Here is a 136,538-nt window from a genome sequence, read left to right as displayed (position 1 = left end):
TAATAGAACTTCGGACGTCAGCGCTAGAGGGGCTTCGCAGCGGTGAGGTATTGCTTTTAAATTTTAATTAAGAAGAAAAGAAAACCTTTTTAAATTAAGTCTTAAAAAGAGGTGTAAAGATATTGACAATAAGCTACGCAAACCCACCAAGACATGCAATCGTTTAAATCAAGGCGCAAGTCGATAAACACCATCCCATAATATTAGTTAACGATTAACACATTTCTATATGTATTGTAAGCATACAATACAACTGATAATATGTTGCGCTTATTTATCTGGTGTACTGACATTTTTGCGCGTTTAACGGCTGAAATCTAACGTGGTTTGTGCCCTTCAGAATGAAAAGAGTTTGCATTTACCTTTTTAATAAAAGGCGAGCTTTCAAGCATGAGAAATCACCCCGTAAATGCACACGTTTAATTGCACATGTGTTAATATGTATGCTTACACAGTATTAAAAGACACTCAACAAGTACACAGTATTAAAAGACAGTCAACAATTAACGTCATTTACCTTCGTTCCCGCGTTTGGCTTGTGCTGTAAATCTCTTCCTCGTTTTCAGTTCACGTGATTACGTAGGAGGCGTAATACGTGATAACGCGATACGTGACTCCGCCTCCTCCATTAGAGTATATGGACAAAAAACAGGTTCCAGTTATGACCATTACACGTAAAATTTCGAAATGAAACCTGCCTAACTTTTGTAAGTAAGCTGTAAGGAATGAGCCTGCCAAATTTCAGACTTCTACCTACACGGGAAGTTGGAGAATTAGTGATGAGTGAGTCAGTCAGTCAGTCAGTCAGTGAGTCAGTGAGGGCTTTGCCTTTTATTAGTATAGATTAAGGCTGTTAGATTAAATGTCACTATTAAAAAAATAATTCAATAGCATTTGAATAAAATCTTAAGTCAAAAACTGACAGTCTTTAATTCAATTTTACCTTAAAATATCGGCATCATGTTACTCCAGAAAACTCCAGATATTTAGCACATCAGTTTTAAGATCGGCCTTTTCATAATTTTGTCTGGTTATCTTTAATTGGTTATCCAACACAGTTTGGGAATGATTTTTCTGTACCACTGCTCTCCTTTTTAATAAAAAGGTGAACTAAAAACATATTTTAGATACGTCTACAGTACTCTTAAAGTATCATTAAGCTCCTGATTCTGTTACAATTCACTCTTTAACCTGACCATCTTTGACTTATTGTTACTATATGCTAAAACTGTTAAGCATCCAACTTAAAAAACAAAAGCTGATTTCCTTTTTCATTAATAGCAATGGAAAATACCTATCACATTTATGATTCTACTTTCAATAAAGTCAACACTATAAAGAGTATTTTCAGTATCACTAACAGACATTTAGCTATCTCACCCAATACATTGTCACGCACAGTTGTCATCAGATGGCAGCTGACTTGACAGACAACGGTTTAATCAATGAGCATTGTTCCTGATAAATACTCTTTTATGTAGAATATTTTAACTTGCTGTGAATAAACATGTCTGTTAAATAATTTAATTATAATAAGCAGTAAATATTTCAAGAACATTAAAATGCAACATTTAGCACTTTCAGATGCATAATTTGTGAAAAATGTATAGACTCTCACTGCTTCAGTATGTAAAAAGATGGGTAGTAACTTTACATATTCTGGCTTCAAGGAGCAAAAAGTCACATAGCTGGCGGACAAAGTGATGACTGGATTTAAGGTGTTTACACAATCATGAAGAATGTTTCTCGGGTTTCATATGCACTTTAAAAGCATTGTGAAGTGTGTCACATCTAATTTCTCTTTAATCTTGTCACTTTTTATGTGCAGAGAATCATGTTTTTCTGAAGGGCTGTGATTTAAAGTGTTATTTTGATTTGAAGGTAACAGTTCACTTGTGCAACTTTTAAGTCAACTGTGCCCAAGTTATAAGCACTTCATGCTTTACAGGGGTACAGACAACAAAAATATAAAATTAATATTATTAGTAAAATATAAAAAAAACAAGTTTAATATAAATGTACATGTTACTCAGACTTTTAACCCATGTTCCAATTTACTTTTTTTGAGTTTGAATAATTGAACCTTAGTTTTTGGCTAATTTGTCAGCCCTAATAGTTACAGGATATATAAAGAATAAATAAATAGTGCCATTTTTGGCATTCAAATTTGTGGCCATTCCAGAATTTTAATTTATGTTTGCAGACTTCTCTAAAATTAACTTTAACTTAGCTAAGTATTGATATTTGTCCCTCTTTTTTATTAATGACCAGAAGGGCATGCAAGTTAATGCACCATTTATATCAGAAAAAAACAGGTCAAACACTGGAATGCTGTTGCCTGGTCTGGCTCAATTGGCATCAGAATGTGACGCAGTCGGGTGTTGTCATCATCTGATCAAATACAGCTTTAAAGATTTAAAGATCTTTCTGTTGCCAGGAAATTGTCCATGAACTGCCTGAACTGAAACAGAAACACCTGCAGTTTATAATGAAGACACTTTGAGATGAAAAAAGACAAGTCACAATAACACCGAAAAAGCATGCAGACTACACACACCACATTACCTAAAGAAAAGACTCTGGGACTGTTTGGTAGTAGTGCTAACTATCATGTGTCCAGGTGTCTTCCAGAACTTTTTGCACTTTTTTGCTGATTTGCACTGAATAGCCTAGACTGGGAACAGCTCAAACCAGAAAAGCAAATGTGTGATTACATCATTTTAATTGAAAGACTAAACAGCTCTAGTCATTAAGCCTCACTGCTTAACTGGAAAGTTCAGGGTTGCAGATGCACGCACACACACATGTGCACACACACATACTGTACACCTAGAGCACTGCAGGTCCAATAGAGCTAGCCCCTTCAGCTAGAAGCAAACTTAAAACAGCAAGAATAAAGACAATTTCAAATACGTTAAAAATCACATTTTTTCTAGATATTAAAAATTGTATTAAGCATATGGTGGAAGTTGTAAAGAACTTCTTAAGAAGACAAAATTGAGGGTTATGATGAACATTTCAACACTAAGGTAAATTACTGAAAGATGCCTTTTTCTTAATTTGCACATCTTGTGTAGTCGTGTCCCACTGGCCCTTAATGAAGTAAACAAGTATGTATGGGCCAGAAGCTGAGTTCTGACATCTCATTTAGACAGGGAATGATATTTGTAGTTCCATGTAACACCACTGACTCTTGCATTAGACAGGAATGACATCAGCTCTGAGTCAAGAGCAGTTTGAGCTGGTGTTGCATATTCAAATGGGCAGTTTCAGTGATATGTGCAGGGGAGACTCTAAAAAGGGTGAGCATGCCACAGTTGTGCAGTCTCTATTTAATTATGGCTAAGCTACCTCTGCAACTCCACACAAGGAGCCAACATACAGTATAATGGACAGATCACTGTCCAGATGTGCAGTATTAAATAAGCCTACTGAGCCACCTCATAACACAACACTTAACCTCCTTGAAGCACTACCTAACAGCACAGCACTCAAGATTTCTATTCCCGTGGTATCATTACTGGCTGAACAACCTTCGAAGGAGTAAGATCACCTTGCTCTTTCAAAGAGTTTTTGTGCTGTTGTTGCAAAGAGTCAGAAGTGGTTGCTGAGACAGCTGATCTCTTCAAGGTAAGGCTATATAATGGCACTGACAAGTTGCATCAGCCTAGGGATGACATTAGCACTACAACCAGCAAGGGAGCCTACCACAGTCACAGGATAACTACTGTAGCATGGCATAAGTGAGCCGTCATTCAAAAGACAACAAGCCAACAAAAGAAGGAATAAAAAGAGCAAATATTCATTCATTGGACAAACACAAAAAACATATTGGAAATTAAAACATAACAAAGCACAACTCAATCTAACATGTGTAAATAAGATATGCCTGAAAAACAAATACCAAAGAAATCAGTAATCAACCACCAAATAAAATGTATAATCTTTAAATCTTTTGCTGGAGCATACATAGTATATCACACACAAAGAAATACTGTATATATGTACATATATTGATTTTATTCATTTATTTGTTAAATACTACATGTTATTATATTTTGTTAAATACTACAGTATTTAAACAGTGGTGCTGCAATGTTAATATTTACATAAGTTTACTCGTGCCATTCAAAAAATGTATTGCTTTATTTCACAATATTTACTGTGTTACTTCACTAAAGTATTGCATTTTCTTCACAAAGATATTGCCTGCTACTGCCAGTAACATCATGCACACCCAGTCTAGTGATAGCTATTGAGTGAGAAAATTACGCACGCATGTCGCAAGCAATCAAATGGCAAGAACTGAGAAAATGTTATAGTTTTAATCATGTAAACATTTAGTAAATTTACTACAAATGTTTAACATAGGCAGCATTATAGCACAGAGCTAGTATTACTGCCTCACAGTTCCACGGTCTGTATGGGGTTTGCACATTCTTCCAGTGTATTACTGAACTGACTGGTATCAGTGAGTGTGCTTAACTACGAATTATAACCTATTTTAACACTATATACTGGAAATGTATCTGTAATATTACTCAATTTCCCCAAAACATTTAGTTCTTCATGCGCTGTGAAGAAAACACAACATCCATACCCTTTTTCATGCACAATCTGAGTCCCTGGAAATTCAATGTACAAACACTAGTCGCAGCACCACCAGATTATAGTGTCACTTGCATGCTATGCACTTACTTTACCTCTCCCTTAATAGCAGTCCCTAGACAACCAGAGCATGTGCATGACGAGACTGACTGCAGCAGGAGTATCTCTGTGAAAAATAGCAATACTTTTGTAAAACTGTGCAATGCTATTTTGTAGAATAACACAATACTTTTGCAAAATTCTGCAATTGTTTTGCAAAATAATTGAATTATTTTGAGAAATAGTGCAATAATCATTGAGAAATAATGCCATAATATTTTTTGAGTAGCGGGAACAAGCTATATTGTAATGACCCAACAATAAAAAGTTTTACAGGGCTAATGTAGCCAGTTGGATTACAATTCTAAAACATTGGAAGAACAGTGTGCCAGCTACATTGGAGCACTAATAAATATGCCAGAGGAGACAGACAAGCTGCAAGTGAAAATGCACCGACTAAGCAGGTTTATTATGCAAAAGTGCTGCTAGAAGTCACAGGGGGCAGGACATTTCAGAAAATGGTATAAAAGGAGATGCTACTAGACCAGCAGTCAAGGTTGCCCAGTCAGGGGGAATCACCCCATTTTTAGGGGTAAATCAAGGCCATGGGGAAAAATAGGGGTAAAAGTTTTATGGAGAAAACTAAAATTATCCAAATCTTATTATGTGATATCATCTACTGTTAAATTCTGCTCCGTACTTCTAAAAAAATTTTATTTTTATTGAGGATTTGTTCTGTTCTGTGTATTGTATTGTACTGACCCCCTTCTTTTGACACCCACTGCACGCCCAACCTACCTGGAAAGGGGTCTCTCTTTGAACTGCCTTTCCTAAGGTTTCTTCCATTTTTCCCTACTAGGTTTTTTTGGGAGTTTTTCCTTGTCTTCTTAGAGAGTCAAGGCTGGGGGGCTGTCAAGAGGCAGGGCCTGTTAAAGCCCATTGCGGCACTTCCTGTATGATTTTGGGCTATACAAAAATAAACTGTATTGTATTGTAAAACATGGAGGGACAAAAGTATAACATTGGGGGATTTCTTAAAAATACTGGTGATTTTTTTTTTAATTTAAATGACATTTCTATGGAAAAGCATGTAAATTACTAAACAATAGTTAGTTTTTTGTAACAGAATGGGAGACCATTCTTAAAATGGAGGGAAACTGGATTTTTGATGGAGGGATTTTGACAGTAGATATTAATGTGAAACTCAAAACAGTGATTCGAAATTTCATTATGGAACCACCTATTTCAAAACATCGCATGACTACTTCTGTCAGCAGTCTAGATAGCATTCTTTCTGCTGGTAATTACATTTACCATTGAAGTGAAATGGGTTTTAAGATAATGAGTAGCTATCATTATTACAGGTTTAGTAGACAATTTTATTTGTGTGACCTTGCTTGTGCCATCTTTTAGGTTCATTAATAATGTCTCTGTAGCCAGTTGGACAGGCAGGGATGTAAAAAGGGACACAATGTCAAAACAAACCATGATCTCATCTCTGATGGACCCTTTGTGTAAACATTTTAATGCCATACCAGAATAGTGTATGTAGTACTCTGATTTATTTGTTAGCTGTTTTAGTGCCTGGAATAAAACTTTACATAGCTTGCATGTAGGACCCTGCAGTGGGCTGGTGCCCTGCCCGGGTTTTGTTCCTGCCTTGCACCCTGTGTTGGCTGGGATTGGCTCCAGGAGATGGAGAATGACTGACTGCATGTAGGACCACCTCAAAGACTGATAATTGGTCAGTCAGAAATACACAGGAAAAATGTCTAAGAAAATTGTTACACTTTTCCATGATTATCAAAATGCCTTGAAGAAAAATAATCTAAATTCAATAGTGCTCAGCCTCACTGACTCATCTGGACAAAATTTTAATTGGAACGTCGCCAGAGTTATGGCAAAAGGAAACTCAAAAAGTGCAGGACAGTTTGGCAAGGCATCATTCAAGGTTAAGAACCCAATTAACACATGAAGTGCAGTGAATTCTGCTTATGCCCTGGTCAGCGCAAAAGCCACTAAACCATAAATAACTCACACCTCTTCCACATGAAACACCATTCTGCCCATTGTCTAATGATTTTTCACCTGATAAAGATACCTGACGAGTGTCAAAAGCTAAGGAATAGATGTAGATATATGCAAACTGAAATAGGTGTAGACAAATACTGGTATACAGACTTCATTGTACACCATTCCACAACAGATCAAGAGAATGTGTTGCCTTCGAAACAATGTTAATTTGAAACATAACTTTCTGCCACTAGATGTCACTGTGATGTGAGTTTCTAATGTCAAGGAACACCAAATCTTTTTGTTTGCAGACTTCATCTCTTGAAGATTTAATTTCTGCTGTTTCTAACTGTATGACCTGGAAACCTTTTGAGCACTGTAGAATACAAGTGCTTGGTAAGCTGAGGAACACTTTCGCTATACTTTCTGAAACAGAAGACATGGAAAGCTGTCTAGATGGCATGTTCTAGGGCCGTAACATGGAACAACAAATAAGATGTCTCCTTAACATTCCCAGAAATAGAGGGGTGTGTAGCTAGTTTATTTTTAAATTGGTTCTGTTCCTCTTTTATGTTAATAAAAATTATTTATGTGTGCTTTGAAATCACTTCAGTGTTTTGTTTTGGTCCAGCACCTCCTGACTCGCCTGTATGAGAAAACACAAGTTATGAAGATATTATCAATGTTCCTTCCAAACTAGCACAGGTGCAGATCCGTGACAATCACAACCTCCTTTGCCTGAGCCAAATCAGAAGGGACACTGAACTCCAAAGGGCACAGACATCTTCATAATACTTTCACATATGGTATACCACTCCACTCATCTTGATGTACAGTTATGCAAGATGTTGACCTTTGATGAGTTTCCCCCTTTGCGTCAATAGACCTGAAAAATCTGCATCTGTAGGCAATTTTTTGATCATATTTTGTGCAGGAAATTAAACCCTTATAATAAAGAATAAACCTTTCATGACCAGATGGACTTGAAGATGTGCATACCATATCAACCAACATCAGAGGTTTAACCCTTAATGGGATATGAGGGGTCACATTTACTCCCTTTCACAAAGAGAGAGAGGTTAGGAGCATGCACTGATATATTGTGTTGCTGCACCCACCACATAACAAACCACTTCAAGATCCCAGATTAGGACCCGAGTGCAGCCATGTGACACCTCAGCACCACACTAGTTCAGATGGAATGGAACAGTGTGAGGTTTTTTTATGGTTTCTGGAGTGCCAATTCTGCCACCAATCCCCAGGTTTTTCCCTGCAGGTTGGAGGGCCTACATGCAGGGCTGGATGCAGATTGACGTCTTACTCAGGATGGAGCAATTGCAGTTAAGGGCCTTGCTCAAGGACCCAACGGAGTAGAGTCACTTCTAGTGTTTATGGGATTTAAACCAGCAACCTTTCAATTGCTAGTGCAGATTCCTAGCATCAGAGCCATCACTCCTCCCAAAACTTTCATAAAACTTTGAAAAAATGGGTATCAGTAATATAGGCATGTGGAGTGTCTGCATTTTTAATTTATGATTTTTTACTAGGGATCTAGCAATCTATGCACCTCTATCAGAGGGTAATAAATGACAAATTTCTATTACAATCAAGAATGTTCAGACTTTAAATATTTTAACTGAAGCAAACATTTTTAACATTTCAAATATCTGACACGACTATTTTTGTTTATTATATACTTCTTCCTCATGAGGTAAATCATTACATTTCTTACGAGCACCTCGAATTAGGGCGATGCTGTTCCTATCTTCTTCTTCTTTCGGCTGCTCCCTTTAGAGGTTGCCACAGCGGATCATCTTCTTCCATATCTTTCTGTCCTCTGCATCTTGCTCTGTTACACCCATCACCTGCATGTCCTCTCTCACCACATCCATAAACCTTTGCTTAGGCCTTCCTCTTTTCCTCTTCCCTGGCAGCTCTATCCTTAGCATCCTTCTCCCAATATACCCAGCATCTCTCCTCTGCACATGTCCAAACCAATGCAATCTCGCCTCTCTGACTTTGTCTCCCAACCGTCCAACCTGAGCTGACCCTCTAATGCACTCATTTCTAATCCCGTATATTCCAATGAAAAAATTCATTTTGTGCTCGTTGTTTTCTCATCATTGTCATGGTACTAGTTCCTTCCTTCGTAAAGCATAAAGTGGGTCACTACAATATGTACAGTATGTGTAAGTTGATGACAGGATGTGTTAAAGTCAAAGTGGCCTTTACATCTGAATTTTGCAACACTACATTTTAAATTCATTCTTCCTGCACCTTACGTACCGTATATACCTGTGTTCCAACAGATAGCCGTCTATGGCCACCAGGTGTTAAAGCGCACCATAAAACAGACTTTCTCAAAGAGGTCTGGCCACAGATAACCACGTTTAGCTTACGGTACAATCTTTATATATAATACGCTACTGTGACTGTCCATTTGTCTGTCCAGGATTTTAAAGCACCTGTAGCTCGCAAACCGTTTGAACTATTGACCTGAAATTTGGTACACATGTACTACATGATGTCTACTATCCGGTTTCAGGGTGATGATTGACCTCCAATGTTATTCCTCTTTTTATTTTAATTTTATTTTATTGTAGAATTAACTCTCTGCAGCGGCCAGAAGGGCGGCTGTGCGGCGCATACGTATTGGCGCCGTTCTCATTCCTTACCACCTTTGCCATCACTTCCCCTACCTCTTCATACCTTAAATCATTCTTGAGGCTGATTGAAGACTTAAGTGCCAGCTTAAGTGAAAAATTAAAGAAAACGTACTAAGTAATTGAAACACAAACATTGACTTAATCAGTTTTAAAGCAAAAAGATGCTGACAAAAGAAGAGAAGAAGCAGGCTGCTAGGGTGGAGAAAAGAGCTGCTCAGGAAGCAGCAAGCGCATCAAGTGCAAGCGAATGCTAAATGTACAGAGAAAGAGGATGAAAACTAGGAATGCTCAAGTCAAGTGTATTCACTGCACACGCCGTTACTGGTTTTATAATAGCAGAAAATTGTTTAACCATAAATTATGCATTCTGTGGCGTAGCAATGGATTGTCCAGATTGTGCAAAGCACAAGGGCCTATGAGCTTAGGGGGCCCACTTGGGGCCGTATAGATTTTAAAATTATTGAATAACTTAAATCACTTGCACAGCTCCTTGTGTTAATAATTCACTGTTTCAGTGACATGTTTGCACCATCACCAGGAAAGTCTAATCCAATCCATGATGATATTACGTATTCGGAAGGCCTACCGTTTACACGAATTTAGACTTCAGGAGTTCGGAGGCACAACACGTCCTAGTCCGCCTTACAAAGAAGTGCACATTCCCAAATTTGACGACCTTTGGCGTGCCATAGCGGACATGAACAGAAGAAGTTTTGAAAGATGTCACATGAATAATGTAAAAATACATTATCGTAAATAATTGTTACTTTTGTACTTTGATTTGATGTCAATAGTTTTTGAAATACAAACTCGTAAATGGTAAATCATAGCAATTCTGTTGTTAAATTATGACCCCTCTTAGTCGGCAAACACTGAATATTAGAACAATTTGACGCTTTTTATACCCTTGCCAAACGACACCATGTCGGACAGTAGCAGAAGATCCGGCAAACATTATAAGAGTGGTGTTGCTAAATGTAAAGCACGCCTGCAACAGCGATCGAAAAATGCTAAGCTTACCAAGATTTCTACCCTTCTCAAAACTTAGCAAGGGCCAGTGATGGTAACAGAGAATGCTGATGCTGCTGAATCATCGTAACGGTCGCAAGCAGGTTATTCAGACAGTGCAGTGAATGAAATAGTTGCAACTACCGAGTCTGGAAGTAGTGATACAAGGGCTTCAGATCAGGTGCTATCTGCTAAAACCATTAAAAATGGTGAAACTACTAAAGACAAACAAGCAATATACAGTATATGACCAAGCAACAGAGCCGAGCCTAGATGTATTTTTACCTGAAGCAGGATGAAAAATTTGCACCACTATGTATATAGTTTTTATTACTAATAAGTCAGTCAGTCAGTTATCGTCCAACCCACTATATCCTAACTCAGTGTCACGGGGGTCTGCTGGACCCAATCCCAGCCAGCACAGGGCGCAAGGCAGGAACAAACCCTGGGCGGCAGCCCACCACAGGGCACACACACACCAAGCACACACTAGGGACAATTTAGGATCGCCAATGCACCTAACCTGCATGTCTTTGGACTGTGGGAGGAAACTGGAGCACCTGGAGGAAACCCACGCAGACACGGGGAGAACATGCAACCCAGGTCTCCTTACTGCGAGCGCTACCACTGCGCCACCATGCCGCCCTTAACTAATAAGTATTAACAATAAATAAATGATTTTGAGAACAAAATAAATCTGTTAATTATTAAATAAAAAATCACAGAACGCAGTAATAGTACAATAGTAATAGGAACATAAAATTGCACATATTAAAAATAAAATCACACCAACCTTAACAAAAGAAAAACAAAATAAGCATTACACATGAGAATATTACAAATTTTTCAGTAATTTAATTTAATAATAGAGACAAAATAATATCAATAATGTCTTAGACAAAACAAAATTTAATATAATTATAATGAATAAATAATTCAATAAATGCCCAAATGCTTTTAGTGAAGCAAATTCATCAAAATTAATTTGTTTTGTCAATTCCTGTTCGATTGCTAAAATTGCAATATTTGACAATTTTTCCTGAGCAAGTGACGATCTTAAATATGTTTTGATGATTTTTAGTTTACTAAAGCTTCTTTCACCAGAAGCTACAGTAGCAGGTAGTGTTAGGAATATTCTCATTGCAACTTCTAAATTTGGATAGGACTGAACTAAACTATATTCATAAATTGTTTTTAAAAAGATCTAAACTTGTAGCTGCTTTAGTCTGGAATTAACGTCATTGTCTGATTTTTGAAACTGATTATTTCTGATAAGAATTCTACAGGATTTATATTGTTTGGATATTTAAGGGATAAATCACAAGCTGCTTTTAAAAAAACAAATTCTGTATCCATCGACTTTAATAGAGAACTTACCTTAAGTTTAACGTATTTAAAATAATACCTTCTGCTCGCAGTCATACTAGAACACTGCACAAATAATGCACATTAATGTACAATGAACATGCCCTTATGATGTTCGTACTATACTGCTTACTAGGGCGATATCATACGAGGAAACGAGTGTATCGAGTGAGAGCATCCAATGCAAATCGTCAGTTTGCTTAAGGTATTTGACAAACATCGCAACATACATTTGGCTTTTTTCTTTTATTCTGCAATTTATTCATTTTCATTTTTCATCAATTTGCCGCCCTTTCCCATTGTTCACCTGAGGCAAGTGCCTCGTTTGCCTCACCCTTGTCCCAGCCCCACCAAGCAATTTCCTGCCGACAAAGCAAATTTCTTGGAACAATTGACACCTCACTTTATGATGTCCATTTTCTCAGAACTTGTGTAAAACAGGTTGATTGTGTACTAGTATCCTGTCAGCCGGTGGTGTTGTCGTTTTCATTTGTTACAAATTGAAATGGCTTCATTTTATAGCACAGAACAGTTTCCACTTTCTAGCTTATGTTACAATTTAATCATCTTCCTTCACAAAGTTGTTTTGGAAAAGCAAGCAGGTCCACATCTTGCATATATTTATACAATACAATACAATTTATTTTTGTATAGCCCAAAATCACACAAGAAGTGCCACAATGGGCTTTAACATTGCCCCCCAGTCTTAACTCTCTAAGAAGACAAGGAAAAACTCCCCAAAAAAAACCCTTGTAAGGAAAAAATGGAAGAAACCTTGGGAAAGGCAGTTCAAAGACAGACCCCTTTCCAGGAAGGTTGGGCGTGCAATGAGTGTCAAAAAGACGGGGGTCAATAAAATACAATACACAAAACAGAACAAATCCTCAATACAGTATAAAAATGTATAAGTATGGAGCAGAATTTAACAGTAGATGATATCCCATAATATGATTTGGATTTGTTTAGAGTCCTGTAGCCCTCAGCCATCAAGCTCCCTCCCCCTATTGGCCATTCCACAGCTGAGTCAGTGCTGGGCCAGCCAATCCGATGAAAGGACCCATCTACCCGACAATTCCTCCGATCCTCCATCAGGGATGACTTTACCTTAGGTGGGCAAAACAACTTGGCAGGTGGGCCGTGGCACCATGTGCCACATTCGAGTACTGAGATTTATGTACTACTACTGTTACCCTCACCTCCCACATTCCATTCCAACAATTTATTTTTGCTAATTTACAGCTGCCCTAATAATGCGATTTAAAAAGTTATTACAAATTCTATTTAGAGAGCCCGTTTGTCTGTCACCAGCGGTCGCGGACACCACTGCCCAGCCGGCCCCTCGGATCTAGTTGCGAATAAATTTCTAACAGTTCTGCTAGACAGGAGGGACCCACCTCAGGGTGCCACACAGAGGCCTTTAGCAAGCTAGCTACACCACTGTATGCATTAAAGGAGTTTTAGAAATATAGAGCCTTTACCCTCACTTGCTTGAGCTCGACGTCCCAGCCCAGTACTATCTCTGCCTGTGTTCACGGAGCTTGCGAAACGGTGAGCTGCACCTCGCGAGGCCACCGACTCGTTTTTTTATTTTTTTTTGGCGCGCTTCGCTAATACAAACAACCAGCATCGAGAGAAGCCGGCGCCGGCTCCCAGGCAGAGATCTTCAAATCCTCTGGTAAAAGCTCGGATTGATTTTTACCACGTCTAAATCTGAACATCCTTGCTTACTGTGGTTATCTCATACTTAATTCTCAGTTCATAGAGGCGCTGTAGGAGTATTTAACCCACACTTTGAGATATTGGCAGTAAGCGCGTTGCGAAATGGTTTCTCGGCTCTCTAGTCAGCCCTCGGGGTCAAGCAGCAATTGAATAAATATGAGAGCCGTTTCAGGCTAACAGCGGGGTCAGGCGCCTTCTGTTTATACTGGATCACGCATCTTGTCAGTTTCTCGCTACTGAGGAGCCCTTTCACCCCTAACACAAAGTGAGACTTTTTTATTTTGCTCTTAATTATATGTGTATGTATGTGTAGCTTTTTAAATAAACTTTTTGCACTGTTCCTTTTTCCTCTTGTTTGTCAGGTTGTAGAATATATGAGGCCATCAGCAAGATCAGAAGCCGGCAGACTCTGGATAAAAAAGCACGGGGACTGTGGTAATGGTCTTTAAAAAAAAAAAAAAGAAACTGCACATCAGTCCATGAATAAAAATACACCCCCACGTCCCTCCCCCAATTTGGGATGAGAGGTTGCACAGATTAGGTATGCTCAGCAATGCTCCGTTTCTTCACAATCCATTGGCCAGCTCAGTACGATAAGTGATTGTAATTCAGATGCATTTAACCGTGAACTGAGATCGTCCGCATTACATTCATTTTGAATTTACAAGGACTTATGGGTTATTTTCACATGAAGTCACTAACGGGCACAGAGGGGACTTTAATGTGGACAGCTTGTACACCAGGGTGGCCGCAGAGTTAGAAGATTCATGCGGTAAAGAATAATCTAATGGCTCTCTGGGCATCCCTTTATCCAGAACACAGCCTGCCTTAATCCATCCCTCTGTTAATTATCAAACCTGCTTAGTCCAGTTGTTTTTTAATGTTTGTGTGCTACTCTGACTTAATTAATGTTTAACTTAGAAATCTTTATATGTGTATTTTTTATATTTAGAAATATGTTGCAGGTAGATATGGAACTACTGTAAATGTTATTTCTAGATAGCTGTGGATTGGCGATTCTAAATTGGCCCTAGTGTGTGCTTGGTGTTTGTGTGTGTCCTGCGGTGGGCTAGCACCCTGCCCGGGATTGGTTCCTGCCTTGTGCCCTGTGTTGGCTGGGATTGGCTCCGGCAGACCCCCGTGACTCTGTGTTCGGATTCAGCGGGTTGGAAAATGGATGGATGGACGGAATGCAGCAACAGGGTGGATTCTACAAACATCCTCTCACGTTCATTAACTATTCTAAAATGACTGGAGGTGATTATATCAACTGTATTTGGCCTGGATTGTGGACTATTCTGTGTTTGTAACTACTAAGGAAGCATCCAGCTCCCTGTAACACAGAACATACAGAGAATTCTGTAAGAAAATGGGTAGATGAATGGTTTATTAAATAAGGCCCAACACCAAACTCAGGTACACCTTCCCCACATGCCTTATTGTCGCATGTAAAAGCAATTAGTCTGCACATAACATTTTTTTCCACTACCAGATTCATAAAGCCACACACTCTTCTCTGTACCCCCTATGGTCCTAACCAAAGACAGGTAGTTGGCATACAATAAATATATTTTTCCCACCATCCGCTTTATTTAAAAATGATCAGTTGTCATCTTTCCATTTTTCTGCTTTGCTTATCTGATGCCCTGGTATGCTGTGCTCTCTTGAATACAATGGACTTTGGAAGTGTCGGTCAGTTGCAAGGACCCCAGCATCAGTTATCACCCCCTATTTACCACTCATTCACATTTTTCCAAATCTGGGACTGATAGAGACCTGCTGAGGTAAGAATCTTTCTTCTCTTAATATTTACGTATTTTCAAACAATCTAATTTGATGTCTTCTGAATTGTGTGGGTGCAAAATATAAATACATTAAAGACACAATCATTTGAAAGAGACTTGGAATTTATATGTCTGAATTTCACTTTGTCATATAAAGGTTGTTTTGAGGTTAGTGATTTAACTTAAAAGTATTTAAGTGTCATTATTAGCTAGTAGTAAGAGCTGACTTGCTTCTTCAACTTCTTGTGCATGTGCATGTTTCCTTTAAGGCTATGGAGATAAAGCGCCCCTAGACTTGTGTTGTGAGTTCTATGGTAAGTATTTCTAGGAAATCAGAAACTGAATTCCAATATTTTATGGATAACTGCCCCCCACCACAGGTGTCTATGCATATACATGACTATTAAAAAAAGCCAGTAGCCATCTGGAGAGCCAACTGGGAGACCTATATGTCTCCTTGAAAAACTTGGTCCAGATTGCCAACATGCTGGATTAGTCAAGATTGCTGGTCAGCTTCTATGCCAGTGAGGCCGAATAACAGCTCAGACCCGCATCTTTCCTGGAACTGGACAGAAGAGACATGGAAGATGTACATGGGGTCGAAATGCAAATAGTAAATCACATTGGGGCCTTCACTCTTAATGAAATATAAGGCAACAAAGTTGAAACAATTGAGCCAGGGTTTAGTAGGGAATATTAATAATAATAAAAAGCAAACTATAAATGAAAGAAAAATTTGCTTATATACAGCAGCCCTATTAATTACACAAAGTGGCAGCCAACTTGAAGGTCATCTTTAGTTCGTCATGACCTTCTAGTTAATCCTTTATGGCACTAAAGTACTGTATTAAATGAAGCTCTCTATATATCCTCGGCGCCTTTCATTCTTTTCCCCCACACATTAATTGCTCATGAGTTGATTTGATCTCCCCATTTTGTGAGTTGTAAATTGGCCTCTTATTTCACCATTTTCTTCCCGGCTACTTAATTAGGCTTATAAAAAAAAAAAAAAAAAAAACCCTCCCCAGCCAGAGACAGGTCGCAGGCCACATCCCGGGAATAAATTTTGATCTCTGTCTGATAAGGAGCCAAGTGCATCCAGAGATTGAACAATGTCATTTCCCTCTGCTATTCTCCAGACATAAAAAGGCTATCCGTCTCTTCTAATGTTAATGTGAAAAAATTATTCATATTGTAAGAAAGCGTTATGGTATTAGGAATTCCGGATCGCAAGACGAGATTGCGGGTTAAGAGTCACTTTTTAAATATTAAATACATAAAGTTTGGAGGCTCCAATGGCTGTCAGCATATTTTAATGATGAAAAGGCAGTTGGCTTGGGTATCTGTCACTATCATTTTTCTCTGTCTCATGTTTTAATCTACCCTTTTCATAAAGCCCAACTCTACTTCGTTTCCTTCTCTTTGACAAAGCCTGGGTAGAATGTCCTGTTGCTTTCTCTTGAAAGTGGTGTGCCAGTCAAAACTTTGCAAAACAGAGGAGTTTTGTCATGCAGGTTCTATGTGCCCATTCTTTAATTTTCCGTCAAGTGCAATAACGTTTTACTTAAAGTATAGAAAGACTAGTTAAAGTATTTTGGGTCCCATTTTGATAAAATGAAGTAGACGCAAGATCTTATATTAAATCATGTATATAGAATCCTATTGCTTTCACCCATGTGTACTGTAACGGTAAAATACTGTAAATCGGTAAAAAGTCAAAGACGTGTTAATAATAGTGTTATTAACATACTGTCCGTTGTACTCAATAACCACACCTATATTTTCTGATTTGTCCTGGAGTAAGTTTTTAGCATCTTTTACATACAGCCACATTTCCCCCATACCTTCTCCACTGTGCTGACTGTAGATCATGGCTTTACACATTCTGCTTATGTCCAGCATGTGTCATATACTATCATGTTCAAAAAGTGCACATCACTGGCATCAACAAGGACTAGCTGAATTGAATAATTTATTGCATGGACTATTCTCGAGTGGATGGAACCTTAACAAATCAGTCAGCAGGAGGTTCCCTACAGTTCAGAACTTTTTTCCTCTTTCAGTAGTGTTTCCTACCTAGATATAAAGCCATAACCACAGATTTGCCTCATGATTTAATGAGTATTGTTAGGCCTTCTGTGTTTTCAGATTTACAAAGGATTAAATGTTGGATCAATGCTTATAATAACTCTAGTGTACTAATGGTACAATGATACCACTTCCGTAATTTGCAAACATTTTTTATCTCTGAGATGATGAGCTATTTTTGCATCAGCATATGGGTATGCAGGAAACACTGAGCAAAGATGAACAGCCCCCATATCGCCATATAGATTCACTGTAAAACTACTTGCTTTTTTTGGGTCAGGTGTGGTGTGCAGGATCAAACTAAAGAAAATTAAAATAGATAAGCAAACATAACAATATTATTTAGCCAACTCATTCCATTTCAGGGTCACAAGGAACTAGCAACTATTGTGGCACCATTGGGCTCAAGGCGACAAACAACCCTGAATACGGTGTTAATCCTGCTCCATTTTATTTTGCAGTTGTAGTACTTTTCTGGATTTGGATTCTAATTGAACCTCTTAATAAACACTTGGCTCAAGTTTCACATCAGCAGACTGAACTGGAAACTTACCCTTTTAAGGATTGCTCTGAAGAATACGTCAATCTTCATCATGTCAAACTTAGAATTGCCTGTCAAGAATGGATACCCAGTTGTTGTTGTTGTTGTGGTCTATTTGCACGGCTGTCCAAATAACTATACTGGATATTTTTCTTTTCTCAAGGGGTTCCTGAATATCTTGGCATTCTCCTTCCATCTAGAAGTCACTTGCAGTATTTGCACAGGCCTTGAGAGTAACAAAAGCCATGGGATGTGTTAGCCGCTGGCAAATGCTGGCATTTCATTTATTACATCCTCTAAAAGGATATGGCTTTTCCAACATTATTTGTGTAATACTTAATCTCGTAGAATTTCAGAGTTGCAGAGGGATCTGTGCCTCTGTGAATGATATCAAAGTGTTAAGAATTAAACAACATAGGATGGAGTCACTTTTGCTGTCTAGGAATCACAACTGTTGGAGAGATGTGCAAAAAGGTACTGGTTTGATTTTCTCTTGAGAGTATTTCATGTAATGAATTTACTTTGCAGTTTATAGAAAAGCGATATATACAGTAGTATATTCGACTTGGGTCAGCTGATTAAAATGAACAAATAGTTTGCCATTTCTCAGGCTTCATACTTAGGGTGAGTTCCAAAGCTGGCCAGGCTTTTGTGCAGATTTTTAATTGATTAAAATGACCATAGCTTGAATACTTATGTCATTCTTTGCAGATGCTGGTTGCTGATGTGAAAGCTTCCATGATTGAAGGAACTTATTACAAAACCTACCAGAGATCAGTGCCAAGCAACCACAGTTGCTCAGAAGCTGTAGTTGAAGGCAACTCCATTGTGGAATAGGTCACTTGGTTAAACCATGCAAATGATATGTGGGATAAGGTCATTTAAATGAAAGTTCTAGGAGCAAAGATAAAAAAAAAAGAAAACCTTGATTAAAAAATGACACGGCCACAAAGTCTGTTTTAGTAACAGTCTTTACTAAAAATGTTTATACCACTTCCAACTATAATGGCAGTAGAATTTCCAAAGCCCCAGATGTCAAGGACATTACTAGCTGCAAAAAGAATTTGCACAGTTATATGAGCCCAATTATTTAATGTATTACATTAAGCTTTGGTTTTAATGAAAAAATTTTTTTTGGATTTGTCGACTAGCATCTTCTGAATTGGAGGGATGACTCTGATACATGTGTTAAAAGGAATTTCAAGGTATATAGTCACAGCTACACTGAAGAAGAGAGGAAGACAGACCCTCGATGTGCTGCAGGTCCAGGGGGATTTATTAGATAGAGAGCCATTAGCATGATAAAGAACAATTGCAGAATAACACTCTCGAGATGCTGAATTCTAGTTACTGGAAAGACTGAGTCAGAATAATTGGATTGAAATGATTTAAGGCTAATCAGTCTTTTTTATTTCTCTCATACAACGCATACATTTATTCAAACCTGCTCGCTCAACGAATAATGACGTGCTAAAATCAATATAGGAACTATTAACCTTACTGCTTAAAATGGGTCACCACAGCAAAAATAAATATATAAATAAAATAAAATGTTGTGGCACTGCAGAAGCCACAATGTACGGCTCTGCAGCTGCATCTCTGAGTCCGCCTGTCAGTTGGTGGAGCATCACAGTTTACACGAATGACCTATCGCTTGTTGATGGGAGTACAAGAACTGGTACCCGTTACACTGACTGAACAGTTTTTATGCCACTTCCATGCCAAAAGTGGCAGCATTGAAGTGGGAGTATTACCCAGATACAATCCACTGTATGTATGTAATATATATAAAACCAACCCTTTTCTTCAAAATGGCATACTGTGCTGCGTACTGATGTTTCCATGTTTATGTAATATGTGCATAGATAGGGTCATGTGACAAGTAAGGAGATGAACCTGACTCAGAAACCTTATAGTGTAAAGTAGTCCAAAATTTTAGACCCTGTTACCCCATCATGATGCTAACCAGTGCACTTTATTGGCGAACAGATACATGTGAGGTGTCAGCCTTAGAATGAATCATGTTACTGTATCTTCATAAGCAGCCATTTAATTAATAAATAGCATAAAGGCAGCACAGATTAACATAACATGGAAGATTTATAATGGGAAAGAATGTTGACTTGAAGAGAGAACTGAAGACAAAGAAAAATACAGTTTTAATGTGCTTTTAAATAATACAGTGCTGATAAAAATATCAGAACTGGAGAACCAAGGTGGGCAAATTAACTTCTTACCTAATGAGCAATATGATATAATGATGAAAATGTTGGCCTTTTTCTATTTTAGGTTACGCGCTTTTTCACTAGCCGAAAACCTAAGAACATGTAATGGATGCTAAACAACACTCAGACTTTGAAGTAAGTCCATCAGATTGCTGAAGTGGCAGTGAGTAGGACTGAATTAGGGTGCCAGAAAACATTCACAATGTGATTGTGGGCTTGCGAGTTTAAGTAGAGTTTATGTAATTTGAGGGTTGTCCTTCCTTTTAAACTCCCCCAAGATTTAAGATGACTTTGATGTTTTGAGGCTTACATTTTTTCCTGTTGAAGCAAAATGCACATTTCTTGTGCTTCTGAATCTAAGACTCAAGAATGCTTTCTCTGGCCTAAAATCTTGTCAGGATAGTATTTTAATTAGATATTTGATGGCAGTACTAATGTCCATATATCGTCCTTGTAAATAGGTTTTTAGTTGAAAGTATGACACTGTTTTGCTGCTGCATTACAAAGCAAGGTTCCTGGAATGGTAGGACCTGGGAGACTCTTCAGCTATCCATCAGACTTTAATGTATACAGACAACTTTTTTTTTTCACAACACTGAAGCTACCATATTCCAACTAGGACTATTTGAACAAATTTGGGTAAGTTACCATAAGTGAAAACACAAACATGCATACTTTGCTTGTCTTGCCCCCTTTAACACCACTATTGATGCTAGCAAAACTTTTCTATGTGGTATTCTGGTGCTTAGTTTTCACAAACATCTTCATTATAGACTCTGTATGGATGTGTAGATCATTATTTACAGTTCACACAAGCCTTTCTGGAGCAAGATGTTAACTGTCACAGAATCTTGCGTGGTCACAACCGCTTGCTTCAATCGAAACCTAATCTACTTTATCAGATTAATTAAATTGGTTCAATTTCCATCATGTCTACCTTCATGCTGTGGCCTCAAATGGCTTAGACATAGTTATCCACTTAAGTAAGTTGTTTAGTTGGATTTCACTATTTATTAACAGCAAGGCAATTAGCCTATTTTAAACACCTTATTATCAGGCAGCTGAGTTGTCCTAATAAAACAGTATTTAAAAATAGGTTAATTGCAATATAGTCCTATTTATACATTTGTTATTAAAATAAATTAACCGCACGGCTTACTGAGAATGTGGCAAATGTAGGGTTTTGATTGTTTTATTTCTGTCAGGTGAATACGAATGATGGCACTTTGGAGCCCCCTAGTGGACATACTGCACACTTACTACTGATCTGCAGTTTTGTGGGATAGACTCCAGCTTCCTTGTGACTCCGCTCAGGATAAGGGGGTTTGAGAAATGGTTGGATGGATGGATGGTCGGTTGATTGGTGCAATTTGACCCAGTTGGGCTAGCCTTTTATGACTTTAAACTGTAACAATATATGATACAACAATTTGTATGCATTTACTGCATACTGTGTTGTAATAAGCTCAAATAATGAGATTCATTCCCACTTTTTAGATGAAGCGCATAGTGCTGTGAGGACAATTCTATATGAACTTCTTATTTAAGTCCTGAAGCAAGTTTAGTCTGTCTGAGGTTGAACCACAGCGGGGAGCAGCAAACTTAAAAAAAAAAAAAAAGTGCGGGATTGGAAACCCGAATTGTGTGTACATTTTAAGCGACATTATATTCAAGTGTTTCTTCAATTACAATCTATCTTTAATATGCTTTTTGATGAAGGAACAATAAGATGAAAGCTAAGATTATTTTTATTCTTTTTTGTTACATTGCGATTGTTAACCGTTATTTAAAAAAATCTATACCTTTAATTTGTCTTTTGATGGAGGGACATTAACTGTGTGTTTAGTGGAGTTTCTGGGACTCAGGTGCGGCTGCTCACTGCTTGCGCATACGGTATCAATATATCTGCATGGATTTTCTTCCTGTTCAGACCATTAGACCACTTAAATTACCGTGACATGATGGAGAGCTGGCGAGTCAGTAACTGTGTTCTGTAAGTCACAAGTGCCTTATCCACAGTTGTCTCCTATCTTTTACCTGATGCTGTCAAAATGATTTCTGCTTATTTGTGAGTTTGTAAAGTTTAGAAAGTACAGTAAATGGATGGTTGTGATCTTTCTAATAAATCAATAGTTACTTAAAAGCTAAAAAAAAAAAAAAAACCTGTTGTTAGTTGACTGAATTGTATTCTTGCTTACTTTGGTGTTCTCTGTGAAAAGTGGCGTATCAAATTTCTAATATCTGATATCACAATAGTTGGACATGAATGATGATGCCTTTGGTCTCTGCACTGACTAAGTGACCCATATCCTAACAAAGCACATTTCAGGACTCTGCTGTTATACATTTTAACCTGAAACTTTCTGCCGCTTCACCAATACAATCATTATCAGCGTAAATATGTGATAATGTTGATTGTTCAGATTTCACTTTAACTCAGTCAAAATATGACAGGGTTTGTGAAAGGATTATGGGATGCCAGCAAACTTTCTTTGCCTTCCTGTTTTCATGTTTAAGTGAAAAGCAACATGAATATCACACCCAGTTTTAAATCACACATTTGGAAATCCACTCATCATAAAAATGCTATAAAAAATGTGTCAAAGTTGGATGGGTTTACACCATAATATCTTGGAAAGAAGGCTTATATGTAATATCCATCCATCCACAGGCAAAGCCAGGAATAAAATAAGATACAGAGCAAAACCCAAATGGAAATACTGTAACATAGAATAAAATAGAATGTGATATTCCTGAAACAAACATTGAAAAAGCACTAGTGATCGATGTAATACTGTGACCATTGAGCTTGATTTTGTAAAAGTATACTTACACTGACCAGCCACAACATTAAGACCACTGGCAGGTAAAGTGAATAATAGTGTAAGAATCCGAGTGCCTCTGAGGTGCCAAATTGTGATGGCTAGATAACTGGGTCAGAGCATCTCCAAAACTGCAGTCCTCCTGGGGTGTTCCTGGAATGCAGTGGTTAGTACCTTTACCAAAAATGGTCGAAGGAAAGACAACCAGCGACAAGGGCATGGGTTCCCAAGGCTCATGGGGAGCAAAGGCTAGGCCATCTGGTCCGATCCCCCAGACGAGCTAGTGTAACACAAACTGCTGAAAATGTAATGGTTGCCATGGAAGAAAGGTGTCAAACCACACATTGAATTGCAGCTTGCTGCATAGTCGCAGACCAGTCAGAGTGCCCATACTGACCCCTATTCACCTCTGAAAGCGCCTACAATGGGCATGTGAGTGTCAGAACTGAACCATGGAGCAATGGAAGAAGATGGCCTGGTCTGGTGAATCGCATTTTCTTTTAGATCATGTGGACAGCTGAGGGCCTGTGTGTTGTTTACCTGGGAAACAGTTGGCAGCAGAATGCACTATGGAAAAAAGGCAAGCTGGCAGAGGGACTGTTTTGGGCAGTTTTCTGCTGGGAAACCTTGGATCCTGGCTTTCATGTGGATGTTACTTTGACACGTACCACCTACCTAAAAACCACTGCGCACCACGTACACCCCTTAATGGCAATGGTTTTCCCTGATGGCAGTAGTCTCTTTTCAGCAGGATAAGGTGTCTGCCGCAATGTGAAAATTGTTCAGGAATGGTTTAAGGAACATGACAAAGAGTTCAAGGTGTTGACTTGGCCTCCATATTTACTAGATCTCAGTCCTATCGAGTATCTGTGGGATGTGCTAGAAAAACAAGTGCTAGATACTACAGGACAGCTATAGAGTTCTTGTGGATCCCATGCCTTGATGGGTTGGAACTGTTTTGGTAGAACAAGGGGGACCTACACAGTATTAGGCATGTTAATGTTAGGCATTTAACTTGTGGCTGATCCGTGTATGTATAGCATCCATATATACATTTCTGCAGCATACTGTATTTCAGTGAATAAATAAGACTTGCTAAATGTTGAAGACTTTTTGCCTGGCAGCTGTTACAATGTGAGGACTGTAAAAAGGAGCCTTAAAGAATTTATTGATCGGGGTAGGCGCACTAATCTATTTTGATAGAAGACAGTTGTAATAATGTTGTGGCAGATAATCAAAGAATCTGCTATATTGGTGGACAGAACCTAATCTATCTATAGCATTGGCCAGAGTAACAGGCAAATAGCTCAATGAATCTGCTAAACTGGTAGAACCACCTAATCCACATATAGTGTTGGTCAGTAGGAAGTGTTTATACAGTAGCTGATTTTAGAATGAGTGTATAAAACCTGTCACAGCCTCATTGAGCCAGCAGCCTGCTGAAATGGACACCCGGAACGCAATGCATCAAGTCTATGCCAAAGAGAATTGCCTTAAACACCACCAAAGGAGGATACACAATTGTCAAAAACCACTATCGAAGAACTGTAAGACAACTGACTTGTTTAATGGCCTTATATCATCTATACATGAATATAAAGGAGTGATAACTTTTTAAACCAAAGTTATTATGGCCTTTCTTTGGAAGCATATTTCTCTTGTTTTAATATCTCCCCAGTCTAATATGTATTGGTGTCATTCCTCTTTTCAGATCAGTATATTGGCACTGAACACTGCAGCAGCATGTGTTAATTTCTGATCCTTCATGCTTTCCTTCAAAGTACCCTGTGGGTCAGCACCTCCACATAAAGAGACACTTGTGAGATTCTATGCTCCTTCTCATCCACTCAGGTCTGCTAATGAATGGTGTCTGCTGAGACCAGCTCTGTGTGGTATCAAATTTCAGCCTAGACTCTATTCATGTATAGCTCCTAGCTTGTGCAAGCTGCCCACCTCCATTCCAAATCCTGACTCCTTCAATGTGTTTAAGAAGTGCTTGAAGTCTCTCTTGTTTGTTGAATTTCTGTCTAAATGATAATGGTATCTAGCTTGCATTTTGTTCACTTGTGATGATCACTTTTGTAACCTTGTCCTGTAACACGTTCGCCAATGGCCCCTCAGGCTCACATTAACTCAATTATGTTGACTACTTTTGTAAGTCACTTTGGATAAAAGAGTTTGCTAAGCAAATACATGTAAATATAGTTTCAAGTATGAGCTGCAATTCTAAAGCTGCACCTTTCTGCATGTACCTCTATTGAATACAATTCCCAACCCCACTTAATTTAGGTTACTGCTAGGTTAGGGTGGCAAGTCAGGAACCAGCATTATACAATGTACCAGTCCATTACAAGACCCACTCGGACATAAATTCACACTCATACTCACTTAAAACCAAACACTAACCCACACAGATTTAGAAAAATGATAAAAGGAGTCAACAAAACTCTCCCTATTCCTTGTGAAAGATGCCTGAATCCTTCAGTTGTATTTTCCTCTTCTCTGAATGATATACACCTTGTGATTGCTATTAAAAAGTGGCCAAACTCACTGGCATTTGATAAGAAGAATGTACAACAGGAAAACTAAAACTTTCGTGCTAATAATTTACCATGCTGATAGAACTTTTAGGTAAGAAGTAGGATAGATATAGCACTATGGACTGTTTATTACATCACAGAGATCTTTGGCTTGGAACAGATAAGTGTGTATGTGTGTGTGAGTTGTTAAACAAACAACTGATAAGAGAATATGAGGGTATTAAGATTGTTCATACTGAGTTCTGCTGTGGCTTATTTGGGCATCCAGCATGCTGGGTTAAAGAAGACTGAAAGACGTGAAAGTGAACAGTACCATGAAATACCACAGACTACTGTATACAAAATAGAGAAGATTAAAAATTTCACAGGACTGCTAGTCATTAATATATTAATGCACATTATCAAATCACATTAAAAAAAATCAAGCATATCCTAAATAAAGTCTACATATCTGCAAACTATGGACAGCTGTGCGCAACTCTTTTTGAGCTTTGTTCAAGTGAAGTGCCCATTACCAACATAATCCACTAAAGTTATTATCCCTGGCAGGGATCATCAACAAACATAAAACATTCACTTGGAGAAAGACTGGCATCTAGTGGTAAGCATAAAAAACATTCCTGTGATGAAAGACAAAACACTGAAGCATGTAATACAAGGTTGGGAATATTTGGGAGATTCCTTGTGCTTGTAGTATTAGTAATGCCCACAGTGGTTCTCTCACTGGAAAATTCAAATGGCATTCACATCTTCATGAATCATTTAAATAAATGATTTCAAAAACTACAATTTGCATTCATTTACAAAAAAAAAAAAAAAAAGTAAAAATGAGGTTTTGGTGACCAAAGCAGTGTCTTTTACTAAGCTGTCAATGAAAAACTATGGCCTGTTCAAAAAATCTGTAGCAAACAAGCCTATTCTGGTCAATGCGTAACTTTTGTTTCTTTTCTTTAAATAACCCAATAGCAGTATTCACATTTGCATTTTTCATTTAGGAAAAAAAAAAATAACAACAATAACAGAGAATTCCAGTGCTTGCAAAATACAGAAATATTATATCCATAATAATCTTAATTTTTTAAACCTATGGTCTTTGACACCATTTCATCACTTCCTCTTTTTTTTTTGTTTGCTTTACGACTGTTGCCCTGTGCAGGCCCTCACTGTTAAAAGCACTCTTTTAGTAATTTGTGTGGTTTTCTCTCAGGCCTGTGTAAATCCATTGTTAATTCAAAACAGAGATTTTATATTATTCAGATTGTTCACTGCATGTGTTTGTGTGTATGTCTGTACGTGTGTACACATTGACAAGCACATGCACACAAACATATATACAGAGTCATGTTTTTTTATAAGTTTAACACATTGCCCGCAGAGGATGCCATGCTGCTCCGTTTTGATCCCCAGGTACCATATCCTTGTCCTGCCTGGGCTCCTTCATATGCTCATCAGCGAGTGTTGATTTAAATTCTGCAGGAGGTCTTTTATGAATGTCTAGCCCTGCCCATCACAGCCCTCACCTTGATAATAACCTGATAAAACATTCCACAGATCGCTTTTTGTGGTCCAAATGGTGCCATGCAAACAGGGGGGTGGTATATATATGTGGTTGATATGTTATCTTTCAAGAATATCACAGGATATCAGAATCTTCCATGCTGAAGCTGCTTCTTCGACTGCTATCCACTGAGGCCTCAGGGGACATGGCAGAAAGTAGAGGGTCCACACCAAGAGGGGACAAAGAATCCTCCAAAAGCATAAAGTCAATATTCCTCTTTTCGGAAGATGCAAATGACAGGTCAGTAAGGTGCGGCAGGGCTTCCTGGTAGCTGGTAGGGTGTTCACCCAGCCCTAGTGATGGATTGAAGTCAAAAGTCTGAGCCCCACTTGGGTAGGAAGGCTGTTCAATGACAGGTTGCTGCTGTGGTACCATGGCATGTGCCTGCTGCTGGAGTGAACTAACCATTGGCTTCTCTTCGGGTGCTAGCTCCTGGTTGACAAAAGGATTCAACATCCCTGCTTCACTGCCTGCCAGTGGGGAGCTGGAGGGAAGGCCATGAACTCGGGCTTGCATCTCCAACTCCTGAACAAGTTGAAAGAAAGTACAGTTAGTCAAAGTCCAAAGATTGTTTTTGTCTGTGTGAAGTGTGCTTAACTTACTTTGTCTTCACACAATGATGGGTTACCTTTACTACAAATTTTCGCCTTATCCTATGGAGCAATATGGTTACTTACCTGAACTCTTAGCCAGAGTTGTTTGTTAGTCATTTCCAGTTTCCTGAAATTGTTCTCCACCTCCCGGGATCGATGCATGTCTTTCTGCATTTTTTTTATGTAGTCCACTGATGCCTTAAGAATGGTGCCTTTGTTCCAGCGTACATCCCTATAAAAAGATGGAGCCACTATTATGTCATTTGAATGTGAAATGAAAGCTACTACACTTGATCAAGTTATGTTACACATTCTATGAAGCATTTTTACTAATTCTTATTCTCAGAAACACACACACACACACACGAACACTGTATTATTATAAGCAAAGTGCAAAAGAGATGAAAATGAAATCAAAAGACGAGGTCAGTATTGGCAGCAAGGGTTCAAAACCACAAAGACAATCAGAAATGAATGACCAATGCCAAGAAACAAAATGAAAGTAAAGGTCTAAATTAGAAACAAGTCATAACCAAAATATCCATCCAATTACTAGGGCCTACTTGAATAACAAACTAGTTACCACTAAGGGTTGAAGAAAAGTAGTATCCACCGGAGAATAAAGAGATACGTATTTGCTAGAAATTCATAACGTCACATCCAGTGATGTCAAAAGCATACAAACATGATCACATGACCATGCTCAAGATGGTTTTATGTGTATAAAATCCAACAGTAATAAAAATCTACTTTTAATTATCAAACCATTTGTGGAACTGATTTTAAAAATGAAAAGTGCATGTATACAGACCCCAAAACAAGCAAAAGCAATATGTGTAACAAATAAGTATGACATTATGGTGTTACCTTAAAAGCTTTTCAGAACAAAGAACACTATTCATCTACTTGATATTAGCCACTGGCTTTAAAACTGATTTGCATTATTTATTATTTTCCCTTGTAATAGGGATAAATTACTGATAAATCATCAACAACTGTCTTATACATACATCCATCCATCCATTTTCCAACCCAACCCGCTGATTCCGAACACAGGGTCACGGGGGGTCTGCAGGAGCCAATCTCAGCCAACACAGGGTACAAGGCAGGCCAACCCACCGCAGGACACACACAAACACACCTACACACCAAGCACACATTAGGGCCAATTTAGAATCTCCAATCCACCTAACCTGCATGTCTTTGGACTTATACATTACATTTTAAATTTAGTACTATTTTATTAAGCACCAGAAATAGTCCTATGAAGGGACCGGTCTGTGTGCTTGATGCCTGCCAAACTCTGTTCACCTGCAAAATGTTTTAAAGATACTCCTCACCAAAACTGATCAATCTGATCAAAGGACAGAAAAAATGTGATAATAGTGTATGTATATGCTGTCACACCTCTTTTTACTGAAAAATGTTGACATGAAATACCTCACCTTCCTAAATCAGCTCTACCTGCATTTTGCAAGAAAAGATTTGATCAGCTTTGACTTCATGTCCCAGGGATGATGAAAACACCTAACATTTCATTTTTTGATTTGGTGTTTGAGGACAGTAGTCAGCTAAGCAATTTCTACAAACTGCTTCTGAACTCATTCCTACTCTAGAAATCTCTTTTGAACAAAAGTGTGAATGGATGAAGACTAAAGCTAAATGATATAATCCACTTCCAAATGTTCTAACATCAATAGAAGAAAGTAAAAAGCTCTGCCTGAATTAAGCCCCATTTCCTTAGCCACGTTCTTTTCTACCACTAGTGGTTTGGGAGGATATTGAGAAAGCTATGCCTTTCCTACATTTTTAATAGGTATATGATTTTCTTTGTTATATATTTACTGACAAAAGTGCATTGCTTTAATAATCCAACAGTTTATGCTGCTGAAGTCTTCTGTGGTTTCTCTGCTGACAAGGGGCTCACACATTAAACTATTATAATAATCTGATTTACAGTTTTTGTTTTTCAAACACATTTTCTAATTAAAACCGCTGGAAATGTGTGAAAAGAATGGAAACAAAACTAAACTGTGTCCTTTCAGCCTTTTATGTCTACATTTCAATTCAGAAACAAGAACTTGAATGAATTTAGCCAGCTACATTGGATGGAAGTTTTTTATACGGGAATGAGGTGCTACATCTATCTAATTAAAAAGCTTAGTGGCGAAACCTCAGAACTCTAATGAAATACATTTGGAGAACATAAATTTTTCTACCACGACCCTTGCCAGGAAAAGCGCATGGGAAGATGAGATGAGATGATAAATTGCTCTTATTAATTATATGCAAAATTCCTAATCTGAAATGTAAGAAAGAATATTGTACACACTAAAGACACATTCCTAGCTGATACTATAGTTTTGTCATAACATAAAATTGAATGCATTTTTGCAATGTGCTTCCACAGGTTTCAAAATTTGCTTCTCTTAGATGAGATAAATAAGAGCCAGAAACAAACTGACATTAAGTGAAAAGCAGAAATATTGAATGCTGTAATGATGGTGAGCAAACAGTTATAGGCATACAAGTACATAATACAAAATGTAAAATGTTCAAACATTCTGAAAGTGCATCAGGGTAACAAGGAAAAAAATTAATTCTTTAGTCATGAACTAAATGAAACAAGAACTTACATGTCATTAGTCTTTGGGATCATGGTTCCAAGTTCCTTTATGCGATCATTGATATTAAACCTCCTCCTTCTTTCAACTGTATAAAGGAAAAGGTGATTATGTCAATGATATGAAACAGTGGTATAAGTCTCAGTACCAGAAAATGTCACAGGGGTGAAGAAATCACTTAGCCAGAAACCAATAAAGGCGACCAAAGACAAGGACAATCTAGTGACTTTCAAACGATTTTCACTGGAATGGACAGTAAGGACTACTCAGCTCACTGCACAACCATTTGGCTTTCAATATTACTGACAATGAAGATGATTTTTTTAAAATCTTTTATACTTTGGAATAAAAGTGCACCAAGAATCCTATAGTAAGTAAAAAAATTACTTTCACTTAAGTATAAAGATGTAAAATATTGTGGAATTAATTTTGTGTGGTATTCATGTTTTTTTGCTTTATCACAGCAGCATATATTTTAAATGAATTACATATACAGAGTTTTTCAAATTTATTTTACTTCTTCTCTTGTTCTGCTTGAATTTTGTTAGGTTATAATAGCCACAAGAATATTTTGCTTCTTGGAGTTTGAGGAAGCTCTTTTAGGTCTCAGGGCTACCACCAAGACCACCAGCACTGACAGGACAGGTTTCTGTGTTAGCTTTCCAACTCACTTGTCTCAAATATGACCACTCGGGTCTGAAAAGTTGGTCCTGGAGGGCCATAGTGGCTGCAGGTTTTTTTTTTTCCAGCCCAGTTGCTTAATTAGAACTCAATCCTTGCCAGTAACTGATGTTATTTATTTTTATGGCTTCTTTTTATTCTGCTATCTCAGCACATTCTTAATATCGTAGATTTTTCCTTTTCAGAACTATCATCTAAAAGATTTGCAGCCTGAATTGAGTGAGCAATTTTCAGGTCTTCACTTTTTTCTCTTCAGTTTCTTTCCATACAGTATATATTATTAAATGAATACACAGAGCTGGTAAATGAACAACTGCATTCTATTGTTAATAATGAGCAATTAAAACAGTGAATGCAGCTGTTGGAGACTACACTAAGGAATTCAAAGTAGAGAATCTTAACATGAAAGACAACTAAAATGAATCATAAAAATATTTCATAAGGAAATGAGGTGGAACAAAAACCTGCAGTCACTATGGCCCTCCAGGACCGACTTTGCAGACCCCTGATTTAGGATTGTTAAGCATGACCCAGGTGCCATCTTTTGTTTTCATAAAATATATGCCTGCCACAAAATGCATTAGTGTAATGCTATTTTTCAGAGCTAGTTATGTGGGCAGTAGTTGTTTATTTGCTTGTTAAGACAGTACATAACATATAACATCTAAAAATATTTTTCTTGTGTAGCCTGATTTTTCTGCAGTGCTATAAATATAATTAATTATGATATTTAAAAGATGTTATATTACGGTTGCTTATATAAACAGATATATCATGTTATATCTGTACAATTTTATATAACATAACACTCTCAAGCCCACATTCAGAGTTGCAGATGAAGGTAAATGAGTGTTGTGCTCAGACTGTTAAAAACAGTGGCAGAGTTTTATATTTCTGCATGCCTTGCATTTTTCCAGGTAATATTACATAATTTCACCATTTTAAAACATAATTACATGGATATCACAGTTGCTGATAACATCTTCCTGTCAAACTATATGAGAATTGGGTTAGCTAGTTATACAATGCCATATACTAAATAAGGTTCAAGTTGTTTTCCATTGTTACAAATGAATTCTTATTTGCAGCAGTTGCAAAACCAGACGGGTTAACGATATACCAGATTATTGTATATTTTCGGTTAAACATTTAAAAAAAAAGGTTTGAATGACTTTGTTATCCTCCTCTTATTACTGCACTTTAAACCTCTTCCAACCAATAAAAAAAACACTTACTAAGGTTATGATTGTCTTTCTTCTGTCTCTCCTTGGCCAGCGCTCGCGCCTCTGCATCTTAAACAAACAGACAACTATCAGCAAAGTTATTATATAAGTATCTATCATTTTTTTTGTCTTTGTTTCAGTATATCAATAGGAAAACTATGCTTCTCACAGCATGTCAGATTCTAAATGATATTTGTTTCTAAGTACATAAAGGAGCCTAAAAAGGAGCAGCAAACAGTACCTGGCTGGGAAGGTGGGGCAGGCAGTGACAGAACTGTCCTGGAGAAATGGCTTTCCTTGGAAAACTAAAAGCATGAGGTGCAAGGACACCAGGGATTGTTATAAGGGAGCTCTAGCTTTATGTTTATATTACTAAAAGAACATTCACCCTGACTCCTGGATAAAACTGAAACCTTGAGCTCAGAAGCTGAAGGGGCATCTACATATGGTATATAAACTATTTATTTTGTAATTTATTCATAATTCATATTCAGTGAAATTAAGCTGGGATGGGTGGATAACTGTGTACAATTACATTTAATTTCACTTTTATTACTGATAAACAATAACATTTTATTTCATTTATTGATACTTAAATACTTCCATACAGCCATTATTGTAAGTTGACATCGATAAAGCTTCCGTTTTGATTGATGCTCACCTGAAATCTCTCTTTTGATGGCAATATTTGCAGGGCATGAATTGCTGGTCATACCAATGGTGGGGCCTGTCAAACTCTGCCTGTTATAAACATCTAAATGGCTACTGGACAGAGGTAGCTGAGAAAAAAGGAAAGAAAGAAACAGCAAAGAATGTTAAAATAATTAAACATATAAGGATGAGGCAATTAACACCCACAGCAGTGTCGTATAGTGGTGGGTTATGGTTAATAGACTTACCTAAATTATGGTAGGATATGTTATGTTTACGTCTAAAGAACCATAATAATCAGAATTAGAAGCAAGAGCTTCAATGTGTTTAAATAAATACAGCAATGCACATCATGCACAGCAGAACTGACACACAACAGATCACACAAATGAACATTTAAAATAAAGGCAGCTATGGTAAATTTAAAAAAAATTAGCATTTTAATGAACAGTGCCTCACATGTAATATATATACCCCAGTTAAAATGAAGTAAGAGACACACGAATGTAAACCGGCCAGTCTTTACATTTTACCCTTCTTCTGAAAATACAGTATAGGAACAAAATGGTCCCATAAAATGATATATAGTGGCTGTGTTGCTGTCAGAGAGTAAACACACAACTAGCTGCTAAAGTAAGGACTATAAACAAAATACTTTTTGAGTTCATCGGGTGATTTGCTGTATCAATACATACAGTTCCATGTTACTTATCTTACTTTTATCTCACCTTCTGATAAGATATACTGATATGAGAATAAATGTCAATCCCAAATACTACTGATAGCATTTCCTGCAATAGAGTTCTAGTAGGCCGCAAACATCTTCACCATTCTGCCACAATTTATTTAAGCTGTTGGTGTACTTTATTCTGCTTTGTGATGTGAAGAAAAAGTGAAGTTTTACATCTGTAAAAATATGACCTATACTTAAGGAATGCCTGACAGTAGCAGTTTTATTTGTCTGTTGAGAGTTGGCACATTCACCCTGGAACAGATTATGCTTTTCCATTAAAATCTTCATTGATTTAAAGAAAAAGCAAAAGAACATTATTCTTCATGTGAAACATCTTCATTAACTACTGTTACATTGCATCTTTTGTTAGGTGATGGTGTCATTATTACCCACAGATAATATATTAATCTATCTTGTGAATTGGCTTTTTCCACCATTAGCTCATGGCGTCCCAGAACTTATCCTAGGAACTCTGGGCATAACACAAAACCAAACCTGACATGGAGTACCAGTGTATAGCAGGATATGCTAATGCACACTCTGCACTGGGGCAGTTTTGAATTACCAATTAAGTAAACATTTTGGAGAGATGAGTGTGGATTCTGAAGTACCCAGAGAAAACTCAAGGTGATGAAAGGAGAAAAGATTTAAGAATTCAAATCCACATCTTTGCAGCTGTGAGCCTGCATACATGGAAAAAGTATCTTACGTTACAGGAGATATTACAGAAGACTGTTCATACAGACATATCATTTCAAATATGTTCAATTGAATTCAGCATCACAGGCTGCTGAGGATTACTCTGGCAGCACTGACCAGAATGTGTAAATATATGCAGGGCACCAAACCATCATGGGCTTCACTTGCAGCCACATACACCGAGCCAAAAGTTAACCTAATCTACACATCTTTGAGCATGTAGGAGAAACCCCACATAGGCATGGGAAGAATGTACAAATTCCACAAAGACCACAATTGGACTGTTGGTTCTGAACCTAGACTACTGGATCCATTACTATATCAAATGCTGTTCATCCTTCTTGAAAGTCTCCCTCTCAGGATTTTCTTTTTGGGAAGTGCACACTATGTGTTATATTGTATAAATGAGTTTGTCTTAAACATATGCTAATAGGTAATAAAATGGTTATTTACAGTCATATATTAAGTGTGCTGCTTACCACGAACTCCATCATCCAGGCTCACACACACTATAAGCTATTAGGTAATGATAATCACCTCTTATAATGTTTTTTCTAAGCTATTTAGTGATGTGGCCACTGTCTGGTAATGTATGATTTATAACAGTATTCTCAGACCTGCGTAATCTAGTTCGGGGGTTGCAGAGGATGTCCAATTTATGTCATTCTTTAAGGATACGGCTTATTTTATAGTACACCTGCCTGGCGATGATTTCATCTTGGTAAACATTAAACTATTTAACAGTAATTAGCCATATTCTGACAACTCCATTGCCATTCTGGGTTAATGATAGTTTTTACATTTTCAGTGACTCCCTTACCTCATGCCTTTCTAGTTTTTATGGGTAAATAAGAGATATAGTACATTATTTACAACCTGCCTAGGGAGTTACTGGTAACTGAGAAAGGTGACACATTTCTGACATGCAAATTGACCACTGCCCTCATTCACCTGTCTTTCTAAATGGTCAGAGCATTAAACTGATCTCCTTTCCTTTCTCCCATTTCTGAATCTTAATGTTAGTCCCAGGGGCTCCTGATCTGCAGAATATAAACTTAAAACATGGCACTACAACACAAATATGCAGAAACACTCTTACAATACTGGTTCTTTAATGGTATTGTATGGTTCCTCTTCTTGGGTTGTGTGGTTCTTCATAGAACTATTGCTTGACAAAGCACCATTTCACTTAGGGAAGGGTTCTTTGCATATGAAGTTGGTTTTTCCTGCTTTGAAAAACTTTCTAATATATTGGGAAAAAAGTGAAATCTTTAATGCTTGGTAGGCTATACCTAGCACACTACTACCAGCTTAAGAAAACATTGAACTTAGCCTGTGTTATTGTATTCAGCAAGAGTCCTTTTAAAATCAGGAGCCCATTCACATTTCACAAATCTGTTACCATCTATTCATGGTTATTGGCTGTATGGAGCCTGTTACAGATTTAAAGAAATAAAAGCTCTTAGAACATTAAAACAATATAGACGAGAACAGGCCATTCAGCCTAATGAAGCTTGCCAGTCCTATAAATTTAATTCTTCTCAAAAAAAAAAAAAAAAACACCAAGTCTAGTTCTTTTCTGGAACTTTCATGTGGATGGGTCTTTTGGGACCCAAAAACAGATCCCCTATGGCATTGTTCTGAAAGACCACTGTGGTATTTTTATTTTTAATCAATCAATCAATCAAAATCTTTATTGCCATTGTAGCAATGAGACATTGTACAACGAAATTTATTTGCAATTTTCCAATGCAAAAATAAAATAAAAACAAAACACAATTACTCACGTTAAAACTAAAATTATCCATTCATACATACGTCATATTGCACTTGTCCCATAGCCAATGTTGAATGTTGTTTAAGAGTGTAGGGAGATTTAATAATGTAACATTTGTTAAAATAGCTAGAAATACTGAGTGAAAACAAAGCAAGAATCACAATTACATAAACAAGTCTTATATATTGTAAGTCAAAACACCATTTATATTACAAAAATACTGCCTTCAAAAGAACTTTAGTATTATTTCAAAAGTGACACTTTAGGATGTTTCTGTTACAGTATCTGATTTTAAAGTGTGAAACTGTTATAACATGTAAGACTATACAGTAATTATATTCTTAATTTAATATGGCATTTTCCAAATGAAACACCACATCACTGTGCTCTTAACATGCCATACTATTGTTTTATACATTGCCGCAAAATTTCTCTTAAGCTCACACAGCAAATATGGAGTGAGCCTGCCATCTTGTGCTTCACACTCTTCAGTGCATTAACCATTACAGCACAGTAAATGCCAAAGAGAAATAATAAATAAATTGCACATATGAAGTATGTTAGTAATTTACCCACAATAGCCCTTAATTGAAATATAGCAGTGTTTAAGTGTCAGTAAATGCAGAGGACTTCTGACATTTTGTATAAAAAAGGATGATGGGTAAAACAGGCACAGTTAATTTCAAGCTGCTGGTGATGACAACATAACCTGTATCATTCTAATCAGGGGGCTTTCGATGAGGCAAGACTTTAATCTATACAAGGATTCTAAGAGAATTTTAATTTTTATTAATCAGAATTTAAAACAAAGATTTCTGCCTGCCAATGCTCAGATATTATACTTATCACCAATCTCATTTATATTGGTCTGAGTAACGAATCAAGTAATTAAGTCTTCTGTCTTTTATTGAAAATTTCATTCCTTTGTCTTGTCAAGCCACCATAAGCATATTTCTGGTGTTTTCATTGTATGAATATCAGATTGTAGATTACAATCTTTTGTGGCTGGAGAAGAAGCACGATACATAATAGTGTCTCCTGTACAGAAATGATACTTAAGGACTTTATTTTATCATTAATTTATATAGAGTACAGTGTAATAAAAACAATGGACAGCTAGGAATTAAAACGTACACAATCAATTCAGCAAGGTCTGCTCTTTAGTCTGTGTCTTTTCTAGTCTATGATTACTTCTTTATTTAGTCACAGGAGTTAACATCTATTTTGAATAATTGTTAAGTAGCAAATGTTAAACGATACAAATTTTACCTTCAATCAATCTCATATATGGCTTATATTATATTTTTCAAAAATGAAATTAGACTATATACAGTTTAGAGCCCATGATTTTTTTTTATTAGATTTAAATTAAAAAAATACCACTGGATTACAGAAATGAACCCTTTACATTTACACAGTATTCAGAAATGATATAATTGGGATGTATTTCCAAAGCATCAAAATAAAGTACTGCTGCTATAATTAGACTTTTGATGATTTCTTTTAAATGCCTTCATACTTTGTGAGCTGGACTGTTGAAGTGAAAAGACTCTTCCCATACTGTTGGCCTCCTGCCACTGTCTGAGACTGGCATCCTCCTTTACATTTTCTTCTGAAACATTTGCACTAGTAGTTGCATTAAGGACTATTTAGAAGACAGCTTCCTGTTGTAATGAAATAAACTCATTTTGATTGTCATACCAAACTGAGGCATATTAACAGTGAAACCTAATGAGAGAAAACTTATTATAATGATTTTAATTATTTATCTACCAGAAAGCTGATGCATTTACAGAGCCTGAATTTCACAAGTCTATTTTTAAGAGGCTCTGAAACAATGTGATATAAAAGGTGCAAGGATTATCAGATTCCATGTGCAGATGTCATTTACTTTCTTATTGGTTGTAAGAACTGCAGGACTGATACATTTTTGGTTCAGTATTTTGGCATTTATCATCATACTTCATACTCTAAAATCTATTTTACTTTTATGTGGAAATATTTTGATATTTGCCCAGGCTACACCTCATTCTTTATTTTCTGTGTACTCCCGTCCTTATCCTTTTTGGAGTATACGATAAACACAAGGTCATACAGCCCCCTGGCAGTGCCTTTCTTTCTGCACTAGCACAGGGAAACAAGTTTTTCCTTCCATTGTATGTTTTCCTTCCTGCCCTGTGCCAACCTTTCCTGCTTGCCATTCCTATCAGCCATACCAACCATTACAATATACCAATTCACAATTTATAAAGGTGAATGAATTATGTTTGCAATTTATTTATTATTTAAAAAAAGAACATAAGAACATTTTTTTTTTCACAAGAAAGGTAAATGTTCCATTGCATTCGACGTAATTCACCTAAAACACCATACAAAGCCAAAGCACCTGTCAGTCTTCTCAAACTTCTTTATTTCTTGTAGCATGTTTTCACAGCAAATGCAGCTTTACAGAAAACACTCAACATTACTAAAGATTGACATACAGTATATCAATGAATATTCACTTTTCATCTTTTTTAAGCACTTGAGAAAGTATATTATAGAAAACACACGCAGGCCTCACTGGACAAATGTTTCTGCACCCCTCATCACAAGCATTGTGCTTACCAGCTGAATTTTCTGCCCATCAATGATCTCCACAATAGCATATGTATTGCCTTTTTCTTTCATGTTTGCTTTGCCTTGCCAGTGTGATCTCCTGCAATAGTAACCCGCAAGAAGCAAAGCCAGACTAGCTCATAGTGCAGTTGTTTTTACGCACAAAAAGTATGAACTTTTCCCTCTCTGGACTTTCAGCTCATGTTCCGCGGTTTAGGTCAATTGTCCTTTAAAATGCACCTCGTAAACAAGTTTAACGCTAATCTACAGCGGTTTAATTGTTAATTTAAAATGGTTAAATTTAAGCTCCACTGTCAAAAGAGCAAAGTACCAAGACTGCAGTCTGTGCACACGGAAAGCTGTCCACTAAAAGGTTAAGTATTTTACAGGTTTACATGTTTTTTTTTGTAAAAAGTCAGCCGTAAAGTCACAAATCGTCTAGTGAGAAGTCTCTATGCCAACTTATTTACTGGAATTAAATTGGTATTGTTAATTTCATTAGACTGGTATCTGCAAAAACGGTTTAAAATGCTCTAGGAGGAAGGGGATATTTACACAATCATCAATTTAGCACTCCCTTTCTATTTCTATAAAGATTTCTATGATCAGATCTGCCATAAAAAAGCCCTGCTAAGCAAACACTGCAGTACAAAAGGAAACACAGTGCGTAGTTCACATTTCACTGAGATTAAAATAAAGGCACATAGTGATGTGTATAAATACCAACACGCTGTACAAAGACGATGACTTACACGCATTAGACCATTCCTGCTGCAAGAATAGGAAGGCTTTTACAAAGTAGGCAATGCCTCTCTTTTAGTCCCTCAAAAGTCCTTTTATTTAGCGTAAAACAGTACAAATTCAAATGCAACAAGAGCTAATACATGAAATGCTTATGTCTCAATGTGCTGAATAAGAAAGCACTCCCTTAAGATTTTATAATTTAATAATTTTGATATATTTTCCCTTAGTTATAGCAGAACTTTTAAGGACAATTAAAATCAAGTGCATCACAAGATATTTAGGTTCTGTTCTTTTGTTGTCTATTCTGGCAACACTGGGTGCAAGGAGAATCACCAGACAACTTGCTAGGCTCAATCACTCACACACACACACACATACACACACACACACCAATAAACAAAACACATTTCTTATAGACTGTTTGGGGGGGTTGAACTGAGTACTTAAGAGAAAAACCCATGCAGAGTAGGGGATATGGGACAACATGTCAGCTCCACAGAGACAGCAACTGGAATCCAAACCCATGGCACTGTAACAATGAGGACGTGGAATTAATCATTATAAAGAATAAAGAAATCCACTCATTAAAAAAAAAAAACTTTTAACAGTAATACCAAAGTATGCTGGGGTGAGCAGCATCCCACCTAATCTCATTGCCTGTACATACACTGTGCTCACAGAATTCTTAAGGAGGCCAAGGGATCTACAAGCCATTTTGCTATTATGTGTCTTATATACTGTATAACTTTCTGTGGTGCTGTATTTGTTATTGGTGTGTAACATTCACTTATAACATTTTGCACGGAATTGTGCTTTGTAAAAATAATCAGTTTAATTGAATTCAAAGCAAGTTATGCAATTGAACAATGATCTAAAACACACTAGCAATAATCCTATTAAATGCCTGAAACTGACCATCTCAAAGTCTACTAAGAATCTGAACTTTCAAAGAGCACACAACAATTTATTTGGATGTCACAGAGCTGAAACCTTGGAATGTAATTTCACCGAGGTCCTATGAGAGTGTGGTCCTCTCTTTTAGTAAACATTTACTTCAAGTTATTGCTGTTAAACAAGGCATCCAGTTGCTAAACCAGGGTGTGAATATATATTTTTCAATAAAGATTGAGTGTAGCCTATTTAAAATTAGACAGGCTATTTTTCCTAACTAAAATGTAACATTTCCAAATAATATTGGTTAAATGAAATTACTCTGCGGTGGGCTGGCGCCCTGCCCGTGTTTTGTTTCCTGCCTTGTGCCCAGTGTTGGTTGGGATTGGCTCCAGCAGACCTCCATGACCCTGTAGTTAGGATATAGCAGGTTGGACAATGGATGGATGGATGGATGGATGAAATTACTTTCATTTCTCATAGGAATGAAAAATCAAAAAAAAAAAAAAAGATCTCCGTAATATGTTTAGATTTCTCTAGACAACACTGAGATCAGAAATAAATAAAAACAATATATTTTCTTTTGCCTCCTGCTTCACAGATTTTTCTCCTAAGGAAAAAATCCCCAGCAGTTCACTTGAATTTCAGCAGAGATGTAAGCAAAGTCATAGAATGGGCTCAGATATTTCAAGCGATATGAAAGTATTTGCATTGTGTGCTCAGTAATATGTGGTGATTGTGGTAATGAAACACTTTATTGTTGAAATAAAACTGTAGTCCTTGATTCTGAATTATACTACTAGTTGCTCTAGTTTATATTACTGTGCTCCAAGTAGATCATAGTAAGACTAACAGTGAAGTGTGGCATAGTGGTTAAGACTTCTGACTTTAAACTCTTAGGCTGTGGGTTCAAATCCCACTAATGTCACCACTGAGTGACCATGAGCAAGTCACTTTATCTGTCTGTGTTCCAATTTGTAAAACAAAGGAAATGTAACTAATCGTATCTCAAATATTGTACATCACCTTAAATAAAGGCCTAAGTAAAAAATACAAAGTCTTGACAGACATTAAAAAAAGACTACAAAGAGATCTCACAAAATATGCAATGATTTTCAACCCAAATTCTCAATTTTCACTTCTTTTACATCAGTTGTACATCATGTCTCCTTTTTGTCTAAAGCTATGTCTCCAAAGGAATTTTAGGAAACACCCGTGACAAAGCTGATCCTTAAATGAAACATAAATTCTAATCTCTCTAAGTATCATGAGCCATCAAAGATCAACCTCTGACCAGTAACATTTTCCTGAGGTTTGCTTATAGGATTTGCTACTTAAACATATGAAAATAAAAAATAAACATTCATCCCTCCATTTTCTGAACTTGCATTTTTGATTACAAGACCACAACCTATTTCTGCATAAAAAGAAGTGAGGCAGGAGCCATCACTGAGAAGGAATCCATTCCATCTCACAGATTCACAACTAAATATGTAAAACTATAAAACTGTGGTATCACTTTAGATTAGGTGTCCCTAATTATGCTGTACTTGCCATGCAATTACCTGTATAATTACAGAGTAACTATGTGTTATTACCTTGTACTTACTGTGTAATACGGTGTTATGGTATAATTAAGTACTCAATTGTAATTGTTATTCCACAATTTTTATAAATACATATGTATAAATTGTGAAATAACAATTACAATTGAGCACTTAATCACAGCATTACACTGTATTACACAGTAAGTATAAGGTAATAACACATACCTGTAATTATACAGGTAATTACTTGGTAAGTACAGCGTATTTGGGACACCTAATCTAATGTGATACTGAAACTATAAAGTGATGCATTCTTGGTACAGTCCATACTTATTTGTGTGCATTTTACAGTGGCCACTACCTCAATGAATGTGCTTTACACATTTTAATATTGAAACTGATATGTTACATAGGAGAGGCATTGTGTCACAGTGATTACAGATTCAGCCCCATTGCCTCAGGAGACATGGCTTTGATTTCATGCCCAATTACTGCCTGGGTCTGAAATGCCCACCTTATCCAATTTGCAGTGTAGGTTTTGTTCATGTACTTTAAATTACTTACACAATGAAAAGACATGCAAGTTAATGTAAATAGTGATTTTAAAATGGCCTGAGTGAGTTCCTGTCTAATACTACCAGGGGTAGAATTCACATACCAGCAACTACTTGAGAAAGCTATTTCAGAAAAGTAAGTGTTGGCACAGTAGTAGTAGTAGTAATAGTAGTGGTGGTAATACTGTCACATGTACAGAGAACACTGCTGACACTCAGCTTAAAAATTCAATGTTTGAATACTGGCTAAGCCTGTGAGGAGTCCATATGAACATATTTCTGTCTTGATTCTCAAGTCTTCCACCTATATGATAATGGTGTATATGTTAGGTTAACTGTTGGCTCTAAATTCACTCTGTATTTAATGAGTTTGGTTTTGTGTTTGAGTGAAATCTGCAATGGGCTTGGGTTCTACCCAGGATTAATTCCCACCTTACACATCAGTCTGCATATTCTGTGGCTCACCCAGACACTGAAATTATTAAGCAAGAAAGAAAACTGATTTATAGTTTCAGAAAAAGATGAAAGAATGAAATGATACACAGAAGAGAAAAGCTGAGAGGCATTCAAATAACAAATTAAGATTGTAGTAGGGTGGTATGGTGAACTATCACCGCAACCTTACAGCACAAAAGACCCAAGTTCAGTTCAAAGTGTGGGCACCATCTGAGTAGAGGTTGCACATTCTGTGTATGTATGTGTATTTTTTTCTACAGGTCCACCAGTTTCCTCAAAGAACTGCATGTTAAGTTAGCTTTTCAGTTTAAACTGTCCTGGTCTGAGTGAGTGCTCCTGGGGTGGCGTTGGTTCCCTTTGACACTGCATTATATTAAGCAAGTTCAGAAAATGAGTGGTTAAATGGGAAACACATTTTAGCTTTACTGCCTAGAGCTCACGCTCCAAATTAATAGTTCAGTACCAAATGTTTTAATTATGCTACTCAATATGCCATTAAAAATTAAATTACATCATATCTGAATATAAACAAGCTGTCCTAAATGAAGACTGTTTGTTTTAGTGCTTCTCTAATAAAATGGAGGAAATGTGATACATTTATAGAAATAAAGTGATTACTTTAAAGGGAAATAAAGGAAAAAGCCACAGTTATCAATAAGTCCAAAAGGCCATTTTTGCAGATGTTTTGAAATTCTCAAGATCTGAAATAAAGAAAGGAAGGCATACTGGGGCATGCGTTGTTTCTTACATATGCACTTACTGTGTTTGGCATCTGCACAACAGGTTCAAAGTACGGAGGGATGTCATCATTATAGCTGGACTCCAAGCTAATGATATCATCAATTACTTCTTCTATCTGCATCAAGAAAGAAAACATGTTTGTGCTAGACTGAAAAGATCTATTAGCAATTTGTGATACCAAGTACCACAGTGTAGCATCCCAGCCTTCTGAGAAATGCGATGGTATATTTGGGATTCTCTTATTTAGATTTGCTGATACTAGCTGTTAGGTTTTTAAAACCGAGGGATTGTAACTAGCATGCATTTTGTTCTGAGCTCTTCACTTGTGGTGAACAGCTTTATTACTTTATTCTGTAACTGTTAGTTCTAAGTAGTCCCCCGGATTGATGTTTTCTTGATTATGTTGACCACTTTTGGATGAAACCATCTGCTAAGCTAATAAATGTAAATTTAAATGTAATGAACCTGCTTATTTTAATGTATGGTTGAGTGAGACCAGTGTCCTTCCTGGTAGCACTGGGCCTGAGGTAGGAACTGAATGGCAGTACACTGCAGCACATACTCATGCACGGCCAGTTCAGAATTTCCAGTCAACCCAATGTGCAAGTTTGTGGCAAAGTAGGAAACCCAGCGTGAGTAGCAGATATTAAGCCAACTCCACACAGTGGATGGGTTAAGACTTGAACCCAACAAAGAGATGTAACTGGTGTAAATTAGTCATTCTTAGTCATTCTCAAATTAAACTGTTCTAATTAAAGGTAAACAGTGTACTGTAATATTTGTCTTCACTTCTCGATATAGCTTCCCGAGTTCAAATCCCATGCCCTCATGGAGTTTGCTTGTTTCACTCCCACATCACATCCCAAATTGGCCCTGTGTGTGCGCATGACCGAGCCCAGCAATGGTGGTCCAGCGCTGCTCCCTGTCTTGCACTCAAAACTGTCATATAGGTTCCAGCCTCCTGCAGTCCTTAATTGCATTACGATGGTTTGAAAATGGCAAGGTATGGTACTTTCTCCATGATAAATCCAGCCTACTTTTTTAAAAATACATCTTTTGATATTCTATGGCACTCTTCCCTGTGGAGAGAGTTATGAATGGAATGTGCAGCCTAAGAGAGAACAAGAAAAAAATAAATGACAGAAAAAAATAAAATAAGTATATCCAATTGTAGGTGGACAGCATGGTGGTGAACTGATTGGTTCTGTATTCTCACAGCTCCAGAAAACTAGGTTTGAAACTTTGTGTAGATTTTAGTTTCTGTGTGTGTAGGGGGGGGGGGGGGGGGTTCTTTGAGGTGCAGATTAAGTTAACTGGTGACTCTAAAATGACCCTCTTATGGTTTAAGTGTTGGGTTTTTTACTCCCTAGAATGAACTGACACCTATTCTCCTTTGCACATAATGCTGAGAGGATATACTTCACCATTCAGCAATCGTAAAATTGGAAAAGAGGAGTGGAGAAGTAGACAGACTGAAGGAAAAACAGAAAATTAAGAAGAGCTGTTGAAAAAGTCTAGGTTTAAGGACATGACACCTACCTCTCTTTCAGGATGGGAGTTAATGTTCAGCATGGCCATAGGGCTGTTGGGGGCACTGAAGTGTTCTGACCGCATGTGTGTTGCAGGCCCAGCTGGTGGGGGAGAGGGCTGAACCCCAGTGATTGCCTGTACAGTTTGCTTTGTGGCAAAGGTGGTAGAAAGATACTGCTTCACCTGCTGCCTCTGGGACTGCTGAATGTGGTATTTAGTTGGGTTCTCCAGATGAGTTTGCACCTAGAAAAGATAAGATCATATTAGCATACAGTCCAGGCCTCAAACATGCCAGTTTTTCATGTCAGTTATCTGAAGAGCCTGTATCTTAGCAGCATCATAAACTTGATTTTTGTTGCTTAGGCGAAAGACATTGGAAGCATTAGAGAGTTGATGTGGCTCTCAGATGATGCATAAAGTGTTGTGTTGCTTAAAGATTCTAGCCTGGTATTCCTGAGATGTGACAAAAGGTGACACTTTCTTATACTGAACTTCCTTTAACTTTGTGCTTGTTCTGGAGTTGATGCAAGCATTATACAGACACAAATTTTTTATTGGTATCCAATTTAGACCAAACGCTTAATCCTAACTTCCACTACATATCTTGCCCCATTTGCATCCTTACCAATCTTCTATGCTGATGCATTTTCCGAAGTGTATAATGCAACAGCTACCCTCAGGCAAATAAGCTATGATACCCACATTAAAAGTGACAGCATGATCCTATCTATTCCATACTGGAGCCCTTTGTTAGCCTTGTGTAAGTCCGATAATACCTATTTATCTCACTGACTCCCTCTGTCTATCATTTACTGTTGCTCTCATAAAAAATTACTTTCAGAGCACCTACAATAATTATACACTCTTCTGTCTCCTGGTAGCTGCTGTTTGCCCACTGTGATATACAGAATCCTCTCTATTATAGTCTTGGCAGACTCTCCTCAAAACTGGTTCCATTTATGGTTTCCTCCATTTGATTATCTACAGTATTCTAATAATTAATGAATGTACATTATCTTCAGAAAGTATTAAGACCCCTTTACTTGTTGTACATTTTGTTACACTGCAGCCTAAAATATTTAAAATTAGTTTTTTTCCCTTGCACTACACAAGCCCCGGAATGAAAACAGGACTTTAGGAATTTTTGCAAATTTAACAATAAAAAATTGAAATATCACATTGATCAAGTTTTCAGACCCTTTATCATGAAACTTGAAATAAGGCACAGGTTCATCCCATTCTATTGCTCATCACCGAGATGTTTCTACACTTTGTTTGAAGTCCACCTGTGGTCAATTCGATATCTGACATGTTTAGGAAAGACATACACCTGTCTTTAGAAGGTCCCACAGCTAAGAATTTGTGACAGAGCAAAAATCAAGCCAAGAGATTGAATGAATTGCCTGCAGGACATAAATACAGTATTATTTTGAGGAACAGACCTGAAGCACTATAAAAAATGTCTCCAGCATTGAAGATTCCCAAGAGCAGAGTGGCCTCCATAATTATTAACAGGAAGATGTTTGGAACAATCATTACTCTTCCTAGAGCTGGCGGCCTGGCTAAACTGAGCAGTCAGGGACAAGGGTCTTGGTAAGAGGGGTAACTGTGGACCTGATGGTTACTCTGGCTTAGCTCCAGAGAGCCTGTGTGGTGATGGGAGAAATTTCCAGAAGCACAACCACAACACTGCACCGATCTGTGCTTTATTATAGAGTGGTTAGACAATACATGAAAGCCACTTGGAGTCTGCAAACTCGCACGTCAGATTGTGAGAAACAAGATTATCTGGTCTAATGAAACCAAGAATGAACTATTTGGCCTCTCTGAAAACCAGGTACCACTCATCAACTGTGCAATACCATTGGTGGTGGCAGTGTCATACTGTGGGGTTGAGGGAAAACTGAACAAAGCAAAGTACAGAGATATCCTTAATGTAACCTGCTCCAGAGTGCTCTGGACCTCCAACTAGGCTGACGGTTCACCTACAAACAGGATATTGACCCTAAGCACAAGACAGTAGTGGCTAAGGGACAACTTTGTGAATGTTCTTGAGTGGCCCAGCCAGAGCCCAGACTTGGACCCAATTGAACATCTCTGGACAGATCTAAAAAATAAGAACCTGACAGAACATGTGAGGATCTGCAAAGACGAAAGGCTGAAAATTCCCAAATCCAAGTGTATGAAGCTTATCGCATCATATCCAAGGAGAATTCAGGCAGTAATTATTGTCAAATTGGTTTCAACAAAGTATAAAAGGCCTGAATACTTATATTACCGTGATATTTGTTTTTTTATTTTTAATAAACTTCCTAAAATTTCTAAAATACTTTTGGTTTGTCGTTCTGCAGTAATGAGTGTTGCTGGAATAGAGCAAAAAAAAAATGTAAATGATTTTAGTATAAGGCTCCACTGAATCTTGAAGTTTCTGAGTCAACTTTTTAGATAGCCCTCTATATAATATTTCTCAAATATTGCACATTATTTAAAGGTCTCTCTATTAATCATTTCTGTAAGATATTAGGCAAAGGGCAAAAGATTTTTTGCAGCAATGCACTAGTGAATTAATTCATAGATTTATTAGTTTATTAAGAGCTACACTGCACGTAAGAGTAGAAAGATAAAATGGAATTCTTAGGTATTCCTCTTTGTTCCTCTTTACTGAGGGCTCCTTTGCACATAGGGCTGTTTTTCTTTCCCATATAGCCAAATGTTTTAAGTGAAACCATAAATACATATGCTTGGTATTAAATTATGGCTTACCAAGATGTGTTCTTATGAAACATCTTGCTTGGTTCTCATTCAAAGCTGTTTGAGAATCACTGAGGACTGAGACAGATTGAAGTCAGCATAAATGATACTGTATGTTTCATTTAACGTCTGTATTGTTTTGTCAAAAATTTCATTTACAGATGATTTAATGTGCTGGAGGAAAGAAAATGTCTAGCAGTGTAATACATGTTTATCTTATTGGAGTCTAATTGTTAGGCCATTCAGCTTTATCAATTCACAGGTTCAAATCCTACCTCTTTAATGGGATAGTGTCTACTGAAAACTTAATATGTTTACAAAATTCATATATTTACATGTTGTTTATATGTTGTTCAGTTCATACGTTAATAGGCTGTTGCATCACTAGGGGAATGCACAAGTGATGGGATTGGGGTCACATACCTGTGGAATACCATTTGTGCCAAAATTGTGCAAAAGTACAGCAATATACAGTATATAAATGATACATTGTGAAAAAAAATGCAGAATTAAATAAAAGTCATCTAATTATTATGAAAAATCATATAATTATTATGAAATGCAATGTCATCATTTAATTAATACTACAGGTTTTATTTTAGAACTGACTTATTTTTAAAGACTGTTTTTATTTCACAAAGCAGCTTTTCCAAAGGGTGGCTTTTTAAATGCCTGAGCTATTTATTTCAAAATACGTCTTTTGATGATGGATTTGTCACTTGTTAATCAAGACTAATGAGATGAACCCTTTTGTTTATTACGTTGCTGTTGATTACTTTTGCCTGATTGTAAGTGGTAGGCTACCACTACTTTTGTTCACATTCAAACTTGCTAAACATCAAGGCAATAAGATTTCCAATGGGGTGGAATTGATGAGGTGAGGTTCGGAGGGTGTTGGTCATAAAGTCTTATTTATTATGTGCATGTTCCTTTTTTCAAGCCTACAGATGCTGGGCTCAAGTCCAAATGTCTGTTAATGGAATTTTCATTGGATAGGCATTATCAGCCAGTTCTCTGGTACTTTTTTAATCTGTACTTTTGCATGTGATTATTTATTCATTCATTTTTCACCACTTATCCGGGACAATGTTGCAGCGACAAACAGTCTTAGCAGTTAGGCCCATACATCATTTTCTCCAACCACACTTGCCAACTCATGCTATGAGATTTTAAGGCATTCCCAGGCCATTTGCAAGATATAATCCTCCCAGAAAGCCTGGAGTTTCCTCCCAACTGGCTATGCCCAAAAACACATCCACAGGGAGGCTTCAGGGACACATCTGTATCATATGTCCAAACCACCTCAAATGGCACCTCTCAATTTGGAAGGTCAGCGACTCTACTGCTAGCATCTCCTGGATGTCTACGCTTTTCACCCTATCTCTAAGGGAGCCACCCTGCAGAGAAAGCTCATTTTGGCTGCTTATACCCACAATCCCGTCCTTTTGGTCGTTATCCAAAGCTCATGACCATAGGTGAGGGCAGGAACACAGATTGACTGACAAATTGTTTTTCTATGGTCTCTCTGAACTACTCCTACACCAGGGTTTTTTCTTCCATGGCCCCCAAGACCACAATCCTCTTGGCCTGTCAATATGCCTTTGCTGCTTCGGCGGTCTCTGTGTTAACTATACACAGAAGGCCTCCTTCTATAGCTTGATGCCATCCCTCACCTCTAGTGTCTACTATTTGGTCCTTAAGTTGCCACCTCGAGAGGCACCTATGACTCTTACAAGCTGCTTCCATAATGGAGGCTTTGAAAAAGGTTCATTCGAACTCTATGTCCCCAACCTCCCTGAGATTCGGGAAATGCTCTTTTGGAGGTGGAAGTTGAAAGTCTTCTAGACGGGGGCCTCCCCCAGATGTCTCCAGTCCAACATCACTACTATCTTAGGCTTTCCAGGTCTGTCCAGATGGTGATCAGTTGACTGCTCTGCCCATTCTTCACCTGAATGGCCAGAACAAACAATGATGATATGATGGTAAAAACGATGATAGATCTTTGGCCTAAGGTTCTCGGGTACTAAGCACACTTATGAGAGACAAACTTGATGTTTGTTATGGACAAACCATGCCTAGCACAGAAGTCCAACAACAAAACCCAACTGGAGTTTAGATTAAGATGGAGATTCCTCCCAATCACGCCTCTCTCTATCATTACCCATTACCCAGAGAAGGGCAGTGCCTCACTGCAAGATGCACTCGTGCGTGCATGCCACACTTCCCAGGCATGGATACAGGCAGAGGCCTCAGTAAACCCATACCGGGTAGGGTGGTCTTTTTATATTTGTGACTCTGCATAATTAGGGGCTGTGAGCCAATTTTTGTCTGACTCCTCACCTGGGACCAGTTTGCCATGGGAAGCCCTACCAGGAGCTTCTCTTCTGGACAACATAACTTCCAGGGTCATTAGGGCTTAGAAACCTCTCCACCACAATAAGGTGGTGATTCCTGAAATGGTGCATGTGATTATTTATTTCATAATTGTCATCTTATTTATTTCATTTTGGCACAAATGGCATTCCACACATGTCACCCATTATATGTTGTGTTAAATGCAGCAAGCTTTTGTTTTAAGCTGTCTGTTGAGTAACCGGCATGTATCTGGCCTGCTGCCAGCTTCTTCTATGCTGTTGCTTCCTCGATAACCATCTTGCACCTACTCTTATCAACGCTAGCAATCACCATTCTACTGAATGAACTATGACGTCATTCCCAGGTATTCCCAGAATTTCAACAGATTTTGATGTTAATCAATATTTTAACTCTTCACATACAACATCTCTAAAGATATACACATATTAACTCTATATTAGCCTGCTATGAGTGATAGTGACCTGCAATGGACTGGTGCCCTGTGCAAGGTTGGTTTCCGGGGAATAGAACTGGATACGTTGGTTGTAAAATGGTAAAATGGATGGAAGAATGAGTATTTTACACTTTTGAGTATACTTACATAAATACATAAATTATTCCTTCAATGCACAATGAAATGTAGGATATTAGAAACATATTTAATTGCTATATCTGTGTTACCCATATTCCTTATTCAAATGGAAGGTGTTACTGAATGGCGAAAAAGAAAGAATTTTCATGAAGGTTGTAAGAGGAAAGCTTCAGAGATGTATTACTAACATCAAAGGAATACCTTAGGGTTAGAGTCAATCAAAAGGAGTACAGATGAAAGTTCTAGCCCATCATTTTATAAGTGTAAAGCTCAAAATATGACAGTAACGTCCTAGCTATGACAAAGCAATGAAACAGTAGAAGCAGCATCTTTTTCAAAAAGCTCAAAGAAGAAGAACAATTTCATCACATCGTACAACTCAAACACCCCGAAATGGTGCTGCAGTACAGGCACAGCTAGCTGCTCAGCACATGTATCTTTTGAAAAGGCAGAAACAATGCAACTGTCACAAAAGTTGTTCAAATTAAATTTACCTTTTATTGTATTTTGTTTTAGTCTGTCATTTTTGACAGCTATTTTATTAGTTCAGCAGTAATGAGCTTAGGTCAAACAAAAACTAGACTGCCTATTCTACCACAAATTATATGTGGTAAATGTAGTAAGAAAATGTTTTGGTAACATTAATTCATTAATGATATCTCACTAAAAATACTGTGTCAAATACATTTTACTGTAAAGGTAGCTTAAGCATCTGTAAACTGCTCTTTTTCTTGCAGTCTTTCACCAGCAAGATTTGAAGCTGCAGCCTTACTAGTTTAGACGTGTGTGACGAGGTGGCGCAGTGGTAGTGCTGCTGCTTTGCAGTAAGGAGACTATGGAAGATTGTGGGTTCGCTTCCTGGTTCCTCCCTGTGTGGATAGCGCTTTGAGTACTGAGAAAAGCGCTATATAAATGTAATGAATTATTATTTTATTATTAGTATCATAAATTGAGGAATTAAATGTGAGAATTTCACTGGACTCTGTACATATGACAGTAATGACCCTATGAAACATATAAATCTAGCAGTTAGCATCCTAAAACAGTAAAAGAGGAAAAGTTGCTTAACATAGAAGTTAAAAGGTGTGGTTCATACTTATGTGAAACAGTGTGTGTGAGGGTGAGTGGGCCCTATAACGGAATGGTTTCCCATTTACAGCTAGTTCCTCCTTGTGACCAGTGCTGCTGGAATAGGCCTCAGGTTATCATGGCACTAAACTGGATAATCAGTTGAAAGAATTAATGAACAGGTGGACTGATATTATAAATACAAAAGTGATCATTTTAATAAGGTCTATCATGTTTTGTATCCCTCCTTCAATTATATGAAGTAATGGAAGTCAAAATGATGGGTGTGACAATTTATCAATATTTTCTTGCAGCACCTTTAATGATAAGCATTTCACCAATGCTAAACAGATCAGTTAAGAAAACTGTTGAGAGTCACAGAGGTGGGCTTCAGACCCATGAATTTGCATTTTTGCATGTAAAATATTAATCACTACACCATTCTACTGGATGACACGCTTCCAAGATGCATGGACAGGTTCCCTTCTATAATCTGCATCTAGCGGACAGAATACAAAGTAATTGTCTTGGCCAGCATCGTCTGCACAATATATTTTTGACTACAGTCTTTCATAACCATCTTTCTTTGCCTCTCCCATCAACTTATAAGGCAGGGGAAATCTTTCAGAGATACTTCATACCTTTAATACCTCCACAGGCACTTGCATTGGAGGCTGAAAGTGTAAAGGAGTGTTGATTGCGGGGGTCTGTGGAATGGGCATTCGTTGCTGCATGTAGTGCATGGCTGCTTGCTGCTGCTGTTCCCTCTCACGTTGCTCCTCCTGCTGCAGCTGGTCACGCATGAGTTGCAGACGTAGGCCGATGCGAGACGCCATGCTTGGAGTGATGACTTCTTGTCCTTATGGCACAAAATCTCTGTTAAGAGTGGAAGAGAAAAGCGTTACATGAGACATTAAACATAGCCATGCTGGAAAACAGAAAGTGATCGAGTGGCTCAGGCATAAAGCATATACTTTTAAGCATCTCCAAACTGAAACCTCATCAACAGCCATAACCTCCATTTGTTGTTCTAATCTGACAGAAAAGCTACACTGTAGAATGGAGCTCACTGTGCTGCACACATGACCAATGCCTCTTAGGAACTTTAGAAAAGACAGATTCACATTACTGATTGGCTGCACAGATGCATAATTTGCAAAAAAAAAACAAAACTATACATATATTTATACACACACAAAGGTCCACTCTTATTGTACAGAAAGCTAGTATCCTCCTTTGTGTACTAAAATAAAAAAGCACCATTTTAAATGGTGTTAGTCTAACCATATTACATCACTAGAAGTGCTTTGTATGGTGGTGCAAGACGAGCATTGACCTTAACATTTTATTTACATATATATGTGTATACATATCTTCCCATCCTCGTATGTTATATATTGCCTTGGGTTCCTGTTAGTCTAATCATTTTCCTCTGATGAGGATTCCTGGTAGGAATCGAAAGCTTAGGAATATAAAACTATTTTAAGATGTGTGATTCATTTACTTCCTTTTTTGGATTTCCAGTTACAAATATGCAATCTATATCACAGAATTTCGCCTCCATATAAATATACTCATATATATATACACAGTATAAACACACAAACCCACATACACCCACACATTCATAGACAGATGGATGACACAAATTAACACAGCTCGCCATTGTCAGCTTAAATACTGCTCTCCCTATCACACCCAAGTACTGAGATGGCAGCATCCCACATTGATGCCCATAAAGAGAGACTTAGAAAGAGACCAGATGTGAGCCTGCAAGATAATAGGCGCTTTAGAGTCTATTACTGGACATTACCAGCACATTCTGACCGCAGGGGTACTCTGTATTGTGAAGCTCCTCCAGATACAAATTTGAATAAAAGAAAGGCTGCTTAGTGGTTGCGAACACACATAACTGAGAGAGACTTGATATTTCCCTCACCCTACCATCCTTATTGTGAGTTATGTTTCCACAGGTGCCAAAATCTGTTTTTCTGCAGAATTTACAGCTCCAGAGTCCTGGCTTTGTGCAGAATTTTCACATTTTGTCTGTGTGTGCACTACCAATCTCGCACTGATTCCCATCTTGCGCCCAGTGCTGCCTGCACAGGCTCCGGCTTCATTCAATTCTGAATTGATTAGGCATGTCTTCAGGGAATCCTGATTTGGTTAGATGGATTAGGAAGTGAATGGAGTATGTGTAATTGCTGAGTGCAAAGTGTCATGTTATGTGACATCAAGTATAAAGTGATGACACATAATGAGCCAGATAATTACAAGTCTAGAGAAATGCAGAAACTGGCACAGTAAATTCACATTGTGAAATTTAAATCAATTTGTTAACTCTAGGTTAGCCCTTGTATTCTGCTGCAAAACATAAAATGCACTGATATGGAACCTACATTAGATGCCAAGTCAAGTTACGTACTTACAAAAGTTGGTACATATAATATTAGTCTGTCTATTGTGCAGGGGAAGGCAATAATGGGGATAGACTGGTGTTTTGTCCTTAATTTTGAAAGGATAAGAAAAGTCTAGTGTGATTTGGACAGGATCATTTCTGCTTTATCATTGTACTAGTGATCTTGCCTATGTTTACTTCATGTATTATAGCTATTATGGCCTAGCAGCTGTAGTGTTAAGCTCCATTCATACTGGCATACAACTGAAATTGTAATCCTGCACAGCATGAAGGTCAATACTCAGGTTGGAAGAGGAAAAACCTGACCCTGCAGTTATCCTAATTTGTTATGTGGATTGACCTGATAAAGTGAAGCTATGTGCAAATTATTAAAGTTTTACACGTTTTATGTTTCCAATAGATTTGAGTTATATTCTTTAAGAATATTCATTGTGACTCAGCAGTTGACACATAGACTACACTAATCCAAATTTCCATATAACATAGGAGAGTAACTTCTTCTTTTTGATTTAAAGTGTCACAGTGATGCTGTGGTCATTTCAGAATCCTAGGTTTGATCCTGGCCCAAATACAGAATTGTGTGGAGATTATATGTTCTTATTATGTAGCGTGGACACTCAGTTATTCCTCCCAATTCCAAAAGACATGTGTGTTAAATTGACTGTGCATGACTCTATGCCCCTCCAAAGTTATTTCATGCCTTTGTCTGTTCCAGTGATTAGCATCCATTAACAGAATGATCAATAAAATATGTAGAGATTATGACTATAGCATCAAAAATAGAATACCATAAATTAATCAAAACCAAAAAAATTATTTCTAAACTATAAAAACAGAAAACTGTGCATATTCTATTTTTAACAAATTTTCCTGAGATAAAAATAACTATTTGCTAAAACTCTATTGAGTTTCATAAGGTTTTGGGTTTGAATCCCAACCCAAATACTGTGCACTTCTTCCCTTCTGAGATGTTTACTGATTACTCCCATTTTCTTCTCAGATCTCAAAAGACATGAACTTTCAGTTGACTGGCCTACATTGGCCTGAGGTGAGTGTATCCATTGGTTCCAAGTACAGGTCTGGCTCCTACATTGAAAGTGATGTTTCCTGTTCATGTAGAACTTGTACATTTGAGTTTACATTCTCCAGAAAAGGTGTTTTTATTAAATAGAGACTAGTCACCTTTTTTTTTTTTAATTGCAATAATTTCCTCACAACATGCTGGCAAGGAATGAAGTCTGTTAACTCTGAATGGTCAGAGCTCTATTGAATTGGCCAACTGTGGTAGTCAAATTCATTAGTTTAATAACTCAGTTCTGGCAAGCAAAGGGAAATGAGGGTGTTCTCAACAATACATCAAAATGAATGTGAATTTCCCATTGGGATTAATAAAGTATCTATCTATCTATCTATCTATCTATCTATCTATCTATCTATCTATCTATCTATCTATCTATCTATCTATCTATCTATCTATCTATCTATCTATCTAAAATGGAGAAGGACTATGCTTTAAAAATGAATAAGGCTAGAGAATTAGCTCTTAGAAAATTAGACATGACAGCTATATATATAGCCTGAACACAGCAGCCACATTAGTTGCAGGCTAACAGATATTAAACAAATGAAAAAATAAGGACCTAGAAGGACGAAATGTCTCTTTTAAAGCAGTAATATGGTATATAGTGCAGAATCTAGGCAAGTTTTACTTTAAAATAATGTCATAATCACTAAGAAAAGTTTAACTAAATAGCATTAACTCATGCATATACAGTAAATACCACCTTGCATGCATGCAGTGGCCCCAACTACCTTTTTAAATTACACAAACAATAAAGGAGCATATACTTTTACACACATGTCTTGTGCATGTTGGCTTACGTTTTTATGTAGGATCTATTTTGTGCTGTCTGACATTAAAGATTTTATTTTATTTTAGAACTTGGTGAAGGCAAGAGGATTGTTTTTTACATCCTGGTATGTATAATTACAGATTCCAAACAGAGAGACTTTCATATGAATATACTGTATATACAGGTGTTTTGATACCACCTAATGCCCAAACATCACTCCACCATTTAAAGGTTATGTATGAAAATAAACTAGAGTATTGCTGTTCATGGACTATTCAAAATAAATGTGAGCATAAATGTATCAAAAATGACCTTGGAATCATCAGGATTTATCAAACAAGATTTTATCATTTCATTCAGGATATTCTACATTCCTGCAGTCTCGCATCATTGTGCCCAGGATGTGTCATGGTTTTAAGTTAAGCCGTGACCTGCCTCTTTCGACATTTCCAGTGAGTTAAATGTTACGCTGATCATTCATATGCATTTATTAATTTTTTTCTTAAAGCTACAGCATACTGTGCCAGGAATGGCAGAAAAACAGGAACTAACAACAAATGGTTTGTCATATTGCTCCCCACAGTCATTGGCAAACCGATAATGGGCCACCTTAGAGTCACCTATCAACTTAACCTTCATGAACACCCACACAGAGAGGTCCACCGCAAAAATAGGGAGAACATGCAGACTCCGCACACAGATTGTATGGGCTGAGATGTGCATGTAGGACAGCAACCACTGTACCCTTGAGTATGTAACCAAAAAAGGGTCTCCACTGAGCATATTTCAGCTCAATTTAATGAAGGAAATTTTTAGCAGAAAATGATATAATCGTTTGAGGGTCTGTTTAGATATCTAATATCATTTTTCTTCATTAAAGTCCTATTTATAACATCCTAAATGAACTTGCTTTTCATCAGTATGCTTAATGCATACTGTCAATGTCTATGCAAAAATATTTATTTCTGTATAAAGTAAGGAGCTTTTGACAACTATTCACATGTTTGGCTGGTATTAATAGTAAGTGAAACCTTTTAAGCTGCACTTACAGTTGAAAAATATGAATACTTATTAACACCCACCCAACTATCCATTTCACTAAAATACTACTTCTCAGGTCCACACCACAAAAAGCTGTGGTTGAGAGGCTTGAGGATTTAGGGATATCTTGACAGCCTTGGAACATGGATTTGACAGCTGACATTTGTCTAAATTTACACCAAACTAGGATTTTTCAAATTGATTTTAATTCACCATATTATGAAAGAGGGAGTGGCCAAATAAATCACTTTTTTATCAAATAGGTCTCTGGACCAATTTTTATTAGACCTCAACTGGACAACTATAACCATCACATTATGTGGCTAAATAGCAAACATGTTGCCATTTGGTTTGTGTTTGCATCCAGGACAAACCAGACCTTCTGGGACCACTTCGTTAGTTAGTTATATTTTCAATATCATAACTTTAAAAGGTTCAAAAGCCTTAGCATTTATGTGTAACTTTATTTACTTTGTATGAACAAATATACATTTGATTGTACAACAAATATCTGAAAATAATCTTAAGGTAACTGGCTCACATGAATTGACAATTTCAAATCAAAATCAATATGTCACATACTTTCAACAAATAAATATATATGCATGTGTATACGTATTAGGTTTCCCAGACCCATTTACATTAATTGATTTTATTTGTTTTATCCATCCATCCATTATCCAACCCACTATATCCTAACACAGGGTTACGGGGGTCTGCTGGAGCCAATCCCAGCCAACACAGGGTGCAAGGCAGGAAACAAACCCCGGGCAGGGCACCAGCCCACCACAGGGCACACACACACACACTAGGGAAAATTTAGGATCGCCAATGCACCTAACCTGCATGTCTTTGGACTGTGGGAGGAAACCAGAGCACCCGGAGGAAACCCACACAGACACAATGAGAACATGCAAACTCCATGTAGGGAAGACCCGGGAAGCGAACCCCAGGTCTCCTTACTGTGAGGCAGCAGTGCTACCACTGCGCCTTATTTTACTCTTTTATTATTACTTTTATTTCATGACCATATACAGAAAGCCTTCAGACTTCTCAAAATCACTGATTTACATCTCTTGAGAAATTCTAGGTTACTCATCAGTGTTCATGAAGTATATCTAGTCAGGTGGCAAACATGTGGCAAAACCCACCTCATTACTACTAAACTGCACTCAAGATTACTATCTGACTTCCAGCTTTACCCTCCTGAGACTGGCTTCAATAAAAATGTGTGTGTTTAATGCAAAGTAATTACAAGAAATCAGTCCATCAGGCGTAAACGTGAATTTCCCATTGGGATTAATAAAGTATCTATCTATCTATCTATTTATCTATCTATCTATCTAAACGTTGACAAAAACAAGATTGAGATATACAGTATAGTATTTATGTTTATATAAACAGCAGGAGACAGAGATACAGAGTTTGATTGACATCCACTTAGTGTAAAGCATGTGAGCCAAACAAAATAAGGCCAACTGAGTGGACACTACTTAAGGCAATCAGCCAGCTACATGGTACACATCATACCACACATATTCAGCTGATCAACAGCTCTTTGGTCATGTCAAGGATGTGTAGTCACAGATCTTGCTGACATATACCATTCAAATTTCAACAATGTAGAAATCTAAGGGGACTTAACAACAATGTTTGCACTACGCATACTGATCAGCAGAAGGGAAAAAATCTCATTTAACATTTTCAAAGGTCATTGGAACAGTGAGCTAGGGCCCATTTAGCATTTAGTGGAAGTTAGAAACCAGCCCTAAAATGTGCACCAGTCATACACATATCTGTATAAGAACAATCTAGAAGTGACAATTGACAACACACTACATGGCTATAAGTTTATGGACACCTGACCATCACACCTATATCAACTTGTTCGACATCCTATTCCAAAACCATGTGCATTAATATGGAGTTGTACCTTCCCATTACCCCACCACATTTCTTCCGGCTATATTGGCCACCATTCTTGGGAAGGCTTTCCATAAGATTTTGGATTGTGTATAGGAATTTGTACCCATTTAACCAAAAGAGCACTTACAAGATCAGGTACTGCTGTTGGATGAGAAGATCTGGTTCACAGTCAGTGTTCCAATTCATCCCAAAGACATTTCGTCCATGTCTTTATGGACCTGGCTTTGTGTACGGGGGCACAGTCATGCTTGAAAAAAAAATGCCCTTCCTCAAGCTGTTCCCACATAGGTGAAAGTGTGCAATTGTTTAAAATATCTTTGTATGCTGTGGCATTAACAGCAACCTTCATTGGAACCAGTGGGCCAAGCCCAAACCCTGGAAAACACCATTAGACCATTATCCCTCCTCCACCAAACGGTACAGTAGGCCCTATAGTCCAGAAGGAAGCATTCTCTTGACATCTGCCAAACTCAGATTAGCCCAGCAGACTGCCAGATAGTGAAGCGTGATTCTAATGTTTCTACAGCTCCAGAGTCCAATGGCAGTGTGTTTTACATCACTCCTTTACACCACTGATTACTGGCATTGCACATATGATGTAAGGTTGCATGGTCATGGAAACCCATTTCATGAAGTTTCTGATGCACAGTTCTTGTGCCGATGTTGCCTCCATAGGTAGTATAGAACTTAGTCATGAGTGATGCGACAGAGAATAGGAACATTTTATACGCTATATGTTCAGAAATCGACAGTCCTGCCCTGTGAGTTTGTCTGGTCTAGCACTTTGTGCCTGGGCTGTTTTTACTCCTAGATGCTACTACTTTACAAAACTAAGACTTAACAGTTAACCGGGACAGATCTAGCAGAGCAGAAATTTAATGTACTGACTTGTGGCAAAGGTGGCATCCTGTGATGGTGACATGTTTAAAGTCACTGAGCTCTTCAGTGTGGTCCATTCTACTGCCAGTGTTTGTCAAAGGGGATTACATTGTTATGTGCTTGATTCTACACACCTGCTAACAATTGATGCAGCTAAAACACCTGAACTCATTAACTTGAAGGGGTGTCCACACTTTTGGCCACACAGCATACTATACAAGTCTCCGAGATGTGGAACAAAAACTGGAGCATCTGTAGAAGGCAGAATAAGTAAAAATTGCACAAAAAAGGAAATGGGCAACTATTTTGAACCCATGGAATCAGATTTCTGTAGCAAAAACACTAACCACTGTGTCACCAAACTACCCAGAAAGCAAACGCTGAAATTAAAAATTAGGCTATAAGGATAAGAAATCATATTTATTTTCCTGATGGATATGATAGTGGTAAGAGTTTGCTACCGTATAAAAATTAAAATAAGAAAAAAATGCATTTTTCTAATTGAATCTGTTAATTTGTCATTTTCCTGGCCCTAATATTACAGCAGTATCAATATGTGAAGCAGAAGAAAAAGTAGTGTGAAGAAAATTCCAGTACTAAGTCTGAAATTAACATTTGTTAAAGTTAAGATCCACAAATTGTCTTTTGTCATTCCCCGGTATGTAATACATTCCAGTAACGGTGAAACGAGCACCTTTTTATGTTTGCCCAGATTCAATAAGTATAAGGGCGTTGCTATATAAGTGTAGTCTGAATGGTTAATTATTTGATTCAGAACAATTTCAGTCTTGTGTGAAATTGCTGTCCTTAAAAGTTTTTTAATACCACAAAGCAGGAGATATAGTGGTTTATCATTTGTTGACCACAGAGCTACATTTACAATTTTCTGGGTGCCATCTTCTAAGGTTGCTGGTTCACTGGTGTAAAACCAAAGTTGTTGTTTACAAAGTTTAAAAGAAAAAAAAAAAAACACTTTCCTTGCTGTTACATGGAATGCAGCATGCAAAAACACTGGCCTGCCATAGCAGTCATTCCAAGTACTGGCACTGGGCCGCGGATTTCTAGAAATAACTGAGGTCTGTAACGTAATAAGTTATTTTGAGCTTGTAACAAATATTCCAGGCAGACCCTCTGGTGACAGGCTTAGCCAATAAATGCATTGCTGCCCCTGATCCTGTGCAGGCTATGTGTGCCAAGGCATTACTGTTCCTAGTAGAGAAGGTTCTCTGCTATAGTATAACTAAAAGGGCAGAGGTAAATCATCCTGTAGGGATGGCCCACTATTGTACTGCTACTTCAGCTCTGCTCCATAGACTAGCTGTATGTCCCTGAGCAAGCAACTTAACCTGCCAGTATGCCAACATATACTTATAAATCACTCTGAATAAAATACCTACAAAATACAGCAAAAGTAATGTTAATAGAAAGAGAAATTGTTATGCGATGAGGGTTTTAGTCTTCATGACAAACATACACCTCTAAAGAACTTCAGTTGAACAATTAGTGATATTTATGGATCAGCCGTTATTTTACTGAGTGCTTTGTAAGTGCTTTAATTGTATGACATAGTTTATACTGATAAAACATTATTTAAAGACTGTAAGCACAGACAGGGTAAGAGACCTATTCAGAGTCATATATGAAGGTAGCAGTGGTTTTCAATCTTTTGTCTTGTAATTGCAATTTTAGAAAGTGGGTAAGGAGTTGTAAAAAAGAAATTGATTCATGAAAGCAAAAGAATACTGGAAGTAACATGACAAGGACCGTTCCAACTTCCAGTGAAGCATTACACGTTTTGGCCCTGATGAAACACTCAAGAGTTCTGAGCATATCTTCTGTTCTAGTTTATCCAAAAGCTAAAGAGACTGCTTTAGTGTTTCAGCACACTTTTGAATCGCCATTGGCTCACAATTTTATCATATTGGCCATTTTTATATGAAGGAAATCAACTGTTAAAATGGATTAGCATTTCTTCTCATGCAATGCTATCTGTTAAAATTATTAAAGTTTATTTTTTCTAACACTTTCATTTATATGTTATGAGAAGATCCAACAGGAGCTCAATAAATATTCCTCTGCACAACTATTTTATAACAGGTGTATAACACTCTTGCAGCAGGTTGGTGTTCTGTTGGATTCAAATCCATGACACTGCACTGACCATCCTATCTAAGAAAAAAATCACTTCTTCTTCTTTCGGCTGCAGCCGTTCGGGGTTGCCACAGTGGATCATCCGAAATTGTTGTCCGCATATTGATTTGGCAAAATTTTACACCGGATGCCCTTCCTGACGTAACCCTCCCCATTTATCCGGCATGAAGAAACACACTGGTTTGTGCATCCCCTGTGGCTGTGTTCTAAGAAAAAAATCATTAAAGTCACTAAAGTTTGATAATCTAAAGAAATGTCCCTGTAATCCAGAAATAGAGTCACACTACTCAGTATGACCCGTGATACTCCATAACCATGTTATGCTATTGTTTTTGTTAAGAGTCTTGTTTCCCACAATTCATATTAAGTACAGTGGACAATATTTAAAAATACAATATATATTTTATTAATATACAATATATATTTTATTAGAGAGAGAGGATGTTAGAAATAAGACATAAATTTAATCCAATGGTCACCAGTTCACTGTTCTTCCCCAAGTCTCTCTCTTCCATTTCTATCATCATTTATATATCCCATTTAACAATTCCTTTAACTGAACTGTCAGGCCCTTATACCGCATGATGAGATGTCTTTAGAACCTTTGAGGCTAAATGGCTACATTAGAAAACTCCAAAAATACCTGTTGAGGGCACAACTTCAAAATAAATAACACCCTGCAATGATGGTAATCTCCTGCAGCATAAGGAGTATAATTAGGATGTGCACTATGGTTCTCACCTCTAAGAATAACAAAGGGTATAACTTCCTTGGTGTGACTTGAATAATGAATGAATCATTCCATTATGTAATCAATGTAATTAGCATGTACATCGTTGGACAATCAAGGTAAATTAGTGTGGATGTGAGTATTTAGAATGCCAACAAATCTATTTTGTAGACTTCCTCTTAGCTCACCCTTCAAAATAAGACTCTAAGAATTAAAGTTCTGATGCAAAGAGGTTACTATACCACTCTTGTCCTTTCCTATTCACCTAGCCAGCCATTATTTCTATACAAGGCCATGGAGCCTATGGTTTTTGATTTCTCCAATGCCTTCCAGTATTATCCAGCTATTCCTTTTAATGGGTAAGCTCTAGGATATATAGGTGCCTATGGTGTCACAGATAATAGGCTACCTTTTGGGCAGACAACAGTTTGTAAGGCTCAAAGACTGTGTTTCTAATATGGATGTGAGCAACACTGGAACACCACAAGAACAGTCTGGTCTTTTTTTTTTCTTCAGTCTGAACACCTCAGACTATAAATATAATAACACCACATCATGTCACTTGCAGAAGTTCTCTGATGATTCTGCACTAATGGGGTGTATTGATAAGTGGGATGAGACAGAGTATAGTAGTCAGGTGGAGAAATAATCGTCTTCAACTAAACATCAGCAAAACCAAGGAACTGGTTATTGACTTTCACCCCACCAAACAGCCTTTATATCCAGTTAGTATTCAGGGAGTGGATGAACAGAGGATCCGCTACTACAAGTACTTGAGGGTCAAAATCAAAAAGGGCAGAGCAGGCTGTTTTTTCTTAGGAAACTATAATCCTTTAATGTGGGTAGTGACATCCTTCACATCTTCTATTACTGTGATGGCCAGTGTGATTTTCTGCATCACTTCAAGAGAGGCCCAATGCAACAGGCTGACTAAAAAGGAAGACTTAGTTATGGGAGACACTCTGGACCCCCTGGATTTAGTAGCAAAGGTGAGAAATAAAACCAAAGTGAGTGCCACTATGAACACTGCTACATATCCCCCTCTGACACACTAACACTGAGGACTTTCAGCCAATGGATCATTCAGTAGAAGTGTGTCAAGAAACACAATGGGACTCCTTTATACCAACAGATTTACACCTGCCAAGTCAGAAGTTTTCTTTCTTTTTAAATATAATATTTTTAATCATTCTGGTGTGTGTTCAGACAGTAAGTTGTAAGCATATATATTTTTTTCCATCGATTTATATTTTTATTTATGTAAAGAACTTTTGTAAAAACCCATTTTTCCCCTGGGGACAAATATCTATCTATCTATCTATCTATCTATCTATCTATCTATCTATCTATCTATCTATCTATCTATCTATCTATCTATCTATCTATCTATCTATCTATCTATCTATCTATCTATCTATCTATCTATCTATCTATCTATTCAAAAACTGTAAAATAACACTAAGCAAAATTCTGAAAGCCAACCCACTACTATATTCAACTACACTAGTAGGTACCGTGTTTTATAATATGTGAAACAATATGTTTAAATATTTCAGCCCTAGATAATGGATGGGTAACATCCTTCTGGGCCCTGTGTTCTTGTGAAAGGTTTTAAAATAAGAGTCATTATCTACTTTACTTAGTCTTTTCATAAATTTAAACACTTTCATGACTTCTGTTAATCTCAGTCATCTTAAATATGCTTCCTCATAGCTCATACCCTGTAGTCCTTCTTGTAATATGAAAACAAAAACTACACAAAGTACTCCAGGTGTGTCCTGAAAAGTGTACCAGACGACTTACCATTGTCTTTCATAAATTGTACTCCATACAGTACTTTGTATTTCAGCATCCTATTAGCGTTAATGGGCACCGCACAGTGGCTGTATGGGACAGCAATAAATTTACTAGGCCTTCCAAATCTTTCTCACAAGGTATACCTTCCAACTCTACAGCCTTCATTTAATGTGGCAGTTTATGTAATATTTTATTACCCCAGCTAAAAATGTATATTTATTTAGACTAAACATACCTGTATAGGCTCAAATCAGAATTCTGTCCAAATTCAAATGTAGAAAAAATTGCTGACTCCAGATACCCACTAACCTACGACCTAACTTAGTATTATCTGAAAACTGAACTAAACTGGTTGTGTTTTGTCAGTGTTTAAGATACAAAATGGTGCAGAGCAACTACGAACTTACATATCAACTAGTTTAAAAAAACGGCCTCATACCATGACCTAGTGCTTTTTGCATTTAACACAGTTCTGCAAGCATCCACACAGCATGTTCTGAATTTCTGCCACATGTGCTTCACACAATCAAAGCTCTTCTTTAAAAAATAATTATATTGTCAGGAGATGATCTAAGGGGAGAAACAAAACCTACAAGTCCTCAAACACATTGCAGAAATTCAGTTGTGGAATCTCTGACTGCTAAACCTATCTTGTTTCCTGTTGTATTATATAGCATCACTCACACTGAGCACCATCCTAATGTGTTTTATGATTAGCAGTATGGTACCTGTTTCAGAGTTACATTGTTTTGCATTGCCCTTGTGCTGCCTTACAGAATCTCACATTATTATCTTTACTGCTGCTTTGGGGAATCAAAAAATAATGTTCCTAAATCTGTTTAATCTAATTCAGGGTCCAGGGGGCCAAAACTGTCAGTCTAGGGGCACAGTTCTGCCAGCAATCCCACTAACCCACAGTCACATGGGCTTCCAAACTAGCATGCATATCTCTGTGATGTGGGAAGTACTTGGAGGAAAACCCACACAGACATCCGAAGAGCTGTGCAAACTACACCCAGACAGTAACTGGGCTTGGGATTTGAAACCAGGGTGCTGTAGGCAGTCACTGTACCACCATGACCACCTCTTAGGAGAATCAAGTAATCAACATTTCACTTTAAATGTCACTCCAAAGCATTGCACCAATAGTAATCTGTTACTCTTATCTGAGATGAGCATACCTAAGTAGTTCAGCTTTTGTGCTGCTTTACAAAATCAGGTAGTATTTGCATGACTTGTGTTTTCCTCTGTTTCATACAATAAATAAACAGCATCACACTTAACATGAGCTTAAAGGAAGCTCCTTTACAATCAGCACTGTGTTAGTCGTTGCAGAGTTGTATGGTGTTGCACAATGTATCTTTATTGTTGTGTTAGGGAAACAATCAATTAATATATTATATACCACGTTTCACAGCCTCTATGTAGTCATTTTTTATTCAGCATTCTGCATCCATCAGATAAATCTACTTTCGTTATATTAGTGATGTTTAAGTCTATAAATATTTTATTTATGTTTTCACATTGAACAGAGTTTCAAAGCATTACACATTTAGCACTTTGCCACCCATTGTGGACATTTATATTCTTGCATGTAGATCTTCAGTGTTTCTTATGGGGTAAATCAATATTTTATCTAATGCCTCTTATACTGAATGCAATTCTAAACTATTTTTTGATTAACACTATACTAACTTCCTAATTGTATACAGACTATCTGTTTTTGGAAATAAAGCCTTTCACAATGTACACCAGTCCAAAGTATTTGATATTTACCATTATGCTACCAGCTGCAGAGAGAACAGTACATGTTTGAGTGACGTAACCTTAGTGCTGTTTTAAGGAATTAATTTATCAATCAATTATTACAAAGTACTATTCACATTACACACAACCACAAAGTATTGTACAATTAACAATGTGACAAACTCTAATCAGCAGAACATGAGCAAATTTGGAGATACCAGTTAGGTGATGATTGAATCGACAGTTTTCTCTAGTGTTTTAATTTATAGCTGCACTACTTTCTTATCAATGTATGTTACACATAAATCATAAAATCACTTACCAGATCAGAAATCCCCTGCAGGCAAAACAGCTCTGAAATATAAAGGTAACAAATGTATCTGCACCATAAGAAATCATAGGATACACCAAGCTGAACATACTGAAATGTAACATTCTGCAATAGAAGTTGAGATCAAGATAAGCTCCTCACATCTGATGACTACTGCAGATGATCATCCACTTTACTTATTCAGTGAAAGGAAAACACTTGGCATCCATCCTCCCAGATGGTACACACTACTGCTATGCAAATGACCAGAGCACAGTAAAGCAGCAGCCTTGCATTGTTACAAACTGTGCAGTCCATGCTTCAAGGGTGCACATCGTCATCCTCCCTCTTCTCTGACTCAGCCTGTCATTCCCAAACGTTCCCACACAATCTATTTCGAGTTTACCGTTTCTCTATAACTTTTGACAAAGGATTTATCTGTTTAAAATGGACGATGGCAAAACTGTTTAAGTCATATCCGCTACGAAAGAAAACTGTAATGACGTGGACTGCCTAAAAAACATGAAGGCTGCAGTTAACAATGCTGCTCTGTGACAACTTGTTTTGAACACTAGGGCGGTAAGAAGTAAATTGTGGCTTGCAGGACAAGCTCGCCCTTAGTTGAAGATTGATGTAGGATTAGCTGAATCACTCCACATTGCACTGCAGTTTCAAGAGAAGAAAAAATAATTATGAGGCTAACTTCAGAGAATTGGAAATAGACAGTGCCTTTGTGCAGGCCACTTGCCCAGTTGCTGTCTTTGCCTTATTCACCATATAAGGAGAAACGAAACATCAAATCAGAGTAGCACGAACATAAAGCGAACAATTACCCCATCTACGCTCTAACCTTCAATCGTCTATAATTATATCTGAATGATACTGATGCTCTGAGATGCCAGGGCCTGTCCTGGAAGCAATGGTCATACCCAAATGAAGTACTACAGATGACCCTTCAACCATCCACATGCCCCCAGAAATAGGCCAGTCTCTAATTAAGAGTATATGTGGCCCCTCAATTTCTGTGTGTTTCCTGACAAGAACATGATTCATTAGCTCTGCTAACATGTTTTCTATGCCTTTACCACACTGTATTATGGAAAAGGTGCTAGTGGCTAAATTTTCTTCCCTATGATTATGGTGGAGTGTCTACTGGTTCCTTATACCCTTCCTGAACAAAAGGTGTTCTAGTGAGAAATCTGATACATGATGGCCCCATAACACAGAATTAGGCTATTTTACAAAAGTAGCTCATATGGTTCATGTTCTACTCCATTCAAACATATGTACAGTATGTTAGCCTTTCTTGGGCAGACGTTTCCTATTGTCTACAAGAGGAGCTCAGACAGGCCACTTTATAAATTCCCAAGTAACAAATTCACTAAGGTGGGTCACTTTCACATCTACTAGTCAACAATATAAGTATGTAACAGAAAGTATGTACTGTATGAATTCTCTTGTTTAGTAATAGAATGAGCTCTGGTGAGTCATTTTTTGGCACTTACGAATTTACTGCATAGAAACAAGGCTGGTAGTCCATGTCCTGGTCTCTCATAACTCTCTAGTACAAAAGGCAGTGTGGTCTATCAGTTTTTTCCCGCCAACCTTGTCACATACAGAAAACACTCTTCTGTAGGATTTCCTGATCTTGTACCTACCATCCGTAACAGAATGTGCTCTAGTGAGTCACTTTAGGATCACTGCTGAGTTTTTGCACAAAAGTAGCTTGGGTGGATCACTTTCTTTGTACTCTGGAACATTCTTGTATGGAAAGGGCTTGTATAGATGATCAGCGCTAAGCACAGAAATTAATCTGGTGGGGCATTTTTTATTCCTCACTACCACCCAATACTTAACAGAGTGGGCCACTTTTTATCCTCCCAAACTTCAAGTCAAGGAGGTCTACTTTCTGATTACTCATGCATAGACACTTTCAGGTTCCTCCAATTTTTCTTTAGAAGAAAAAACAAAGAACAGGTTATAATTTTTCAGTCTAATTTGGAAGACGCACCAGTTGATTATTTTCTGGTCATTAAAGTCATCAAAACAAACCATAGGGGCATCATGTTTTGATCTCTCTTGACTTTCTCACATGGAAGCCCGCTTTTTGCTGCAACACATTTTACACATAGAGAAGGTAACATTTGCCTCCATCCTTTACTGTCATGCACAGCAAATAGGGCATGAGTGGTCCACTGTTTAAACCTCACACACTTTCAGAATAGAAACAATTAAGTTGGCCCACTTTTTCCATCAGCTATACCCTGGTTAACTGATAAAAGACAACTTCATGATGCCACACCCATTTCCTGTACCATGAGCATGTAATGTAAACTGATGATGCATGTTCTGAACCCTTGTGGGTTCCCAATCTCAATATGTTTGTCTTCATGGTTTATTGTAAATATAAATAAAAACTATAATAACTGTGTGTTAATTATATAAAGGAAAACTCCAATTTAAAGATGCACTTTAAGTTGCCATGTTTATTAATTATTTACCCATTAAAGGGTCTCCATTGTAAATCTGGTGTCCTGTTTTGTGATCTGCTATGTCCTGCCTTAACATACTCTGCAGCCCATTTGCAAATCCCTCACATTTTTCGAAAACATCCCACAAACAGGCAGTGTGGTGTAGGGATAAGATGTTGGATTTTTTATCCCAGTGCTGCAGGTTTAATTCTGACTCCTAGTTCACTATATGACCCTTAGCAATTCACTTAATCTGTAACTGTAAAGCAAGATTGTTGGTTTATACTTTCATACCCATACCAAGTAAAGGGCAATGACTGACTGATTAACTTTTCATATGTTAGTATTCCATTTCTCAAGACAAAATCTTAGCATTATCGTTTTTTTTATATATATTATACAGTATATTATATTTCCACTAATTTTCATTTTTAGATTCTTTTTCTGCCACTTGGAGACTTGTGAACAGTAAGAGGCAATTGGCTTAGGAGTCTCCCCCGCATACATGTCAGCAGCCATTGAACGCAGACACTTGCCCACTCTGCAAATTAACATATAGTAGCACATTGTGAAGGTTGACTATGATGCGAGAACAAGTCAAAAGAAAGAACGAAAGCCAAAGCAGGTCATTTGTGCAGCCAAGGGGCGTCAGAGGGAGGCAGGGCTTTGCATTCACTGAGACAATAGCGCTTTAACAAGCAGCACAACGCTGCATTATTTTAGCCACCACTTTGTTTTCATTTTCTCCAATTGTCCCTTCTCAGCATCATCTGAGGAACTTGCGACTGTAACCCCTTCCCAGCCTTCCATCACTGAAACCTGTCTAAATCTCAGGTTTGCATGAAGATGGACAGTAGTAATAGAAGCTATTAGGTTTTTACACAAGGAATCACAGATAAACCTCAAGAAAAAGCATTAAATCAGCAGATGCTCAATGAAGCAGCTCCACTTTACACACATTATTCAAATTGACCAGCAAACATGCCGACATGGGCTTTTAGTAACTGCAGCCTCAGCACTGAACACCAATATTGCATCCTCTTTTCACCTCTAGCAATACATGAAGGTTCCTAATAAGGGACACTGGACTAATTTACTGGGAATCCAAGCCACCAGTGGTGCCATCAGTGTCAGTCTCAATGAAAATATAATTATCATTAGTAGTGTACTAATTACAGAGGTCATTTTCTATTCTTTATTTAATATGGAGACAGTCAGACCAAAGTATAACTAACCTGAATGCATAGCTAAAACAGAGTTATGGAACTTCCATGTATATAATGAACTGTCAAACAGCCCACATAAGACGTAGGAAGAAGAGCCCATCACTGTTTATTTAGTTCCAGGATTTATGTCATTCCCAAGTTTTTGTTTTCCATTTTCTTTTAGCCAGAATATCTGGACCCCTCATTTTCAAATGTTCTGGCTTTTTATCTACGAATCATATAATAGTGTAAAATGCTAAACCTCACTTAATCCAAATCAAGATATCTGGAGTCTATCCCAGAGGTATAAGGCTCAAGGTGGGATCCAAGAGGATTGTAATTCACAGGGCACTCTCAGCTGGGTCAAATTGTCAATTACATACATAAGAACATCTCTGGGACGTGAGTGGAAAATTGGAGTATCCAGAGTAAAAATCGACACAAGTACTGGGAAAACATGCCATCACCAAACAGACAGTTACATGGTGCTAGCTTTAAACCAAAGATGCTGAATGTGTGCGGCAGCGGTGCTAACCATTGTGCCACCATGCTGCCCTTTAATAAAGTCAGATGCAAACGTTAAAAATAAAAACTGCTTTTTTAATTGCTCCTATCATTTTTAACCCAGTTCATTTGCCAAAAAATAACCTTTAACTTTTAACCTTTTAACCATCTATTTCATTTTGACACCCACTCAAGCATAAGAAGAATACAAAAAGAACTCATATGGTATTGTTATGCTGGCTCAGCTTTAGCAAACACCCAGTTGCATTATAATGGCATACAATATGTCTAACTGCTGTTTTCCTCTGCATTTGCTGTGCTTTCAACCTTATGTCACAGTCCTGAGTGCGCACTGTGAACAATCACACGTTTTGCATGTGGGTGTCAATAACATTGACTGATAAAAGGCCCAGGCACATATGCAAGATCTGTTACTACCTTAGATAAGTTCCTATCACAGAAGAATTGCTTCCTTTTAACCAGAGTGGGTCAGACAGGCTGTCTCATATGGCAAAGCCATTTCCAAAGGGCTTTAAAAATGCAGCACAGGATAATCTTTCCACAGACACTTGCACAGAGAGCCAAGGCAAGAAAGAGTTTAGGGAGTCACTGAACACTGATTACATAGAGCTACATAGTTAGGAAGGGATATTCTTTTCCATCTGTATACTTATTATCTAGTTTTTGGTTCCTTTGCTGTGGCTGGAGGGGTACCTAATGATCAAGAGGGACAGAGTCAAAGGTGGGATCTCTGAAAGAGTTCTCACTATGTTTAATAAAGTCTTTTATTTACAGAGCTTCTAACAGAATGAAATTAACTCACATATTTTATAGGGTCTTATACTCATTTAAAGCTATTATGAATACTAGCACTGCATCTTCTCTATTTTGTTCTGGTGTGCAGTGGCAAATACTTATTATTATTATTATTATTATTATTATAACAATAGGAGGTTCTGCTTAAGCTTTATAATGCACTGGTGAGGCCTCATCTTGTGTGCAGTTTTGGTCTCCAGGTTACAAAAAGAACATAGCAGTGCTAGAGAAGAGCGACTAGGCTGATTCCAGGGCTACAGGGGATGAATTATGAAGAAATATTAAAAAAGCTGAGCCTTTTCAGTTTACGATAAAGAAGATTAAGAGAAGACATGATGCAAGTCTTTAAAATTATGAAGGGAATTAGTACAGTGAATCGAGACTGTTATTTTAAAATGAGTTCAACAAGAACACAGGGACACAGTTGAAAACTTGTTAAGGGCACATTTTGCAAAAACACTAGGAAGTTTATCTTCACACAGTGAACCAAAGACACTTGGAATAAGCTACTAAGTGGTGTGGTAGACAGCAGGATGCTAGGGAGTTTCAAAACTAGACCTGATGTTATTTTAGAAGAATTAAATGGATAGGAATGGCAAGCTTTGTTGAGCTGAATGGCCTGTTCTCGTCTACATTGTTCTAATGTTCTTCTAATGTTCTAACAATAATAATAATAAAATAATAATAATAATGATAATCAACTACACTTACATAGCACTGTTCTAACTTACATGAAAGCCTTCTACATTGACATTGGGGAACCAATTCCACCACCACCATTATGTAACATCCACCTGGATGATGTTGTGGCAGCCATTTATGCACCAGTATGCTCATCACACATTAGCTATTCGGTGGTGAAGGGATGAGACAAATAGTAGGCAATGATTAGGGGGCTAGAATGACCAGGCCCTGATTGGGACATTGGGAAACACCCTACTGTTTTAAAAATTTGCCCAGGGTTCTTTTATAACCATAAAGAGTCACCCAAAGGATGGATATATTTATAGACTATAACACAGCAAAAAAAACCTCATAAAAATCTTCACTGGGAAACCACCGCCATTTACTCTTCACTCACACCCATACAGTATCTACATATGAAACATTCTATTTGGTAAAGTATACTATAATCTGCTTTTATTACCTTGAAAATGTGTAAAATGCAACAGTACTAATATCATAACTCTTCTAACCCAAAAATCTCACAGGGAAGCACCTTTACACTTGGCATCACACCAATTGCTGAAAGTGGAAATACTGCTACTTTCTGCTCTATAGTTCTTCAAAAATTAAACTGCATTTATGTTCATATTTCTATAGTTAGGATAGTGCTGTGGCAATCTGAGTGGCTTGCTTAGAGTCACTCAAAATCAGTCTTAACCTTAAATCTTAAAAACTACTTTAGTTTTCACATCATATGTGAAGTGTTAAATACAGTCTATTCAAGTCTGTTTATTGAACAATATCTGAGTACACTTACAAAGGTAACATATTGGGCCAAAAGTGGGACTTCGCCCTGGGGACAAATAAAGTTTTATCTACTGCCAGGTGGACTGATAATACAAAAGAAACTAAAATGCAATCTTCATTTTAAATTGTGTCTTTTTATAGCTAACAACATCACAAAGTATACAAGTTAAGTAGTCAAAGTTATATTACCACATAAAATCACAAAACCCTATTAAAAACATACAATCTCAAACAGGGAAGATCACAACCATAAATACACTGACATGGCAACACTCCAGGATGCCTCAGCTTAAAGATGGGTCAGTCTAAACAGATGTGAAGATCTGATATTTTTACTAGCGGATGAGTTAAGAGGAAGACAAAGATAAGGTAAAAGATACCAGTGACACTTATTAAATAAGAATATTTGATTTTGAATTGAACACAAAAATGAATCTTAGCTTTGAATTTAAAGTTGAGACAGAAAGACCCTCATGATATCAGCAAGCTCTATAAAGCTAAATAGATTGTGACTGAGAGGACTGTATTATAGTGAGGCTTTCTGCGAGGAGACTAGTTTCTAAGGATCATAAGTATTTCACATGGTAATCAGCACAGATATGTCATCCTGGAGAACTGGTTTAAGGATTTTCTGAGAGTGTCTGACAATGTATTTTGAGAAGCAGACAAAACACTGAATCTCTAACCTTCTTTTAATTTTTCCATAGGAATATCCTTTACTTTTTTCCTTTTACAGGCATTTTACTGAAGCAGCCTCTTATAAACTCCAAAATGATTGATTCTCACTTCTGGTTAACAAGTGTTTATAGTAAAGTAGAGAGGTGTGATTTTAATTAGTACTAATCATCTGGTTGACAGCTGAACCCTGAAATAAGCCCAGCCTTCCCACCCCATAATACCCAGTTCACATTTCTAAGTAGCTCTTTCATTTTCAGTTCTCCTTTTTGATTAATGCTTGCTGATACTATAAATAGATAACTGGAGTTTTTTTTTTCTTCTTTGGTTCACCATATTTTATATATATATATATATATATATATATATATATATATATATATATATATATATATATATATATATATATATATATATATATATATATATATATATTATATAGATAGATAGATAGATAGATAGATAGATAGATAGATAGATAGATAGATAGATAGATAGATAGATAGATAGATAGATATTATCTGAACAATGCACAAAGATTCCCAAACACAGATTCAATGCACATAAAATAAATGTTTGACCAACAAGCAAAAACATCACTGTTTCCAGACAGCAATACCACTAATCATTTCCTGGATGTGAGGACCATCCATTTGCTCATATAAATTCCTTGGCAATGTAATTTTTACGAAAAACTAGTTACTGCAACTATTGTAAATTGTAAAATTGTAAAAAACAAAAAAGAGACAACACAACACAAAAAATAAGGAAAAAAGAGAAGTGAAAGGAAATAGCACTTTCCTTAGCTGCTCTCACCCCAATACTAACTATACAGCAATTAAAAAACAAACAAGTGCTTTTCAGACAACTTTCTAACTACCTGTCAAAAAATGAAAACTATCCACTAATTCTGATCTGATATGAACTCAAAGTGTAATTTAATACTAGATTGATCCACATTCTGAAAAACATAGAAATAAGGTACAAAGAAAATAACTGTAAAGACCCAAGTGCAAAAAATACCCTGAAATCACATGTGCTTATGAATCATATTTATTTTGACAATGTAGGAATTTACACTTCTTTTCAACAGTACACTAAGACACTCACACACACACAGACATATACTGTATATTGTGGAGATTGGCTTGGACACAGGCAGGCAGACACGTTTATTTACAATACTATTTACAAAGTCTTGTGCCACACACCCCAATCTTCCCCAAAGTCCAGGTCAACCATTCTGCCACTTCGGACCGCCTCCTTCTCTCTTTTTTGCACCTTGTCCTGCTTCCACCCGACTCCAGCCTTGAATGAAGGGAGGCAGCCCCTTTTATCCATACCCGGATGTGCTCCAGATGTGCGCCGGCAATCCCGCGGACACGCCCTAGTGTGGCGGAAATGCTGGCTGTCCTCCCGGAAGCACTCCGGGCGTTCCCTCTCTTCTTCCCCCCAACACATCCTGGTGTGGCGGAAGCACTGGGGTCCAGGGTCCTTCAGGCAGGGGGACGCCCCCTGGCAGTGACCACGGGCCCCTACAGGGTTGGGCTTCCAAGCCCTGTACCCATGGCCCCCAATACAACCAGGGCGGATGCCCCCTCGCGGTCTAGAGGAGGAATGAGCCCTCCTCCTGTCTTCCTGGGCATCCCAGCCGGGCATGAGCCCCGTTCGGGTGCCACAATATATATATATACATTTTATGGAGTTCAGCAGTGAGCAAGATGGTACTTAGATTCCATTCATTTGCTTTATGAACACATCATATCCATTACAGGATCACAGGAAGCCACATATTATCCTTGGTAGCACTAAAGCACATCCCCTTAATTACTCTCTCAAACACTCACAAGTCAATTTGGGCTCTCCAGTCCATCTAGATGCATATTTTTTAACTAAGAAAGGAAACTATTAAGTATTTGCTCCATGGAAATGTATGTGGAGTTAACAGGTTAAGGGTTAGGTTTACTCCACGTTATATGATTTACTAACTCTTACCAGTACAATCTTACATGCACATTTAAATTGAAATGCATATTCTTTTTAAAGGGTTGTTAGCTAAATCCAGACTGCAAACTTAACAGACACTGTTTCATTCCATAATGTCCCCTGCTTCCGTGTCCCAACTCTTGGAATTCTAGAGCTATAGAGAACAACAGAACAATAGGTAAAGGTTACTTTCATACTAAGAAAATACAAAGAAGATTAATTGCAAAAGCCTTCTTCAGGTATATCAATAGAATGTTCTAATGGAGCATTTGCTTTAAATCTGAATGTGAAATTGATCATTAGAAATGTACAGGAAGACTCCCTGGCACTCTACATACAGGGATAATTTATCAAATAGATTTGGGACCGCCAATTTACCTGTTTTTGGGGATGTTTACAGATTATCAGACCAGAGGACTGTACTTTGCACAAATCCTACCCATAGCTTTCCACAGAAAAGTCCTGTACTGCATTTTTGTGATCAGTTGAGCTGGTGAAGCATAAAGTATTTTCGCAGGTCTACTACATGTGTGTTAGCACTGAAGGACTGAATTATATTAACAGAGTAATTTATAATAATGATAAAAATAAAAAAAACTTGCTATGCTTTGCATAACTGCTTGATATTGCACCTTACTAACTGACAATGCACCCTTAACCGATGCGCAGGTTAGCACAGCAACATACTTTATCTGAATACAGCGCAATTGTAAATAGGTAGAAATGTACTGTTTACAACCTAAACGTATGATGCTTTTCAAAGGTTTACCCATGGGCTACTGATCCATTGTCTAATATCAATATAATGCATTTGGAGTTTGCAGGAAAAAAAGTCCATTTTATTACTGCTACCAACGTGTTTGGTATATGCCAAGCTAGTACTTGCCAGGCACAAATAGAGATCTCAGCAGCTTGCAATGACTGTTAGCGGCAGAGAGGTGGTAAGCCGAAACTGCCATTGCTACTGATAAATAAGCACATATTGTTTCAATGAAATGCATGTATGTTGTTAATTTACTACCAACTAAACAGGAGAAATTGAAGGTGATCAGAAGCCATTCCAAGCTATGCTAGCCTTGCCTAAGCAAGTAATATATCCCGTTAAAAACTTAATAATTGAAACAGGCTGTTAAGATTTATCTGTGCTGCAACCCAATTGCTCAGCAAAATACTACCTACAAAACCTTGTAACACTTAGCAGATATTATGTCCACACCGAAGACACATTATCTGGATGCATTAAAGGTTGTCAGCAGAACTATAATACCCACCTTCTGGTCTTTTTGTTGTTAGCACTGCAATAACTAAAGCCACCGGTCCTCTCCATCTGAGCTTCAGCATTTGTTTAATCTATTAACCCCCTATGTACTAGGCCCGGGTAAAAAATATATATTTTCTGATTAATCGTTATTTTCCATTTAAATCATTCAATATCGATCTTGAGACTTTAAGAATCAATATCATGAATCTCTATACTGCTCTATTACTATATGTAGATTTTTGGCTATCTTTGTCTGTGGTGTCCAAACTATTTGATGTTGCTGATGCACCTGTTAAAACTTTCTACAGAAAAAAACACTTTACTACCTTTAATAAAATGGTGTGTCCTCCTTAACTGAAATCTGTGCCTTCGACATTTAAATCAGATATGTGGACTTGCTACAGATTCAAAGAGTGCATCAGTAAAGAACTGGATAAAAGCAAAACCATATATAAGCTGTGCAACTAAGATGTTAAGCATTGTTGTAACACAGCAAATCTGCCATCATCCCAAAATGTAATCTCAGCCGACATCCATCAGGTAGAACCTAAACAATCTACACCTGAGACGGCGTTTAGCTCCAAGGTTCCGTTTAATTTGCCTTGTGCCCAAAAAGTAACAGAATCAATGGCATTTTTTTATCTATAAAGATATGACACCTTACACCATTGTTGGAAACAAGGGCTTTTAGTAAATTATACACGTTTTGTAACTGCTATACCAACCAAAAAGCAAATCAATTATTGTACATATGCTTTATGAAGATCTTAAGGAAAGCATCGCCATGTTTCTCAGATTAATGGAGAGAGCAGCCCTAACTTGCAACAGCTGGACATCTAGAGCAGCAGATTTTTACATGACAATCACAAGTCACTATGTTAAAAAATGACTAAGCACCGGTGGCGGATGTGTTGCCAACATGAGCGCTACATGCCAGTCATATCAAGAGTAGCCTTGCTGCCTATATGCAGAGCTGCTGAGATGGCTGACTGTTGTTCCAAGGACTTTTCTAGCATTTCCAATGCGCTGTTCCATCACATAACCACATCAATCACAAATTTGTGCGTTGGAAAGTCCAATAAACGCAGCATCTCTTTAATAATATGGCTAGCTTTGTTACGGTGGAAAAAATTTGCAAAGTGCCTCCCCTGACCGAACAACCGGACAATTGTTGGAATTTTCACGGCAGCCTGCAATACCAAAGTGAGTGTGTGTGAAATGCAGCAGGTGTGAAGTAATGTGCATCCAGAAAGTATTCACAACGCATCACTTTTTCCACATTTTGTTATGTTACAGCCTTATTCCAAAATGGATTAAATTCATTTTTTTCCTCAGAATTCTACACACAACACGCCATAATGTCAACGTGAAAAAAGTTTACTTGAGGTTTTTGCAAATTTATTAAAAATCAAAAAACTGAGAAATCACATGTACATAAGTATTCACAGCCTTTGCTCAATACTTTGTCGATGCACCTTTGGCAGCAATTACAGCCTTAAGTCTTTTTGAATATGATGCCACAAGCTTGGCACACCTATCCTTGGCCAGTTTCGCCCATTCCTCTTTGCAGCACCTGTCAAGCTCCATCAGGTTGGGTGGGAAGCGTCGGTGCACAGCCATTTTAAGATCTCTCCAGAGATGTTCAATCGGATTCAAGTCTGGGCTCTGGCTGGGCCACTCAAGGACATTCACAGAGTTGTCCTGAAGCCACTCCTTTGATATCTTGGCTGTTTGCTTAGGGTTATTGTCCTGCTGAAAGATGAACCGTCGCCCCAGTCTGAGGTCAAGAGTGCTCTGGAGCAGGTTTTCATCCAGGATGTCTCTGTACATTGCTGCAGTCATCTTTCCCTTTATCTTGACTAGTCTCCCAGTCCCTGCCGCTGAAAAACATCCCCATAGCATGATGCTGCCACCACCATGCTTCACTGTAGGGATGGTGCCAGGTTTCCCCCAAATGTGATGCCTGGCATTCACACCAAAGAGTTCAATCCTTGTCTCATCAGACCAGAGAATTTTCTTTCTTATGGTCTGAGAGTCCTTCAGGTGCCTTTTGGCAAACTCCAGGCGGGCTGCCATTTGCCTTTTACTAAGGAGTGGCTTCCGTCTGGCCACTCTACCATACAGGTCTGATTGGTGGATTGCCGCAGAGATGGTTGTCCTTCTGGAAGGTTCTCCTCTCTCCACAGAGGACCTCTGGAGCTCTGACAGAGTGACCATCAGGTTCTTGGTCACCTCCCTGACTAAGGCCCTTCTCCCCCAATCGCTCAGTTTAGATGGCCGGCCAGCTCTAGGAAGAGTCCTGGTGGTTTTAAACATCTTCCACTTACGGATGATGGAGGCCACTGTGCTCACTGGGACCTTCAAAGCAGCAGAAACTTTTCTGTAACCTTCCCCAGATATGTGCCTCGAGACAATCCTGTCTCGGAGGTCTACAGACAATTCCTTTGACTTCATGTTTGGTTTGTGCTCTGACATGAACTGTCAACTGTGGGACCTTATATAGACAGGTGTGTGCCTTTCCAAATCATGTCCAACCAACTGAATTTACCACAGGTGGACTCCAATTAAGCTGTAGAAACATCTCAAGGATGATCAGTGGAAACAGGATGCACCTGAGCATGGCAAAGGCTGTGAATACTTATGTACATGTGCTTTCTCAATTTTTTTATTTTTAATAAATTTGCAAAAATCTCAAGTAAACTTTTTTCATGTTGACATTATTGGGTGTTGTGTATAGAATTCTGAGGAACAAAATGAATTTAATCCATTTTGGAATAAGGCTGTAACATAACAAAATTTGGAAAAAGTGATGCACTGTGAATACTTTCCGGATGCACTGTATGTCCATAACCTGTACCGCACAGATCACATTAGCGGAGCTGTCAGTCATGATGGCCAGGTCTTTTTCTTTTATGTTCCCTTCACCCAACACTGCTGCCAAACAACCATCAGCTCTAGATCCTCATTTTAAAATGCTTCTTTTTCGCGTGGGGAGGAACTTTAAGGACACATTTTTGAGACTGATTAATGCATCTGAAGTTACAGTATGTGTAATTTGTAGAATTATAGACAGAGACAAGTCTTCTCGCTGTATCTTTAATTTCGACAGTTTAGTTGAAGGGTGTCTACATGGAGATTCATAACACATGAACAAATTACTAAATAACATTCATTATTTAAGAAGCAATATTTGATTATTTTATAATAATATTATTCACAAGATAATATAGAAGTTTTATAAAGTAGATGCCATTGCATTGTATTAAAAAATGGAGCCCACCACCCCATAATATGTGTGGACTCAGATGTGGCGATACATATATATGTTAAATTATAGTGAATTTTAAATTAGTGCTGTGCTGCATTCCACATCTTGCAAATACTGATGTTAATTGTTTATTACTAATAAGGTATTGTCACTTAAATGTCATTCCATGCTTATAGATATGTTATGAAGTCACTATATAGCCATCCTTTAAATAAACTGTTACTGAAATTTTGTCACATAATATTTATGTCCTCAATGCATGGTTAAGTAATTTCTAAAAAAGCCAGCACTTCAAATATTTCAGTACACACTAATTAAATCAAGATAAAATCAATATTGAATCAAATCAGGACATTGTGAATTGAATCAAATCGAATCAGGACATAAGTGCTAATACCCAGCCCTACTAAGTACCTTCTTTCTCATTTTCAAATGATTTTAAATGTTGTGTAGTTGCTCCATACAGGGCTAAACAAAAATGCTAAATCACAGAGGCTCATTGCTTCATACATTCACGTGCTGGCTGTGATGACTCAGAGCAGCATGAGATATTTTGGTGTGTCTTTCAATTGATGTCATTCGCAAAATATTCTCCTAACTTTAACTTTCTGAAACAACAGAGGAGGTATCATGGAAACTTTATAGCTTTCTAGTTATTCTGCTTTTTAAAAAGTGCAATAAACGATGCACTTATATGGCACTGCACAGATAAGAAGTGCAACACATTGCTGGCAATGTACAGTGAACTGTCTATATTTGAACATTCTCTCCGTACCTGGAGTGAGTGAGTGAGTGAGTGAGTGAGTGAGTGAGTGAGTGAGTGAGTGAGTGAGTGAGTGAGTGAGTGAGTGAGTGATGGTGGCCTTTTCAAAGTTGTTTCCTGCCTTGTGTCCAGTACAGCTGGGATGGGCACTACTATGCTTTAGATAACTGGGCTTAAAAATGGACAGAAAGATAGAAGATATTAAGTTATTCAGTCACTGAAGGTTAAGTAAATAATTTAGGAATGTTTTTGTGGGACAACAAAAAAAAAGGAGAAAATCTATAAGGCACTTTGCGAAATATGTTTTCTATGAGAGGCACTATATACAAAATTGTGGCTGAATGACTGATAAGCAACCAGAATGGCAGGAGTGCCATCATGCCAGAGACAAAAAGTGTATTTACATAACAAACTCTTTTGTGATTACCCAATGTAGGGAAAGTTCTTTTTCAATGTTTTGTTTAAAAATAAAAGGAATTCCAGCTACTGTTTCAATAACCTGGATCACTGAACCTGTTTTCAATTAGTTACATTAAAACACCGTCATAAAAAAATGTGACCTTCTACCACATGGAAATTAAATTTGCTTTTGTGATATTTTGGAAAAATAAGGTAACCCAAGGGTGCTTCTGGGTAGCAGTAAAGAATAAAATATCCTCATGTGTACAACAGTGTGGTGCTTACCCAGTAAAACTATGGCAGTTGAGCCAAATCTATCACACCGGTCAACGCTGCTTACAAACAGAGCTATTCTCTTTTAGAATAATATCTAATGGCAATATTTTGACCACTACTGCAAATACAATTTAAATTTTGAAGTATTCTGTTTCTTACTTTACTTTTTACTACATGAAAATAATCTGATAAAAGGGTGCAGTTAAGGTACTTGTTTAAATAGCACTATTATAGAACTATCACAACTATTTTTAGAAAAGAACAATAAAATTCAGGAAAAAATAAATAATCTTATCTTAAATGAGTAATAATTAGAATATGAACTCATATCTCTTACTGTGTATACAATACAACCACATTTTTTGAGCAAACCAAGGCAATCATTGATATCAAATCCTTTTGCTATATGAACTAAACAGTGAATGAATCATTGAAGAGAATATGCAAAAATGACAAAAAAAAAAATTTTCACCAAGTCTCACCAAGAGGTTATGTTCATAGGAGTATTACCAATAATGAAAAGCAGTAATGCTGACAACTGAGCAAAAGACTAGATAACAGGCAAAATGTTAGTAAAAGTCTCCATAAAAATCAAACTATCTATCTATCTATCTATCTATCTATCTATCTATCTATCTATCTATCTATCTGTCTGTCTGTCTGTCTGTCTGTCTGTCTGTCTGTCTGTCTGTCTGTCTGTCTGTCTGTCTGTCTGTCTGTCTGTCTGTCTGTCTGTCTAATTTTTGATTTTACAAATTAGTTTTTTGTGCAAGCACCAACAAATTCTCATGTAGTTTTGCAGTGTTCCAGTTAATTAATACGTCACTGATAGAAAATTGGTAGGACAGAATGTTGGTTTGGTGGTAGAGGGACAGGGACTGGGAAAAAATCTGCTTCCATAAGAAGCGACTTAGAAAGGTACATGAGAGATGTCTGAACATACAATGTTGGGGAGCCACTGATGCTGAATTAGGACTATCTGAAAGGAGCCAATTTACACTGATATTCGGAGCACAGAGTTAATAATATATTGTATGCAGCAAATGTCAAATAAATAAACCAAATAATATATTTTTAACATGCTTTATCCAATTTAGGCAGCGTCAGGTTAAGACTTTTTACCTGCCCTGAGCAGGGCACCAGTCCACTGTAGAGCCATTCACGCACAGCCATGCCCAGACTCACACAGAACCAGCTTGGATTAGCCAATGATCATAAGTCACATCTTTGGGAATGAAGGGGGAACTGGAGTATCTGGAGGAAAGACACACAGAGAACTCTACACAGACAACAACCAGGTGAGAGGTAGGCTCATTTAAATACAAGGAAATTAGTAGTTTACATACCTCAATACTTAAAGTAATGACATCAGTTGTTCAAGTTTTTACCTTTTATTGCCATAAAGATTTTAATTTAAAATATCACTATGATAAAATTATATTAAAAGCTTGTTTTCCCATTATTTTCTAATGAGCTAATGTCACTAAGAACACTGCCAGATTAACAGCCTAAGGTCATCCTTTCAGCTTTGAAGAGGAATGTCCCCCAGATTACCAAATCATCCTCATCTGTTGCATTATTTTAAGATTCAATCTTAATCCTCATGGTGCATCAGCTCATATCCTGACTGAGGAGGAACAGGAGCTTTCAAAGGAAATATAGGCAGGGTACTGAAAATGGGACATCAGCTCAGCAGTAATTTTGCTCTTTTCCAGACTATGCACTTTTTGTTCTCTTTTGCAAATTATGGTGGATAGCCATACGTGTTTTCAATAATTGTAGCTCACTGATTTTCAATGATTGTGTTCACTCTACGATGGATTGGTACCCTGTCCAGAGGTTGTTTCTGTCTTGTGCTCAGTGCTTCATTGGACTGGCTCCATGTTTCTTGCAACATTGCAAGCAGGTTTGAAAAGGGATGAATGGTTGGATGGATGATATGCAATGTAATAAAAATATTCTTCTGTGTCACTGGCTATCTGAATACACCATCCTCATCCAAAACATACTGTATAAAGTATTCATCATTGTAACTACACTGACAAATAATACATAAATGGAGGTGCACTGGGTGGTACTGCTGCTGTATAGATCTAGTGTTCTGAATTTGAATTCTGTGTATGGTTGTTGTCTGTGTGGAGTTTACATGTTCTCCCTGTGTCTTCACTGATTTTCTTACAAGTACTCTGGATTTCCCTCAAAGACATGCTGGTAAGGTCAATCACTGATTTCAACCTGGCTCTATGAGTAGGAACTGCTAAGCACTGAGCAGACAAGCATTTATTGTCATAATCTTCCCAATAGTTATACTCTTACCCAAAACTATTGCTGCAAAGACATTGAAATGTGTATTAATTTTTCTTGAAAAGAATACATATAAAGAGCAAAGAGTTATAAGAACATTACAAAATCAGCACTATAGTGTGCTGCTGGCACCATAGTACCTGCTTGGGTGTATCACTTCAAAAATAATAATAATAATAATTATACATGTTGTTTAAATATCACCTTTCCCATGCTCATGGCGTTTCACTAAACACCAAAGCCAGATCTGTTGGCACAGTCAAATAAACTTTAAACTGTATTGTTGTTGAATTACGCCTTGAATCTGCACTCTTCCCTCTGAATCAGTGTGTTGAGAAATGTTACAGTATAGCTGCCTTCAAGATCAGACCTCTAAAACAAAAAACACTTATGGCAAAACGAAAGATAAAAGAAAACACATCTTCAGACTAATGTACTATGGAACATTCTATAATTCACAAAAAGGAGCTCACTTTCTACCGTTCCCATCACAGAGTAGCATGGCTAAGTAATAAAGATGAAGCCAGTGACTAAAGTCTTACCTGCTCCTCAGCAAAGTAGAGCGTGCAGCCTTTATTCCATTTTATGACCAAAAAGGAATGGCTGTTGCCGTTGTGCCTTTTATGCTTTTCTAGTGGAGAAGGCTTGTGACCCCGGGAGCTTGAAAATCACAGGAAAACCCTTAGTCATAAAATTGCCTAATCATCGGAATACTTCCCCTTTTTCTAAAGCTGCCTTCTCTATTTCTTCCACATGATGATCATTTTTAGGATTTACTTTTTGTGCAGTTTTGTTTTGTTTTCTTCCACAAGCATTACTGCCCTACTTTTCTTTTTGTGCCTCCTGTTTTCTATATAGCTTAAGGAGAGGAAAGGTGGAAACAGTTCTATAAACTGTGAAGGGTATGGTTATGCAGATTATGGAAAATAATTGGTAAGGATACATATGAGCATTGAAAACTTCAACCTCACTTAACATATTATGGAAAAGGTCCAAATTAAGATTCCATATATACATGAATGTGCTTTGTACTGAATATATGCAGGATTATATGGTTTTTACTTACAACATTTAATTAAACAAAATGGTTCCTTGTTATGCTGGAGATCTTTAGTCAGTCTATAAAGAAGACAGCTACTTGCAAAGCCATTACTCTATCTACAATAGTCAATAATAATAATAATAATAATAATAAATAATATATTTTATTCAATAGGTGCCTTTCTTAATACTCATGGTCACTTTACAAAGAATTAGACAAAAAATAAAAATAAAAGCAAATAAAAGATAAAATCAAATAACAATAAAGGCAAAAAGTAGTAGCAAACATAAAATGAAAATAACTGGCTTTAACAATAGTAAAATCATAGTTGGTACTCCAGTTTGAAAAGATAAGTTTTGAGAGTAATTTTGAATTGTATTATTCAGTCCAGTTGACTGATGTGAGGGGGAGGAGAATTCCAGAGTTGAGGGGCGCTATGAGAGAATGTTCAGGCTCCCATAGAACAGAGTTTGATGTGTGGTATAGAACATACAGCTGCAGATGAGGATCTGAGGGAACCAGAGGGAATGTAAGTCTGTAGGAGATCAGTGAGGTAGGGATGAGCAAGACTATGGAGAGCTTTAAATGTTAAGAGCAGTATTTTGTATTGTATTCGGTAGTAGACAGGGAGCCAATGCAGTTGGGAGAGAATAGGTGTGATATGTTCAGCGGACACAGAATGGGTAATTATCCTAGCAGTAGAGTTTTATATAAGTTGTAGATGACGTATACATTTTTTGGGGATGCCAGATAGATTTGCATTACAATAAATTATACGTGAAGTAAATAAGGCATTGACCAACACTTCAGTACTATGTTTTGTAAGAGCAGGACTGACATTGTTTATATGAGATGAAAAAGAGAGGGCACTGTCTAGAGTGATGCTCAGGCTCTTAACCTGAAAAGAGATATTTGTGATAGTATTGTTAATTAAAATGGAAGAACTGTTAGCCTTTGCAAGTACAGACTTAGAACCAACAAGGAGCACCTCAGTTTTATCGCTATTTAGTTGAGAAATTATGAGTTATCCATGACTTTATGTCTTGGAGACATGCTGTGAGAATATTTGGGGGAAACACAGAGATGGATTTAGTGGATAGATAAAGATTTGTGTCTTCAGCATCACAGTGAAATTGGATGCCATGGTCCTGAAAGATACTGCCTATTGTAAAGATGTAGTTGAGAAAAAGAAACTGCCCCAACCCAGACGTCTCCAGAGCTCCCTGGGTAACTACTGTATTCACTGAATTAAAACCATTGACAATAGTCAACAATTTTTCAGATGGCTTCTGCTGTTCAGGCAAACAGAAAATACTTGAATCTTACGAAGATAGAATGACTTGTGAATTTCCCCTTGGGATTAATAAAGTATCTATCTATCTATCTATCTATCTATCTATCTATCTATCTATCTATCTATCTATCTATCTATCTATCTATCTATCTATCTATCTATCTATCTATCTATCTATCTATCTATCTATCTATCTATCTATGACTTTTGGATGAAAATTCCTTGAGGCATTAGAATGACCTCATTGATTTTATACTCAAAGAAGCAGATTCCCTGATGATACCCAGGCCTTACAAGTACCCTTAAAGGTGACATCAGGTCGTAAAAGCCAAGTGGTGTGAGGCAGCACTGAGGAATCTGCTGACTGGACATGAGGACTTGTAGAGAAGGGTTTTCTGTCATACACCTCCCGCTCTTTGTTTTGTTCTGTTTATTTTTTCTGAGGGCTACTCTGACTACGCTCTAGGAAGCAGACTCCCCTAGGCAGTCATGTGGCTTTGGAGACATCATGCGTTATACTCTTCTCACGAGATGAGACTAAAAAGGCTAATCAAAACTGAAAGAGACAGTAATAGTGTATGAACACAGCATGAAAAGAGGATGTATTTAAAAAAAAATAAAACTATGTTAGAAGAAATCAAAAAGGAAAAACAATTCCATGAAAAACGAACACAGCATGCACCTAAGGTGACCTTTCCTACTACATAGAGCTTATTATTGTGATAATTATTTAAACAAAATACCTTGATAATGATTACGTGAAAAAGCATGGCCTTGCTCAGAAATTAATTTCAGAGAAGACTGCGTTATTTCAGTATGTCTCTATTTTGTTAACAAAGTTAAATAAAAGCAATTAGTTACCTCCAAGTAAGTTTCAAGTAATTTAAAACATGAATTAAATCAATAAAAAATTAAGACCAATGAATTAAATATTTAGAAGTAATTACTGTACAGTTTAACCTGCCACCAACCCCCAGGTTTTCCTTTGCAAGTTGAAGGACCTTCTAGCAGAGATGGATGCAGGTTAATGTCATACCTAAGACAACGCAGTTGCAGGTTAAGGGCCTTGCTCAAGGCCCCAACAGAGTAGAGTCACTTCTGGTGTTTACAGGATTTGAACCGGCAACCTTCAGATTGCCAGCACAGATCCCTAGCCTCAGAGCCACCATTCCACCCCCTAAACCATATCAGCCATTATTAATTTAGATTTCTGAGAAGAAACACTAGCATGTTTACTTTGTCTGGCTTTAAAAAAGATCAATCATAGGTGATAATATTTCCACCTCTACTGGACCCTGTCATAGAGGATGACCTTGTAGCTGGCAGGCTGACGTATTTTTTTAGCTGGTTTGCCAAGTGTAAGAAAGTTTACATTCCATCACCCAGACAATCCCTCTCACTATTTAGAAAGGAGGTGATCATGAAAATATTCATTAATGCATTATGGAGTGGCGTAGTGGAAGTGCTGCTGCCACGCAGTAAGGAGACCAGGGTTCGTGACCCGGGTCCTCCCTGTGTGGGGTGTCTGAGTAGGTTTCCCCTGGACGCACCGGTTTCATCCCACTGTCCAAAGACATGCAGGTTAGTTGAATTGGCGATGCTGGATTGACCCTAGTATGTGTGTTTGCCCTGTGTTTGCAGGGTTTGTTCCTGCCTTGTGTCCTTATGCTTAAGTCCCCCTCATGACCCTGGTCTGGATTAAACAGGTTAGAAAATGAAATGACATGAAAATATCATGGACTTCCTGTAGGGAATTTGTGGAGGTAGAGAAAGATGACACACTGTTATCTTTGCCAAAGTTCCTGAGGGATCATACATTCTTGGCACCCATTTTTTGCCCTTCATTTAATTAAAATTCCCACTATAGCAGACTGCTGCAAAATGTGACACTTTGTAAAAAAGGTTACTCTGACTAACCTGATTATCAAAATAATGAAAGAGAGAAATAGAGAGACTGTCTATGAATTACAGGACTACATGGGAATATATTTTAATCCCTCCAGCACACCTTCTAAAGCTTTCTTTCTGGTTCTGCCCAAGTAAGCACAGAACAGATTTTAGTCCTATCCACTTTTGCTCAAAGCACTAAAATTACGTCTTGAGTCATAACATGCCAAGTCAGGCTCCTCAAATCCTGCGGGAATGTATTGCTGTAAGTGTCAATAAAGTGTTCTGTAAATTCAATAAAATCTTTCCAGGAGACCTTGTCATGTGATCCTAACAAATAAAATCGTCACATTTTTAAGGTTTTGTTCATTTTGTGAATAACAGTTTATTTTGTCCTTTGACAGTGGTCTGTTACAAGTGAGGACTCACACCAGAGATTATGGCTTTTGTGTAATTTTAAGTGCTCTTTTTAAGATGGGTGGCACTCTTTTCAACTTCCTCAAAATGAGAGTTGTTTACAGCCTTTTGGAGCTCAGAGAGGTACAAATGAGACAAAATTTTGTTGTATTGAATTTTGCAATATTTTATAATATGACATTACCACAGAACTGAAATGAAACATAAAGTCAAACAAAAACACCTTTTTTCTAAAGTAGGGATTTAAAAAACTGATTGAAAAGCTAGAATTAAAGTTAACATGACAAACTGACTGCACTTTGGCAGAAATATTTTTTTGATACAACAACAATTATTCATATAGCACATTTTCACACAAATGATGTAGCTCAAAGTGCTTTACATGATGAAGAAAGAGAAAAAAAAGACAAAATAAATAAGAAAACAGAATTAGGGAACACTAATTAACATAGAATGAAAGTAAGGTCTGATGGCCAGGTAGGACAGAAAAAAAAAAAAAAACTCCAGATGGCTAGAGAAAAAAAAAAATCTGCAGGGGTTCCGAGGCCACTAGACCACCCAGCCCACTCTAGCCATGATGTGGTGGGAAGGTGATAGTTTTCAGCAAACAATACAGACACCACCGTAAATGAAAAGTGTGCTGGGACTGCACGTCAAGAGTTTTATATACAAACTTAATTCACTGAGTTGCATTTTCAGAAGAATACAGCAAATCAAAAAATTAACTCAAGAGATGCAACACTGCATCCACAGGCTTATTTAAAAACTGACTGAGAGCACCAAAGCACAAGCTCACCATAGTATATACTCAAATGGTACTGAGAGCAGCAAACTGCAGTTACTACCACTCTCACAAACAGTGGATGTGAGGACAAGTGCCAGAGGCATTGATACAGTACACCTTTCACTGATACTAATTCAGAAACAGGGGTAGATTACAGCAAGAAGGAGTTACACAGCAGTGGACCTCAGATTGCTCTCTTCAGCAGTCCTCTAATACGATGAAGAGAGAAAAACACCCAAATTACCAATGTCCAATTTTCTGGTCAAATCATCTGTCTGTCCCTGCTACTTACTATCCTTTTTCTTTAAAAAATAGATAACAATTTAAGTAGTTCATATATTCAGTGAAGACCCGCAGCTAATGGGTCAGTGTGGTGTTCAAGCAGGAAATAGAAGGACAGCCATTGTTGGAGTGATGTTAGATGTAAACTCAGATATCAAAAAGATTAATTTAATTTTGGATGGTTCTGCACTGCAGTAACTTTATATTATTAACTTTATAGGGTCATTTTTGTCACATGTACAGAATTCAGTGAAAATCAAGCTTGAATGTGCTAATTAAATGTCAACCTGTCTTATGTTACTGCAGTGCAAATATTTAATGTTAATATTTAAGATTAATTTATTTTAATGAAAAATAAAAAGCTTATAAAAACATAAGTTAAAACTTGTGTATTTTGGACTAATTTCAATTCATTTTATAATGGGTATCAATAAGTAATACTAAACATGCAGTACATTTCTTTAATAAAACTTTCATATCCTGAGAATATTGTATTGTGAAGCCTGAATGAATTACAATACAAATTGTATAGTGGGCAAACTGTATTGTCTCATTCCTACTGAGTGGTCAATTTTGGTTGAATTGCTAAATTTCTGTGTTTTCAGACATGGGTCCATTTAGCTCTCTAGTACCCATTGAAATGGCCCTACTCACACGAACAGTTTTACACTGGGTGGAGAGTCTAGTGTGAAAGGAATGTGTCCCACAGTCTGCAAGTTGTGTTGGTATATACTAGTTCAAACAGTGAGCTGCAGCTCAAAAATAAAGACTTATATGGAATGACCAGAAAAAGAGTATTTTATGTTTTAAATTACTTTTGCCATTCTGTTCCTGGGAGAGACTTGAAAATAGCTGTCTACCAACGGTCTCCATTTAACTTGACAACTTTGAGAGGATCTGCAGAGAAGAATGACAGAAAATACCCAATTCCAGGTATGTGAAGCTTGTCATATCATACCCAAAAAGACTTCAGGTTGTAATCGTGGTCAAAGGTGCTACAACATGTACAAACTGAAGTGTCTGATCAGTTGTGTCAATGGGATATTTCAGTTTTTTATTTTAATAAATGTGTTAAAATTTCAAAAATCCTGTATTTTTCCTTTGTCATTCTGATGTACTGAATGTCACTTGATGAGAGAAAAACAAATTATTAATTTTAGTGTAAGACTACAACATAACAAAATGTGAAAAAAGTGAAGGCGTTCTGAACACTCTCTGAACACATTGTATAAATTATGTACACACACACATACATATACTGTGTATATAAAAACACCCCAGCCGGGATGCCTTCAAGCTGGAAGAACTGGGGGAGCAAGCATGGTCAGAGTGCTACCTCCCCCGAAGCACTACATGGCAGTCCCCATGGGTTGCAGCGGTACCTTGGACTCCCGCAGGGCTTCATGGGAGTTGGAGTTTGGTGCAGCCCTGTTGGGATCCGTGGGCACTGCCAGGGGGTGCTACAGCTGCTCCTGAGCCCGGAAGTGCTGCCGGAGTAGGTCATCAAGCACCTGGGGCACTTCCGGGTAACGTATAAAAGGAGCCAGCAGGCACTACTTGGGGAGCCGTAGTCAGGTGGAAGGGGACAAAGCTTGCCGAGGAGGAGGAAAAAGAAAAAAGAAGAAGAGAAAAATATTGTGAAGTGTTTGTGCTTTGGGACTGTGTTTGACCTGTGTTTTTATCAGTGTGCCTAATGTGTCTGTCTGTGTTGGGATGGGTGGCTGGTACGCCCACTAGAGTTGTCACTATAGATATATATATATATATTTTTTTTTTTTTCCAAAGACATTCTTTTTGTTGTACAGTGATCCCTCGCTATATCGCGCTTCGCCTTTCGTGGCTTCACTCTATCGCGGATTTTATATGTAAGCATATTTAAATATATATCACGGATTTTTTGCTGGTTCGCGGATTTTTGAGGACAATGGGTCTTTTAATTTCTGGTACATGCTTCCTCAGTTGGTTTGCCCAGTTGATTTCATACAAGGGACGCTATTGGCAGATGGCTGAGAAGCTACCCAACTTACTTTTCTTTCTCTCTCTCTTGCGCTGACTATCTGTGATCCTGACGTAGGGGGTGTGAGCAGGGGGGCTGTTCGCACACCTAGATGATACGGACGCTTGTCTAAAAATGCTGAAAGATTATCTTCACGTTGCTACCTTCTGTGTGCAGCTTTTAAGTATGCTGCACGGTGCTTCGCATACTTAAAAGCTCAAAGGGCACGTATTGATTTTTGACTTTGTTTCTCTCTCTCTCTCTCTGCTCCTGACGGAGGGGGTGTGAGCTGCCGCCTTCAACAGCTTTGTACCGGCGGTGCTTCCCATACTTAAGCCAAACAGCCCTATTGATTTGTTTGCTTTACTCTCTGTTTCCTTTGAAGAGGAAGATATGTTTGCATTCTTTTAATTGTGAGACAGAACTGTCATCTCTGTCTTGTCATAGAGCACAGTTTAAACTTTTGAAAAAGAGACAAATGTTTGTTTGCAGTGTTTGAATAACGTTCCTGTCTCTCTACAACCTCCTGTGTTTCTGCGCAAATCTGTGACCCAAGCATGACAATATAAAAATAACCATATAAACATATGGTTTCTACTTCGCGGATTTTCTTATTTCACGGGTGGCTCTGGAACGCAACCCCCGCGATGGAGGAGGGATTACTGTATATGTTTGGTTGAGATTTTAGTATTACTGTCTCTTCCACACCAATCAATATAAAATATGTTTTATATGTGGTCATAATTCAAAGAGCTTCGCTATCCTAAACAATAATATTATTAAGGAAAGACACAATGCTTTGAAAAATCACAGAAATACAGAAGTTGATGTTGGTATTTCTCAGTTATTGAATACACAAGCTGTACCAGTAGAATTGGTGAATTTAATTAGAACAAGTAAATTTATACGTGGTTCACAGTGAGATCCATCCACCCTTTCATTTCTTGAGCACACTCTGTCTAATTTGTAATATTGCCAGCAAGTTACCTTATCTAAGCTAACTTAAAAATCCTAACCTGCCTACCATAGCACAGTGGGGAAGTTATGTTCTATGTTGCTTAAAAAAATCAAATTCACCTCATGAAAAGCTGCCCAAAACATATTTAGGATTTACCAGACTTTTATTAATGGTGTTAAAATTTTAGAGTTCAGACAATGATGTAGGATTATGTTTGATTTACAGTTCATTCACTGGCAATGGAATTTATAAAAACCCACATAAATTATAATAACTAAAAAATGAATTTACACAGAGTCATCAATTAATACAACTTGTCTGAGGAATGTGGAAGGAAAACCCAAACTGAGAAACATGCACAGAAACTTCATATAGGCCATGACTCAAAAATAGGACCCTGGAATTGAAAGCACGCAGTGTTAAACATTGTGCCACCATCCATATACAAGGCGATATACAGAATTCTGACAGACTGAGGGAACTGAAAAAAGGTTGAAGTCTTACTAAGGCCTAAAGACATCTGTCTTAAATGTTTCAGCAAAAATGATTTGCTGCTTTTACTGAAGAGAACTTTAGATGGAAATTACTGCTCCTCTATTGCTTCTGTATTGTTTGTTTTTTTTTTCTTTACTTTCATTATTCTTTTTGCTATCTTCAAATCCTAATTGCCAAAAATGTGGTACAGAACTCAAATATGAGGAAGGATGTAATATTTTCATATTTTAGTGCATTCATCTGTAGTTGTGAGCTGGACTTAGAATGTAATTTATCCATATTGCATTTTAGAAATACTCTGAGTGTGGCTAGAATTATCTGTATTCATGCCAAAAGACTTAACAACAATGTCAGCGTGAGGAGAATAAAACATGAAATTTTATTTATTTCCATGCTGCCTATCCTAGAAATTAAGTAAAGCTTCAGATAAGGATGAAACCAGCTGCTACTATGTCAAACAGTGGATGTGGTACATTAAAAAACAATTCCAAAATGTATTTACCAAGTGTGTTTATTTGTATTACTGTTTTTTCCTCAAAGCCTTCACCTTTCCTGTATCATCAAGATCTAAATGTCACCCATCAGTTTGTTGTGCATATTATATGGGGAGACTGCACTTTCAATATTTTAAGGCTGGCATCAAAGGAAAGTGACATTTCAGGAATGTTAAAGCAAGTTAATATTTACTACAACTCCAGTTACTTAAAGGACATGCACCAATCAGCCGCAACATTCAAACCAGTGACAGGTGAAGTAAATAACATTGATTAACTCATTAAATGGCATCTGTCAAGGGGTGAAATGTATTAGGCTGAAAGTGAACAGTCAGTTCTTGAATGAGATGCATTAGAAGCAGTACAAATGGGCAAGCATAAAGATCTGAGTGACTCTGACAAGGACCAAATTGAAATGGGTAGACGACTTGGTCAGAGCATCTCCAAAATAGCAAGTCTTTTGGGGTGTTACTGGTAATCATTGGTTAGTATCTACCAAAAGAGGTCCAAGGAAAGACAACCAGTAAACCAGGAACAGGGTTATGGACATCCAAGGCTTTCTGATACACATGGGGATCCCACAGAAGAGCTACAGTAACACAAATTGCTAAAAAACGTAATGCAGGCCATGAGAGAAAAGTGTCAGAACACTGTTCATCATAGCTTGCTATTAATGTGGCTGCGTAGCTGCACACTGGTCAGGGTCCCATGCTGACCACCACTCTCGCCCATAAGAGTCAGAACTGGACCATGGTGCAATGGATGAAGGTGGTCTGGTCTGATTAATCACATTTTGTTTTAGATCATGTGGACAGCTGAGTGTGTTGTGTGTTTATTAGGGGAAGAGATGGCAATAGGATGTACAATGGGAAGCAGGCACGCTGACGGAGGCAGTCTGCCATTGCTCTGTGCAATGTTCTGCTGCGAAAGCTTGGGTCATGGCATTCATGTGGATGGTACTTTGATAAGTACCACTTACCTAAATGATGTTGCAGACCACATTCATCCCTTCATGCCAATAGGTATTCCCTGATGGCAATGAACTCTTTAGCAGGATAATGCACCCTACCATACTGCAAAAATTGTTCACAAATGGTTTGAGGAACATAACAAAGAGTTCAAGGTGGCCCCTAAATTCCCCAGCATCTGTGGGATGTGCTAGAAAAACAAGTCACATCAATGGCGGCCCCTCCTCACAACTAACAGGTCTTAAAGGATATGCTGCTATGTCTTGGTGCCAGATACCACATGACACCTTCAGAGGTTTTGTGAGGTCCATGACCTATGGAGTCAGCGCTGTATTGGTGGCACGAGGAGAACTTACACAGTATTAGGCAGGTGGTGTTGTGTTGTGAATGACTGGTATATAATATGCTACTGAGATGATTTTATTAGCTCTTTGTTAAAAGTGTGGTGTTTACAAAATAAAGATTGTATAACTAGTGGTTAAGCCAGTTTTTTTAGCAATGGCAATGTTTTTGGAGTTGTTTATATGTCAGTTGGAAATTTAACCTGTTATTTATACTGTGATCATGAAAAGAAACATAGATTGTATTTCTCTAAAAAAACTTTTACTCTGGAAATTAAATATATTTGTATATATAGTGTTTAGGCATAAAATTGTTTTATCTGGGCTTGACTATAAGGTCAGGGTCAAATGACTAAAATTTTAGTTTACTTACCAAGTTGTTTAATTGCATGATACTATACATTATCAGTCAGTGGACCAATATTAAATAGCCTGGCTAAAGCACTCAATGATGTGATCTACACTGGGATGTCAAAGGCTGTAAAATAATTTTTTTACATTCTATAATAACTTTTGTTGCATTGACATTTCTACTGAGGCCCCTCTGCAGACCTCTTGAGCCAGAAGGCACAAAAAAGACTCAAGTAAGCATAAAGGCCTATAATTCAAAGGATAACAACTAAAATGTACTGAAGAACTCACCTATTAGAAGACACTGATTTTGTAAATGAAAGTGACTTCCAATCTGCAGAAGGTTCAACCTCTCATTAAAATCACATGCAGCCCATCTCTCAAAGTAAATGAGAAGAAGCAAATGGCAGAGTATGGGGAAAAGCAAAGAGGTGCTTGGAGAACTGTGAATTAATAAAGACACTCAAAGAAATTCTCTAGGGAATCCTGAAGAACTCTAGGACTCTTCCCAGCAACATTCTAAAATCTTCTGTTAAACAAAAGCTATATCATAAAGCGGAGAGTAAGAGTATAACACATGAAGAATCCTCCACATGAACCTGGAGAAACAGCAAAGCAACAACTCCACACACCATCAGATATCATCCATAAAGACATGGCATCGTAAACTATTTATCTGTGCAATGATAAAGTAGAACTCTAACTACCAGTAAACAGCCAACCTAAATATTATACTGTATGTTTGACTGTCTAGTCTGTCTGTGTCCAATCTTATATGTCAATACATACAGTATTTGTAGGCATCATATTTCTATAATCCTTGCATTTATCAATTGTTTTATTCTGTATCTTAAAGTGAGAGTGCTTCATTTACCTTGGTATAAGTCTAAAGACTGGAGACCTGTTTCCTACAAAGGAGGTAAGGTAAATATTGTAAAAGCCTTGCAAAACTAGTTGATCAATTACCAGTATTGCCAAAGGCAAAACTAGTCATTAATTAACCAAGTTAAAACTTCTTTTTCAAATCCTACAGATAAAATTAATACAAGAGAGGGCAAACATGTAAAATGGAAGTAATATCTTCCATCTCATTTAGACAGTTAAGGGCAATCATACATAAGACCCTTCTCACCTTTCAAACATATCAAGCAAATCTTAAAAAGATTTGTACTGCAACTTCCCCATTCACATTAACTTAAGAACTTCCCCTTTCCACATAGTTAAACAGCACTGCATGTGAGCCAGCTACATTTCTATCTGCACGCATACATAAATTTTCTGAACATTTTGTCTCACATGGGATACAAATCAGCTACTGAGTAGAAAGTCTTGGATGCAACAAACACATCTTTAACTAAACTAGCAAAAATTACTTGGCTCAGCCTTATTGTCTCTCGGTTTATATTTTCTCCATTTGTCATATGCTGAGTTATCTAGTTTTATCTGTATTTTTTATCACCAAAAACTACAGTAACACAAACAACTCAACAAATATGTGTACAAAAACACAACACATTAATTACAAAGCCACTATAAATATGAACTTTAAATGAATAGAAGACAAATTCCAAAGTGTAATGGCGAGATCTAGTACTGAGAAAATGTTTTATATATTCTAGCTGCTCTTTCACTGCACCAGACTACATCAAACAACTTTAGATTTAAAAAAATATGCAATATACTGTATGGAACCTAATATGGAAGCATACTTTATTTCTTTTTCAGTAATATTTACTGTTTTCGAAAGTGTAATTTAGTAATAAAGTGCAGCCTACTCTAAATACAATAAGATGTTGATATCTGGGACCCTATTGGAGGTGCTACACATGTCATAGGGCCACAATTGTGTATCACTCAGTCTCTATTTTAGAGGACTGAGAGCCATGTTTTCATCTTTTTATCTTTAAGTAAGCACACGGTTGCACAAAGGATGAACTTTTTCTCCTCTCCTGTTCATGAATGGATATTAAGGCGGAGATATGGCTTGCCAAGTGTCTAGTCTAGCATCCTTGTGTTGTATCACTGCTTTTTCAAGATGATGTCACTGTTCTGGCCTCACCTTTCTATGACACTTAAGCGCTTTTCTGATAAACGTAGCATGGTGGAGTTAACACCCAGCACTTCCAATTCTGGGGTCAAGGGGGATTATATTTTTCATTCTCTAGGAAGAGTTGGATACTTTGCCAGTTATGGTCGGACTTATTCAGTCTGTTATCACCATGACATTCAGTAAGAAAAGCAGGAAAAATTACAATTGAAAAATGATAATATAATGTATGAAGTTTGTTTAGTCACCATCAGTAATTCAGTCTGATCCTTACCAAGTCATTTACGTGCCAATCCTACATAGTAAAAATAAAAGAAGGTTAGAAATACACTCTATACAATGTTTTGGGTGAATAGCTGTATCATAAAAACAAGTGACACAGTGCATAATGCCACTGCCTCATGGATCCAGCTTCTCTGGTTTAAAGCCCACTCTTGGTCACTGTTCATTTGCACATGTGCCTTGTTCTTGTATGGGTGTTTCTCTGGGTACTCAGATTTTCCTCCATTGTCCACAAATCTATGATTCCAAGTTGGCCGTGACTGAATGCGAGTTTGAATGTATATGTGCTGTCCAGGGCTGTTTGATTGGCAGGATTGGCACTCCAGCCACTGTAAAAAAATACTCACACTGTTCCATTCCATTCGATCTAGTGTGCTGCTGTGTTGTCATCCATTGCACACCTGTGCTCGGGTCTAATTTGGGATCCTGAGGTAGTTCATCGTGTGGTGGGTGCGGCATCACACCATATCAGTGCATGCTCCCAACCTCCCTCTCTCTCTCAGTCTAACACAGGCTTCTGGAGACCAGCCCATGTGGATTTCTGAAGCTGTATTGTCAATTAAAGAAGCATCCTACTGGCTTTAGATACTTCTGCCTATATCCATTAAGTACCAATATGTTATTACTAAGTCATGTAAATTATGAATATTGCATGGGCATTTGGACAGTACAGTATACCAAAAAAGTCCACAACTGATTCATAGCCTCAGGGACAAATTTAATTCCTGCCCAGTAGCAGTCTGAATACATCCACACATTTTCACCATTGGCTTTTGCCCAAGTATTGTGGTATCCTCCCACATTTCATAAGTCATACATATTCAGTTTATTCCCTTTAATTAAGTATGCCCTGTAAAGCACTGTTGTCAGAAATTGGATGGATGAATCTGCATGGTTAAGCCATTAAAATAAGAAAAACTGAGGAAGTGAGAGAGGCACGTCATTTTCAGTACAGAAGAAAGTGCCAGGAAATGCAAGTGTACAGGACTACAGGCATTCAACATTACTTTATATTAGTTAGTAGGCCAAGTCCTACTTTATGTATTGAAATATCATAGAATGAATAGTGGTGTTTCAGTGACTGACAAAGACAACACATAAGGAATAGTTTGTTTTTTAAGACTAATGAAATAATAACAAGAAAGCTGCAACTTTACCAGCACCAATGCAAACTGCATTTTTAGTCCTGTATAGCATTCTTCACTAAGTACAGGCTTAGAAAATGGTGACAATAGATGAACATTACAATATGATAGATGAAAAATAAAAATATATGAAAACAATATTTTTTTACAACTGTAGTTCTGCATGTTTGATTTATGCATATTCTGCTGTTATATTTTAAATGCAAACACAAATTGCAAGAAACAACTGGTGAAACATATACATTAATTGCAGCATATCATGCAGTTTTGGAAATATGAAGTTTTAGAACTTTCACTTGAAATTCAATAGCATTTCAGGTAATACAAAATAATAGTGTGTCATTCAGCATGGAAATTATTCTATTGAAAGCTTGACCCAAAGATTAAATTTACATGAGGAAATATTCAAGAACCATCTTGTTGAGGAATAGTTACTGTTTGTTTCCAATATAGCATGTACAATAATGAAATTTCTTATAAGATAAGAGTCTTTCTTCAAATGTCCATCCTATTCTTCTCCTGAGCAAGGTTCACAGTGAGGTAACCTGATTACAACTAGCAAAGACATTAACCAAACCTGAATCTGAATGGACCACCAGTGTACTCCAGAGCACAGTCAAGAAAGTAACTCTAACACCAGGCCAGTTTAGAAATGTCAATTAGCCTATGAATGTTTCAGCACTGAAAGAGGAATTTTGAGTTATGTGAGAATTTCCATGTTGAAGACATAAGGATAACATTAAAACTATACACAGAAAACAGGAATTAAAAGGATACTAGTATCGGATGCACCAATATGCTGATCTACTTTAGTCTATGATTTCTGTCAGAAAGTGGCTGGGTATTGCAACACTTACCTGGATATAAATAATAAATGAAATGATGAACTACAATAATAATGCAAAATACATATGTCATGCTACAGTATATACCAATTTTTTGGTTTTTTTGCCAAGTATGATATACAGATGCTAAGCATTATTTGCATGACTAATAGATGTGGCAGCCTAGAAGATAATTAGGGTTATGATATAAAATGGCATGACCTCTAGGTTGGTTATAATCCTGGAGTATCTTCTACTTCTTCTTTAGGCTGCTCCCATTAGGGGTTAGCACAGAGGATCATCTTTTTCCATAGCTTCCTGTCCTCTACATCTTGCTCTGTGACACCCAGCACCTGTATGTTCTTTTTCACCAATCCATAAACCTCCTCTTAGGCCTTCCTCTTTTTCTCTTGCCTAGCAGCTCTATCCTTAACATCCTTCTCCCAATATATCCAGCATCTCTCCTCTGCACATGTCCAAACCAACGCAATCTTGCCTCTCTGACTTTGTCTCCCAACCGTCTAACCTGAGCTGAGCCTCTAATGTACGACGGAGACATTTTTAGCTTTAGTCCTTTAGTCCTTATGTATGGCCAAGCAGATTTTGGCTGTGGCATTTCCTTTTTAAAATCATATTAGATGTTCCAGGAAACAAATGTAAGCAAAGGTTTCATAACAAAACATAAAAATGCCAAGGAAGGGTTTACTATGGGTACAACTATTAAATATCTATGCAGTGTAAGGTAACCGATGGTTACAACAAGTGTATCTCACATCAATTTTTCATTTGGCTTAACTAACTGGTATGTTTAAATAGTATGATGTGATGAACAGAACTTTATTAATCAAATTATGGCAGAGGATAATTGCATAATGAAATAATTTATCTTCAAAAGGTGTTAATCCATATGCATATTAAAGTAGGATTCTAGATGTGAATGTTCCATAATCTTGCTAAAATGAGTCACATGCCTACAATATATTCTCTCCTTCTCTGTCTCTATGGGAAAAATATCCCACCATAAGATACCACTCAAACCTTGTCCTGCCTTCATCTCTACCAACTTTCAGCCTTACCTATCTATACAAGGTATGACTTTTGAAAAGATGTTCAGTTTCATATGTTAGGCAGATTTACTATCATGTGGTTATACAGACGATATATATAATTTTTTTTGCACCACACAAAGCTCATATTACACCACTGCTTAGGCTCAATCTTAATGTTGCCATTCGTATGGCCTAAATCACTATAGCATCTGTGTAGTCTATTGCTGTCAGGTGCCAGATGGGTCAAGCTTAGCTGACGTCAGAACACTTTAAATAGCTCATTGCTAACCTGCAGAATACTGTGTGCTGCACACATGTATGTATGCAACCCCCACAAGGAAAGAGAGACTTTACGAGACGTTTCTTTGAAATCATGAAAGATGAAGCACAGGGCACTTTTGTTACTGTTCAATTACAATACTGCAATTTATAACGTATAAGCAGTGCACTATATGCAATAAAAGGTTCATATGATATAAGCTGACTATTTAGCTGTGGCAGCAGTAGTAGAAGTAGTAGTATTAACAGTAGTAGCAATAGTAATACTGTCATATGTGGCCTGTTTTTCTTAATTTCATGTGCATTTTCATTTTTTTTAAATTTTGTCCAGGTACAGATGATTCAGTTGTAAATTCCAACCCTGGTGAGTTCAGACTTTGCAGGAGTTTTGGCTCAGAGGTAATGAGGCAACATACTTTGTACAAAGTAAGACTGCACTGCAGTGTAGACGGAGCAGACAGCACCATTATTAAAAAAGAACATAACAAGCTGATACACAGTAATAAAACATTACTACGGTCATCAACACCTGCTGGGTAGCACCTTTGATATATTAAGAGAAAACTGAAAAATATCTGCCATAACTGAGGTAAAAATATGAACAAATTGAGTTATTACTTCATTCACGTCTTATTTTTGAAAATGTGTTTTTACCATGCTCAGACTTCTGCAAAATGAACTCAAGCATGTAAGTTCATTACACAAAAATCCTTCATAATGGAAAAGCTACAGGAAGTGATGCTGCAGGAATGTTCATATGGAGTGATTTTACAGTACTCTTACCGAATATGGTTAAAATATAATAGCATGATGGACAGTAGTCTTTGGAGACTGTCAAAATTGTGAGGATTTTGATTTTTATTATATTTGACATACTTTGTTATTCTCAGAGGGGAATTCTTTTTTTCATGACTTTTTTGGGGTGAGAGCACAGGGTCAGCCACTGTATAGCACTCCAGAGCAACGTTCAGGTTAAGGGCCTTGCTCAAGGGACCAACAAAGAAGAAAGGATTCTAATCCTGTTTGTAAAAATCAAGAAAATAGGGGTAGAAAAACTATGTGGGGCTAAACAGCATGGTTTTGTCAAAACCATACTTATGTTTTATACATTTTTGTTATGAATGCTACATTAAAAGATTATTTATTTTATAATTAGCCTTCCCCAATTAAGACCATCACAAATGCCATTACAGCATGATTTTATCAATGACACTCACTTAAACAACAGGCACACAGAAGGTTTAGTAATTTGCTCAGAATGACAAAGTGAGACAATAGCCTTACATGTTTCAGTATGTTGGCTACTATGCTATAAACTTCCTGCCAACCAGTTCACCATTAAAAAAATGAACAATGTCAGTATAAATGAAAATGTTCTGATTGAGCCATATAAAAATATGTTTTTCTATGGGACAAATGGAATCTCACAAAGCTTCCATCCATTATCTTACCTACCTATCCTGTTCCGGGTCTCAGAGAGTCTTTGCCGATCCAGTAGTACTAGGAACAAGTTTGGAACCTATCCTGGGCAGGATGTTACTCCATCAGTTGGCCCAATCACATACAACACTAATATTTCAGATTCATCAAATAATTTGACACATATATGCAGATATAGGGACAACAAGTAAACTCCACAGAGGAAGAATCCAGGCCAGGATGTTAGACCTCTGAAGCAATAAAAAAGTAGTGCTAAACAATGAACCCACTGCTCGTTTTTAATCTTGCACCAATTAATAAAATCACAAAGCAAATGCTTCTTCATACTCTTAAGCAAGATGTCTAGGACAGGACTACTGTCACATAACGGTCAGTGTGCAAGTATGACTTCAGTTTTCAGGATACTGTGTGCCCTATATTTTAAGAGACTTTTTAGAGTGTCATTTTACCTAATATAAGAACAGCTTGACATTCTGTGACCTGCAGGGGTGTCAGTGAGCCCCAAACCATTGACACTACTCCGAACACAATCCAGGGTTCAAATAAAGTAATTTAATATAATCAAACATCTTCCTACAAGGTTTTTCCTTTACCAATTTCTTATTAAATCTTTCTCCTTATCTTTGTCTTCCAATTCTTCCAGGTGAGTGTTGCCTGTCTCCACTCCCGACTCTTACCTGGGGAAGGTGGAGCACCCCCTTTTCACCTGAACCCAGGAGTACTTTTGGCACATCAGCACTGTAACAGGGAAGCACTTCCGGGTCAGGCAGAGCTTCCCCCCCAACAAGGGAGCCTGCCCCCAACAGCTCTCTCTAGTGGCACCCAAGGACCCCAGCAGGACTGTCCACTGTAACTACAACACCCTGTGTGTGTCCAAATGGATTTTGCTCCTTAGAGTACTGAGGGAACACATGGCTCTGTAACGGCCTACCAGCCAGGAAGGGTCCCAATGACCCTCCCAGCCAGGGGCCCGTCCGACCGCATTTTCCTTTACAATACAAAAGAGCTGAAAGAAGAGCCTCTATCACCAAAGCATCATGACAGGTCTATGTAAAAGCCAGCAAAAAGAATCCCACTTTGTGTTTCCCTTATTCTTCACCAAGTTGAGTCTTAGTTGGGATCTCAAGGGAACAGAATCACTCTTAATTTAGGAAAGAACTGTGACTCAACCTCCCCCTCCCACCACAACCCCTCACCCTGCCCACAATGTGAAACTTCCCCAATTTTAGTTTCATTCTTTCTTTCTTGAAAATTATGTAGTATTTCTTGTACATATTCAAGATGTGATCTTTTATCACATGTCAAGAAGAGCCTGTGCTTGTTCAACATCACATCTTACCTTAAAACAGTCCTAAGTTGATTCCCATTGTGTAATAATGAATAAATCAGTGATCTGGTCCAAGGTTATTATAGTTAACGAAAACTAAAATCAAAACTGAAACTATTATCAAAAAAACATTTTTGTAAACTGAAGTAAGATAATTAACAAAACCGAAATGAAAAACTAAAACTAAATGAAACTATTAAAGTAGCTGAAAACACCAACTGAAATAAAATAATAATATACTAAAAATATTTTTAGTTTTCATTTTTGAATGAATATTCCTGCTGTTAGTCTTTAACCCTTGTAACTTTTAATTCTAAAACAGAAAGCAATCCATCACGAGCCACCTGCATATATTTATCCAGTAAACGGCGACTGGTGAAGGATGGTAGGTGTTCACACAGCATTTGCAGTGACACAGCATGCTGAATATGAGCACATAAAGCGTGAGAAATAGAAAGCGATTTACTGTGCCGCCTTTCTTTGCACTTGTTGTTTATCAACATGTAATTCAAACACTTGAAATTGGAATGTGCTTTTCAATATGGCTGGTAGAAAATAACAAAGCCCCAGTATGGGAGATTTTTGAATGCAATATTGAAGACATTCACTGTAAGCACATTGTCTTGGAGTAGGATATGTCGTGTGCTGTAGACATTTAGAGTAAAAAAAAAAAACAAACCTTAAAATTCATCTAAATTTCATTACAAATGGGCTCATTCTGGGCAATAAAAGGAAAAGATAAAAAGTGCCAACAGTTAGCACACATTTGTTCAGCACAAATTACATAGAAAATACTTTAAAAATTGTTCATATTCAGTATTTGGATTTGATTATGCTTGTTCTTATCAGACAAAAATAAAACCAGATAGTAAATAAACCATGTAGCTTCCACTAACATTAAACTTATATCCAAATCTGTTATGTGTACAGTTCTATCTGGATTGTGACACAAAACTAAACTCCATAGGAGCTCAATGCCATAATTACTAAAACTAAAACTGAAACTAACAGATATAAAAATAAATGTCTTTGTGAAATAAAAAATAAATTAAAACTAAAAATACACGATGAAGGAAAACTAAAACTAAACTGAATTTCCAAGTAAGGTCAGAAAAAATATAGAAATAAAAACTAATAATAAAAGGCAAAACTATAATAACCTTGATCTGGTCAGCAAAGAATCACTCTAGGCCTTCTATACTGATGTAGTCCTTTGTGGTGTATGGACAGAGAAGGATAACTTCACAGTTTTAATGCCTGCAGACAATACAGTCTTAGTGTGGCTGCATTGGTTGTGTGCATGTCCAAACTACGCTGTGTATCATGTAAATTTTCATTAATCTGGTTTTCAGATGCTTCAGTGAGGGTTACTGCAAGTTAATATGACCAGACAAGACTGCGTAAAGGGTGGATGGCAGTGTCCAGACAATATAAGAAATTGCAGGAAGTTCAGAAATATTTGAGAGCATGTAAGAAATTAAGAAGAGGCAAGAAGTAAATGCGGCTCTGAGAGTCAAAAAGCCATCCTGTTTAAAAGAGAGGGAGGAGCTTTTTCCATTGTGTTAAGGACTACCATTCATGTAACATTTACTTTATTCTTCTGTGCTGTGTATCATGTGTTTGTTATCATTCTTTGTATGTAAGCCTGAGTAAAGACTGCCAAATTAAAGTCAATGGACGTGATCTCTTTGTGGGTGAAGGTGGGCTACTGTACTCAAAGAGATGGCATAAGATCAAAGAGGTTACTAATGGGTGTGTATGTTTTTACAGCTACACCATTTGTGTAAATAACGCCAAAATAATTGTGTTACATTTGTGAAATGATAACATAATTTAAACAGTGGTAAAACACAGAAAGAGCAAATTATGAATAATCTGTGGTAATGTGTGATTGCTTTCAAGTCTATACATCTTGTTTTTAGGTAGTGCTTTTGATACAGTACAGTGTGTAACAAAGCCACAGCAAGTATCCAGTGCAATGAAACAGACCAGGAGTGGCAACATGCCTGAAAAGCTCTCTGAAAAAGCTCCATATAATATAAATCAATTACTTATTTTTTTAAAGGAAGTAAAATTGTCACATATTTTTGTTACAGTTGTGAATTTTGACAGAAAGAGAGTAAAAGGGATGTCCCAATATAAAATGTGTATATAACAAATATACAATATAAATCTATATTATGTATCTGTTTGTTTAACTAAAATCCAGCAGCATCACAAATCAATTGCCAATATTTCAGTCTATAGTACATGTAAAGCCCATCCCACCACCACCACTGTTGCATCCATTCAGACTAGACAGCTCTAGAAGACAGAGGCTGCCAAGTTGCAAAGGGAGTGTGATAAAGTTCATTTGTGTTTGGACCAAAACACTCCTGGTTATTTAGCAACAGTGAGATCTCAAGTAGCATGAGGTCTTTTAATAGTCTGACAGGGAGACCGTGAGCTGTACACCATGTGTAGCCATGAGAGTATTTGAGTGCAATATTGAAAATTAATTTACTGTAGAAAAAGTCAAAATTATTTTTTATCCAGCTTGTTATGCCAGGTAGAAAAGAAGACATTTCCTTAAAATTTACATTTTGGAGATTCATCAATGAACTTTTATTGGATGGAACTTTTCTTCATCCTTGCACACCCACAACACATCTGGGTTTTTTACTATATTTACACATTGAAGAGTTTAGTTTCAGAATATTTCAATGCCAATAAAATAAATTTGGAGTTAGATTTTTTTAAATACACATAACTTTCCATTGCAGAATGTTGCCCAGCAACTTTTAATATAAAATTAAGCACTATTCATTATAATGCACTGTAACAATAGCAAACTAGATGACATTATATCTCATTTAATCCAAACAAATGTAGTTGGATGGTTTTGCAGGTAAGCCCTTCAATTAATTAATTTAATCTTCATTCTTTCCTTTCGCTTTAGGTGGCACATGGGTGCTTGAATTTCATAAGGTTCAAAAATAAATCTCAATGGATTTCTGTAGGTTGCTGCAGAGGTCCTGTGAGCTTTTTGTGTGTTTAAGTTTGTGACTGTGATCTATGAGGAAATTTTCGCATAAACATGGAAACAAAATTAAAAAAAAACAACTTTATAAACATACAGTAGATATGAAGTGGATAGTTTTTCTTTCTGCATTTATTTCCTGCACTGTTTCTTAGGGTGGAGTTAGGAATCACAGGCTATGGTATAATGTAAGAGTCAATGAGAGGCTGCTACGTGTACAAATAATAAAAACCTGTATGTGCACACAGATATATGTGCTGTTTTTCTGCACCTCATTTATGACACATGATCCTGTGTTTGTATGGAAAGCAAACTGAAACGCTGATGTGATGGCACAACATCTGTAACAAACAAGTTAGCAGAGAGATTCCTTAAAACTCTGTATTTTAAATAAGCAATGCCAAACAGTACTGTATTTGAAAAGCTTAAATGTAAAATATGCTTGACTGACAAAAATTTAAAAAAAAATGACTTTCTATATCAGGTGATAAGTTTTTTTTTTCAGAGGTAGGGTGGGAGACAGCACGGATTAGCCAGACCCCAGATTACTTTAAATGTAAGGGATACTATGAATGTTTTTAGCCATCACTCAGACTTAAAAGCTAACTATTAAAAGAAGAACAGCAAAGAGTTCTACCTTTCCCTATATTTTTTGTCATGAATTTAACTTTCACCTTTTTTCCTTTAATGGGTTACAGGTTAAGACTATAACTATAATTTGTGGCTGGGCATTGACATGGAGAAGGTGTCACCTCAATGTAATCTCACTATATAAGACACCTCCTTTTAACTAGCAGCTGTGAGTATTTATAAGGACAAAATACCCGATTATTTTGATTTTGTCAGCATGGGGTAATCAGTCCCCTTTTTACATACAGGAAAAGTACTTAGAGCAAGGATTGATTGCTGTATTTAAAAAGCTAGCCTTTCATGTTACATGTTTGTGGTAACCATCTAAAATCACAGACTTGTGATTTTGAAGTCCAGTGCATTAATCAAAACATCCCAATATACCCATGTTCCCATTTAGAACTTCTCACATGTTACTATAACCTCTCCTTTCTGTCACTGTCAATTAATTCCTTTAAATCAAGCAATTTTATCTTACCTAATGCCTGTCATTGTCAACACAACCCTGAAAGCTTTTTTGAGATACCGTATACATTGATCCATTTGGAGTGCCAGTGAGTTAAGAGATGGACTATTACATAATGTGGTGGGATGGTATTTGAATTGAGAGACCCAAAATTACAAGTCCAACTCCTCTGGTGCTGACCCAGTGCAATAAAGCAGCTTCATTTCTTTTCATAATCTGCCACAAAAAAACTAGTATATAGCTGCACCTGTTATTTTTTCATTGAATCACATGGGAGCTTTTAATGGCCAGGAAAGAGTCATGCCCTTTATAGGCATTTACAGTACAAATGTGAAAGCACATCTTCACTGTTCCAAAGTGAGCACCTATTATTACTTTAAACATCCTTTATCCCATATGACAATCGTAAAGAAATATTCAAGTTACAGAAAGAGATAACTTATGTCTACATATGATAATCTTAGTCGCTGGGCTTATGCACAGAAGGACAATTGTTTTAAGCAATTTATCAGCAATAAATGCAGCAAATAACTTTGCTAATAACCACAAAAGCAGTGAAAATAGAAGAAAGAGCTATGATTTAAAAGTAGCCGCACTCTATAAAGAGATTACAGGGTGATAAACTCCCTCTAAACAGATAAACGTCACTGACTTACAGTGCCTATAAAAATAGTCATCCCCTTGCAAGTTTTTACATTTTACTATAACACAATATCGAATCACAGTTGAATTCATTTGGCATTTTCACACTGATAAACAGAGCAAAACTCTTTAATGTCAAAGTGAAAACTGGTCTATGCAAAGTGTGCTAAATTAATTTTCAAATATAAAACACAACACAATGGAAATAAATTATAAATATCCCCTTATGCTGAGCCTGAGTAAAGAAAACTAAACAACAGCAGCAAATGGGACATAAGGGCCTCAGATATATTTTATGCCAGACTACAATAAAATTTGCATCAATACTGCGATTACAATAAAGTTAACTCTACTACATCTCACATTAAGCAAAAAAAGGGAAATGTTCTTAATAAGGGGACTACCAGTAATCAGTCCTAGCCAGCCATGTATTCTGAAAGCACTACAGAACTTCGACTTGGCCTGCTGTAGTCACCATCCCGATAACTTCATTGTCACTTCATGTGAACTCCATATCAGGTGTTGGCTTGGGGTGTCTTCTATAAGGACTTTTCCTTGTCATCTTATGTTTTCTTCTATGGTTTCCTTCCAAAGTCCAAAGACATTAAAAGAAATCAGTTGGTGGTGTTAAACTGACCCAGTCTGAATGCGTGTGCATGTGTGTTTCCAGTGAAGGGTTGCCGTCCAATGTAAACGTGGTTTCTGCCTCTGTACTAATTGCTGACTGGATAGACTCCAGTTGCCGATATCTCCAGACTACATTAATGGGCATGAAAGGGGTAGGACAGAGAGGTGGGTTTAGAAAGTGGGGACATGCCCAAATTTTCCATTTTCTCTCAAAACTTTATTTAGCCATTCACTGGCACAGTTAAATATCAATGAACTTTAATATCATATTGGGCATTTTAGGATGAATTGTGAATGCACATTAGACACAATCCATGTTTTTGCTAAATTATAAACACAAGCTGATCAAGTGACTTCTTGGAGATCACACAGTTAGCCAGATTGGGTTTTGTGGCTTAAAAACAAACTCCTTATTCACCTGACACACTGCATGCAACTGCTGCTCCGAATTAATTTTTGAGTATCTGATTACAATAAGGGTGGAAAATCTACAGCACATTATTGTGTGTTGAGCACTCAAACTCCACAGAAAAGACACCACAGCTTGAGAATAAACTTCAGTACTAACACCTGGAGTAAGACAGCAAAATAGTAAGTATTTATAAGACAACATTTATTATATTCATTAACCAGAGCAATTTACAAGTCAAAAACAATAGCTTGTTATTATAGCCCATTCAACCTGAATCTGAACAGAAAGCATTAAAATGGTTGCTGATGACACCTACCCAGAAAACTGACATTCTTGATATGAAGGAGGAGAGATTTAATTTATTTGTGTATTAGCCTTTTAGGGAGACTGGCTCATTGTACAACATGTCCTGTCAATTGTCTGAGCCCAAAGGGCAAGCAAAAAGACAATTTCCCCTCAGGGATTAATAAAGTAGGGTATACCAAAAATAGAAAGGTACATATATTGCACAACTAGTAGCTCAAAAACATAAAAACAAACATATAATTCAACAGTTCTAGTTGATGCAAGTTTTCTTGAAAATAAACAACTTTGAGCACAAGTTTCTTAGGTAAAGTCAAAATTGGGCAAACCTACGCCAACAGAAGACATAACAAACCCCCATACACCCCTATCCCAACCACCCCCCAAATCTTAACAGTTTATCGTACAATACAGTGAAGTCAAACATTCTTTGCTGTGATAGTATACAAGTTTTGATGCTGGAGTCTGTCCTAATTCACCTCAAAGGTTGTTCTGATGGATTGGCGGCCTGTCCAGGTGTTGTTCTTGGTTTGCACCCAATGATTACTTGGGTAGGCACAAGCTTCCCCTGACCCTGCTCAGGAGACGTGGGTTAGGCAATGGATGGAGAGATGGAAACATTTATATATAAAGGACACAGTATATGCCTTCTCACTTATTCTCTACTTAGAAATGCCTAGTGATGTTTAATGTACTTTCCTAAAAAACTTAGACAAGTAAGTATTAATGCTACAGCTTTTAGTGACCATCTTCAACATTCTTTTTCTTTTCATTAGTTCTCTTTTTATTATTTTGGTGCCTTAATACTTGGTATTTCACATATTAGGTTTATAGGGTGAAAACAATTGTTTATCCTCTAGCTGTATGGACTACATAGCTTTGGTAAGCTATACTGACTGATTCCTGTCATTTAATAGATTTTTTGTATTAAGTAATGCTAATTTTTGTACATTAGTTGTTACTGCAAAAGTTGTAATGGATCAGAGCATTTGAGGGAAGTGGAGAAATGGTAGCTGTTGTTTCGCTTCACCTGCACCTCTTATACTTGCTTCCATTTTACAACCCACAAACTGCAGGTTTCCTGTTGTGTTCTGCCTGATCTGCTCACACTCCTGCTCAACCCTTTGGTGCTGCCTCATAATAAAAAATGAAATATAAGATCTATCTCTGTTTACAGTGATAAAAAGTATTTATTTTATACATTGTAGTCAGTAATGGGTTATCAGGGCAGAGGGGGCATGGGCTTGGCATGTGATTTGGAAAGTCATGGAAGGGGCTCTATTTTAAAAAGGTCAACAGTGATGACTGCAGAACATCTGCATGGACCAGAGTGGGCAGACAGAAGCAGAATATATAAAGTAATGTCACAGTGGCAATACTTACATCAAACTGTTATTCTTTCTATTTGTATCAAATAAATGTAAATGTTGCAATTCAGAATAGATCAGATGGGAAAACCCCATGGAAATTTTTGACCATCTTAGTATCTGCCCTCCTACGGACCTTTTTCATATCTTTAGTGGACAATGTGTTGGATGATCTAGACATTTATTATGCTTAGTCACTTATTTCTGACCATTTTCCACAACATGACTCAGATGTTTACAACAAGCCGTACACAAAGTATTTGTTTCACATGCCCCCATCTCAGCGTGACTCTCGTCACCACACAGTCCTCTACCATTAAGCAGCCAGATACAGCAACACAGGAATATGTGTTTGCTTAAGGAGTATGTCCTCAGCTCAGAGAAACCATTCTCGTCCTGTACAAATACTTCTGGTAGACAAACAAAGCACTTCTTTTAAAGCACGTTTATCTTACTGTTTTCCATAAAGCCCAAAAATAAGTGATGTGTGAAGATTAACAAAGGCAGACAAAACTTCTTTATGCTATACCTTTTAAAAAAGTAAGCTATAGGTAAAATAAACAGCATTTTACTAGTAACAAGTATAACGTAACAAAAAAAGTATTTACTTTAACAGTCTCATCTGCTTCTTTTTAACATCAAGCATAATACACTTCAGCAATAGCTGTATCTGTTGGGAAGCATTTCACATTCATAACTATTTTATTATAAAGCTAATGAATATGCACTAGTAATACACCTGCTCACAAATGACCTCTGTGAACAAATTTTAATCCAGGACACTCCAAAGAGTTTTAGCATTAAACAAAAGGTTGGCAGCATTTGGCACGGTACATGATTTTGTTTGTGTGAGTATGTGCTCGGCAGTGTGATGACTAGCAAGGTGAACCAGCAAAAACAGGTCCAGCTCGGCTTTAGTAAGCTTCCTTCAAAATGAACACTAACTGGGCATTGAAACTGGCAAAAAGTACAAGTTACAACCGCCTGCTTCCTCTCTCAGCAGAAACAGTCCCTACTATTTATCTAACATCTGTGTGTATATGTAGGGGAAGATAAGTTATAAATGTGAATTTCCCCTTGGGATTAATAAAGTATCTATCTATCTATCTAAATCTTACCACAGTTTTTCAATGTAGGCAATCAGGTAGTAAAGGACATGTAAGTAAGAATACATGATTCAAGAAGGACTGCCTATGTACAGTATGGTATGATACATATTGTACATAAATACAGAGTTATATACATACATTGAAAGACGGCATACTTGAAATGAATGTATTTTATACAAATATAAATATGTACTGAATAGTATGAATATATTAGATAAGAATTAATTAGCACAACCCTATATATATATATATATATATATATATATATATATATATATGTGTGTGGTTGAAATAGTTTTACCGTCAAATAATGCAAAAGTACGCGACACGTGTTTCACCCTAATTCTGGGCTCATCAGGCGTACACACTCACTGCACCCCCCTCTCAGGGAATCGAACCTCGTACATATAGTCCAAAGACATGCAGCTTAGATGCATTTGTGATCTTAAATTGTCCCTAGTGTGTGATTGATGTGTGGGTGTGGGTGTGTGCGCCCTGCATTGGGCTGGTGCACTGCCCGGTATTTGTTCCTGCCTTGCTCCCTGTGTTGGCTGGGATTGGCTCCAGCAGACCCCCGTGACCCTGACTGACTGAATATATAAATATAGGTTTATATAGTACTGTATATATAAACCCATATGTAGTTACAGAAGTTTATATCTATATGTCTATTATATATTTTTATTGATGGTCTACTTTACACACAGCACCCAACACTGTGAAAAAATCCTGCAGACTGTGGGGTCCTTATCATGGAAAAGCAGGTTCAGAAAATGAATAAGCATAAATTGATGTAGGCAGTGCTGGGATAGTGATGATGCCACACGACTTCATACTTCCAGGTTCAAATCCTAGCCAAGGAAGTATCTGGATGGAGTCTGTATGTTCACTCTGACTCTATGTAGGGCTTTCTCTAAGCGTCACAGCATTCCTTCCACAGTCCAAAGACATGCATGTTAGACAGAGTGGTGATCCTAAATTGGCCTTAGTGTGAGTGTGACTGTTTGTGTTTGTTGGTGTATTTGGGCATCCTGCAATGGATTAGCAACCTGTCCAGAGATTGCACCTGCCCCAGCTTCTCCTGCGACCCTGTTCAGGATAAAAGCGGGATTGGAAGATGGATGGATGGATGTCTGATTTTCAACTTACTATTTATATTAAGTAAAATACTTGAAGATGTTTGTATATATACTCAAGAACCAGGAAATTCAGAAGTTATGTGAATGTACAGTACATTATAATTACATATACATCTACTGTTTATGTACTGTATAAATAAACATTAGTACCAGTTTGCACACAGAGATAAAATAGTTTCCAAATGCCCATGTTGGCAAACTGCTCTCCTTTAGTGTTTCATTCAATAAGAAACCTATTGCCTATAACTAAAATACATTCAATTATAAATCATTGCACATAATTTCAGATATATAAATACACTTGTATGTTTCATCAGAAGCTGTAAGTATATTTTACATGCAATAACGTGACACTCCTATTGCTGTTGATATGCAAACATTTGTTTTTACCAAAAATATGTATGCCAGTTACATCAATTTTAGCTACAGAAATAAAGACATACTTCTTTATGCCTAACATGCAGGTTAGGAGAACTGGCATTGTTAAATTGGCCTTAGTGTGTGTGCATGTGTGTGCGAGTACGTGTTCACCCTCCAATAGACTGCCATCCTGTCCAGCAGTTCCTCCTGCATTGGGTCTGATTCTTGCTGAGATCGACTCCAGCTTTCCCTTGACCCTGCCCTTGATTGGTGGGGTTAAGAAAATAGACGGGTGGATGGATATGCATCAGTTACAGGGTTATACAAATGCATATGCTCATACTGGGGCAATTTCAGTAGCACCAATTTACTCTCATTTCTATCTTCAGACTTTTGAAAAGCCCAGAATAAAAAAAAAATAGTAATAAAATTAAAAAAGAAAATATGCCACCTCTACACCATAATTACTGCAGCCTAGTATGATAGCTTCTATTTAACAGCAGGGTTATACAAACACAGATTTAGTTATGTCCATGACTGATTTTAGTATGTACTGGTATATATAACTATATTGCAATGCACGCTATGTACAATTCTAAAACATCACAAAGAGCAACATTATGTAGTTACATATATAGCAATCTACAGTTTAACTTTATGGTACTTAATCATGCATACCTGAGCAAGCACATTTTCACAAGTAAAAGTCAACCCATCATTCCATTTTTTTTAAACTACTTTTTCAGTTCAGTGTTGCCGGTGGCAACATCAGGCTCAAGAAAAAAACAAACACATGCAAATGACTGGAAAATATGTAAGCTCCACACAAGCAATACATACATCTGGATTTGAACCCTGGACACTAGACCTATGAACCGCACACTTTGTGTGCCTCCCACTTGGTAAAAGTGTTGTATCAAACAACAATGCTTTGATATGAGCAGTTTTGTGTCATTTGAATGATCTTACCCTAACTGGTTTTCTGCAGTGTTGCCACAGGAATACAAAGTACATTGACATTTTGAACTGCAGAAAGCTTTCTTTACTGAGGGGGTGAATGTTTGTATATAGTAGCTACGGCTAAGCAAATATAGAAAGGTAGCAAATGGAGAGGCAATAATACCACAGCTGTTTGTCTGAAATGGATCCATCCCCTGTATCCATCACTTAAGTGAATATGTGAGGCTGCAATTTACAAAACCTGTAAATTCATTTTAATTGAAGACTACTCTCGTTTTTCTTTCCTGAGAACTATCAGATTTTAAAAATAAAAAATAAATTTGACATAATGTCCTGATACGTTGACTAGCTATACTGTTTCTGCTAGTGGGTCCGGCTCCACTACATTCAGATTATACGCGGTCTCCGTTGCAGCATCCGCAATGATAATTCGCTCCGTAGAGTTTCTCGTTTCGCTCCAATGTACCCAACAGGTGCATCAATGGGTGCGTGGGCGTTGATGAGTGGGCTGAAAACTGGGTGTGGAGAGCCCTGTCCTGTGACGTGCTATCCCGAGGGTGTATGTGCGAGTAAGCGTGCAGCTACCGCTAACTGACTTGGGTGACATCCGTCTCTGTTGAGGCCCGCAGGTGGGTGAGAGTGTATAGATCATAGTGATGGAGTGAGATAGCTGGGAGGGTGACAGCCGTTTCCCATTCCCATTCCCTCTACATAGCTCCCTGCGCATCTCACAGCCACTAAACTATGGGTGTGTGAAAGTGTATGCGTGTGCGCTGACAGGGGGCGGTGAAATGGCAATTCCCGCTCCACGCTCCCTTTTTCCCTGTCGCTGCAATTTTATATAGCAATCTTGACTCTCGATATTTTTCACTTTTTTGCCAAGTGCCAAATTATCGTCAGACTTCCACACATTCTTTTAATTACAAAAGTAAAAACGAAGGCTCATGGCACGCTGATTTTGTTTTTAAACTTACCCCTGTGAAGGTCAGAAAGTACAAACTTAAAACAAGTTCTCCGTGGTGGGCAACTGTTCCCGTAGTTTCTCCTCTTTCACCGAAGCGATGCCCTTACTTCATCCTCGTCGCGCTGCTTCGGGCCGTGGCTTTAAATCAGTCAGCGCCATTGCTGTTTTGACTTTAGCGGTTAATATTCCTTACTTTCATTGACTTCTTCCAGATGTAGATGTGACTTCACTGTTTCGTGTTGAGTTTCAGTCACCTGCGCTCTTGTCGCTTGTGACAGGGAGGGCTGGACGCATTGCATTGTGGGACATGTAGTTTGCAGCTCGGAGGTTGGCGCAGTCCCCTAAGTAAATACCGCGGAGCTTCATGGGAGTTGTAGTCTGAAGTTTTTAATTCTGCTCCTGCTATCTTTTACCATACACTCGTCGTTCCTCATTCTTTTCTCGTTCACACTTTCTCTTTTTTTTTTTTTGCAATGAACTGCATTTAATCAAGTAAAAAATTTTGAAAGTGCACACAGTAAAATTTAAATTTAAGCCAACTTTTTGTCTGTTCAGCCTTAATCTTGCATTTTCTGGAATGGACAACAAACTAAGGATGTGGGAATTAAAGAGGGATAGGAAAGGAAAACAATGTTAGCAGAGAAGAAAAGTGTTGTAAGCCTCAATGGGTGTGAAATATGACTGTGTGAAAAGGTAAAATGTAACATTAAAGTATTGCTTATTGTGTGGAGGACAATGTAAGGAACAACTTTAACTGTCATCTTGTTTTGCTTTGATAGGTATCTCCTTGTGACAGAACATAGACTCATCAGTGTATCTATGATTAAAAGTAGAATGTGTCATAATATATTGGAGACATCTTTGATAATGACAGCATTGACATATACAGTACCCTGAAATTATCAGCAAGCTCTCACGTAGAGTAGCTGACAGGGATTGAGTAAAAGTCCATCTTCCCCTCTGTTTCCAGACCTACTTAATCAGATTCAGGGTAGAACTCGGTGAATGGAAAAAAAATCCCTGAATGGGATAACAGTCCATCACAAGACATACTAATGAATACACCCATTCTTATGCAAAACAAAGCCAATTTGGAGTCATCAAATAAACTAACATGTGTGATTTTGAAAAAATATGTTTCTAGGATTTAATGTTATCACTGTCTTAGCCCCCTTTATGGTATTCAAGCCCATTCATACACATATATAACATCACATAGCAGGGAGGAGGGAGTCCCCTTTGTGGTTTCCAGTTTGCTGGATACATAAACAAGATTAAATAAAAATGGTCAAACCGAACGGGGGCTTAAGCCTCTGATGCTGCTCACTCCCACTGCTACAGAAATTAAAACATATTACAGAAGGAGGTGAACTGTTGAGTCATATTTTCTCAAACTGATCAGGTTAGGTGGACTGGCGATTCTAAATTGGCCCTAGTGTGTGCTTGGTGTGTGGGTGTGTTTGTGTGAGTCCTGCGGTGGGTTGGCACCCTGCCCAGGATTGGTTCCTGCCTTGTGCCCTGTGTTGGCTGGGATTGGCTCCAGCAAACCCCCGTGACCCTGTGTTCGGATTCAGCGGGTTGGAAAATGGATGGATGGATGGATGATCCCTTTTCTTTATACTGTGTGGCATTGTTAATAGTATCCACCATCAAAGGGAGCTTTATAAAGGAAATAAACTCATTATCAAACCTATAAAACCTCATCCAGCATATATTAGGAAAGAACCCTGGATGAGACACCATTTCATCACAAGACACAGCAATGCACTTATGTTACAGTAGGAAAATTAGTACTGCCTAATCTACACATTTTGGTATGAGGATGGAAAATGGAGACCTGTTGACTCAGGGGGACTGTTCAAACTCCACGCAGACAGTGTCTTTGCTGCAATCAAACTCTGGAGCCTTGGTGACAGCACTAACCAATGTGCTACTTCATAAAGTTGTATATTCTCCTCATTTCCTTCTGAGTGTTCTTCCAACATTAAGTTTAGCCAGACTGGCAACTTATCTGGGTGTGGTTTAGTGTGTGCATCATTGTGCCCAGTGGTAGATTGATACCTCTTTTTAGGTTGTCACCCCATAATGACAACGTGAAAAAAAGTTTACTTGAGATTTTTGCAAATTTATTAAAAATAAAAAAATTGGGAAAGCACATGTACATAAGTATTCACAGCCTTTGCCATGAAGCTCAGCTCAGCTGCATCCTGTTTCCCCTGATCATCCTTGAGATGTTTCTGCAGCTTCATTGGAGTCCACCTGTGGTAAATTCAGTTGATTGGACATGATTTGGAAAGGCACACACCTGTCTATATAAGGTCCCACAGTTGACAGTTCATGTCAGAGCACAAACCAAACATGAAGTCAAAGGAATTGTCTGTAGACCTCCGAGACAGGATTGTCTCGAGGCACAAATCTGGGGAAGGTTACAGAAAAATTTCTGCTGCTTTGAAGGTCCCAATGAGCACAGTGGCCTCCATCATCTGTAAGTGGAAGAAGTTCAAAACCACCAGGACTTTTCCTAGAGCTGGCCGGCCATCTAAACTGAGCGATCGGGGGAGAAGGGCCTTAGTCAGGGAGGTGACCAAGAACCCGATGGTCACTCTGTCAGAGCTCCAGAGGTCCTCTGTGGAGAGAGGAGAACCTTCCAAAAGGACAACCATCTCTGCAGCAATCCACCAATCAGGCCTGTATGGTAGAGTGGCCAGACAGAAGCCATTCCTTAGTAAAAGGCACATGGCAGCCCACCTGGAGTTTGCCAAAAGGCACCTGAAGGACTCTCAGACCATGAGAAAAAAAATTCTCGGGTCTGATGAGACAAAGATTGAACTCTTTGGTGTGAATGCCAGGCGTCACATTTGGAGGAAACCAAGCACCGCTCATCACCAGGCTAATACCATCCCTACAGTGAAGCATGGTGGTGGCAGCATCATGCTGTGGGGATGTTTTTCAGCGGCAGGGACTGGGAGACTAGTCAGGATAAAGGGAAAGATGACTGCAGCAATGAACAGAGACATCCTGGATGAAAACCAACTCCAGAGTGCTCTTGACCTCAGACTGGGGCGACGGTTCATATTTCAGCAGGATAACGACCCTAAGCACACAGCCAAGATATCAAAGGAGTGGCTTCAGGACAACTCTGTGAATGTCCTTGAGTGGCCCAACCAGAGCCCAGACTTGAATCCGATTGAACATCTCTGGAGAGATCTTAAAATGGCTGTGCACCGACGCTTCCCATCCAACCTGATGGAGCTTGAGAGGTGCTGCAAAGAGGAATGGGCGAAACTGGCCAAGGATAGGTGTGCCAAGCTTGTGGCATCATATTCAAAAAGACTTGAGGCTGTAATTGCTGCCAAAGGTGCATCGACAAAGTATTGAGCAAAGGCAGTGAATACTTATGTAAATGTGATTTCTCAGTTTTTTTTATTTTTAATAAATTTGCAAAAACCTCAAGTAAACTTTTTTTACGTTGTCATTATGGGGTGTTGTGTGTAAAATTCTGAGGAAAAAAATGAATTTAATCCATTTTGGAATAAGACTGTAACATAACAAAATATGAAAAAAGTGATGCGCTGGGAATACTTTCCGGATGCACTGTATATTTAATGACATTGTGAGATGATTATACACATCTCTTTTTTCTGATACACAGTGAAGCCCCATTAGCATCACTTCAGTCAACCTTTTTTCTTCACACTACACTCTCGGCACACTGACGTTTCTGTGCTGAGGCCTTACGTGGATCTTTTTCTCCCTTCCTGTCCCACCACTTCTAGGACTGATTATTTTCTCCATCATTGTTTCTCTCTTCTTCATTTCTGTTATATTTAAGTTTAGTTCTTTTACCTTAATAGTACAGAAAAAGCATGTGTTCTAATTAGTCAGACTTTACTTGTTTTAAACATCATTGAAAACAGGTCTGCCTCGTAGTGAGGAGACTTGGGTTCGCTTCCCAGGTCCTCCCTGTGTGGAGTCTGCATGTTCTCCCTGTGTCTGCGTGGATTTCCTCCAGGTGCTCCGGTTTCCTCCCACAGTCCAAAGACATGCAGGTTAGGTGCACTGGCGATTCTAAATTGTCCCTAGTGTGTGCTTGGTGTGTGTGTGTGTGTGTGTGTGTCCTGTGGTGGGCTGGCACCCTGCATGGGGTTTGTTCCTGCCTTGTGCCCTGTGCTGGCTGGGATTGGCTCTAGCAGACCCTCGTGACCCTGTGTTAGGATATAGCAGGTTGGAAAATGACTGACTGACTGACTGAAAACAGGTCAGTTTCCTCTGACTTGCCTATACTGGAGATATTGAAAAAAAATTAAAATTTTTTTTAACATTTTAATCGGGGCAGATCTACCATCAGGCTGTCCTGGGTGCACACCAAGGGCATGTGACAACCAGGTGCCTTTTCACCAATATCCCCATCTCACCTGATGAAACAATAATTTTTCCGAGAATTGAAATTACCAAGGGGAACTGAAGTAATTGAGTCTTGTGCTGACATTAAGAGTGAGAAATGCTGCATTGCTTTAAACAACCCATTGTCAACATGCTTTATTATTAAAAGTATGATCTGCTCTCTTTTATGTGGTTAAGTCACCCATGGGCCTTTCGGGGTCTTAATCCGATCTTGATTTCAGTTGTATTGGTTTTATAAATCACAGTACAACAAATGAGACACAGATCAACTAAGGATACAATCAATAGTATATCTCTTACATTGATTTTTCATTTAAGTCTCAACACAACAAATTCAAAGGGTAACACATTGGCACAGTCCTACTGCCCTACAGGTCTAGTGTGCTGGTTTCAAATTCCTCGCTCAACTGTTGTCTGTGTGAGTTTTCACACTCTCCCTATGTCTGTGTAGACTTTTCTTCTGAATAATCTGATTTTAATCAAACATTCCAAGGACGTACCTGTTAGGTTAAGTTTTTGGTTCTAAATTTGTCCAACGTGGGGAAATTTCATGCTAGACTAGCACCCCATCCATGGTGGGCTCCTGCCTTGTGTCTAATGGTTTCAGGATAGCCCTTAACTCCTTGTGGTCATCAATTAATGGAAGCACGTTTGAAAATGTTATGTTACAATGAAGAAGAGAGCATCATTATCATTAACAACACTGATAAGTAAATGCCTTAGTGGGCAGGTGGAGTGTTGCTGCCATGTTTCTGTTTGTTTTTTGGTTTTTGTATTTTTTTACTCTGGAGAGAAAGTATGTGAGATGTGACTTTGGAGGGAAATTGAGAGAATAATAATGAAATGTGACTGAGAGGAATAAAAAGGTAAGGGATTGGAAAACAAGTCCTGTTGTATATTTTTTGGTATGCTCTACTCTGTACTAACCATCATCAGTTATCAGCAATCCAGTTGTCCGCCAAATACCTAAAATATGGAACGAGTGCAGGTTACATTTCAAGGTAGAGAAGCTCTTATCTGTTGCTCCTCTACATGATAATCACCTTTTTCCACCTTCTCAGACCAACTCAGTTTTAACTTATTATAAACGCAAGTGATTAACACATACAAAAATCTTTAATTAGACAACATGTTGCTGACCCTGCGCTCTGACCCCAAAATGTCATGTGAAAAGATCATTTTCACTCTGGGATTAATATAGTGTGCCAAATACATCTTATAAACCTTTAAGCTACACCCTTTTTTTCCATTTACAAATGAGTACATTTTTTAAAAGTCATCTACCCATCTTCTCACATCTCACACCCATATGAGTCCCAGAAGCTATACTGATTAGTCTTGATGAAGACTCAGAGAGCATTTCTGCAATATATAAAAATATTTACCCTTTAAAGATCCTAGGGAATGGTGGGAAAGGTACCTTTCAGTCGGCATCTCAGAAAGGGATTTGAACTCAGCCGCCAATAAGATTTCACTCTAGTTCCATATGTGGCAATTATTCCGTAAGGCAACTGAACGTCTTTCACATTTATTTTGTTTAAAATTGTCCAAAATGTGCCTAGGGTAAGACCCAGCCTTGTGATGGTGCCCATCTATCTCCACCTTCACTAGGCCATATGTTCTGGGAGTACACTAAATTAACATAATTTTGGAGAAATTGTTTTATGTAATTCTCAAATTGCCTTGGTGTCACAATCATTGTGTACTCTCAGATGGCATTAAAATGCATAAGAAGAAACTGATTGTAGTATCCAATACCACACTACAAGAATGCAGACCAACAACACACCTTCTATAGCTCAGTGGGTAAGTGACATTCTACATTAAGTCAAATGAGAAAAAAAGGAATTCTCTCTTACAAGATATGTCCAAAACGTTTTGAAATCACGACAAAATTCATCAATATTATTTTAGAATAAGGAAGCTGGACCTGTGATTGACTCTTTTAGGTTATTAATCACTTTATCATATTTTAAACGTTAGATTGGGTTTTTAGTGGTTTGCTTGTGTCTGTCTCTTGTTTTGGATGAGGATTCAATCTTGTTTTGTTTTGCTTTGTATTTTTTTAAAGCAACTAATTGTATCTGTTATGTTATTAATATATGTCTTATTGAGCAGCATGCCACTATAGTAAGGGCAAAGGACATGGATCAGAGCAATAAAAATGAGGAGCATGTATTTAGACATGGCAAGCTGCTAAGATATATCACTGAAGAGGGGTTTTGTGGGGAAACAAAAAAACAAAAAAAAAAACATGGAGAACAGAGAATGATGCTACCGGAAAATATCAAAGGGAATGTGTCAGAGCATATAAATAAAGGTGCAAGATAGCAAAGGTGGCAGTTGGCAGAAAACTGATGAATGAATGAATGGATGTATGGTGGCAGGGTTATAATGAAATTACTCTCTAAACTGTCATAGAATATCGTATAACATCGTAAAATCTGAGTATATTTTTATAGGGTGACAGGTTAGGTTAAAAAGACATACAGTCCAGCTGGCTGCAGTCCTGCATTATTTGAAGGATACTCTTACTTTAAGTAATGTGTCATGTTGGCCACTAGATGGTGCTATCCTATAATAAAGTGTCCAAACAAAAGTAGGACCAAATGCACACTTAGAAAAGTTTTCTTCTGGCCAGATCAGATATTCTGGAAAATCACTTTTTGTGCCACCTTCTTGAACGCTCTTCTTATAACAATTTAATATAAAAAGTCTTCTAAGAATGCAAGTCACTAATGGGCTAAACTAGTGCACAGGATTTCCCATCAATGCAGTTTTTAGGTAAGCTGAGCTGGATGGAGTACTGTACACTAAAAGAGACAGCATTCATGCTTTACTAAGAATAAACTCTGCCTCTCAGTTGCCTGCAAAGGAATAATAATGTGGCAGCTGCACTGTGTGAAACATTGCACTGATTCTCCCGAAGGATTATTTTAGCCTATATTGTCTACGTTTCCCTCTTGTGTTGCCTTTTTCGTCTGTGCCTTGGCTCTGCTGCTACAGTTAAAGTAAGCAGCTTAATTGAGCTGAGTGTTATTTGTATTGTAGAACAGAAGAGGCAGAAGGTGCCATTACAGAAACAGCACCGTTGAGCTGTGAGACTGAATATTGTGTAACATACGTAAATGATCATTATACAGTGCAGAGTTCGACCATTCAATGGTGCTGTCTAGAACATGAACGTAAAAACAGATATTGACAGCCAAGTGTGTCCCTCTGTTTATCTTTTACTATTTTTATCCAGTAAACAATGAAGTCAGCTCTAATGAACTTTGCATAAGCTTAACACAAGGACTTGTAACTAATTGTCCCAAGCATTTGAAGCATGCTATTTTATTCAATAAAAAACAAAGTGATGCAATGTTTACTGGTGTGCCAGCATAAGTGCTCACATAAACCTGTTACAGTCGAGGGGGCTTTGCTCATTTGCTTTTGCTCTAACTTATGCTGTCTCTGTTGATGCTGCATTCCTCAGTGCCATTAAATCTTCACCCCTATTTGCCTTCAAATGCATTTTAAATTTAACTCATACAAGCAAGAAGCTCAGATTTAGGACTGTGTTTCGGTGCAATCCTGGGATCATTTCAGAAGTCAGATAATTCCTAATAGAGACCTAGAGCCCTCAGACAGACAATGAACACATCACACTCCAGCTCCTATATTTAAACATCAGCCACACTTGAGCGCCTGCATGCTGCAGGCCTGACTTCATTAAATAAAGAGCTCTGTGCTGTGTCTGCCTACTGCAGTAAAGACACAGACCTCATGCTGTCCTACATGAACATTTTCTTGAATATGTCATCCAACAGACAGACAGACAGACAGACAGACAGACAGACAGACAGACAGACAGACAGACAGACAGACAGACAGATAGATAGATAGATAGATAGATAGATAGATAGATAGATAGATAGATAGATAGATAGATATGTAAGGCACTATACAGTGTATAATAGATAGATAGATAGATAGATAGATAGATAGATAGATAGATAGATAGATAGATAGATAGATAGATAGATAGATAGATAGATAGATAGATAGATAGATAGATAGATAGATAGATAGATAGATAGATAGATAGATAGATAGATAGATAGATTATTTTAAATATTTTCCCTCATCAAGCAACACTCAATACCATAGAATGACAAAGCAAAAACAGGATTTTTAAAATTTAATAAAAATAAAAAACTGAAATATCACATTGGCCTAAGTATTCAGACCCTTTATTCGGTATTTTATTAAAGCACCTTTGGCAGTGACTATTGCCTTGAATCTTATTCGGTATGATATGACACATGAGTTTGGAGGTTTTCTGCCATTCTTCTCTGCAGATCCTCTCAAGCTCTGTCAGGCTGGATGGAGAACATCAGTGCACTGCTATTTTCGTATCTCTACAATTGGGTTCAAATCCAGGTTCTGGCTGATCAACTCAAGAATATTCCCAGAGTTGTTCTTAAGCCGTTACTGTATTATCTTCATTCTGCTGACTTCTGTTGGGAGCTGAACCTTCAGCCCATCCTGAGGGTCCAGAGCACTCTGGAGTAGGTTTTCATTAAGGGTATCTCTGTACTTGGCTCTGTTCAGCTTTGCCTCAATCTTATCTAGTCTCTCATTCCCTTCCATTGAAAAATAACCCCACAGCATAATGCTGCCACTGCCATGCTTCACCAGTGCAATCGTATTGTACAGGTGATTGGTTTTCTCCAGTAGTGAAGAGTGGAATTGGGGTCAAACAGTTCAATCTTGGTTTCATTCGGCCAGAGAATCTTGTTTTTCATAGCCTGATAGTTCTTTAGGTACCTTTTTTGCAAACTCCAAGAAAGCTTTCATGTGTCGTCCGTCCACTTTGCAACAAAGCCCATATTAGTGGAGTGTTGCAGTGATGATTGTCCTTCTGAAAGTTTCTCCCATCTTCACAAAGGTTTTCAGGAGCACAGCCAGACATTTTTGGTTATGTCTATTAACCAAGGCCCTCCACCCTGGATTGCTCAGTTTGTCTGAATGGCAAGCACTAGGAAGAGTTGTCGTTCTAAATTTCTTCCATTTAAGATTTTAAAAAGCCACTATGCTCTTATGAACCTTCAGTTCTACATATGCCTGATGCCTTTATCCAAGGCAACTTACAACATTTACGATACAATTGGTTACATTTCTTTTGATTTTTCAAATGGAACACAGGAAGATCAAGTCACTTGCTCAGGGTCACACAGTGTCAGTAGTGGGATTTGAACCCAGAACTTCTGGGATTGAAGTCTAAAAGCCTTATCCACTGCACCACATTGCCTTTAAAAGCTCTACAGACTTTTTTTTATGTAGCATCCCCCAGATCTGTACTGTGACACAATCCATTTCAAGAGTCATAGTAAAAGGTCTGAATATTTGTGTAAATGTGATATTTTAGTTTTTTATTTTCAATAACTTCATTTTTTCACTTTCTCATTCTGGGGTATTGAGGGTGGTTTGAAGAGGAAAAAAAGGAATATAAATAAATTTAGCTCAAGGCTGCAACATAACAAAATGTGAAAAAATATTTTCTGAAGACACTGTGTGTATCTATATACATGCTTTGTTTTCTATCCCTGTGTTATGTGCCTTGTGCCTTGTGGGCTGTTCCTCAAGAGGCGGGACCACCTACCTGTCACTGCCAGGGACTTCAATAAGACCTGTAAAGGCGAAGGTATTTTTTTGTGAAAATAATCCTTCTCCTTTATAAAGATCATGTGCTTGCTCTCATATCTAACCAGGGTTTGATGTTAAATCTCCCCCTTGTGGCCATTTTGGAGAATTGTGGGGCTTTCTTTGTGTTTTGGAACTCCAAGTTCATAATACTGACTAATAGCCCTGGTAATGTACTGCAGTCCAAATAATTTTAGCATTTATAATCAGGTAGCCAAGTTAGCTGGTGTTAAAATTATTTCCACACTCAGGTTGTCCCAGTTGTCAGTCAGTCATTATCCAACCCGCTATATCCTAACACAGGGTCATGGGGGTCTGCTAGAGCCAATCCCAGGCTGCAAGGCAGGAACAAATCCCGGGCAGGGTGCGAACCCACAGCAGGGCACACACACACCAACCACACACTAGGGACAATTTAGGATCGCCAATGCACCTAACCTGCATGTCTTTGGACTGTGGGAGGAAACCGGAGCACCCGAAGGAAACCCACGCAGACACGGGGAGAACATGCACACTCCATGCAGGGAGGACCCGGGAAGCTAACCCAGGTCTCCGTGCTGCAAGGCAGCAGTGCTACCACATGCACCACAGTGCCGCTGGTCCCAGTTGTTCTTTCTTAAACCAAAATACAAGGGAAAGCAAAAGTAACAACAAAACCAAAACTAAGTTCATAGTCAATAAAAAATCCTGATCCTTAACTGTATATGAAATGTTCTTTAATATTTGTTTTTCTCCTGAATGGTGCTTTTGTGGGGCAGAATGGTGGCTCTGAGACTAAGGATCTGCTCCAGCAGCCAGAAGGTTGCCAGTTTAAATCCTGTTACATGCCAGAAGTGATTCTACTCCATATGGTCCTTAACATGCAATTTTTTCGTCCTGGGTAATTATTTAATCTGCACCCAGACCTGAAAGCAGGTCCTCCAACTTGCAGGGCAAACCTTGGGGTTGGTGGCAGGATTGGCACTCCTGCCACTGCAAAAAACTTCACACTGTTCCAGTGTGGTGCTGAGGTGTCACCTGTTGCATGGCTGCACTCACATCCCAATCTGGGTGGTTTATCGTGTGGTAGGTATGGCAACGTGCTACAAAATCAGTGCATGCTTTCAAAATCTCTCTCTCTCTATTGCTTTCATCAACCAAATGCATAGTTAAAGCAACTAAAGCCTGTAATAATGAAGCTCCTACAGGAAAAGGTGACCATGATGTCACACACTAACACACGGCTGCAAGTGTGCAGCAACAATATGGTAAACATGGGTCCCACAGTGACATCAACATGAGGCTAAATATAATTAAAACGTAAATTTTGTGTTTATTTTTATTAAAAACGATCCATTTGCTTTATTGCATGTACTGTAGTCTTACTTTGAACTGTGCGCTGAACTGCCAACTTGTTGTAGCAACATATGTGGTGGGTGAAAGCCAAGACGCATAATAACAGAAGTGGCAGACCTAAGAGGGAGGCCACTGGGCTTGAACCATTGTTTGGTCTCCACTTAGTTGTTCTGAGGGATCCACTGAAAAGCTTACAATATAATGTCAAAGCTGAGGAGTCGCCTAAACTTAAATAAACATTACACAAAAACAGCAAACAATCAAAAAGTAGGCAATAGGCATATGGATAGCAGCAAAACACCACTGAAAAAGCATCTGAGATTATAAAATGATATACTGTAAATAGAGAAGGACAGAGTATGCAACGACAAAGCTTAAGATTATACTTGACAGCCATCAGAGACAAGTATGCCATGACACATATTAAAAACAGAGAGTCTGATCTATTCAACTATCTGTTTTGAGAGAGAAAGACAGAAGGAGAGAGTGATGTAACCTAGTTGTTTCCATGATATTATCTCAGAAATCTTCCTTGTGCTCTGGAGATGAGAGAGTGGCTGCTTTGAAAGTTGCCAAAAGCTCTTCTCACACCAGAGGCATTCCGAAGTGGCACCAGAGTTCAACGTGTGTGCAGAATTGTCACCTTTGCATGCTTCACTGTCACTTGAGCTAGAACCTATGATGCCATCAACTGGCCATTACTGAAGAACTGTCACGGAACATGACAAACTGCTTTTTTTCTTCACAAATTTTCCATCTGGATAGCCCATATACCGCAAATTCTAATCCTCCGGCACTCCCTGCAGTTCATCAGAGATGTGTCACCTTGGGGATGCCTAGCATTGGACAAGATATCTCAAAGATAATGCAAAGGGGTAAAAGAAGAATGGATCGGGCATCCTAGGTGCAGGAATTTTAGTCTGTCCTGATGTTTTTCTTGGAGAGAAGTGGCTTCTTTGCTCCCCTTCTTGACACCAGACCCTCCTCCAAAAGTCTTCGCCTCACTGTGCGTGCAGATGCACTCACACCTGCCTGCTGCCATTCCTGAGCAAGCTCATCACTGGTGGTGCCCCAATCCTGCGCCTGAATCAACTTTAAGAGATGGTCCTGGCATATGCTGGACTTTCTTGAGGGCCCTGAACAACAGTGGAAATGTTTTTTTGGGGGAGTAAGTTCATTTTCATGGCAAAGAGGGACTTTGCAATTAATTGCAATTCATCTGATCACTCTTCATAACATTCTGGAGTACAAGCAAATTGCCATCATAAAAACTGAAGCAGCAAACTTTGTGAAAATTAATATTTGTGTCTTTCTCAAAACTTTTGGTCATGACTGTAGAAACCAGTCATTTAAGCAGTTCCTGAGAGCTGTGAAAGGGAACTGGGGAGCCAGATGGAGTACTGTACTTCAAGAAGCACTTCAGACTTGTCTCCATGCTCCTAAAGTCCATCAGCCAGGGGGCATAACCGACAGTGAGTATCAGGGTTGGACCCTGGCCTTGAGTCAGCTCACAAAGTCAGGGGGAAGTGTGTCAGACAGGTTGCCTCTGACCATGGGCAAGTGAAGTGAGGCAATGATATTTATATGAAATCACAGGGATGAAGTAGCCAGGAGCATGTTGAGCCACAAAAGAACTGATCAGTGTGGAGGTGTGACTGATGAAGGAGGTAGTGAGTCTGGCCTCAGAAGAATCCAAAGGTCCTTTTGATCTCAGGCTACCACCAGCAGAGCAGAGTGCTAAATCCATTCCTGGAATGGGTGGGTGAGGAGGCTCAGAAAATGAATCCAAATAATATTACAATATCTCAATTTCCAGTTTAAATATTGTATGCAGCTGAGAAGAGGTTTATTATAAAACATTATGGGCTGGTTTAATATTTTACATCCTACAGTTAAAGTACCTAGAGTTGACATGCAAAGAATTTCTGCATTATGGTAATTCTATGTAAAAATCAGGAAAAAAAACACATATTATAAGATAAATCAGACAGATTTGTCAACAAAGCAGCAATACCAGCCAGTAACACCATTTAAAAAGTTGCTGGAAGAAGTAAGAAATGAAAATGCACACAAGGAGGCAAAAATGGCTCAGCTGCTGCTAAGGTGGAGCTCTGTCTTCCTCAAAGGTTGGAGGCCCAATTCTGGTGGATCCAGAGCCAGTGTGGATTGGACAGTGCTTTGTGGGTAGAAGCTGAAATGTCACTTGTTGAACTACAGTACAGATGAAATAGGAGATGGTGTTAGTGATGGAGCCCCTCTCAGTATGGAGTGGTATTGCTTACCTTTTCGGAGCCCTGAAGATGTCCCCTGAATGCACATGCTTGACAGCAGTTACATTAAAGTATGTTGTCTTTACAAAAATAGCAATGCTCATGTTTTCTGTGCACTTTTCAAGTACAGAATCCAAATGAATCATCTCTCCCCCGAGAGTCTTAATTTTAGCATGCGTCAATCCTACAGTCAGGTGTCATAATAGCCCATCAAACAGAATCAATAATTTGCAGTTTATTTTCACAAATTACTTTCCAATTTGTATTTATTTCTTTTTTGATGCTGTGGACTTGTTTTTATGTGTTTCACTTCATCGTTTTGGTTATTTACTTATTAACTTGTGAGACTCTGATGACTTGTCTGTGTGAGTTTCCATGGTTTCTTCCCACTACCTAAAGGCATACATGTTAGGTGAATTGGCGACGCTAAATTGGCCCTGGTATGTGTGTGTTTGCCCAGCGATGGACTGACACCCTGTCCAGGGTTTGTTCCTGCCTTGTGTCCTATACTAGCTGGGATAGGCTCCAGCACCACTCCGCTACCCTGGTCTAGATAAGCAAGTTAGAAAATTAACTCTGATGACTACATGTCGCCTAACAGAGTGTGAGCTGGATCTTTTATACTTACTATAGTGCAGGGCCTCCAACTCAAACTCAGACTCTGAGGTCCACAGGAGCTGCAGAGTTTTATTCCAGCTGCTAATAGATCATACTCTATTGCTTTTGTAATTGTAAGAGCAAAACCTTTAAGTTAATGGTAAAGGTAAATGTACCTTATTTTGCTTAGTTTTGAAGCTGAATATAATGTAACATTAACACAAATAACGGAAGGTTCAGTTTAACACGCTACAAGTTAAAGTTAACGGAAAGTTCTTAATGATAGCTCTGTGTGACAATAGTGTAGCACTCAGGTTGAAGTTAGACAGCTAGAAAGAAACATGAACGGTTAACAACAACATTTATTTATATAGCACATTTTCATACAAACAATGTAGCTCAAAGTGCTTTACATGATGAAGAAAGAGAAAAAAGACAAAATAAATAAGAATTAAAATTAGGGAACACGAATTAACATAGAATAAAAGTAAGGTCCGATGGCCAGGGAGGACAGAAAAAACGAAAAAAAAAACCTCCAGACGGCTGGAGAAAAAAATAAAATCTGCAGGGGTTCCAAGGCCACGAGACCACCCAGTTCCCCCTAGGTATTCTACCTAAAATAAATTACATCAATCAGTCCTCATTGCATTCAGGATTCTCATGGAAGAATTTGATGATGACGGTCATGTGGACTTCTGGTGTTTAATCCATCAGTGTAGGGACATCACGGTGCTTTGATCAGGTGGTGGTGGCACAGATCGCCACCACAGAAAACTAGAAAAAGCACAGAAGAGAAAGTAGGGGTTAGTACGGATTTTGGAGCCACCATGAATAATAATGATGCTGAATTGAATATACAGAGCATCAGGATTAAACAATGATGAAGCTATGAGAAAGCCATGTTAAAGTAATGTGTTTTCAGCAGTTTTTTAAAGTGCTCCCCTGTATTAGCCTGGTTAATTTCTATCAGTAAGCTATTCCAGATTTTAGGTGCATAACAGCAGAAGGCCGCCTCACCACTTCTTTTAAGTTTTGCTCTTGGAATTCTATGTAGGCACTTATTTGAAGATCAAAGGTTACGATTTGGAGTGTAAGGTGTCAGACATTCCGAAATATAAGATGGAGCGAGATTATTTAAGGCTTTGTAAACCATAAGCAATATGTTAAAGTCAATTCTAAATGACACAGGTAACCAGTGTAGTGACATCAAAACTGGGGTGATGTGCTCGGATTTTCTTTTCCGAGTTAAGATTCTAGCAGCTGAATTTTGCACTAGTTGCAACCGATTGATGTCTTTTTTGGGTAGTCCTGAGAGGAGTGCATAACAGTAATCTAGTCGACTGAAAACAAAAGTATGAACTAATTTTTCAGCATCTTGCAATATTATAAGAGGTCTAACTTTTGCTATATTTCTTAAGTGAAAAAATGCTGTCCTAGTAATCTGATTAATATGTAATTTAAAATTCAGGCCAGAGTCAATAGTTTCCCCTAAATTCTTTACCTCTGTCTTGACTTTTAATCCTAATGCATCAAGTTTATTTCTAATAACCTCATTATATCCATTATTGCCAATCACTAAAATTTCTATTTTCTTTTTATTTAGTTTGAGAAAATTACTACTCATCCATTCAGAAACACAAGTGAGACATTGTGTCAGCGAACCAAGAGAGTCGGGGTCATCAGGTGCTATTGATAAATACAGCTGTGTGTCATCAGCATAGCTGTGGTAACTCATGTTATACCCAGAGATAATCTGACCTAATGGAAGCATGTAAATTGAAAAGAGCAGCGGACCCAGGATAGAGCCTTGTGGAACACCACATAGAATATCATGTGTCTTTGAAGTATAATTACCACAACTAACAAAGAATTTTCTACCTGCCAGGTAGGATTCAAACCAATTTAAGACACTGCCAGAGAGGCCCACTCATTAACTAAAACGATTTCTAAGAATATTGTGATCAATGGTATCAAATACGGCACTCAGATCTAAGAAGATGACTGCATTTACACGCAAGTCATTTACTACTTTACGAGTGCAGTTTCTGTACTGTGATTTGTTCTGAAACCCGACTGAAACATATCAAGAATGGCATGTTTATTTAGGTGATCATTAAGCTGTATAATGACTGCCTTCTCTAGAATTTTACTTAAGAAAGGCAGGTTAGAAATAAGTGTAACATTTTCAAAAGCACAGGAGTCAAGATTATTTTTCTTGAGCAGGGGTTTAACTACAGCAGTCTTAAGACAGTCTGGGAAGACGCCTGTATCTAATGATGAGTTTACTATGTCAAGAATACTGTCAATTAGAGATGAGTTTTCTGATTGTTATCTACGAAGGTCAAATGTAGGCCCTAGTGTGTGTGGGTAACAGAAATCTTAAGAAATGTAACCTAGATACTGTACCTAGATTAAAGTCGAATACCATAGACAAGAGGTTTCTCTTTTTCGGCATGTATTAGCAACCTTTTTCCTTAATTTTTGTGTGAACTATAAAAATTCTAAGCAAAATTTTACTAAAATATTTAAAATGAAAACACTTGGACTGTGGGTTTGTTTATGTACAAAGGGTCATACTAGTGCTGGTATGCCTTTCTGGTAGCTGTATTTGAACTATTTTGAACTATTTGGAAATCCTTGACAAACACAGCTACAGTTTTAAATCACTCACTTTTTAAGATTCCAAAACCTAAATTGCTTCTTTTGTCCTAAACTAGCTGAGCATTGAGTTTTTTGGATTTGGATGACTTTTCATCAAAAGAAATTAAACTGTATTAGAAATGTCTGATGTAGCCAAGTGTGTGCTCTGCCAAGCTGTAATGCAGGGGTCTCAAATTCAGTTCTTGGGTGGTTGCTAAGGTTTCATAATTTTACTTCAATCAGTTATAATTTTTATTGTAAATAATATGCATTATATTATTTAAGTATATGGTCTGTCAATGAAAGGTTAGTAATTGGCAATTAATTAAGACTGGATTTAATGAAAATCTGCAGCTGATGTGGTCCTCCAGAAATGGTGTTTGAAACCCTTGCTCTGTTGATTCTTTATGGTCAGGAGGACCACGGATGCTTTTCAATTCTCTCACTCTGCCACTTGATGGCAGATATTTCCCAGAAATAAATGAATTCCTGCCCTATCAGCCAACTTTCTAATTAAGAACATCCCATAGTTTTGGGAACAAAGCTTTTCCAGAATAAACTGTTCAGCAAAAATGTTTTTAGTCATTCAAATTAGATAATATTGCTGCCATGTAGCAAACAGAATATGTTCCCTCAGGTTTTGTGGAATCCCCCATGCTTAATGAAACCCAAAAGTGTGTCCTGGCAGTATCAGGCCCAAAGTGTATATTCTGGAGTGGAGGTGAACGTGGAGTTGAAAGAAATTACAACAGTCTGACATAAGGTAACCATTTGCGATCCCCTAATACAAACACCTTGTACAACTGTAATTTAAATGTTAATTTAGGATATGTATGCATTGCAAGTGTTTACATTTTAAATTTCTTCTTCCGTGGTTTTAGGTGTATTATCTTCATTCCTAAGAACCAACAAAAATGATCATGAAATCTTAAAAGTCCTAAAAGGCCTAACTTGTATGTTGGTAAGTAAGCGGTTAGCATCCCTCCCTAATCAGTTGGGCATTTCCTTGGCTTTATTTCTACTTTTATTATATCATTGTAATTTCATATTCTCCCTCTTTCTGTCTGACCTTCTTCTACATTCCAAAGAACTGCATTTTATTTTAAATAATGACTCTAGATTGCTGTCATGCAAAATGTTGTTCAAAGATGGATCCTGCTTTGTGCCCATTGCCACAAATCTAAGCTCTGCCTCTCGGGGACCCTTGTAATAGAAATGGTGCTGATAATCAATGGAATTGACACATATATCATAATACAGCTGTGACAGAACCACTAGGGGGCGTATCAGCCACCCAACCGGACACAGACAGACGCAGAAGACACACTTATAAAACTCACAAATTTTATTTTGTTTCTTCTTCACTCATGGGCAACGCCTTCCCCATTCCAACAAGTACAAGACACAGTCCCAAGCACAAGCACAATATTCCTTTTTCCTTCTCTTTCACTCTTTTCTCCTCCACTCCTCCTCGGCAAGCTTCGTCCACCTTTCACCCGACTCTGGCTCACCAAGTAATCTCCGCTGGACCCTTATATAAGGCACCAGGAAATGCTTCGGGTGCTTGTTGAAGGGATTGTGTTAAAAAAATGCTTTAGTTGCCTCACATTTTTATGCAATCGTTTTGTTCACCCAACTGAATTAAAGCTGAAAGTCTGCACTTCAATTGCATCTGAGTTGTTTCATTTAAAATTCATTGTGGTAATGTACAGAACCAAAATTAGAAAAAGTTGTCTCTGTCCAAATATTTATGGACCTAACTGTATACTATAAAAATCAGCACAAATTAGTGAATTTACACCAGTCTGGTCAGCAATGGAAATTAAATCTTGCGCTACTTCTTTATATGTCCTGTTTTATGCCCCAGTAAATATTAACTTTTGTGAATATACCAATAATGCAATCATCCACCAGTCATTCAGAATTAGGAACCAATGCAGGATGCACTTGAATATAGAGAAGCTTTTATCTGTTGCTCCTCTACACAATAATCACTTTTTACTACTCTCTCAAACCCACGCAGTTTTTAATCTTTGGAAAACATTTGGGATTAAGACACTTAAAGAACTTTACATATATAATGTATTAGCGTCTTTTGATCAATTTACACTTTAAATTTGACTTTCAAACAACACAATTTCTCCACTATTTTCGAAATAGAAGTTCTGTTTAACGGTGTCTGCCCAATTTTTTACACCTCCCTCTCATTTCTATTCCAGAGGAAATACTGATCAGTCTTGAAAACTCAACATCTCAACAATATATAAAAACATCTCAAAGAATCTTCCCTTCAACAGTCCTAGGGTATGGTGGGAAAAGTATGTTTCAATTAACATCAAGAGAAAAGAAGTGGAAGTCAGCCATATATAGAATACATCCTAGTTCTATATGTGAAAAGCACTCAATAATTCAACTTAAAATCATTTATCTCATCTATGATTGCCCAAAATGGGCAAGATCCAACCTGCAAGCATTGCAATCTAGCTCCAGCCTCACTGGGCCACATGTTTTGGCAGTGCATCAAATTAACATCACTTTGGACAACAATCTTTAAATACTTATCAGACAGCCTTGGTGTCACAATCACCCGTCACCCACTAACAACTGCATTAGGTTTTCTTCCAGATGGCTTAAAGTGGAAAAGGACAAATTGATCGTAGTTGCTTATCCCACACTACTAGCACATAGACTTATCTTGCTCAACTAGAAGAAACCTAACCCACCTTTTACAAGTCAGTAGATAACTGATGTTCTGTACTATTTGAAATTGGAAAAATTCTAATTTTCACTTAGAGGATCTTTCCAAAACATGTCTAAAGAACAAGGATAATTGGAAGTTGGCATTCATTCTGGACCATGATTCCACTGAAACAAGATCTGCTGCAGAGACAACTTTAATCTGTAGCAAGCCTACTTTGGTGAAACAGCCACGGACTAACAGTCCTGACTTTTGTGCTCTGCTTTTTTTTTCTGACCACCATATTAAGGGTAGTACCCCAGCACTTTGATTGTGTCCCCAGTTTTTTTCCACAATGTGTGTATGTATACTTCTTAAAGCACTTTCTTAATGCCATATTTTAGATGTTTAGATTTCTAACTTCTGCAGACATTGCACTATACACGTTGTTGTTGATAGTGCCTTGAAGGTACATTGGCATATGACTTTCATTCATCAGTCATTTCAGTTTTATTTAAAACAGACACCAAAAGCCAGATGTTCTGTGATTGCAAAGATCACGCCTATGTGCTCACTGTCTAGATAGCCTGTTAATGTTTAAACAACATGTTCAGTATTGATGAGCAGAAGGCCACATGTTTGTGTACTGTTTAAGTCCATTATGGAGACTTTGTTGAAGATCAGAGTACGTTGTTATGAATACTTCATGGAGAAATCCAGCAAATTCCAAAGGGTTCAGAATCTGATTTTTTGCATCTCATTATAATCACCACTGTAACATCTATTTTCCAGGTTTTCTCCGGTTGAGCACATACATTTTCTTGCAAATGTATGTAAAACTGGAACCCATCCAAAGCTATGTTACCAATACTTGGCAATGCACTCATAGATAAGGCTAAATTTAAGATTAAAAATTTAATTTGATATTCTTGGTTAATCCTTGAGGGGAAATTGTCTTTTTGCATGACAATGTACAGCACCCCCGGAGCAATTTGCAAGTTAAGGGCCTTGCTCAAGGGCCCAACAGAGTAGGATCTCTTTCAGCAGTAAAGGAATTAGAGATACTCAACAGAAAATAATTCATAGTTTCCATGGGAGGCTTTCTGGCTTGTATTATGTGAAAAAGTCTCATAACCCAATGTGCAATGGTTGTAGTGCCAAGTCTGCAGTTTCCCTTTTAATCAGTGACT

General features: G+C 37.7%; 1 protein-coding gene across 5 annotated transcripts; it reads right to left on the bottom strand.

Annotated features, from left to right (window-relative positions):
- Positions 1–26,450: 26,450 nt before the first annotated feature.
- On the bottom strand, positions 26,451–116,028 carry tfeb (transcription factor EB). 5 transcript variants are annotated; one of them, XM_028796672.2, is made up of 9 exons: positions 115,748–116,027; positions 52,426–52,660; positions 45,028–45,261; positions 43,508–43,603; positions 32,759–32,876; positions 32,110–32,166; positions 30,206–30,281; positions 27,654–27,801; positions 26,451–27,501 (listed from the first exon to the last, which is right to left on the bottom strand). In XM_028796672.2, exons 2-9 carry the CDS (start codon positions 52,618–52,620, stop codon positions 27,052–27,054), a joined length of 1,374 nt encoding a protein of 457 aa, XP_028652505.1. In that variant the 5' UTR covers positions 52,621–52,660; positions 115,748–116,027; the 3' UTR covers positions 26,451–27,051. The 5 variants fall into 5 exon arrangements, with proteins under 5 accessions (XP_028652505.1, XP_028652508.1, XP_028652506.1 ...); XM_028796675.2 differs by having other exon boundaries at positions 32,110–32,160; XM_028796673.2 differs by lacking the exon at positions 115,748–116,027 and adding an exon at positions 84,580–84,680.
- Between the last annotated feature and the right edge of the window lie 20,510 nt (positions 116,029–136,538).

The sequence above is a fragment of the Erpetoichthys calabaricus genome, chromosome 3 (genome assembly GCF_900747795.2).
Source record: "Erpetoichthys calabaricus chromosome 3, fErpCal1.3, whole genome shotgun sequence".
In the NCBI taxonomy this organism is placed as follows: Eukaryota; Metazoa; Chordata; class Cladistia; order Polypteriformes; family Polypteridae; genus Erpetoichthys; species Erpetoichthys calabaricus.
The sequence above is the reverse complement of the archived record's forward strand: the minus strand, read 5'-3'. Positions and strand labels throughout refer to the sequence as shown.

Bases quoted from the DNA above. Each gene is read 5' to 3' on its own strand.
- tfeb (XM_028796672.2), bottom strand. From the start codon at position 52,620: ATGGCGTCTCGCATCGGCCTACGTCTGCAACTCATGCGTGACCAGCTG. The intron at 45,262-52,425 runs GTATGAAGTATC...TATCTTTTCTAG, and splicing joins TGCCTGTGGAGGTATTAAAG to GTGCAAACTCATCTGGAGAA. The intron at 32,877-43,507 runs GTAAGTGCATAT...CTTTTTTCTCAG, and splicing joins TTGTGCAGATGCCAAACACA to CTACCTCTGTCCAGTAGCCA.